The sequence below is a fragment of the Phyllobates terribilis genome, unplaced genomic scaffold (genome assembly GCF_046119375.1).
Source record: "Phyllobates terribilis strain yellow unplaced genomic scaffold, ASM4611937v1 Scaffold_3__8_contigs__length_932513732, whole genome shotgun sequence".
Lineage (NCBI taxonomy): Eukaryota > Metazoa > Chordata > Amphibia > Anura > Dendrobatidae > Phyllobates > Phyllobates terribilis.
The window spans coordinates 919887290-920031468 of record NW_027362763.1 but is presented as its reverse complement, the minus strand read 5'-3'; positions in this window follow the sequence as shown (position 1 = coordinate 920031468).

Here is a 144179-nt window from a genome sequence, read left to right as displayed (position 1 = left end):
GCTATCGATGTCGGACAGCGCTCAACACCAGCTGGTGTTACCACCTCCAAAGAAAATGATGACCTGCCAATCACGCTGGCTGTTGCGGGTAAAGAGATGGCAGGTCTGCGCCCCAAAACAGGTGTGACTGCTGTCCCCCCAGTCACAGAGGATGAAGAGGCCGCGGATGCACAAGATATGGCAGACGGTGGTTGGCCCGGCCGGCTAGGCCGCATTGTAGCACACTGAGCTTCCCACTGCAACATATGCTTCATGTCCATGTGCCGGTTCATGCATGAAGTACTCAAACTATGTATTTTTTGGCCTCTACTTAGCTTTTGCTGACAAATGTTACAGATAACACGAGTTGGGTCATCTTTATCGATCTGAAAAAATGCCCAGGCTATGCAAGGCTTAGCACCCATGCGACCTGAAGAGCCACCACAACTTGTGGTGAGAGGCAGAGTTGTGTTTGAGGATGCAGTTGTTGACGTGCTTCCAGTACTACGTCTCTGTCCAGGAAGGCGCAACCTGACCTCGTCGTCACTAGCATCTTCCTCCACCTCCTCTGCTGACCTCATCTCTTGGCTGACTGTGGGTTGACAGTAAGTGGGATCTCCAACCTCATCATCATCACCCTGTGCGTTATCACACCCGTCGTCCTCAGAGCCAACCTGTTCCTGCCCTGACAAAAAACTAAAGTTGTCGCTCCAATCAGGTATTTGAGTCTTATCATCGTCTTCCTCATTGTCTCCACCAACAGGAGTTACAGTTTGGGAATGAGGGTCTACATTATGGTCAGAACCTTCTGCGTCTGGTCCTGGATCCGACTCATAAAGATTCTGGGCATCAGTGCAGATCATTTCCTCGTCTGGATTCACAGAAGCGCTGGAGTCGACCTCTGATTCCCAGGCTATAGTATGAGTAAACAGCTCTGCAGACTCAACCATCTGTTCTACCTCATACTCAGACGGGCAGCTGGAGATTTGGGAGCTGTGAGGAAGCAAGTGCGATTGGGGTGACACCTTTGAGGACTGGAGTATTTGTGATGTTGAAGTTGATGTGGAGGAGAGCCCACTTAAAGGAGCACTTGATATCCGTTGAAGCACCTGCTGTTTTTGTGCCTCATCTGGAATTTGTAGCGATTGGCATGGCCGTAAGAAAGGGATCTTATCACATTGTCCGCTAAAAGAAGTAGACATTTTAGTTTGGCTGGAAGATGGTCTTTCTTCTGCAGATGTTACTGTTGCTTTAACACCTACCCAACGGACACAACCTTTTTTCCCCTTCCCAACACGCCTATTCCCCTTTCCACCAGCAGCAGGCCTTTTTCCACTCATTTTGGTGGTTAACTAATTCACAACTCTGGAGTTGTTTGCACAAAAAAACAATGGATGGGAACCGAGCAGAGCTGAGTGGCCAAACTGTGGTATTAGGCCAAAACTATTGGCTGGGTTAGATGCAGAAAAAAATTATATTCAATTTGCAACCTGATGGAGGTCAGTATAGATGGACTAATAGAACAAGTCCCACACACAGCTAGAAGCCCAAATATTTTTTCAGAGGTAGATGCAGAAAAAATATATATTCAGTTTGCAACCTGATGGAGGTCAGTATAGATGTACTAATAGAGAAAGTCCCACACACTGCTAGAAGGCCAAATATTTTTTCAGAGCTAGATGCAGACAAAAAATTATTTTGAATTTGCAACCTGATGGAGGTAAGTATAAGTGGACTAATAGAACAAGTCCCACACACTGCTAGAAGGCCAAATATTTTTTCAGAGCTAGATGCAGAAAAAAATTATATTCAGTTTGCAACCTGATGGAGGTCTGTATAGATGGATTAATAGAACAAGTCCCACACACAGCTAGAAGCCCAAATATTTTTTCAGAGGTTGATGCAGATAAAAATTATTTTTAATTTGCAACCTGATGGAGGTCAGTATAGATGGACTAATAGAGAAAGTCCCACACACTGCTAGAAGGCCAAATATTTTTTCAGAGCTAGATGCAGATAAAAATTATATTCAATTTGCAACCTGATAGAGGTCAGTATAGATGGACTAATAGAACAAGTCCCACACACAGCTAGAAGCCCAAATATTTTTTCAGAGGTACTTTAGATGCAGATAAAAATTATTTTTAATTTGCAACCTGATGGAGGTCAGTATAGATGGACTAATACAACAAGTCCCACACACAGCTAGAAGCCCAAAATTTTTTCAGAGGTAGATGCAGAAAAAAATATATTCAGTTTGCAACCTGATGGAGGTCAGTATAGATGGAGTAATAGAACAAGTCCCACACACAGCTAGAAGCCCAAATATTTTTTCAGAGGTAGATGCAGATAAAAATTATTTTTAATTTGCAACCTGATGAAGGTCAGTATAGATGGACTAATAGAGAAAGTCCCACACACTGCTAGAAGGCCAAATATTTTTTTCAGAGCTAGATGCAGATAAAAATTATATTCAATTTGCAACCTGATGGAGGTCAGTATAGATGGACTAATAGAACAAGTCCCACACACAGCTAGAAGCCCAAATATTTTTTCAGAGGTACTGTAGATGCAGATAAAAATTATTTTTAATTTGCAACCTGATGGAGGTCAGTATAGATGGACTAATAGAGAAAGTCCCACACACAGCTAGAAGCCCAATATCTTTTCAGAGCTAGATGCAGAAAAAAATTATATTCAATTTGCAACCTGATGGAGGGCAGTATAGATGGACTAATAGAATGATGCTATGCCCAAAAGATTTTACTTCACTAGGTGCAGTAAAAAAATTGGTATTCTATACACAGGTGGTATATCTTGCAACACAGATAGGCTACTCCACTGACTAACACACTCTGCAATAGGCCAAAAAGGATTAGCTTTGCTAGATTCAGCCAAATGCTGTGAAAAAAACTTGCACAGCACTGGCACAGACCTGCCTGGCAAAAACTGATAGGAACTGATGTAACCTAGTCCTGAAAAGGACTCCAATTACAATTAGTCTTTACTCCCACAATCTATCTATTTAAGAGCACAGACCTGCCTGATAAAAGTCGTAGGAAATGCTGTAACCTAGTCCTTAAAAGGACTGCAATCACAACTATTCCCTACTCCCAAGCTATCTGTAGATTTGTGCGAAAATTGGCTTGAAATTAACAAGGTATAGCGCACACAGCAACAGCGGTGCCGTCTAACACGCAGCTGCAGCAGTGAGAAAATGGTGGCGACAGGGAAAATGGCTTGGTCTTATAGGGCAAGGACATGTGACATACACTGCCAATGACACATGCCCTTGCTTGTGTGAAAAAAAGCACTTCGCTCCGTGTGTGCGCTGCTGATAGGCTGACAGATTGCACCTCCCCACTGTAAATGCGGGAAAGAGAAAAAAAAGATGGAGATCTTCATTGTTCCTGCAGAGATCCATCCCCTGCCCCTCCCCCCACCCCGCTGTACACTCAAACTGCGTATTAACATTAATTTTCATCATTACTGAGAAAAAATCCAGTTATGATTTTGGTGCACGAACAGTTATCGAACATAACCTCGAACAGCCGAATTTTTCTCAAATTGTTCGTGTTCGCCGAACGGCTCGAACACCGCCCAAAACAGCTCGAATTTGAGATTGGCGAACAGTTCAAGTAGAACAATGCTCATCTCTAGTGAGGATAAGGGTGTTTTTTTTATTTTAAACTGATTTTTACTTTTTTTTTACACTGTGCAGCACCGGCTTGGCTGAGAAGACTACTGCTCACCTCAGCCGTGCAGCTCGCTGTCATCATGATGATGGGAGAAGCAATCTTCTTCCTCGGCCCGGGTACCATTCTTTGAGCATTTTTGCCCTGCAGAAACACTACAAAGAATGCACATGCTGCGTATTTTAACGCAATGACAATCCTGAGCGGAAATTTCTGCATCATGTGCACAGCACATCAGGTTTGCCATTGCATTAGCTGGCAGAGTGATTACCTAGCGATTTTGATGCATTTCCGAGCGGAAAAAACGCAGAGAAAACGCATAAAAAATGCACAGTGTGCACTTAATCTTACACAGACTTTTTTTTAGCCAGGACTGCTTCTCAGTGAAAGTTTTATTTCACCACAGTCATATTCTTTAGGTAGGTGAAAGGACTGGCATAGAGGGAAACCGTATCTACTCCGATTGTCATTTCTCCGCCACCAGGTTTCAGCCATTGTCACACATGACCATGCCTGGCTGTATGTTCAGCGCTGAGAGCCACAGATCTGCCTGCTCTGTTTCAGCTTTCAACAACTCTGCAGTGGTGTGCAGTTTGTCACCTAAGCATATTATCTTCAGCACAGGATGTTGCCACTTGGCCGAGGCAATGCTGCAGCTTTGTACTTCCAGCTTGTGACTAACGTTGTCATTACGAAGATGGAGGCCGAAGAGGAGGAGGAGGTGAAGGAGATGTAGAATGTGATTATGTGTCACCCCAGGCCTGGATGCCACAAATATTAAAGGCTGTGTCTGAGAGCAGGAGGGAGGTTCCCTGGTTAGGGACCATTAGCATGCAGCACCTCCTGTCCCAGGCCAGTAGGGGGAGCTGGCTGCCCTATAAAAGCTGGAACTGGGGCAGGGTTAGGGAGACCAGAACCCACTTCTGAAGTGACCAGAAGGGTTCTCAGAGGAAGGGACAGGTCAGCAGCAGCTGAGGAGTCCGTGAGGCAGAGGAGAAACTGCAAGCCAGGGACAGAGGCGACGAGAGCCGGTCCTGGCAGAGAACCAATCTACCGGACATTGGGGTCCGAGGCTGTCAGGGTTATAAGCCCAGCAGCAGAGAACCAACCCGCGAGGGATTTCAGGTCCCTGGGCCTAAGAAGCCTGGAGGCTCCGCCACACAGAGGGACCAGTACAGCGAGGATAAAGCAAAAGGTACCCAAGGCCCGAGTTGCAAGCCATACAGGCGAGAAGTACACGGCCAGCTCAGGGACGTGGGCTATTACACCATGAAGAGGGGGATAGTCAGAAAGAGCATAGAGAGAACGGTAGGCCTACACACTCACCCTGACCAATGGGGCTCGCCCGAATGCTCTCAGACACCCAGGCCCATTCCTAACCGGTACCACTGTTGGGTCATTAATAATACCTACAATAAAGACCCTGGACTGTTTGAAGTGGACTCTGAACTCTTACTATTGCGGCCTGCACTATCACCCCCAGCATCCACCTACACTGCCCTGAGGCTACACTCTTCCTGTGGGGAGTTATTCTACCCCTGTGCTGCACACCAACACCAGCCTCAGCGGTCTGCCTTGCAGCGGCGGTTATCCCTGACCGCAATCCACGGGTGGCGTAGTCGGACATTCAAAACACTGATAAATAGACTGCCACAATTTGGTCTGACCACCCTGAGACACGGGATCGGGTCGCCACTAGGATAGCATATTACACTGATCCAGCCAGGTATTATTGCCTTATACTGCATGCTGCTGGTGCTGCAGAAAAATGAAATGAGTGTTCATTCTGGTCACATAAATCTCTTCCACAGTCTCTTCCACAGTCCATAAGTTTTTTTGTTATTTATTTGGCCTTATATGTAAGTCATGACCCTGCAAAAAAATGTTTCTTAACATTTCTTCCAGGAAAATTAATTTTAGCTTCCTTTTTGTATGTTTTATTGTCAGTCCATAAAAGTGGCGTAATACTCTGACAACATTATTCACAGATATGCTATTGGTCAGCAACCAAGTGTAAATAGGTTTGAACAACCTACAACTGGCAGACTTTAAATGGAGTGTAATATCTTGCACGCTCCCAAAAAATTCTGGATTTTTAGCACAGTAATATCTGACCCCATCTGATGACCACTGTTTTAGGCAGTGGCCTATTAGTATAATATTGGTCAACAACCAAGTGTGAATAGGTTTGAACAACACCCAACTGGAAGACTTTAAATGTAGTGTAATATCTGTCACGTTCCTCAAAACGTCACGATTATTATGACAGTAATATGGGATCAAGTATGATGACCACAGTTTTAGGCAGTGGTCTATTAGTATGATATTGGTCAGCGACCAAGTGTGAAGAGGTTTGAACAACACACAACTGGCAGACTTTAAATGGAGTGTAATATCTGGCACGCTCCCAAAAAATTCTGGATTATTAGCGCAGTAATATCTAATCCCGTCTGATGACCATGGTTTTAGGCAGTGGCATTAGAGATATGGTATTGGTCTGCAACTAAGTGTGAACAGATTGAACAACACACAACTGGCAGACTTTAACTGGAGTGTAATATTTGGCACACTCCAAAAAATGTCACAATTATTACCGCAGTAATATGGGATCACGTCTGATGATGGACAAGTTTCTCTGCTTCCACAATACGGCAATGCGAATAAAATCCAAAAAATATTGCTGTATTCTGCTAACAAGCAAATGGAGCAGTAAAATGGTGTACAGTATTGTTTTTTAAGCAAATAATCAGGATTAAGAGCAAAAAAAAAAAAAATAGCCCTTATATCTAGGGCTATGGATATCTGTAACTGCAGCAGACAGAACATGCAATAGACACTATTCTGCTGTATACAGTGTCCACAAACTCTGCCTGTATAACTCCTGCTATCACCAGTAATATATGTAGCTGGATTAGTCCTTAGAAGAACTGTTAGTTCAGGTGGATATACAGGTGCATCTCACTAAATTAGAATATCATCAAAAAGTTAATTTATTTCAGTTCTTCAATACAAAAAGTGAAACTCATATATTATATAAAGTCATTACAAACATAGTGATCTATTTCAAGTGTTTATTTCTGTTAATGTTGATGATTATGGCTTACCGCTAGTAATGAGCGAGCACTAAAATGCTCGGGTACTCATTGTTCGAGTCGAGCAAATTGAAATGGTCGAGTGCTCGGTCCGAGTAACGAGCCCAATGTAAATCTATGGGAAACTCGAGCATTTTTCCGGCGGCTTCCCCCGACGGTCTGCAGAGGGCCAAAAATTGCCCAAATTGATGAGAACAGTGCTGAAATGACATGGGAACTGTTACGGATCCGGGTGGTGGAACCTCTATGCCGAGGTGCAAGGAGGGACCCAGAGGGGCGTGACTAAGTATCAACCCGAACCGACCCTGACGGCGGCTAACGACTTCGTGACCAGGGAGGATCCGAGCAGAGGGACCAGGTGCTACTCTGGGGACGACCTTGTATGAGAGCAGGTGGCTCCCACGAGTCAGATAGCTGGGACTGACCGGTATAACGGATGGACACGGCAAGCAGGCAGAAGTCTCTGGTTAGCTGACAGGTGGTCACGGTACATGACAGCAGAGCGAGCAGTAGTCTCTAGGTTTACCAGGCAGGTGGTCACAGCAAGTGACGGCAGAGTCTCCAGGTAGGCTGGCAGGAAACAGGCGGGTGCTCCCAGGTGAGCAGGCAGACAGACAAGACTGGTAACAAGCAGGTAACAGGTGGGCGCTCCCAGGTGAGCGGGCTGACGGACACAGCAGGTAACAGGCGGGCGTTCCCAGGTGAGCGGACTGACAGCCAAGGCAGGTAACAGGCAGGTAACAGATGGGCGCTCCCAGGTGAGCGGGCTGACGGACACAGCAAGTAACAGGCGGGTGCTCCCAGGTAAGCGGACTGACAGCCAAGGCAGGTAATAGGCAGGTAACAGGTGAGCGCTCCAGGTGAGCAGGCTGGCAGGCTCGGCAGGTAACTGGTAGATAACAGGCTGGCAGGCAGGACGAGGAGTCAGACTAGCAGCGGGACCTGAGGGCTGAAGCAGAGATAAGAAACTGTGCAACAAGTTTGCTCGGGCACCTCCATTTTGGAGGAGGTGCCTTAAATATGGGAGGTCCTCCGGCAATTGGTCGGGGACTCCTTAGGACGGTGCGCGCGGTCCCTTTAAGAGAGGGGGAGCGTGTGCACGCCCTAAGCACAGTGCCAGGGAAGGAGCACGCGTCGGCAGCAGCGGGGAGAGAAGCGCTGGAGGACACCGCGCCAGGAGCAGGAGGGTGAGAGGGACGGCGTCTCTGCCTAGCAAAGGGCAGAGACGCCGATGCTACAGGAACAGCATGGGGAAGACCCCTGGAAGTATTTCTGACGCCCAGGTCAATGCTGTCAACAATGTTGTCAGAGGTATTACGTCACTTTTACGGACACACAATAAAACATACAAAAACAAAACCAAAATGGATTTTCCTGGGAAATATGTTAAGGAACATCCTTTCCAGGGTAATGACTTGTATATAAGGCAAAATAAATATACAAAAACAAAAATGCTCCTACACACCTTGGGCTATGTTCACACATAGCGTTTTTGATGTGTTTTTGCACTTTTGCATTGCTTTCAACCAAGACAAATGCATTCACCAGGAAATGTCATTTTAACATTTTACAATCTTATCTGGCCATGTGGTGTGTGACACATCATCAGACACATCCTGTTTCATTTATGATGGAGGGACTCTGAACGTCACAAAGCCTATTTTTATAGGGTCATCAGGCAGCCCTTACTATTCTTAAAGGGCCAGCAGTCGGCCCTCGTTATTGTTAGAGAGCCATCAGACGACTATGCTTTGTTGTTCCCATTATTAACGAGTGAGTCTCCTATACTGTTATTGCGTATGCAGTGAATGCAAGGGCTGCCAAAAATTTGAATGCAACCCAATAACCCTTTGAAAAGACATAGAGGAGGGTCTCAGTAAAAAAAAATGTTCCTATTATAAAGGAGCGGGTCTCCTATAGTGTTAATGCCCATGCTGTGACTGCAAGGGCTGCCAAAATGTGGGAAAAACTAATAATTTAAAGACACATAGAGCAGGGCCACAGTAATGAGTATGACATGTTCCCATTAGAAAGGAGAGGGTCTGCTAAATAGTTATAGGGTATGCAGTGAGTCCAACGGCTGCCAAAATTTAGGAAAAAACCCACTAACAATTTAAAGACACATAGAGCTGGGCCACAGTAACGAGTACGACATGTTCCCATTAGAAAGGAGAGGGTTTGCTATTCAGTTATAGGGTATGCAGTGAGTCCAACGGCTGCCAAAATTTAGGAAAAACCCCACTAACAATTTAAAGACACATAGAGCTGGGCCACAGTAACGAGTACAACATGTTCCCATTAGAAAGGAGAGGGTCTGCTATTCAGTTATAGGGTATACAGTGAGTCCAATGGCTGCCAAAATTTAGGAGAAACCCCACTAACAATTTAAAGACACATAGACCTAGTCCACAGTAACGACATGTTCCCATTAGAAAGGAGAGGGTCTGCTACATAGTTATAGGGTATGCAGTGAGTCCAACAGCTGCCAAAATTTAGGAAAAAACCCACTAACAATTTAAAGACACATAGAGCTGGGCCACAGTAACGAGTACGACATGTTCCCATTAGAAAGGAGAGGGTCTGCTATTCAGTTATAGGGTATGCAGTGAGTCCAATGGCTGCCAAAATTTAGGAAAAACTGTACTAACAATTTAAAAACACATAGAGGTGGGTCTCAGTAACAACATATTCCCATTAGAAAGGAGAGGGTCTCCAATACCATTTGCCTATGCAGTGACTGCAATGGCTGTCAAAAATTTGGAGGCACTACAATGCCCCTTGCAAGAGACGTAGAGGTCAGAGGGCCTTCTGAAAACCATGTTTCTATTATTAGGAAGTGGGTTTCCCATACTGTTTGCTTATGCTGTGAAGCAACGGCTGCCAAAATTTGGAGGAACTCCAATGCCCCATACAAGAGACTTAGAGGTCAGAGGGCCTCAAGAAAACAATGTTCCCATTATTAAGAAGTGGGTCTCCCATACTGTTTGCCTATGCAGTGATGCAACGACTGTCAAAAATTTTGAGGAACTCCAATGTCCCTTGCAAGAGACGTAGATATGTTGATATGGTACATATGGTGATGGGGGATGAGGATGATGTGGAGAAGGAGGAGGACAAGAGAAAATAGACAAATCAGAAAGCGTATACCCATGTGAATACAGAAGTGCATGGGAATAGAGTTAGGTGTCCCAAAATAAAGACAATGTGTTTGAGTTTATGTTACGCTGCTATCATTCGGTGGTGTTGAGAAGTCTGACCCAATCCAGCCCTTGTTCATTTTTAGAAGAGTCAGCCTGTCAGCATTTTCAGATGACAGGCGGATGCGCCTATTGGTTATAATTCCACCTGCAGCACTAAAAACCAGCTCTGACAAAACGCTAGCGGCAGGGCAGGCCAGGATCTCCAAGGCGTAGAGAGACAGTTCTTGCCACATGTCCAGCTTGGATACCCAATAATTATAAGGCATAGAGAAACCAAAGAGGACATTGGTACGGTCGGCAAGGTACTCCCTCACTATCTTCCGCAACTTTTCCCTCTCTGGGAGAGTACCCCGCACATCAGGGCTTATGCGATGGGTGTTGGTATATGCAACAGTTGTGGACTTCTTTGTTTGTGTGAAGGAGGACTTTATGCTGATCTGACAGCAGATGGCGATGTTGTGCAAAGTTTCCTTGTTTACTGTATTGTAAAAGAAAAAAAGTCTCTCTTGTACTTTCTGTTTTGTTCTTACTTCCAGGAGCAGTACTGTGTGACTGTGCGTTTTTTCCTTTACCTCATGTTCTGAGAAGTAAAAGCTTGTTATCCCATGTAATCTGCTCTGTGAAGTTTCTACTGCAACTGTGGGTATCCAGAAGCTGTGCAACAATGGGAGGGTCTGAGAAAACTGTCCCAGAACTTTGACAGTGTTCCTGCATTTGTGTTTCTCTCGCCTGTACTCCTTGGTTGTCCAACTAGCATTTTTGGATGGGAATTTTTGTAATAATTCCGCAATGTAGAGTTCCAAAGCATGGGGACATCGCAGATCAGTCAGTGAGCTGGAAGCTGCAAACGCTGCTGAAGCACGGCAAGGGCGGTGGAAGCTGTAGTTGACTTTTTAAAGGGGCACACAGGCGGCATAGTTTGATAAGCATATCTGGCAGATCCAGGTAGGTTTTGAGAAACCGCCGAATCACAAGGTTAAACACATGGGCCAGGCATGGTACGTGTGTGAGCTCGCCTCGCCTCAGAATCGTGACCAGGTTATGGCCATTGTCACACATGACCATGCCTGGCTGTAGTGTCAGCGGTGTCAGCCACAGATCTCCCGGCTCTTTTGGAGCTGTCCACAACTCTTCAGCGTTGTGCAGTTTGTCACCTAAGCATATTAACTTCAGGACAGCCTGTTGCCGCTTGGCCGAGGCAGTGCTGCAGTGCTTCCAGCTTGCGACTGATATGGTCATTTTGTAGATGGAGGCTGAAGAGGAAGAGGAGGAGGTTCAGGAGCTGTGTAATATATGGGTAACCCTGATAGACCAAGGGCCCGCAGTCCTCGGCGTAGGGAGGACATTTTCAGTCCCGAGGTCCGATTGAGTCCTGGCTTCCACTATATTAAACCAGTGTGCCGTCAGCGAGATGTGCCGTCCCTGCCCACAAGCACTTGTCCACGTGTCCATGGTTAGGTGGACTTTCCCAGTAATTGCGTTGTTGAGGGCACGTCTAATGTTGTGGAACACGTGCTCGTGTAATGCGGGGACGGCACACCGGGAGAAATAGTGCGGCTGGGGACCGAGTACCGAGGGACGGCCATCAGGTTGCGGAATACTTCCATCTCCACGAGCCTAAAAGGTGACATTTCGAGCGATGGCAGTCGTGAATTGTGGGAATTTAGTACTGTGGCCTGTGGGGCGTTGGCTGCATATTTGCGCTTGCGTTCCAAGGACTGGGGTATGGACAACTGAATGCTGCGCTGGGACAAGGACGTGGACGTGCTTCCTGATGCTGCTACTTGAGAGTGGGAAATGACAGGTGCAGGGCAGGAGGCATCTTCGCATGCACCATGGACAGGGGATTCGTTAGCATGCACAACAGCGGAAGAAGCAATGGTGCCATCCGCAGACATTGTTCCTGGACCCTGGGTTTCAGCCCACAAAGTCAGGTGCTTTGCTGCCATATGCCTGATCATGCTGGTGGCGGTCAGGCTGGTCATTTTGCCACCCCTGCAGATGCTGGCCTGGCAGGTGGTGCAAATGGCCTTTTTGGGGTTATCGGCAGAGTCTTTAAAAAATAACCAGACTCGGGAAGACCTAACAGTTGTACTGGCAACTTCCTTCGTGTTGGTGTTACGGGGAACGGTTGCCTGCCTTCTTTCTGCGGCCACCACACTGCTTCTTCCTGCCTGTTGGGGTACTCTGCCTCCCTCCCCCTGTATGCTGCTCCCCTTGCTCTGCATGTCCTCCTGCCAGGTTGGGTCAGTTACTATATCATCCACCACCTCATCTTCCACCTCCGCACACTGGTCCTCCTCCTGACTTTCTGGAAATTGTGTCTCATCATCGTCCACCTCTTGTGACACTTTCTCACTGCCATCAGGTTGCGGAAAGCTTCCGTCTCCACAAGCCTAAACGGAATCATTTCGAGCACAAGCATTTGCGAAATGTGTGAATTTAGTAGTGTGGCCTGTGGGGTCGTTGGCTGCGTATTTGCACTTGCGTTCCAAGGACTGGGATAGAGACACCTGAAAGCTGCACTGGGACAAGGACATGGATGTGCTTGCTGATGATGCTAGTTGAAAGTGTTCAACAACAGGTGCAGGGCAGGAGGCATCTTGGCATGCACCATGGAAAGGGGATTGACATGCATGCACAAAAGCAGAACAAGCAGTGGTGTCACATGCAGACACTGTTTCTGGACCCTGGGGTTCGGCCCACTTAGTAGGGTGCTTTGCTGCCATGTGCCTGATCATTCCGGTGGTGGTCAGGCTGCTTGTTTTGCTACCCCTGCTGATGCTGGCCTGGCAGGTGATGCAAATGGCATTTTTGGGGTGATTTGCAGAGTCTTTTAAAAATAACCAGACTCGGGAAGACCTAACAGTTGTACTGGCAACTTCCGTCGTGTTGGCGTTACGAGGAACGCTTTGCCGCCTTGTGTTTGCGGCCACCACACTGCTTCTTCCTGCCGGTTGTGGTGCTACTCCTCCGTCCCCCTGTGTGCTGCTGTCCTCGCTTTGTATGTCCCTCTGCCAGGTTGGGTCAGTTATTATATCATTCACCACCTCGTCTTCCACATCCGCACCCTGGTCATCTTCCTGACTTTCTGGCAATTGTGTCTCATCATCATCATCATCCACCTCTTGCGACAGTAATTGCACTTTCCCACCATCGCCTTTGTGTGACCGTGGCTGCTCCAATGTTTGGGCATCACTACACGCCTCTTGACTCTCTTGAAACTGGCCGGGCGAGAGGCCCGAATCTACAAATGGAAAAGTGAACAGCTCTTCTGAGTGTCCAAGTATGGGATCAGTTGTCTCCAGGCACTCGGCATGATGGGAGGAAGGAGGATCAGAGTGAAGAATATGTGGTCCAGACTCACGGCTACTGAGAACTGACCATGTAGAAGACAGGGTGGTGGTGGTTGTGGTGGCAAAGTGACTGGAAGCATTATCTGCTATCCAACCAACAACCTTTTGACACTGCTCTGTGTTCAATAGTGGTGTTCTATGGTACCTAGTAATTGGGACAGGAAGGTCGAGCAACAAGATGTACAGTAGGTGTTTTTTGTGGCACAATTTCAGCTTGCCCACGGCCATGTCCTCGGCCTCGGTCTCTGCATGCACCATCACGATCACGTCCACTTCCCCATCCCCTGCGCCGCACCTTGCCCATTTTTAATGGAGGACAATATTTTCTACGTTTACGAGAAATGGCTGATTTTGGAACGCAGTTATATGTGATCCGTCTGACAGAGAACCACAATTTTAAATAGCAGGCCTGTAATTTACTAATATTATTCCACACAGAGACCTAGTGTGAATAGTTGACCGACACACTGCAACAGAATGGAAATGGAAGAAATGTCTGATTTTGGAACAGTCTTATAGGTGATATGTCTGACAGAGAACCACAGTTTTAAATAAAAGGCCTGTGATTTTACATGCGTTTTTCCTGCCAGGTAGAAGCGTTTGTGAAGAGTTTTTGCATGCATTTCTGCATGCGAGTTGTAAAGCGCTTTTCCAAGCGATTTTAGCATCACTTGGATAAGTGCTTGACAACTTGGTCACACTATATAAATCCGGCATGGATTTATATATTGTGACCAAGTATTGATGCTGCAAATACAGCATCAATAGTAAAAAAAAGAATAAAATGGTGAAAAATAAAAAAAAATATTATACTCACCTTCCGATGGTCCCCGGTCTCCTTCTCCGGTGTCTTCGACTGCTCGCGGTGGTGTGAAAGGACCTTCCATGATGTCATTTAGTCATGTGACAGTTCACGCGACAGCCGACGTCAGTGGTCGCGTGACCTGTCACATGACTAAATGACGTCATGGAAGGTGCTTTTACACCACCGCTAGCCACCAGGGGCCATCAGAAGGTGAGCATAATGTTTTTTTTTATTTTAATGCTTTTTTAACTACAGGTACTATGGTACCTGGGTCTGGAGGAGAGTCACCTCTTCTCCAGACCCGGGTACCATCCACGCATTGAATCGCTTAATATCCGCTTGGGTACATGTACTCATGCGGATATTATGCTATTCAATGCAAGTTAATGGCGGCAATTACGCTGTGTTTTCGCAAAATTAATGGACATGCTGCGGATTTTTCCGCAATGATAATCCGCAGCTGAAATTTCCGCAGCATGTGCACAGCACATGCGGATTATCATTGGGGACCATGGGAGACATTTTACCAAGTGTTTTTTAAGCGTTTTCGCTGTGGAAATTCAGCAACGAAAACGCTTGAAAACTGCATCGTGGGCACGGAGCCTAATACTATTCTTCACAGACACCTAGTGTGAATAACTTGACTGACACACTGCAACATAATGGAAATGGAAGAAATGTCTGATTTTGGAACACTCTTATAGGTGTTATGTCTGACAGAGAACCACGGTTTTAAATAGCAGGCCTGTAATTTGCTAATACTATTCTTCACAGACACCTAGTGTGAATAGCTTGACTGACACACAGCAACGGAATGAAAATAGAAGAAATGTCTGATTTTGGAACAGTCTTATAGGTGCTATGTCTGACAGAGAACCACGGTTTTAAATAGCAGGCCTGCAATTTACTAATACTATCCTTCACAGACACCTAGAGTGAATCGCTTGACCAACACACTGCAACAGAATAGAAAAGGAGGCCAATATTTTCAGTTTAAATTTCAGTATTTTTACCGCTGAAATATGGAACAGATCTGGCTTCATTCTGCAGTGAGAAGAAGCAAATGGAGCAAAAAAATGGTGTACTCTTGATTGCTTTTTAAGCAAATAAACAGGATTAAGATAAAAAAAATTTGCTATGGCCCCTGATATCAGGGGCTATGTCTATAAATATCTGAAATTATTACAGAAGCAGACAGGACGTGCAATAAACCCTCTTGTACTGTATCATACACTGCAGTCTGTCACATACACTGCCTGCCTGCCTAGCACTGATTATATGCAGCTGGATTAGTCCTCAGAAGGACTGTTAGTTCAGATGAATATATACACTGCTCAAAAAAATAAAGGGAACACTCAAATAACACATCCTAGATCTGAATGAATGAAATATTCTCATTGAATACTCTGTTCTGTACAAAGTTGATTGTGCTGACAATAAAATCACACAAAAATCATCAATGGAAATCAAATTTATAAACCAATGGAGGCCTGAATTTGGAGTCACCCCCAAAATTAAAGTGGATAAACACACTACAGACTGATCCAACTTTGATGTAATGTCCTTAAAACAAGTCAAAATGAGTTTTGTGTGTGGCCTCCACATGCCTGTATGACCTCCCTACAACGCCTGGGCATGCTCCTGATGAGGTTGCGGATGGTCTCCTGTGGGATCTCCTCCCAGACCTGGACTAAAGCATCCGTCAACTTCTGGACAGTCTGTGGTGCAACGTGACGTTGGTGGATGGAGCGAGACATGATGTCCCAGATGTACTCAATCGGATTCAGGTCTGGGGAACGGACGGGCCAGTCCATAGCTTCAATGTCTTCATCTTGCAGGAACTGCTGACACACTCCAGCCACATGAGGTCAGGCATTGTCCTTCATTAGGAGGAACTAAGGGCCAACCGCACCAGCATATGGTCTTACAAGGGGTCTGAGGATCTCATCTCGGTACCTAATGGCAGTCAGGCTAGCTCTGGCGAGCACATAGAGGGGTGTGCAGTCCTCCAAAGAAATGCCACCCCACACCATTACTGACCCACTGCCAAACCGGTCATGCTGAAGGATGTTGCAGGCAGCAGATCGCTCTCCATGGCGTCTCCAGACTCTGTCAGGTCTGTCACATGTGCTCAGTGTGAACCTGCTTTTATCTGTGAAGAGCACAGGGCGCCAGTGGCGACTTTTCCAATCCTGGTGTTCTGTGGCAAATGCCAAGCGTCCTGCACAGTGTTGGGCTGTGAGCACAACCCCCATCTGTGGACATCGGGCCCTCATGCAACCCTCATGGAGTTGGTTTCTAACCGTTTGTGCAGACACATGCACATTTTTGGCCTGCTGGAGGTCATTTTGCAGGGCACTGACAGTGCTCCTCCTGTTCCTTCTTGCACAAAGGGGGAGGTAGCGGTCCTGCTGCTGGGTTGTTTCCCTCCTACGGCCTCCTCCATGTCTCCTGGTGTACTGGCCTGTCTCCTAGTAGCGCCTCCAGCCTCTGGACACTACGCTGACAGACACAGCAAACCTTCTTGCCACAGCTCGCATTGATGTGCCATCCTGGATGAGCTGCACTACCTGAGCAACTTCTGTGGGTTGCAGAGTCCGTCTCATGCTACCACGAGTGTGAAAGCACAACCAACATTCAAAAGTGGCCAAAACATCAGCCAGAAAGCATTAGTACTGAGATGTGGTCTGTGGTCCCCAACTGCAGAAACACTCCTTTATTGAGTGTGTCTTGATAATTGCCAATAATTTCCATCTATTGTCTATTCCATTTGCACAACAGCATGTGAAATTGATTGTCAATCAGTGTTGCTTCTTAAGTGGACAGTTTGATTTCACAGAAGTTTTATTTACTTGGAGTTATATTCTGTTGTTTAAGTGTTCCCTTTATTTTTTGAGCAGTGTATATATTGTAGAATACCTATACTAACAGGACGTGCATTGGACCCTCTTGCACTATATGCACTGCAGTCTGCCACATGCCCTGCCTCCCTGCCTAACTCCTGCTGTCACCACTGAATATATGCAGCTGAATTAGTCCTCAGGAGGACTGTTAGTTGAGTTGTATATATATATATATATATATATATATATATATATATATTACAGTTAGGTCCATATATATTTGGACAGAGACAACATTTTTCTAATTTTGGTTCTAGACATTACCACAATAAATTTTAAACAAAATAATTAGATGCAGTTGAAGTTCAGACTTTCATCTTTCATTTGAAGGTATCCACATTAAAATTGGATGAAGGGTTAAGGAGTTTCAGCTCCTTAACATGTGCCACCCTGTTTTTAAAGGGACCAAAAGTAATTGCACAGATTAAATAATTGTAAATAAAATGTTCACTTCTAATACTTGGTTGAAAACCCTTTGTTGGCAATGACTGCCTGAAGTCTTGAACTCATGGACATCACCAGACGCTGTGTTTCCTCCTTTTTGATGCTCTGCCAGGCTTTCACTGCGGTGGTTTTCCGTTGCTGTTTGTTTCTCTTCCTTTCTGTCTGAAGTCTAGTCTTTAACAAGTGAAATGCATGCTCAATTGGGTTGAGATCAGGTAACTGACTTGGCCATTCAAGAATATTCCACTTCTTTGCTTTAATAAACTCCTGGGTTGCTTTGGCTTTATGTTTTGGGTCATTGTCCATCTGTAGTATGAAACGACGACCAATCAGTTTGGCAGCATTTGGCTGGATCTGAGCACACAGTATGGCTCTAAATACATCAGAATTCATTCGGCTGCTTCAGTCCTGTGTCACATCATCACTAAACACTAGTGACCCAGTGCCACTGGCAGCCATGCACGCCCAAGCCATCACAGTGCCTCCTTGTGGTAATGTCTAGAACCAAAATTAGAAAAATGTTGTCTCTGTCCAAATATATATGGACCTAACTGTATATATATATGTTGTGGAATACCTACACTAACTATAAAGAAGCAAATCTCTCCCTGATGCAGCAGCACCTCTCCCTACTCTGCCTGATTCCGGGGTACACTGTGACGAGTATAGCGGCGACAGGTCTTATATAGACCTGATGATGCTGTGCGGCCAGCCAATCACTGTAATGCCCACAACCAACATGACTACAGCATTACAGTGAGTGGCAGGCAATCCCTGCATGTTCATTGGCTCTCAAAAGAGCGCCAAACATGCAGGGAGGGGACCCAAGTTCCCATCCGAACAACCCGGAAATACTCGCCCAGCGCCGAGCTTGTCGAACACAGTGAGCACGTTTGCTCATCACTACTTACAGTCAATAATAACACAAAAGTCATTATCTCAGTAAATTAAAATACTTTATAACAACAGCTTGAAAAATTATTTTAAAATTCGAAATGTTGGCCTACTGAAATGTATGTTCAGTAAATGCACTCAATACTTGGTCGAGGCTCCTTTTGCATCAATTACTGAATCAATGCGGGGTGGCATGGAGGCGATCAGCCTGTGGCACTGCTGAGGTGTTATGGAAGCCCAGGTTGCTTTGATAGCAGCCTTCAGCTCATCTGCATTGTTGGGTCTGGTGTCTCTCATCTTCCTCTTGACAGTACCCCACAGATTCTTTATGGGGTTAAGGTCAGGCGGGTTTGCTGGCCAATCAAGCACAGTGATACTCTTGTTTTTAAACCAGGTATTGGTACTTTTGACAGTGTGGACATGTGTCAAGTCCTGCTGGAGAATGAAATTTCCATCTCCAAAAAGCCTGTCGGCAGAGGGAAGCATGAATTGCTCTAAAATTTCCTGGTAGACGGCTGCGCTGACTTTGGTCTTGATAAAACACAATGAACCTACACCAACAGATGACATGGCTCCCCAAACCATCACTGATTGTGGAAACTTCCCACTAGATCTCAAGCAGCTTGGATTGTGTGCCTCTCTACTCTTCCTCCAGACTCTGGGACCTTAATTTCCAAATGAAAATTGGAACTCTGGGACCTTGTGGAGTGTGTCAATGACTGCCTTCTGGACATCTGTCAAGTCAGCAGTCTTTCCCATGATTGTGGAGACTACTGAAACAGACTAAGGGACATTTTTAAATGCTTAGGAAGCCTTTGCAGGTGTTTTTAATTTACTGAGATAATGACTTTTGTGTTTCCATTGGCTGTAAGCCATAATCATCAACATTAACAAATAAACACTTGAAATAGATCACTCTGTTTGTAATGACTCTATATAATATATGAGTTTCACTTTTTGCATTGAAGAACTGAAATAAATACAATTTTTGAGGATTTTCTAATTTTGTGAGAAGCACCTGTATATCTTGCTCTGGAATACTTATACCTAACTAATAAACCACCAATTCTCTACCTCACTCAACAGCATCTCTACCTACTCTGTCTTTTTCCAGGGTAGACTGTGATGAGCATAGGGTCACGGGGTCTTAAATAGACCCAATGACGCTAAGCGGCCAGCCAATCACTGTAGTGCCACAACCAACATGGCTATGCCATTACAATGAGTGGCAGGCAATCCCCGCATGTTTATTCGATGTCTAAAGAGCGCCAAATATGCGGGGAGGGGAAACTCGAGCTCCCGCCCGAGCATCCCAAAAGTACTCGCCGAGCATCTCGAACAGTGAGATGCTCGGGCAAGTACCAAGCCGTTGCGAGCACGCTCGTTTATCACTAATTATGAACATATAGTGATCATTGACACTAGAAGGGCTTCTTACGGTCCAGATCTTGCCCTTAGGAGGGACCTTCCTTCAATGGAAAATGTCAACAATATTGATTTGATTTTACATGATATTTTAAGCAGGTACAGTTGCTGAGCTCATAAACCACTAGCAACCCTACTCAGGGACTTTGTGGGGTTACCATTAGTGTTCAGCCACCCCCGTAGTGTTCGAGTTCGGTTCGGTTCGTCGAACACCCATATGTTCGCCGAACTGTTCGTCGAACTGTTCGTCGAACACCGTCGAACACCGTTAAAACCAATGGCAGGCAAACAAAAACACATGGAAACACATAGAACACCTTCAAAGGTGTCCAAAAGCTGACAAACTGCTCAGAAGACACAACTAACACATGGAAAAGTGACAAGTACATATAGTCATGTGAAAAGAAAAGAGGTGGAGGAGTAAAAGGAGGGGGAGACACAGATATAGGCATCATGCCCTTCTAAAACCAAAGAAGTGCGAAGTCGACACGTTCAGTCCGTTCCTGCCCGTCCGACCTCCGTGTCGCCGGGTTTGTGCCAGGGCCGCGGTGGACCCTGACGACCAGCCCCCCTCTCCCAATACTGGTGCCTGTCCACTGGTGGTTCGAGCGAGCCCCCAGCGGTGGAGGCAGGTCTAATCTTTTTAATTTAAATTGTCTCTCTAATTTGAATGAGTACACTTTAAATCCTTTTACAAGGATCTATTGGAGGGCAAGTCTCATGCCAGCAGCCGCGTAATTCCAGCTCCTGTAGCGTCCAATAAAGCTGCTGCAGTTAAAAAGCTTTTATAAGGATCGATCTTGGCGGTCCACCGCAAGGCGTCCTACCGCCAGTCCCCGCCCCTGTGCCTTGGGGTGCCTCCCCGATGCTCTTCACTGAGTGTCCCGGGGGCCCGAACCATTTCCTTTGAAAAAATTAAGTGTCCAAACTACAGGTGGTGTAGCTTGCTTAACAGCTGGGATAATCCGCTGACTAGCAGACACTGCTACTAGGCACAAAGTATTTCCTGGGCTAGATGCAGTTAAAAATTTGTAATTAGATACTCTCGTTGGATGCTGAGAAAGCATTCCATAGAGTCTCCTGGCACGCCATATATTATTCTCTTAAAAAGCTTGTGGTAGGGGTCTAGGGCAGAGGTCCCCAACCGCCGGTCCGCGGACCAGGACCGGGCCGTTGGGGTTTTTCAGCCGGTCCGCGGGGAGAGGGGGCCCCTCCAGCCTCCAGCAGGGCCGCCATCAGGGCATGACTGCCCTGACTCCAGTATGGGGCCCGGCCGGTAGGAGCCCCCTCGGAGCCCCCCTCTTGTGCGTCTCTCTCCTCATGGGGCCCCCGGCCGCATGCTAAGCGCCGGGTCCGGGACATCTTAGCGCTGCGCTGCTGCGGCAGCACCTTCATGATTCCACTGACTTCCGGTCATGTGACGGCGCCGTCACATGGCCGGAAGTCAGGAGAACCTGGTGTCAGCGATTTGGACGAGCGCCAGGATTCTGCAGGGATCGCATGGGGGTAAGTATAACAAGTTTTATTTTTTTTTAAATACAATTAACTAGGAGTGGGGGGAATGGGAGATGCACATGGGGGGAGGGGAGAGATGAGAGATGCACATGGGGGAGGGGAGAGATGAGAGATCCACATGGGGGGGAGGGGAGAGATGAGAGATGCACATGGGGGAGGGGAGAGATGAGAGATCCACATGGGGGGGAGGGGAGAGATGAGAGATGCACATGGGGGAGGGGAGAGATGAGAGATCCACATGGGGGGAGGGGAGAGATGAGAGATGCACATGGGGGGAGGGGAGAGATGAGAGATGCACATGGGGGGAGGGGAGAGATGAGAGATGCACATGGGAGGGAGGGGAGAGATGAGAGATGCACGGGGGGGTGAGAGATGCACGGGGGGGTGAGAGATGCACGGGGGGATGAGAGATGCACGGGGGGTGGATGAGAGATGCACGGGGGGGTGAGAGATGCACGGGGGGGATGAGAGATGCACGGGGGGTGGATGAGAGATGCACGGGGGGGTGAGAGATGCACGGGGGGGATGAGAGATGCACGGAGGGGATGAGAGATGCACGGGGGGTGGATGAGAGATGCACGGAGGGGGATGAGAGATGCACGGAGGGGGATGAGAGATGCACGGGGGTGAGCTGCACATGGGGGGGTGAGAGATGCACATGGGGGGGTTATGTTTACATAACTTTGTTGCCTTATGAAGGGCGGGGGGGGCCCCCAAAAATTTCTTGCACAGGGGCCCACTACAGTCTGTGTCCGCCCCTGGGATGAAGTAAATGCAGCTGAACAGCAGCTGTCAGGACAGCTGCCCTGTCCTGCTGCAGGGCGTGATGGAGCATCAGTGATGCGGCTCCTGGCACAGCACATTATGTGGGGCTCCTGGCATAGCTCCTGGCGGGGACCTGGTCTACACTATATGATAAGTATGCACTAAACTCCAAATCCCTCCATTACCTCGCCCCCATATGACCAAAGCCCCGCCCACCCCACCCCCTCCTTGCTGGGCCATGGAAAAATGATCTTGCTTCAAGCCGGTCCCTGGTGCAAAAAAGGTTGGGGACCACTGGTCTAGGGGACCCTTTTATAGGCAAAATCACGGCCCTGTATCGCAATACGTCACCTAGGCTGAAGATAAATGGAACATTTTCATCATCTTTCATAATCACCAATGGGACAAGGCAGGGATGTCCTCTGTCCCCTCTCTTATACATCCTAGTGACGGAGCACCTGCTCTCATCAATTCGCCATAACCCCAATATTAGGTGGATTGAGGTGGGAGGCACCGAGTACAAGTGCTCTGCATTTGCTGATGATGTCCTAGTATATATCCCTCAATCACATATATCCATCCCTGCTGTTATGGCTGAAATAGATCACTTTGTTACATGGTCAAATTTTAAAATCAATGCAGCGAAGTCTGAGGCCCTCAATGTCTCCCTCCCCAAATCCATACAGGATTCCATCTAGTCCAACTTTCCCTTTGCCTGGCCCTCACAGGGTATCAAATACTTAGGAATTCCTATTCAGAGAGACCTCTTCCGTCTATGTTATCTTAATTTTGGGCCCTTTATTGAACAACTCCATACAGACCACGGTTGGCAAGTTAGAACTGTAAGATTCACTACGTTAACCACTGGTGTTTTGTGGAAAAGCACATGTACACTTTGTTCCAAATTATTATGCAAAAAGTGTTTAGGAGTGATAAGGGAAGAATTTGTTTGTTTGTCAGTTAAACTCATTGATGGTGATGTGTGTCAGGGCTCTTTATATCACTGTAAGCAATTGCAGACACCTGTGCTAATTAGTTTGGCAGGTGTGTCCAATGAAAGGCAAGACTACTTAAGAAGGCTGTCCCATATTATTAAGCAGCCTACATTTTCTGCAAAAATGGGAAAGAAAAAGGATGTGTCGGCTGCTGAGAAGCAACAAATTGTGGAGTGTTTAGGTCAAGGCATGACTACAATCAACATTGCCAAGACACTTCATCCTGATCATCGCACAATCAAGAAGTATGTAGCTGATTCACAGTACACACGTGTGAGAAAATTGAGGACTCTTTCCTACAGGCAATTACGTCAGGTTAAAGGAGCAGAGGCCAAAAAGCCTTGTCATAGCAGCAGACAAGTTTATGAAGCTGCTGGTGCCTCCAACGTCCCCTGAACAACAAGATGTAGGGTCCTTCAGAGGTTTGCAGCTGTGCGTAAGCCATCCTGTCGACCTCCTCTATCCACTGTACAAAGCAGAAACAGTTCCAGTGGGCCGAACAATACTTGAAGACTGACTTCAAAACTGTTTTGTTCACCGATGAGTGCCGTGCAACGCTCGATGGTCCAGATGGATGGAGTGGAAGATGGCTGGTTGATGGACACCCCATGCAAACATGGCTACGGCGCCAACAAGGAGGAGGTGGAGTAATGTTTTGGGCTGGAATCATGGGGAGAGAGATTGTCGGCCCCTTTAGGATCCCTGAAGGGGTAAAGATGAACTCCATAATGTATGTGGAGTTTCTCAAACAGCACTTCCTGCCATGGTTCAAGAAAAAGAACCGTGTATTCCGCAGCAAGATAATTTTCATGCATGATAATGCACCATCTCATGCTGCACATAACACATCTGCATCTCTGGCTGATATGGGCATAAAAGGGGACAAACTTATGGTGTGACCCCCATGCTCCCCTGACCTCAACCCCATTGAGAACCTCTGGAGCATCATCAAAAGGAGTGTCTATGATGGCGGGAGGCAGTTCACATCTAAGCAACAGCTCTAGGAGGGTATTCTGTCCTCATGCAAAACAATTGAAGCAGAAACCATCCAAAACCTGACAAATTCAATAGACGAGAGAGTTCAGAAGCTCCTTTCGAACAAGGGGTCCTATGTGCAAATGTAACATCGCCTAGAATAAAGTTTTGAGTTGAAAACTGTTTGATTTCAGTTTCTAATAACCTGCTAATGCTGATAATTTCAAAAATGACCATTTTTTTGTTCTTTATTGAAATGAAAAGGTTGATCGAAGAGTGTGGGGGATCTAAGAGTGTGGCAACCCAGTAGTCAGGATTATTTCAAATTCTGACAATCTGAGGGTCATATTGCAGGTAGTGCAGCAAGAAGGCACTCATGTGTCTTGCGCATCTAGGAGCCCCAAAATTATTTTCCGGGCTAGATGCAGCTAAAAATTATTATTAATTTGAAAGCTGGTGGAGCTTAGTATAGATGGCCTAATAGAATCAGTACTGCAAACTGCTACAAGACCCAAATTATTTTCCAGCCAAGATACAGATAAACATGATTAGTAATTTTAAATCTGGTGGAGTTTAGTATAGATAGCCTAATAGAATCAGTACTGCACACTGCTACAAGGCCAAAATTATTTTCCAGTCAAGATACAGATAAACATGATTAGTAATTTTAAATCTGGTGGAGTTTAGTATAGATGGCCTAATAGAATCAGTACTGCATACTGCTACAAGGCCCAAATTATTTTCCAGCCAAGATACAGATAAACATGATTAGTAATTTGAAAGCTTAAAACGGTTGGTGAGGTGATTTTAACAAATCATCAAGCTTTTACTTTCCACAGGATGACACAGGGGTAGAAAAATCCTTTCGGATCCATGATTTGTTCATCTTTATGAACGTGAGTCTGTCTACATTATCAGTGGAGAGCCATGTGCGCTTATCTGTCAGCACACCACCAGCAGCGCTGAACACACGTTCAGACAGAACGCTGGCTGCGGGGCATGACAAGATCTCCAAGGCGTAAGTGGCGAGCTCCGGCCATTTTTCCAGATTGGAAGCCCAAAAAGAGCAAGGGTCCAGTGACACAGTCATGGCTTCAGTGTTTACTTGGAGATACTCCTGTACCATCGTCTGTAGGCGTTGACTATGTGTCAGAATTCTTGTCTCCTGTGGCCTTGCAAAGGATGGGCTAAAAAAGTGGTGAAATAATTCCGCAAAAATGATGTTACCAGCAGATACTGTGTTTCTGTTACGTTTTGAGTGCTGAACACTCGACGGTCCCACCGTTGGCAAGTTGGAACTGAGATTCATAACGTGCACCACTAGTGTTTTGGGGAAAAGCACATGTAAGATTCTGCAACAGTCTCTGCTGATACTCCTGCATGCATGCATCTCTTTCTATGGCAGGAATAATTTCTGCAAATTTACTTTTGTACCGGGGATCTAACAGTGTGGCAACCCAGTAGTCAGGATTATTTCTAATTCTCACAATTTGAGGGTCATGTTGCAGGTAGTGCAGCAAGAAGGCACTCATGTGTCTTGCGCATCCAGGAGCACCAAGTCTCTGTAGTGTTGGTGGCGAGGTAACAATCATGCTTCCTTCCTCTGCTCTCTCCCCCCAACCTCGCACAACAGAAATGTGATCAAGGTCTCCCTCATCTGATGAGTCTTCCATCAGTTCGTCCTCCACTTCTTCCTGGGCTCCTACACCTTCTTCACTAGTTTGGCTGCTACCATGCACCCTGGTAAAACCATCTCCCCCACCCTCACATGCCTGCCGCCTTGGTGCTGCCGACCGTCTGGACCTTGCAGATGTTAGCCCTTATGCATACAACTCCCCCTCCTCTACTTCCTCCACCTCCTCTTGTGTCACCACCTGACTTCGAATTATGTTTAACATGTGCTCCAGCATGTAAATCACCGGAATAGTCATGCTGATAATGGCATCGTCAGCACTAAACATCTTCGTCGCCATTTCAAAACTGTGCAGAAGGGTGCATAGGTCCCTGATCTGAGACCACTCCTCCAACGTGATTTGCCCCTCCTCTGGATCTCGTTGGCCCAGGCTATACGTCAGAACGTATTGCACCAGGGCTTGTCGGTGCTGGGACAGTCGCTGCAACATGTGCAGAGTTGAATTCCACCGGGTAGGCACATCGCATTTTAGCCGGTGAAGTGGCAGGCCCAACGACTTCTGCAGAGATGTAAGTCGCTGAGCTGCGGGATGCGAATAATGGAAGTGAGCACACAGCGACCATGCCCTCTGCAGAAGGCCATCTAGTCCGGGATAGTGGGCTAAAAATTGCTGGACAACCAGGTTCAACACGTGAGCCATACAAGGCACGTGTGTGACATTGCCCCGGCGAAGGGCCGCGCCCAGGTTTGCAGCATTGTCGCACACGGTCTTCCCTGGTTTCAGGTCCAGTGGAGACAACCATTCATGAAACTGGTTCTCCAGAGCTGACCACAACTCCTCAGCTGTGTGACTCACATTTCCCAGACATTTCAAAGTAAAAACCGCCTGATGACGTTGAGCCATGCTGCCAGCATAATAAGGAGGTGTGCAGGATCCCTTCTGCGCAGTTAGAAAGCTTGTGGCATGACCAGACAGGCTTTGGGTGCAGGTGGAGGACCGAGAGGAGGTTGAGGAGGCAGAAGCAGTGGAGGAACTTCGAGATAAAGAGGATTGATGCACAACTCGTGGGGACGACAAGACTTGGACAGCAGCCCCTTGTCCTGCTGTCACCATAGTTACCCAGTGCCCAGTCAGCGACATGTAATGCCCCTGTCCATGCCTACTCATCCAAGTGTCTGTGGTGAAATGCACCCTGTCACACACAGAGTTTCTCAAAGAAGCGGTGATGTTGTGTGCGACATGCTGGTGGAGCGCAGGCACACCTTTCTTTGAGAAGTAGTGCCGACTGGGCATCTGGTACTGGGGCACTGAGACGGACATAAGGTCTCGAAAATCCTCTGTGTCCACCAGGCGGAAAGGCAGCATTTCTGTAGCCAACAGCTTGCAGATGGTGAAATTCAACCTCTTAGCTTTCTCATGGCTAGGAGGAAATGGTCTTTTACTTGTCCACATCTGAGGGACCGAGGGCTGGCTGTTGTGCTTAGACGGGGTTGAGAAGGGTGTCCCCGGCAAACTGCCAGTCTGTGAGGAAGATGCAGGCGGACATGTTAGGTTGCCTTGATCCAAAGGTGGTGCTATCGATGTCGGACAGCGCTCAACACCAGCTGGTGTTTCCACCTCCAAAGAAAATGATGACCTGCCAATCACGCTGGCTGTTGCGGCTAAAGAGGTGGCCGGTCTGTGTCCCAAAACAGGTGTGACTGCTGTCCCCCCAGTCACAGAGGATGAAGAGGCCGCGGATGCACATGATGTGGCAGACGGTGGTTGGCCCGGCCGGCTAGGCCGCATTGTAGCACAGTGAGCTTCCCACTGCAACTTATGCTTCATATCCATGTGCCGGTTCATGCATGAAGTACTCAAACTATGTATTTTTTGGCCTCTACTTAGCTTTTGCTGACAAATGTTACAGATGACACGAGTTGGGTCATCCTTATCGATCTGAAAAAATGCCCAGGCTATGCAAGGCTTAGCACCCATGCGACCTGAAGAGCCACCACGACTTGTGGTCAGAGGCAGAGTTGTGTTTGAGGATGCAGTTTTTGACGTGCTTCCCGTACTACCGTCTCTGTCCAGGAAGGCATAACCTGACTTCGTCGTCACTAGCATCCTCCTCCACCTCCTCTGCTGACCTCATCGACTGGCTGACTGTGGGTTGACAGTAAGTGGAATCTCCAACCTTGTCATCATCACCCTGTGTGTTATCACACCCGTCGTCCTCAGAGCCAACCTCTTCCTGCCCTGACAAAATACTCAAGTTGTCGCTCCAATCAGGTATTTGAGTCTCATCATCGTCTTCCTCATTGTCTCCACCAACAGGAGTTACAGTTTGGGAACGAGGGTCTACATTATGGTCAGAACCTTCAGCGTCTGGTCCTGGATCCGACTCATAAAGATTCTGGGCATCAGTGCAGATCATTTCCTCGTCTGGATTCACAGAAGCTCTGGAGCCGACCTCTGATTCCCAGGCTATAGTATGAGTAAACAGCTCTGCAGACTCAACCATCTGTTCTACCCCATACTCAGACGGGCAGCTGGAGACTTGGGAGCTGTGAGGAAGCAAGTGCGATTGGGGTGACACCTCTGAGGACTGGAGTATTTGTGATGTTGAAGTTGAGGTGGAGGAGAGCCCACTTAAAGGAGCACTTGATATCCGTTGAAGCACCTGCTGTTTTTGTGCCTCATCTGGAATTTGTAGCGATTGGCGTGGCCGTAAGAAAGGGATCTTATTACATTGTCCGCTAAAAGAAGTAGACATCTTAGTTTGGCTGGAAGATGGTCTTTCTTCTGCAGATGTTACTGTTGCTTTAACACCTACCCCACGGACACAACCTTTTCTTCCCTTCCCAACACGCCTATTCCCCTTTACGCCAGCAGCAGGCCTTTTTCCACTCATTTTGGTGGTTAACTAATTGACAACTCTGGAGTTGTTTGCACAAAAAACAATGGATGGGAACTGAGCAGAGCTGAGGGGCCAAATTGTGGTATTAGCCCAAAAGTATTGGCTGGGTTAGATGCAGAAAAAAATTATATTGAATTTGCAACCAGGTGGAGGTTAGTATAGATGGACTAATAGAACAAGTCCCACACACTGCTACAAGCCGAAATATTTTTTCAGAGCTAGATGCAGAAAAAAATTATATTGAATTTGCAACCTGGTGGAGGTTAGTATAGATGGACTAATAGAACAAGTCCCACACACTGCTACAAGCCGAAATATTTTTTCAGAGCTAGATGCAGAAAAAAATTATATTGAAATTGCAACCTGGTGGAGGTTAGTATAGATGGACTAATAGAACAAGTCCCACACACTGCTACAAGCCGAAATATTTTTTCAGAGCTAGATGCATAAAAAAATTATATTGAATTTTCAACCTGGTGGAGGTTAGTATAGATGGACTAATAGAACAAGTCCCACACACTGCTACAAGCTGAAATATTTTTTCAGAGCTAGATGTATAAAAATTATATTGAATTTGCAACCTTGTGGAGGTTAGTATAGATGGACTAATAGAACAAGTCCTACACACTGCTACAAGCCGAAATATTTTTTCAGAGCTAGATGTAGAAAAAAATTATATTGAATTTGTAACCTGGTAGAGGTTAGTATAGATGGACTAATAGAACAAGTCCCACACACTGCTACAAGCCGAAATATTTTTTCAGAGCTAGATGCAGAAAAAAATTATATTGAATTTGCAACCAGGTGGAGGTTAGTATAGATGGACTAATAGAATGATGCTATGCCTAAAAGGTTTTACTTCACTAGGTGCAGTAAAAAAAATTTGTATTCTATACACAGGTGGTGTAGCTTGCAACACAGAAAGGCTACTCCACTGACTAACACACACTGCAAGAGGCCAAAAAGGATTTGCTTTGCTAGATTTAGCCAAATGCTGTGAAAAAAACTTGCACAGCACTGGCACAGACCTGCCTGGCAAAAATTGATAAGAACTGATGTAACCTAGCCCTCAAAAGGACTGCAATTACAATTAGTCTTTACTCCCAACCTATCTATTTAAGAGCACATACCTGCCTGATAAAAGTGATAGGAACTGATGTAACCTAGCCCTCAAAAGGACTGCAATTACAATTAGTCTTTACTCCCAACCTATCTATTTAAGAGCACAGACCTGCCTTATAAAAGTCGTAGGAAATGATGTAACCTAGTCCTCAAAAGAACTGCAATCACAACTATTCCCTACTCCCAAGCTATCTGTAGATTTGTGCGAAAATTGGCTTGAAATTAACAAAGTATAGCGCACACAGCAACAGCGGTGCCGTCTAACACGCAGCTGCAGCAGTGAGAAAATGGTGGCGACGGAGAAAATGGCTGGGTCTTATAGGGCAAGGACATGTGACATACACTGCCAATGACACATGCCCTTGCTTGTGTGAAAAAAAGCAGTTTGCTCTGTGTGTGCGCTGCTGATAGGCTGACAGATTGCACCTCCCCACTGTAAATGCGGGAAAGAGAAATAAAATGGAGATCTTCATTATTTCTGCAGAGATCCATCACCTGCCCCTCCCCCCACCCCGCTGTACACTCAAACTGCGTATTAACATTAATTTTCAGCATTACTGAGAAAAAATCCAGTTATGATTTTGGTGCACGAACAGTTATCGAACAAAACCTCGAACAGCCGAATTTTTTTCAAATTGTTCGTGTTCGCCGAACTGCTCGAACACCGCCCAAAACAGCTCGAATTTGAGATTGGCGAACAGTTCGAGTCGAACACCGCTCATCTCTAGTTACCATATTCTTTGAATCACTTGACTTATGCTTCCATTAACATGCTAAGTCTTAGTACCAGTTCCTATATACTTCAGTTGTTGGTTAGGTTATTTAACAAGAACAGAATATCTAATTAAATCCGAGGAAGATAACCAACCATACTATATATATATATATATATATATATATATATATATATAAATGAAATCTATAAATATATACCCTCTCCATGCTGTCAATGGCAGCAGACTACATGACTGCTATGGGGCCCGTGAGCCAGGGAGACCCAGTGTCAGTGCCCACACTGGGCTAACTCTTCACCTGTCAGTGCGCCCACTCCGCCCGTCAATGCCCGAACCGGGTCCCCCCCTGCGCTCATCAACTTGAGCAACGATGATGGAGGAGGGAGCATTAGCAGACATTTCCATTCCCATCATTTTGCTTAGGTGTCTGACGAGTCAGAGCAGCGGGCGCGATGACGTCATTACGGAGCGCTCACTGTTCTGAAATTTGAGGCGCTTCATACCCCATGCTCAATGACTGGGGGCAATAATAGAGTAAGGAGGACATTTGGGGATGCATTATATTATATGGAGGCCCATGGGGAGTGCTTTATATTGTAAGAAGGACAATGGGGGTGCATTATATTGTATGGAGGACCATGGGGAGTGCATTATATTGTATGGAGAACCATGGGGAGTGAATTATATTGTATTGAAGACCATGGGGGGTGCATTATATTGTATGGAGGACCATGGGGGGGTGCATTATATCATATGGATGACCATGGGGAGTGCATTATATTGTATGGTGGACCATGGGGAGTGCATTATATTGTATGGAGAACCATGGGGAGTGCATTATATTGTACGGAGGACCATGGGGAATGCATTTTATTGAACAGAGGACCATGGGGAGTGCATTATATTATTTGGAGGACCATGAGGAGTGCATTATATTGTATGGAGTACCATGGGGAGTGCATTATATTGTATGGAGGACCATGGGGAGTGCATTATATTGTACGGAGGACCATGGGGAGTGCATTATAGTGTATGGAGGACCATGGGGAGTGCATTATATTGTATTGGGGACCTGTCACGGGTGTGTCAGATGTGACAGACAGTCAACTTGCAGCTGGTTGCAGAAGATATCTTCGTTTTGAATTACAGATACCTTATTAGATCTGTCTCACTTTAGGACCCTTCGGCTACCTCTCTCCTGCTAATTGCCACCCAGGCCTGGGTGTTAAAATACTCTCTGTTTGCTACAAGGAGGTGCCGGTGATATTCACATTTTTTCTTGTGAAGGCTTGGAACTATTGCAGTCAGCTTACTTCCTCTCTGGTGTTAGGAGGACGTGTGGTGTAATCGCTCTGAAGTCGGCTCAAGCTAAGTTACTTTCCCCTGTGTTTGTCTTCCTTGTTGTCTTTAGTTGTTAGAGGGAACTGACTAGTGCTTCCCCCCCCTTCCCTATCCAGGGCCAAGTTCTAAGGAAATACAGGGTTTAGGTTCCTGTGCGACCATTGGCGAGGAACCAATATAGGGACAATAAGGGAGAAAGGGCGATATCAGATCAGCCTAGGAGATCTCCACTCCACCTTACCCTAGTGTCTGCGCTCTCTTCCCCTCTTCCCTTCGTGTTGCATTTAGTCTTTCCCATACCTTGCCTGACATTATCACCAGCCGTGCACATTTAGAGAAAAAAAAACAAACACTGACACTTTGGATTAATTGTGTGGTTTTTTTCGGGCATGTTTTTTTTTTCCTTTCTCCCTTGGTATGGGTTAAGTTGCAGAGCTCGCAGAGCTGCTGCACGATCTGTCTCTGGCAGGTGAATGATCTCCACTGTGAGGTTCAGCAACAGCATCAGGATACAGGGCGTTAATGTTGGGGTCTCTGCAGGTAGGACTGTCCTGCCTGAACCCAAGGTTGCCCTTCCGGACAGGTTTTCAGGAGGTAGGGACAAGATTTTTGTGTTCAGGGAGGCCTGCAAACTGTATTTTAAACTTCATCCTTACTCCTCTGGAAGTGAGGAGCAACGAGTGGGAATTGTTATCTCACTGCTGCAGGGAGTATCGCAATCCTGGGCTTTTTCTTTACCACACGATTCGGTTTGTCTCCAGTCTGTGGAGGTTTTTTTGGGGGCCCTGGCCCTCATCTATGATGACCCTGGCTGAGTCATGTTGGCTGAGTCTAGGCTACGTTGCCTTCAGCAGGGGAATCGGTTAGTGGAGGCGTACAGTTCTGAATTCCGTAGATGGGCAACGGATTCTAAATAGAATGACTCAGTCCTTAGAAGCCAATACTGAAAGGTTAAAACATGCTTTGGCAGTATATGAAACCCCTGAGTCCTTGGAGGCTGCCTTGTCGTTGGCTATATGTATTGATAGGCGCCTTCGGGATAGGCGGGGGAGACCAGTTAGAGGGTGCCTCTGCATCATACATTTCCCCAGAGATTCGCAAAAAAAAAAGGTATATATTTTTTTTGTGGGAAAAAGGGACATTTTATTGGGGCCTGTCCATCGATTCCTAAGTAAAAGGAGACTTGATTAACCCTTGGTAGTCTGGAGTTGGATAAGTAAGGGGTGCATTTATCGCCAACTTGCCATTACTGGTTTGTCCAGAAAGCAGAAGTGGTGCTAGAGAGCAAAACCGAGAAAATTTCTGTGTTTGTTGACAGTGGAGCTGGAGTCTGCATGGTTGATGTTGAGTTTGCAAAAACCCATGGTCTTGCTTGCTGTTCTTTAGCTAAGCCTATTCCCATCTTCGCCATCGACTCAGCGCCACTTGGACAAAAAGCATTAACTCAGATGGTACATAATGTAAAACTGAGGGTGGGGTCGGTTCATTAAGAAATAATCTCTTGCTATGTCTTGGACAGTCTTCCCACCCCAATTGTTTTGGGTCTTCCCTGGTTGGTGAAACATAATCCGTTGGTGGATTGGCAAAATGGAGAGATTACTGCTATGAGAACTGTTCAAATATTTCCCTTGCTACAGTCTCTATGGAAATATTACCGACTTTTCTGTCTGATTTTGAGGATGTTTTTTCTGAGAGAGGGTGTCAGGATTTGCCTCTTCATCGTGCATATGACTGTCCTATTAACCTGAACCCCAGAGCTAAACTACTGAAGTCCAGACTGTATAATCTTTCTGGCACTGAGAGACAAGCCATGAAAGATTTCATTGCAGAAAGTGTGGAGAAGGGACACATCAGGCCCTCATCTTCACCTGTGGCGTCAGGGTTATTCTTCATGAACAAAAAAGATGGCAGCCTACTTCCCTGCTTAGATTTACGGGAATTAAATCAAATTCCCATCCGAGATCCATAAGCTCTTCCTCTGATTCTAGATTTGTTCAGCCAGGTTGTGGGAGCTAAGGTATTCTCCAAGTTGGTTTTAAGGGGAGCCTACAATCTGGTTAGAATCAGAGAAAGGGATGACTAGATAACAGCGTTCAATACCCCTGAAGGGCATTTCGAGAGTCTGGTTATGTCTTTCGGTTTGACTAATGCACCTGCGGTGTTCCAGCATTTCATAAATTATATTTTCCATCATTTGGTGGGGAGGTTTATGGTGGTCTATCTGGACGATATTTTGGTTTACTCACCTGATTTTGAGACATATCGGGGGCATGCTAAACAAGTGCTCCAGATATTAAGGGATAACAAACTATATGACAAACTAGAAAAATGTGTTTTCGCTGTTCAGGAGATGCAGTTTTTGGGGTACTTGTTGTCATCTTCAGGTTTTTGAATGGATCCGGAGAAGATATGTGCAGTCCTTGATTAGAACTGTAGCGAAAACCTGAAGGCTCTACAACGTTTTCTGAGGTTTACTAATTTTTACCGGAAATTCATCCAAAATTGCTCAGTAATCGTGAAACCCCTTACTGACATGACTAGTAAGGGGTCTGATTTTCCCAAATGGTCGGATGCCTCCCCCCAGGCTTTTTCTTCCTTAAAGAATTGTTTTGCCACTGCACCTACACTCAGTCAGCCCGATGTTTCCCAACCCTTTATTGTTGAAGTTGATGCATCAAATGTGTGTGTTGGGGCTGTGTTGTCTCAGGGTCCGTCCCCTGGTAAATGGCGTCCATGCACTTTCTTTTCTGAAAAATTGTCTTCGGTTGAGAGAAATTATGATGTGGGTAATAGGGAACTTTTGGCGATTAAATTGGCGTTCGAAGAATGGCGACATTGGCTGGAGGGGGCTGTCCATCCTGTTACTGTTATTACTGACCATAAGAACCTGTCATATCTCCAATCAGCTAAACGTCTCAACCCTAGGCAAGCCAGATGGTCCCTGCTTTTTACTAGGTTCAATTTTGTTATCACTTTTCATCAAGGGGTCAAAAATGTCAAGGCTGATGCTTTATCCCGGAGCTTCCATGGTGTCGGTGACCATGTGAACCCTACCCCGATATTACAGAAGGGGGTAGTCATTTCGGCATTGTATCCTGAACTGGAGGGTGAGGTGTTGGAGGTTCAAGGGGAGGCCCCTGTCTCCTGGCCTTCAGGAAGGTTATTTGTACCATGTAATCTACACCGCAAAGTAATTAAGGAACATTGCAACTTGCTGGTCATCCAGGTGGTAAGGCAACCGCGAACTTCTTCTCTCGTCGTTTATGGTGGCCGAAGCTGCATCGGGATGTAATTGAACATGTATCTGCTTGTATTATTTGCGCGTGTTCTAAGGTTTCACATATCTGTCCATCTGGTACTCTTCTTCCGCTATCTATCGCTGGCAAGCCATGGACACACTTGTCCTTGGATTTATTTACTGATGTACCGGTTTCTGCAGGCAAAACTGTGGTTTTGGTGGTTGTAGATAGGTTCGTCGAATTACCTGCACTTCCAAATGGCAAGACACTTGCCTAGGTGTTTATAAATGAAATCGTGAAGCTTCAAGGAGTTCCCTCCGATGTGGTGTCAGATCGGGGTACCAAGTTTGTTTCCAAGTTCTGGAAAGCATTCTCTTCTCGATTGGGAGTTCAGCTGTCCTGTTCCTCTGCCTTCCACCCTTAGTCGAATGGACAGACAGAGTGCGTCAATTAAAATTTGGAGACCTACCTCAGGTGTTTCATCTCCGAAAATCAGGAGGATTGTGCATCCTACTTACCACTGGCAGAATTTGCCATTAATAATTATTGTCAAGAATCCACTGGCAGGTCACTGTTCTTTGGTGCATACGGTTACCATCCACAGTTTGGTATCTTTAGTGAGGAGGAGCTTCAGGAGTTCCTGAGGAGGAATGTTTTGCTTAGTTGCTCTCCATGGTGTGGTGGGAGGTTCTGAGATCTTGGGAGACAGGTATAAAGCTATGGCTGAGAGAAAAAGCATGTCAGGTCTGGACCTGAATGTGAATGACTTTGTGTGGTTGTTTACCAGGAATATCAAGTTGAAAGTCCCTTCTTGGAAGCTGGGACCTAGGTTTATTGGTCCCTATCAAATAACCGCCGTCATTAACCCAGAAGTGTTTCGTCTTGAGCTTCCTCAGACCCTTAAGGTCTACAATGTTTTCCACAGGTCCTTACTCAAGAAATATATGGAACCTCTTGAGCCCTCACCCCTACTGCTGCCCCCAATAATGGTTGATAGTAATCTGGAGTTTCAAATTTTGAGGATTGTAGATTCTCATCACCAACGTTGTTCCCTACAATACTTAGTGCACTGGAAGGGTTATAGTCAAGAAGAGAGGATGTGGGTTTCAGCATCAGAGATGAACGCTCCCAGGTTGTTTCATTCATTCCACACCTCTTATCCTGAGAAACCTGGTCCTGACTGTCCAGAGAACACTAGCAGAGGGGGGGGGGTACTGTCCCGGGTGTGTCAGATGTGACAGACAGTCGCCATGCAGTTGGTTGCAGAAGATCTCTTTGTTTGGCATTACAGGCAACTTATTAGATCTGTCTCACTCTAGGACCTAGCGGCTACCTCCCTCCTGCTAATTGCCACCCAGGCCTCGGTGTTTAAATACTTTCTGTTTGCTACAGGGAGGTGCCAGTGATATTCACATGTTTCCTTGCAAATATCCAAGAAAAAGAGGTATGCTAGTAAGCAGTGATCACCTATTGTAAATATTAGTCCATTAATATATGAAAAAATAAATGATTTTTATTTGATATAAATACATACAAAGATGTCAAAGACACACCAAATACATTAAAACACAAGTAAAAAATCCAGTGGGATTACCCACTGATTAGAGACCTATCTACTTCAGAAACCATCCCATAACATGATTATAATAAATAAGATGCATAATAAATATATGAGAACAAACTGAATGGAGGCTATCTCTGGTGATCAATATTGCACAAGGATTAAATGACTAATAGGCATCAAAAGTTCATAAATGCAATATAGCAGTGGTAGCTTGTAAAGTACATATGGAAAGATGGTATTATGCTACTGTAGCCAAACAGTGCACTAGTTGATCAATAAAGAATCTCAGACAAATACAAGTAGGGATCTATAATTAGTTCTGCTACTCAATACAAAGAGGAATATATAAAAAAACAATGACCCTATTCAAGCTACCAGTGCCACCAATGCAAGTGAGAGTCACTCAAGCAATACGACCAGCATATAATGGATGGGAGAAGGCCTATCACCGGGATGGTGTAGATGGGCAATCAGTGCCCAACGCGTGTTGCCATGCATGGTGGCTTCATCAGGGGCATTCACATGTTTCCTTGTGAAGGCTTGGAGCTATTGCAGTCTGTAACATACCTGGCGGCGTCCTTGCATGGTGGTCCATCTCCCACTGTGCAAGAGCGCGCACTTGATCTCCAGTCCAGAATGTCTCTCTGGCTTCCCTCCATGCTGTCTGTTTGTGTCTGTTTCTGCTGCTTAAGGGCGGCGCCCGATCACTTCCTGCTTTTTGTACCTGCTGTGGGTCACACCCCTTGTGCGTCCTCAGCCTATTGCTGTCTGTCACCTGGTATATAGCTCAGCTGCTCCCATCTATCCCTGCCTGAGCATAGTGTTTCATTCAGTGTGTGCTTTCACTCTGAAGGTGCCAGGTCCCGTTCTTTGTCTCCTGTCTTGCGGTATCAGTTCCCGTGTCTGAACTGAGTCCTGTCTATGTCTCCTGCCTTGCGGTATCAGTTCCCGTGTCTGAGCTGAGTTCTGTCTTTGTCTCCTGCCTTGCGGTATCAGTTCCCGTGTCTGAACTGAGTCCTGTCTGTGTACTCTTGCCTGCTGCCTTTCCTGGAGGCTGTATTTCCAGGCCTGTCTGAACACGCTCCTAGCCTGTTCCTCCCGCCTTCTAGGGGCCGATTACCTAGATCCGTTCCTGTATCTTGTCTGTCCTGTCTGAACACGCTCCTTGCCTGTTCGTCCCGCCTCTCTGGGGGCCGTTTACCCAGACCTGCTCCTGTATCTTGTCTGTCCTGTCTGAACACGCTCCTTGCCTGTTCGTCCCACCTCTCTGGGGGCCGTATTCCCAGACCCGCTCCTGTGTCCCGCTCCTGTGTCGGTCTCCTCCGTACACTCAGTTCCAGTCTGTACTCTCTCCTATCTTTCATCTGTCTTATCTCTATGTCCGTTCCTTTCCTTTTTCTGCAGAGTCTGAACTCGTACCTAACTCCTGCCTGTTGTCTCTGTACTCCCGTTTGTGAGTTTGTGGTCCACTCGCTACTTCACTGCAAGTACCCTGTGGGTGTCTGGCTCTGCCTTTCCCTTCCTGTCTGTTCCGTGTGAACAGAGCCCTGTCCCCCCTACTCAGCCTTGCCTGCTCTGACTCCTTTGCTCACTGCTCCGGCGGTTCTAGCCTGCTCTGACTCCTTTGCTCACCGCTCCGGCGGTTCTAGCCTGCTCTGACTCCTTTGCTCACCGCTCCGGCGGTTCTAGTCTGCTCTGACTCCTTTGCTTACCGCTCCGGCGGTTCTAGCCTGCTCTGACTCCTTTGCTCGCTGCTCCGGCAGCCTTGCTCCGCTCTGACCCTTTTGCTCGCTGCTCCGGCAGTCTCGCTCCACTCTTGCTCACCGCTCCAGGCGGCCTCGTCCTGCTTTACTCTTGCTCACTGCTCCAGCAGTCTCGCTCAGCTCTGATCCTTTGTTCACCGCTCCTGGCGGCCTTGTCCTGCTCTACTCTTGCTCACCGCTCCAGGTGGCCTTGTCCTGCCCTGTTCTCGCTCACCTCACTGGGCGGCTTCACTCTGCTGTGTTTGTCCGCCACATCTGTGGTTCTGTTCCTGAGTCCCAGTGTGTACTGGGTCCTATCCCGCCAGTGTCCCTACCTGCTAGTGCCTCCCTGTCTGCACTCTAGCTGTGCTTGCCTGTACCCCTCTGCCTGTATTGTTCCTGAGTCCCAGTGTGTACTGGGTCCTATCCCACCTGTGTTCCTACCTGCTAGTGCCTCCCTGTCTGCACTCTATCTGTGCTTGCCTGTACCCCCCTGCCTGCATACCCACCTGCCTGCATACCAGTCGTGCCTGCCTATACCCACCAGTCTGTGTGACAGCCTACCAGTCTGTTCCTGTATTCCCCTGTGTGGGTCAACAGCCGTGTCCGGGGTCTGTCCTGGAGTAGCACCTGGTCCCTCTGCTCGGTTCCTCCTTGGTGCACTGGCGTCGTATGCCGTTGTGCGACCCTGGTCGGATCGGGTGAATACCTAGTTAAGCCCCTCCAGGCATTCACTCTCCGGCACGGTCCAGTGGAATCACTACAATCACACGCACACGCCGCTCAGCCCGGGCGTGTGCATAACAGCATGCTCAGGCCATGGTTCCCGTTGAGCCCCACGGCCTTCGCTCTCTGAGAAGTTTTCCAGCGAATACATGCATTAAAATAAATAAATAAAATTTTTTTTCCTTAGCTGAGTTCCAGGCGAATTACGCACCGTCCAGATGGATCTATCAGCTCTCGTTCCTGCGGATCCACCACGTTACTATGGGGATCCAAGACAGTGTCGTGCATTTGTGGAGCAATGCATGCTACACTTTAAGGCCTACCCTCTCTATTTTCCTTCCGATTGGGCTAAAGTGGCCTTTATGATTGACTACCTAGCGGGTGATGCCTTGAAATGGGTCACCCCCCTATGGGAAGCATGGGATCCTGTCGTCCTTGACCTGCAGGCCTTCCTGGTGGCCTTTCGTATGGTCTTCGAGGACCCTAACCCTGAAGCCCCTGCTGAAGCTTCACTTCCCAATATCCCGGAGCAGCCCCGATGGGTAATGTGTGTGGGTAGCGCAATAGTCCTCCAGCCCAATGAGACTACTGCCCACCCAGAATCCTCACAGGGTGACTACGCTTTCCGGAATACTTCTCCCAACCTCAAGAGGCAGTCCAGACGTGCTAGACGTAGAGGCAAGCCGTCACGCCAGGGTCTGTCCTCCCTGAGACCTCCTGACCCCAACCTTGAAGTCCCTACTGAAGCTTCATCTCCCTGTATCCCGGAGAAGCCCCAACGGGTAATGTGCGTGGGTAGTGCACCAGTTCTCCTGCCCGAAGAGACTTCTGCCCATCCAGACTCCACACAGGAGAACTTCCTGCACCCGGCATCAGATGCTTCACCCACTTTAACCGGTGTGCATGTCCAAGGATGCTCCAAAGCTGTGGTTACCTCAGAGTCTGTGCACCTCTACTACCTGGTGGAGGACCCCCTGTTGCCTCCTGAATCCTCCGGGATACCACTCGATGACAAATGGAGAGAGACTTCTCTACACCCGGTACTCGATACTTTGTCCGCTTCGTCCTGTGAGCCTGACAATGGGTACCCCAAAGTGGTAGTTACCCCCGAGTCTCTACACCCCTCCGACCAGGCGGAGGACCTCCAGTTGTCTCCTGAACCCTTCGGGGTGCTACCTGGTAGCGAAAGGACAGAGACTCTCCTATACTCTGTACCTGATACCTCGCTCGCTTCGTCCAGTGAGTCCAACCTAGTGTACTCCGAAGCAGAGGTTACTCCCGAGTCTCTACACCCCTCCGACCAGGCGGAGGACCTCCAGTTGTCTCCAGAACCCTTCGGGGTGCTACCTGGTAGCGAAAGGACAGAGACTCTCCTATACTCTGTACCTGATACCTCGCTCGCTTCGTCCACTGAGTCCAACCTAGTGTACTCCGAAGCAGTGGTTACTCCCGAGTCTCTACACCCCTCCGACCAGGTGGAGGACCTCCAGTTGTCTCCAGAACCCTTCTGGGTGCCACCTGGTGGTGAATGGACAGAGACTTTCCTATATCCTAGATCTGATACCTCGCTTGCTTCGTCCAGTGAGTCCGACCTAGTGTACTCTGAAGCAGAGGTTACCCGTGAGTCTCTACACCCTTCTGACCAGGTGGAGGACCGCCAGTTGTCTCCAGAACCCTTCGGGGTGCCACCTGGTGGTGAATGGACAGAGACTTTCCTATACTCGGTACCCGATACCTCGCCTGCTTCGTCCAGTGAGTCCGACCTAGTGTACTCTGAAGCAGATGTTTTCTCTGAGCCTCTGCACTCTTCTGACCCGGCGGAGGACCTCCAGTTGTTTCCTGAATCCTCCGGGGTACCACCAGATAACAAAGAGACAGTGACTTTTCCTCATTATGTACCTGATAACCCATCTATTTCTTCCTGTGAGCTTGACAAGATGTACCTCGAAGCAGAGATTACCCCCAAGTCTCTGTCCCCCTCCAACCCGGTGAAGGACTTCCAGTTGTCTCCTGTACCCTCTGGGGTGCCACCTGAAAATATGTGGAGAGAGACTTCCTTGTGTGCTGTTCCTGGTACTCCACCCGTTTCGTCTGTTGCTGAGGATGGCTGGATAGGAGGTAGCATCCTAGCTAACCAGATGAGATCAGTTTTTCCTGTGGACAGTGGAAGTGATCTCCTTGAAGTGAACGACTGGTCCTCGAATTCCCTGCGGAAGATTCTGGCAGGCCTGAAGAAGTGGGGGCGTAAGGGGGGGGGGTACTGTAACATACCTGGCGGCGTCCTTGCATGGTGGTCCATCTCCCACTGTGCAAGAGCGCGCACTTGATCCCCAGTCCAGAATGTCTCTCTGGCTTCCCTCCATGCTGTCTGTTTGTGTCTGTTTCTGCTGCTTAAGGGCGGCGCCCGATCACTTCCTGCTTTTTGTACCTGCTGTGGGTCACACCCCTTGTGTGTCCTCAGCCTATTGCTGTCTGTCACCTGGTATATAGCTCAGCTGCTCCCATCTATCCCTGCCTGAGCATAGTGTTTCATTCAGTGTGTGCTTTCACTCTGAAGGTGCCAGGTCCCGTTCTTTGTCTCCTGTCTTGCGGTATCAGTTCCCGTGTCTGAACTGAGTCCTGTCTATGTCTCCTGCCTTGCGGTATCAGTTCCCGTGTCTGAACTGAGTCCTGTCTATGTCTCCTGCCTTGCGGTATCAGTTCCCGTGTCTGAGCTGAGTCCTGTCTTTGTCTCCTGCCTTGCTGTATCAGTTCCCGTGTCTGAACTGAGTCCTGTCTGTGTACTCTTGCCTGCTGCCTTTCCTGGAGGCTGTATTTCCAGGCCTGTCTGAGCACGCTCCTAGCCTGTTCCTCCCGCCTTCTAGGGGCCGATTACCTAGATCCGTTCCTGTATCTTGTCTGTCCTGTCTGAACACGCTCCTTGCCTGTTCGTCCCGCCTCTCTGGGGGCCGTTTACCCAGACCTGCTCCTGTATCTTGTCTGTCCTGTCTGAACACGCTCCTTGCCTGTTCGTCCCGCCTCTCTGGGGGCCGTATTCCCAGACCCGCTCCTGTGTCCCGCTCCTGTGTCGGTCTCCTCCGTACACTCAGTTCCAGTCTGTACTCTCTCCTATCTTTCATCTGTCTTTTCTCTATGTCCGTTCCTTTCCTTTTTCTGCAGAGTCTGAACTCGTACCTAACTCCTGCCTGTTGTCTCTGTACTCCCGTTTGTGAGTTTGTGGTCCACTCGCTACTTCACTGCAAGTACCCTGTGGGTGTCTGGCTCTGCCTTTCCCTTCCTGTCTGTTCCGTGTGAACAGAGCCCTGTCCCCCCTACTCAGCCTTGCCTGCTCTGACTCCTTTGCTCACTGCTCCGGCGGTTCTAGCCTGCTCTGACTCCTTTGCTCACCGCTCCGGCGGTTCTAGCCTGCTCTGACTCCTTTGCTCACCGCTCCGGCGGTTCTAGTCTGCTCTGACTCCTTTGCTTACCGCTCCGGCGGTTCTAGCCTGCTCTGACTCCTTTGCTCGCTGCTCCAGCAGCCTTGCTCCGCTCTGACCATTTTGCTCGCTGCTCCGGCAGTCTCGCTCCACTCTTGCTCACCGCTCCAGGCGGCCTCGTCCTGCTTTACTCTTGCTCACTGCTCCAGCAGTCTCGCTCAGCTCTGATCCTTTGTTCACCGCTCCTGGCGGCCTTGTCCTGCTCTACTCTTGCTCACCGCTCCAGGTGGCCTTGTCCTGCCCTGTTCTCGCTCACCTCACTGGGCGGCTTCACTCTGCTGTGTTTGTCCGCCACATCTGTGGTTCTGTTCCTGAGTCCCAGTGTGTACTGGGTCCTATCCCGCCAGTGTCCCTACCTGCTAGTGCCTCCCTGTCTGCACTCTAGCTGTGCTTGCCTGTACCCCTCTGCCTGTATTGTTCCTGAGTCCCAGTGTGTACTGGGTCCTATCCCGCCTGTGTTCCTACCTGCTAGTGCCTCCCTGTCTGCACTCTAGCTGTGCTTGCCTGTACCCCCCTGCCTGCATACCCACCTGCCTGCATACCAGTCGTGCCTGCCTATACCCACCAGTCTGTGTGCCAGCCTACCAGTCTGTTCCTGTATTCCCCTGTGTGGGTCAACAGCCGTGTCCGGGGTCTGTCCTGGAGTAGCACCTGGTCCCTCTGCTCGGTTCCTCCTTGGTGCACTGGCGTCGTATGCCGTCGTGCGACCCTGGTCGGATCGGGTGAATACCTAGTTAAGCCCCTCCAGGCATTCACTCTCCGGCACGGTCCAGTGGAATCACTACAATCACACGCACACGCCGCTCAGCCCGGGCGTGTGCATAACACAGTCAGCTTACTTCCTCTCTGGTGTTAGGAGTATGTGTTGTGTAATCTCTCTGAAGTCGGTTCAAGCTAAGTTACTTTCCCCCTTGTTTGTGTCCCTTGTTGTCTTTAGTTGTTAGTGGGGACTGACTAGTGCCCTTTCCCTATCCAGGGCCAAGCTCTAGGGAAATACAGGGTTTAGGCTTCTGTGCGGCGATTGGTGAGAAACCAATATAGGGACGATAGGGGAGATAGGGTGATATTAGATCAGCCTAGGAGGTCTCCACTCCCCCTTTCCCTAGTGTCTGGGCTCCCTTCCCCTCTTCCCATCGTGTTGCACTTAGTCTTTCCCACACTTTCCGTGACAGGACCATGGGGAGTGTATTATATTGTATGGAGGACCATGGGGAGTGCATTATACTACATGGAGGATTATATGGGCAACATTATACTATATGGAGGGCTATGGGTGGCCATTATAATATTTAAAAGGCTATACTGTATGCAAGCAATTATACAGTGTTAAGGTTTGTGTGGGGTCCATCATACTGTGTGGAGGGCTGTGTGAGGGCCATTATACTATTTGGAAGGCTAGTGCGGGCCATTATACAGTGTGGAGAGGTGTGGGGCCATTATACTGTATGTAGGCCCATTTTACTGCATGGAGGGTTGTGTGGGGGTCACAGTTGGGGGATCATACTGTGTTGGGGTTACTATACATTGCCTTGGGAGTTGAGGTGGGGTACAGTAAGGTCATTATACTGCGCATGTGGAGGCTAATGTAGAGGAATTCACCATGGGGGTATCATACTGTGTTTGGGGGCACTTTTGTTGGCATCATACTTTATTGGAGCAATGAAAGAGGAATCTAGGACTTCAGCAGGAGGAAAATGAATATGTAAAGGCTGGAAAGTTTTGAGATATTCTCTAACCCCCGACAATTATTTTTTTTTGGGGGAGGGGGGGGCAGTTAGAACTTCTTCTATGGGGCACCATGATTTCTATGTACGCTACTGACCCTCTCTGAAATAAAAATAAAGTTGTTGTAACCAGTAAAAGAATTCTTGTTGCCACTTTTTTGTTGGTGCTCCAAATTGATAGAATCACTATCTTGATTGAATGATATCTAAAACTTTCACACTCTTTCTTCCTTAAGCACTATTCATTGAACTAGGATATTTTTGCATTCTTTCTTCAGGTGTAAGATCTTACAGGGGTAATCTCTCCCTATCAGAGAATTCCTTTGTCATCGTTTCTCAGGTGCTGTCATGGGTGAGGGGAAAAATGATAATTACTTACCGATAATTTGATTTTCCTTAAACCCATGACAGCACTCTTATTTATTCCCTCCATGTATCTTATGGTTGGTGGTGGTTCTAATTTTCTGTTCTCACAATGAAGAATGGGCTTGAGTGAGTGTATAAATAATAACAAGAATAATGATTATAATTTGGGTGACTCCTGTTTGACTTTTTGGAAACCAGAATGAAGGAGGAAGTGGGAGATGCCTTTTAACTTTGTGCTCTTGCCTTCCTGCCTAGTGATAGAGGCAAATCACACTCTCTTTCAGGTGCTGTCATGGGTTTCAGAAAAATCAAATTATAGGTAAGTAATTATAATTTTTTCTTTCTCGTCAAAATAATATAAGGTTCTGTGAAGCACCTGTGGGTTCAATATGTTCAACCCATCCTTACATGAATTCCTTGAGCAATCTAATTTCTAAAATAGAAACACTGTATGGGGGTTTCTGCTTTCTGCAAATGCAACACGGGGTTCACAATCTATTCCAGCAAAATTTATGCTCCAAATACCAAATAGTGCTTCTTCCCTTCAGAGTTCTGTCTTATACACAAAAAGTAGTTTTTGACTCCATATAGGATATTGCCTCATTTGGGAGTAAATGTGTAATACAATTTGGGGTCTATTTTCTCCTATCACCTTTAGTTAAAATTTTCAGCTAAATCTACATATGAAAAAAAAATGTTTTTTCATTTTTTCATTCCACTTTGCCTTTGTAGTTTTGAATAATTTGAGGTGTGCAGTTTTTAAAATGATATCACTTCTGGGAGTTTTTCATTATTTAAGGCCCTCAAAGTCACTTAAAGTTTAAATAGGTTTATAAAAATAGGATATAAAAATTAAATTGAAAAAAAATTTAAAATTTCTTTTAAACTCTTCTAACATCCTGACAAAATAAAAATACATTTGAAAATTGATGGTGATTTAAGGTAGACATAAGAGAAATGTTTAGAGATTAAAGGTTCTTTGAAATTCAAATTTGCTTGCTTTGCCAAATTTCCCCAAAACACTACAGTTGCAACAAATAAAGTTGTGCACATTGCATAATTAAAAAGCCTCTAAGTGTCTGGAAAATGTGTAGAACATTGTAAGCTCTCCTTGGCGTCAATTGAACACTTTTGAACTATGTAATGGAAACAATGCCTTTTAATGTTCAAATAACTTCAACCTATCTGGTTGGGAGAAAATGGATGGTAACCAGAGGTCAAATATGTTGGCAAAGGGGATGGGACAGTCAGCCCACAAACAGTAAAAGCACCTGTGTTAGGCATGAGGCGTTTGCTGGATTCAAAATGGGTTCAGAACCATCAGCGGATTCTGTGGTCTCCCATTCTAGTCCAGCCAGGGCTGACACTGCTCAGCATCATCATCTGTCCCAACACCTAACTGGTCCACAAGATGTACAGGTTGTTGCTTGGGTCTTTGTTCCTAGCAACATGAAGGATAGGTTGCAGAGGGAGACAGGGCTGCTAAAGCCTAAGTCCAGGATTCTCTGTACCGAGCATGCCCGTGACATGGCGGACCGTGATGGGTGGTTTGGGAGTCAGCTGATCCGGTGACCTGGCACCGCCTGATTTGTCGCGGGTGACGTCACCAATGGTGTGACAGTGGGCAGGGCTTAATCTTTAAAAGTCTGCCCACAAACATGGCAGCGCACTCTGATCATTGAGCTGTGATGGTGTTGTGTGGACGCTTGGTCTCTTGGGCTCCACATGTGCTTTAGTTTCTGGCAGGCAGGTTTAGTGGAAATAGGCAGGCTTAGATGAAATAGGCAGGTAGCTTCATCTGACAGTCTGGCTCCAACAAACGGGTCGCCTTACACCCCGAGCAGTCTGCAGACACCCTATTCCCGGTACCACCTGTAAGCCACGTGGAGAGATACTCCTCAGTCCGGTAGCACACCGGCTGGGAACACGTATTGGCCGGCGTGAGTCACACACGCATCCTAGCGCCACCTGTGTAGTCCCTGTGCTGTAAACAGTACTACAGATATATTATTTATAACACATCTCTCGTGCAGTTAACGGAGATAGTGCGAATCCCTATTCCCGTTCAGGTATGCAGTAACACGGAAGGGATTGTTATTTAAGTTGGTTGTTTTACCTTCTCACCCGGAAGGTGTTCGGCCGCAGTCCACCAGGCTGCATCGCGGACCCCGGGTTTGGTTGCTTTCCATTATTTAATAAAGTTGTTTGCAACCATTAGTGTTGAGCCACCCCCGTAGTGTTCGAGTTCGGTTCGGTTCGTCGAACACCCGTGTGTTCGCCGAACTGTTCGTCGAACTGTTCGTCGAACACCTTCGAACACCGTTAAAACCAATGGCAGGCAAACAAAAACACATAGAAACACATAGAAAACACCTTCAAAGGTGTCCAAAAGCTGACAAACTGCTCAGAAGACACAACTAACACATGGAAAAGTGACAAGTACATATAGTCATGCGAAAAGAAAAGAGGTGGAGGAGTAAAAGGAGGGGGAGACACAGATATAGGCATGTCATGCCCTTCTAAAATCCAAAAAGTGAGAAGCCGAGACGGCCAGTCCGCTCCTGCCCGTGCCACCTCCGTGTCGCCGGGTTTGTGCCAGAGCCGCGGTGAACCCTGACGGCCAGCCCCCCTCTCCCAATACTGGTGCCTGTCCGCTGGTGGGTCGAGAGAGCCCCCCTGTGGTGGAGGCAGCTCTAAGCTTTTTAATTTAAATTGTCCCTCTAATTTGAATGAATACACTTTAAATCCATTTACAAGGATCTATTGGAGGGCAAGTCTCATGCCAGCAGCCGCGTAATTCCAGCTCCAGTAGCGTCCACTAAAGCTGCTGCAGTTAAAAAGCTTTTATAAGGATCGAGCTCGGCTGTCCACCGCAAGGCATCCTAGTGCCAGTCCCAGCCCCTATGCCTTGGGGTGCCTCCTGATGCTCTTCACTAAGTATCCCGTGGTCCCGAAGCATTTCCTTTGAAAAAATTAAGTGTCCAAACTACAGGTGGTGTAGCTTGCTTAACAGCCGGGATAATCCGCTGACTAGCAGACACTGCTACTAGGCACAAAGTATTTCCTGGGCTAGATGCAGTTAAAAATTTGTAAGTAGATACTCTCGTTGGATGCTGAGAAAGCATTCCATAGAGTCTCCTGGCACGCCATATATGATTCTCTTAAAAAGCTTGGGGTAGGGGTCTAGGGGACCCTTTTATAGCCAAAATCACGGCCCTGTATCACAATACGTCACCTAGGCTGAAGATAAATGGAACTGTAGCACCGAGGGCTCGGTTGCTACAGACGTATTGCACCTCACCCAGAGGTGTGATATCTCACTCTCAGATAAGGATGGAGTGTGGATCAGGACCCGACACCTGCATGCATTACACCACATTGCCGTGGGGCAGGGCGACCAATATGCCCCTGAGATGGGCACGACAGTCCCTGTCCCTGGCTGGAGTGGGGGGAGGGAACACTGAGGAAGGGGAACCCTGCAGTGCAGGAGCAGGGAGGAAGCAGTTCCTGGGTGCATTGAGAAGGGAGTATAAAAGGTGGGCACCATCTTAGTTCAGTGCAGAGAAGTCTGAGCAGAAGTGGCAGGGAGCAGGGGCTCTGCATGAGCTCTGCTCCGGAGGTGGGCCTAGTAACAGAGGCCCAGGCCTGCAAGAGGGAGAAGGAAGGAAGAGGAGCGGAGAAGGCTCCAGGAACGAGGAATGAAGGGATCCCAGGGGTGCGGACGGGCGAGTCGCCACCGCACGCCCGAATCCACCTGCGTGGAGGGGTCAGGCCAAAGGGGGAGACCGGTCCCCGAACTAGTGGAGGCAGGAAACGACCCTCAGCTAGAAACCGGAGGCTCTGACATTTTATGTGGCGCAGCCCCTTGCTCCACCCGCTAGGAAGGCACCACATAGGGTCAGGGAAACTGGCGCCAAGTTTACCAAGAGGAGGCCCGAGGCAGCCGGACAGAAGTGTTGGTAAGAAAGGCCAGACAAAGGACACACAAAGGGGGTCCTGTGAAGCGCTCCAAAGTTATCTGGGAGTTGTCTGAGCCCCTCACCTGGTGAGCACAGTACGACGTGGGCAGCCGTTACCTGCAGACGTGGTCTGGATAATAAGAACTGTGAGTAAAGGCCCTGAACTGCATCACTGACTCCGTGTCGTTACTGCTGCTGCCCTGCACCATCACCCCCATCCTCCGCATACACTGCCCTGAGGCTATACTCCTCCCGTGGGGAGTTATGCTACGCTCTGCTGCACCCACAACACCAGCCTTAGCGGTCTGCCCTGTAGCGGCGGTTCACTCTGACCGCAATCCACGGGTGGCGTAGTCGGACATTTAAACATCAAAACCACATAAATAGTTCCGCCACTGGTTTGACCGCCCTGAGCCACGGAACCGGATCGCCGCCACGAAGACTACAACCACCAGCATCCACCAAAAAGGGTCCGGCTCCGGGTGTCCCAAGGCCCAGGGGGTGCGTCAGAACATTTTCATCACCTTTCACAATCACCAATGGGACAAGGCAGGGATGTCCTCTGTCCCCTCTCTTATACATCCTAGTGACGGAGCACCTGCTCTCATCAATTCGCCATAACCCCAATATTAGGTGGATTGAGGTGGGAGGCACTGAGTACAAGTGCTCTCTATTTGCTGATGATGTCCTAGTATATATCACTCAATCACATATATCCATCCCTGCTGTTATGGCTGAAATAGATCACTTTGTTACATGGTAAAATTTTAAAATCAATGCAGCGAAGTCTGAGGCCCTCGATGTCTCCCTCCCTAAATCCATATAGGATTCCATCCAGTCCAACTTTCCCTTTGCCTGGCCCTCACAGGGTATCAAATACTTAGGAATTCCTATTCATAGAGACCTCTCCCATCTATGTTATCTTAATTTTGGGCCCTTTATTGAACAATTCCATACAGACCACGGTTGGCAAGTTAGAACTGTAAGATTCACTACGTGAACCACTGGTGTTTTGTGGAAAAGCACATGTACACCGCGTTCCAAATTATTATGCAAAAAGTGTTTAGGAGTGATAAGGGAAGAATTTGTTTGTTTGTCAGTTAAACTCATTGATGGTGATGTGTGTCAGGGCTCTTTATATCACTGTAAGCAATTGCAGACACCTGTGCTAATTAGTTTGGCAGGTGTGTCCAATGAAAGGCAAGACTACTTAAGAAGGCTCTCTCACATTATTAAGCAGCCTACATTTTCTGCCAAAATGGGAAAGAAAAAGGATGTGTCGGCTGCTGAGAAGCAACAAATTGTGGAGTGTTTAGGTCAAGGCATGACTACAATCAACATTGTGCGATGATCAGGATGAAGTGTCTTGGCAATCAAGAAGTATGTAGCTGATTCACAGTACACACGTGTGCGTGCTGATAAGGGCAAATTGAGGACTCTTTCCTACAGGCAATTACGTCAGGTTGAAAGAGCAGCGGCAAAAAAGCCTTGTCATAGCAGCAGACAAGTTTTTGAAGCTGCTTGTGCCTCCAACGTCCCCCGAACAACAAGATGCAGGGTCCTTCAGAGGTTTGCAGCTGTGCATACGCCATCCTGTCGACCTCCTCTATCCACTTCACACAAGCAGAAACGGCTCCAGTGGGCCAAACATTACATGAAGACTGATTTCAAAACTGTTTTGTTCACGGATGAGTGCCGTGCAGCGCTCGATGGTCCAGATGAATGGAGTGGAGGATGGCTGGTTGATGGACACCCCACGCAAACACGGCTACAGCGCCAACAAGGAGGAGGTGGAGTAATGTTTTGGGCTGGAATCATGGGGAGAGAGATTGTCGGCCCCTTTAGGATCCCTGAAGGCGCTAAAGATGAACTCCATAATGTATGTGGATTTTCTCAAACAGCACTTCCTGCCATGGTTCAAGAAGAAGAACCGTGTATTTCACAGCAAGATCATTTTTCTGCATGATAATGCACCATCTCATGCTGCACATAAAACATCTGCATCTCTGGCTGATATGGGCATAAAAGGGGACAAACTTATGGTGTGACCCCCATGCTCCCCTGACCTCTACCCCATTCAGAACCTTTGGAGCATCATTAAAAGGAGTGTCTATGATGGCGGGAGGCAGTTCACATCTAAGCAACAGCTCTGGGAGGGTATTCTGTCCTCATGCAAAACAATTGAAGCAGAAACCATCCAAAACCTGACAAATTCAATGGACGAGAGAGTTCAGAAGCTCCTTTCGAACAAGGGGTCCTATGTGAAAATGTAACATCACCTAGAATAAAGTTTTGAGTTGAAAACTGTTTGATTTCAGTTTCTAACAACCTGCTAATGCTTATAATTTCAAAAATGACCATTTTTTTGGTCTTTATTAAAATGAAAAGGTTGATCGAAAAGTTTGGGGGATCTAAGAGTGTGGCAACCCAGTAGTCATGATTACTTCGAATTCTGACAATATGAGGGTCATGCTGCAGGTAGTGCAGCAAGAAGGCACTTATGTGTCTTGCGCATCTCGGAGCCCCAAAATTATTTTCCGGGCTAGATGCAGCTAAAAATTATTTTTAATTTTAAATCTGGTGAAGCTTATTATAGATGGCCTAATAGGATCAGTGCTGCACACTGCTACAAAGCCCAAATTATTTTCCAGTCAAGATACAGATAAACATGATTAGTAATTTGAAAGCTTAAAACGGTTGGTAGGGTGATTTTAACCAATCATCAAGCTTTTACTCTCCCCAGGATGACACAGGGGTAGAAAAGTCGTTTCGGATACATGATTTGTTCATCTTTATGAACGTGAGTCTGTCTACATTATCAGTGGAGAGCCGCGTGCGCTTATCTGTCAGCACACCACCAGCAGCGCTGAACACACGTTCAGACAGAACGCTGGCTGCGGGGCATGACAAGATCTCCAAGGCGTAAGTGGCTAGCTCCGGCCATTTATCCAGATTGGAAGCCCAAAAAGAGCAAGGGTCCAGTGACACAGTCGTGGCTTCAATGTTTACTTGGAGATACTCCTGTACCATCGTCTCTAGGCGTTGACTATGTGTCAGACTTCTTGTCTCCTGTGGCCTTGCAAAGGATGGGCTAAAAAAGTGGTGAAATGATTCCGCAAAATTGATGTTACCAGCAGATACTGTGGTTCTGTTACGGTTTGAGTGCTGAACACTTGACGGTCCCACGGTTGGCAAGTTGGAACTGTGAGATTCACTACGTGCACCACTGGTATTTTGTGGAAAAGCACATGTAAGATTCTGCAACAGTCTCTGCTGATACTCCTGCATGCGTGCATCCCTTTCTATGGCAGGAATAATTTCTGCAAATTTACTTTTGTACCGGGGATCTAACAGTGTGGCAACCCAGTAGTCAGGATTATTTCTAATTCTCACAATTCGAGGGTCATGTTGCAGGTAGTGCAGCAAGAAGGCACTCATGTGTGTTGCGCATCCAGGAGCACCAAGTCCCTGTTGTGTTGGTGGCGAGGTAACAATCATGCTTCCTTCCTCTGTCCTCTCCCCCCAACCTCGCACAACAGAAATGTGATCAAGGTCTCCCTCATCTGATGAGTCTTCCATCAGTTCGTCCTCCACTTCTTCCTGGGCTCCTGCACCTTCCTCACTAGTTTGGCTGCTACCATGCTCCCTGGTAAAATCATCTCCCCCACCCTCACATGCCTGCCGCCCTGGTGCTGCCGACCGTCTGGACCTTGCAGATGTTAGCCCTTCCGCATACAACTCCTCCTCCTCTACTTCCTCCACCTCCTCTTGTGCCACCACCTGACTCCGAATTCTGTTTAACATGTGCTCCAGCATGTAAATCACCGGAATAGTCATGCTGATAATGGCATCGTCAGCACTAAACATCTTCGTCGCCATTTCAAAACTGTGCAGAAGGGTGCATAGGTCCCTGATCTGAGACCACTCCTCCAGCGTGATTTGCCCCACCTCTGAATCTCGTTGGCCCAGGCTATACGTCAGAACGTATTGCACCAGGGCTTGTCGGTGCTGCCACAGTCGCTGCAACATGTGCAGAGTTGAATTCCACCGGGTAGGCACATCGCATTTTAGCCGGTGAAGTGGCAGGCCCAACGACTTCTGTAGAGATGTAAGTCGCTGAGCTGCGGGATGCGAACGGCGGAAGTGAGCACACAGCGACCGTGCCCTCTGCAGAAGGCCATCTAGTCTGGGATAGTGGGCTAAAAATTGCTGGACAACCAGGTTCAACACGTGAGCCATACAAGGCACGTGTGTGACATTGCCCCGGCGAAGGGCCGCACCCAGGTTTGCAGCATTGTCACACACGGCCTTCCCTGGTTTCAGGTCCAGTGGAGACAACCATTCATGAAATTGGTTCTCCAGAGCTGACCACAACTCCTCAGCTGTGTGACTCACATTTCCCAGACATTTCAATGTAAAAACCGCCTGATGACGTTGAGCCCTACTGCCAGCATAGTAAGGAGGTGTGCAGGATCCCTTCTGCGCAGTTAGAAAGCTTGTGGCATGACCAGACAGGCTTTGGGTGCAGGTGGAAGACCGAGAGGAGGTTGAGGAGGCAGAAGCAGTGGAGGAAAAATGACATAAAGAGGATTGACGCACAACTCGTGGGGACGGCAAGACTTGGACAGCAGCCCCTTGTCCTGCTGTCACCATAGTTACCCAGTGCCCAGTCAGCGACATGTAACGCCCCTGTCCATGCCTACTCGTCCAAGTGTCTGTGGTGAAATGCACCCTGTCACACACAGAGTTTCTCAAAGAAGCGGTGATGTTGTGTGAGACATGCTGGTGGAGCGCAGGCACACCTTTCTTTGAGAAGTAGTGCCGACTGGGCATCTGGTACTGGGGCACTGCGACGGACATAAGGTCTCGAAAATCCTCTGTGTCCACCAGGCGGAAAGGCAGCATTTCTGTAGCCAAGAGCTTGCAGATGGTGAAATTCAACCTCTTAGCTTTCTCATGGCTAGGAGGAAATGGTCTTTTACTTGTCCACATCTGAGGGACCGAGGGCTGGCTATTGTGCTTAGACGGGGTTGATAAGGGTGTCCCCGGCAAACTGCCGGTCTGTGAGGAAGATGCAGGCGGACATGTTAGGTTGCCTTGATCCAAAGGTGGTGCTATCGATGTCGGACAGCGCTCAAGACCAGCTGGTGTTACCACCTCCAAAGAAAATGATGACCTGCCAATCACGCTGTCTGTTGCGGGTAAAGAGGTGGCAGGTCTGCGCCCCAAAACAGGTGTGACTGCTGTCCCCCCAGTCACAGAGGATGAAGAGGCCGCGGATGCACAAGATATGGCAGACGGTGGTTGGCCCGGCCGGCTAGACCGCATTGTAGCACACTGAGCTTCCCACTGCAACTTATGCTTCATGTCCATGTGCCGGTTCATGCATGAAGTACTCAAACTATGTATTTTTTGGCCTCTACTTAGCTTTTGCTGACAAATGTTACAGATAACACGAGTTGGGTCATCTTTATCGATCTGAAAAAATGCCCAGGCTATGCAAGGCTTAGCACCCATGCGACCTGAAGAGCCACCACGACTTGTGGTGAGAGGCAGAGTTGTGTTTGAGGATGCAGTTGTTGACGTGCTTCCAGTACTACGTCTCTGTCCAGGAAGGCGCAACCTGACCTCGTTGTCACTAGCATCTTCCTCCACCTCCTCTGCTGACCTCATCTCTTGGCTGACTGTGGGTTGACAGTAAGTGGGATCTCCGACCTCATCATCATCACTCTGTGCGTTATCACACCCGTCGTCCTCAGAGCCAACCTGTTCCTGCCCTGACAAAAAACTAAAGTTGTCGCTCCAATCAGGTATTTGAGTCTTATCATCGTCTTCCTCATTGTCTCCACCAACAGGAGTTACAGTTTGGGAATGAGGGTCTACATTATGGTCAGAACCTTCTGCGTCTGGTCCTGGATCCGACTCATAAAGATTCTGGGCATCAGTGCAGATCATTTCCTCGTCTGGATTCACAGAAGCGCTGGAGTCGACCTCTGATTCCCAGGCTATAGTATGAGTAAACAGCTCTGCAGACTCAACCATCTGTTCTACCTCATACTCAGACGGGCAGCTGGAGATTTGGGAGCTGTGAGGAAGCAAGTGCGATTTGGGTGACACCTTTGAGGACTGGAGTATTTGTGATGTTGAAGTTGATGTGGAGGAGAGCCCACTTAAAGGAGCACTTGATATCCGTTGAAGCACCTGCTGTTTTTGTGCCTCATCTGGAATTTGTAGCGATTGGCGTGGCCGTAAGAAAGGGATCTTATCACATTGTCCGCTAAAAGAAGTACACATTTTAGTTTGGCTGGAAGATGGTCTTTCTTCTGCACCTACCCCACGGACACAACCTTTTTTCCCCTTCCCAACACGCCTATTCCCCTTTCCACCAGCAGCAGGCCTTTTTCCACTCATTTTGGTGGTTAACTAATTCACAACTCTGGAGTTGTTTGCACAAAAAAACAATGGATGGTAACCGAGCAGAGCTGAGTGGCCAAACTGTGGTATTAGGCCAAAACTATTGGCTGGGTTAGATGCAGAAAAAAATTATTTTTAATTTGCAACCTGATGGAGGTCAGTATAGATGGACTAATAGACCAAGTCCCACACACCGCTAGAAGCCCAAATATTTTTTCAGAGCTAGATGCAGAAAAAAATTATATTCAATTTGCAACCTGCTGGACGTCAGTATAGAAGGACTAATAGAACAAGTCCCACACACTGCTAGAAGCCCAAATCTTTTTTCAGAGCTAAATGAAGAAAAAAATTATTTTTAATTTGCAACCTGATGGAGGTCAGTATAGATGGACTAATAGACCAAGTCCCACACACTGCTAGAAGCCCAAATATTTTTTCAGAGCTAGATGCAGAAAAAAATTATTTTTAATTTGCAACCTGATGGAGGTCAGTATAGATGGACTAATAGACCAAGTCCCACACACCTCTAGAAGACAAATATTTTTTCAGAGCTAGATGCAGAAAATTTTTTTATTCAATTTGCAACCTGATGGAGGTCAGTATAGATGGACTAATAGACCAAGTCCCACACACTGCTAGAAGCCCAAATATTTTTTCAGAGCTAGATGCAGAAAAAAATTATTTTTAATTTGCAACCTGATGGAGGTCAGTATAGATGGACTAATAGACCAAGTCCCACACACCGCTAGAAGCCCAAATATTTTTTCAGAGCTAGATGCAGAAAAAAATTATATTCAATTTGCAACCTGCTGGACGTCAGTATAGAAGGACTAATAGAACAAGTCCCACACACTGCTAGAAGCCCAAATATTTTTTCAGAGCTAAATGAAGAAAAAAATTATTTTTAATTTGCAACCTGATGGAGGTCAGTATAGATGGACTAATAGACCAAGTCCCACACACTGCTAGAAGCCCAAATATTTTTTCAGAGCTAGATGCAGAAAAAAATTATTTTTAATTTGCAACCTGATGGAGGTCAGTATAGATGGACTAATAGACCAAGTCCCACACACCGCTAGAAGACAAATATTTTTTCAGAGCTAGATGCAGAAAATTTTTTTATTCAATTTGCAACCTGATGGAGGTCAGTATAGATGGACTAATAGACCAAGTCCCACACACTGCTAGAAGCCCAAATATTTTTTCAGAGCTAGATGCAGAAAAAAATTATTTTTAATTTGCAACCTGATGGAGGTCAGTATAGATGGACTAATAGACCAAGTCCCACACACTGCTAGAAGCCCAAATATTTTTTCAGAGCTAGATGCAGAAAAAAATTATTTTTAATTTGCAACCTGATGGAGGTCAGTATAGATGGACTAATAGAACAAGTCCCACACGCTGCTAGAAGCCCAAATATTTTTTCAGAGCTAGATGCAGAAAAAAATTATTTTTAATTTGCAACCTGATGGAGGTCAGTATAGATGGACTAATAGACCAAGTCCCACACACCGCTAGAAGCCCAAATATTTTTTCAGAGCTAGATGCAGAAAAAAATTATATTCAATTTGCAACCTGCTGGAGGTCAGTATAGAAGGACTAATAGAACAAGTCCCACACACTGCTAGAAGCCCAAATATTTTTTCAGAGCTAAATGAAGAAAAAAATTATTTTTAATTTGCAACCTGATGGAGGTCAGTATAGATGGACTAATAGACCAAGTCCCACACACTGCTAGAAGCCCAAATATTTTTTCAGAGCTAGATGCAGAAAAAAATTATATTCAGTTTGCAACCTGATGGAGGTCAGTATAGATGGACTAATAGAATGATGCTATGCCCAAAAGATTTTACTTCACTAGGTGCAGTAAAAAAATTGGTATTCTATACACAGGTGGTATATCTTGCAACACAGATAGGCTACTCCACTGACTAACACACTCTGCAATAGGCCAAAAAGGATTAGCTTTGCTAGATTCAGCCAAATGCTGTGAAAAAAACTTGCACAGCACTGGCGCAGACCTGCCTGGCAAAAACTGATAGGAACTGATGTAACCTAGTCCTGAAAAGGACTCCAATTACAATTAGTCTTTACTCCCACAATCTATCTATTTAAGAGCACAGACCTGCCTGATAAAAGTCGTAGGAAATGCTGTAACCTAGTCCTTAAAAGGACTGCAATCACAACTATTCCCTACTCCCAAGCTATCTGTATATTTGTGCGAAAATTGGCTTGAAATTAACAAGGTATAGCGCACACAGCAACAGCGGTGCCGTCTAACACGCAGCTGCAGCAGTGAGAAAATGGTGGCGACGGGGAAAATGGCTTGGTCTTATAGGGCAAGGACATGTGACATACACTGCCAATCACACATGCCCTTGCTTGTGTGAAAAAAAGCACTTCGCTCCGTGTGTGCGCTGCTGATAGGCTGACAGATTGCACCTCCCCACTGCAAATGCGGGAAAGAGAAAAAAAAAATGGAGATCTTCATTGTTCCTGCAGAGATCCATCCCCTGCCCCTCCCCCCGCCCCGCTGTACACTCAAACTGCGTATTAACATTAATTTTCATCATTACTGAGAAAAAATCCAGTTATGATTTTTGTGCACGAACAGATATCGAACATAACCTCGAACAGCCGAATTTTTCTCAAATTGTTCGTGTTCGCCGACCGGCTCGAACACCGCCCAAAACAGCTCGAATTTGAGATTGGCGAACAGTTCGAGTAGAACAACGCTCATCTCTAGCAACCATCCCCTTAACACCTGTGGCCACTGCAGGAAGACATTGCATGGAGCCGGCCTGGCCAGGGTTGCAGCAAGAGGAACATCAGAAAAGTAATCCTCCAGTGATGAAAGGTAAGCATTAGTGTTGAGCGAACATGCTCGACACTGCTCGGTACTCGCCCGAGCATCACGCTACTCGGGATGTTCGGCGAGCACCGAGCATTTCCGGGTTACTCGGGCGGGAGCTCGGGTCTCCGCCCTGCATGTTTGGCGCTCTTTACAGAGCCAATGAACATGCAGGGATTGCAAGCCAGTCACTGTAATGCTGCAGCCATGTTGGTTGTGGGCATTACAGTGATTGGCTGGCCGCACAGCGTCACCTCGAGTATTTAAAACCGGGCGCCGCCATCTTGGACACAGTCGCTCCGGATTAGACAGTGTAGGGACAGCGCTGCTGATTTAGGGAGAGATATAAACTGCGAAATAGTTAGTGTAGGGTCTGTAAAGGCTGCCAGAACAAACAAACAGTCCTTTTCAGGACTAATATCCATCCCAGATACCAGGCAGGCAGGCTGTATAGGAGACACAGTGGTTATACCAGCAAACGCTGCATTACAGTCCTGTGTGCTCCTGTTGCTCAAATTGCTGGACTTAGCACCAGGTGTCGGGGGCCAGGAAAAATCCTTTTTTTCCATCCAAATCCTCCTTTTTTTTTCCTCCTTCACACTGTACAAATACCCGTCTTATTAACCTTTTGGTGTGTCCCCCCTCCCCCCCCCAAAAAAAAAAAGCGTGTCTCTGATTTTTCAGACACAAATATAACTGTTGAAAATAGTCTGGTGTAGGCTAGAGAAACAGAAGTGTTGTTTTGCACTTCCACGGTTCAAACCTCTGTATTATCCATTTTGGGCCATTTGTATCTAAAAAAAAAACAGTTTGAGTGTGTCGCTCACTGTTCAGCCGCAAATATCTCTATTTAAAAAGTGTGGTATACCCCAGTAAACAATAACTGTGGTTTTGCCATCCCACGGTAAAAAATCTCTATTATTCAGGTTTTGGTAGTTTTTTCCGTAAAGAAAAACAGTAGTGACTCCTGACTGTTGTGACACAAAAATATATCTGTTGAAAATAGTCTTGTGTAGGCCCGACATCCCAGTGTGGTTTCGCAGTTCCACTGGTCAAATCGCTGTACTATCCAGTTTTGGGCCTTTGGTATCTAAAAAAAAAGCAGTTTGAGTGTGTCGCTCACTGTTCAGCTGCAAATATCTCTATTTAAAAAGTGTGGTATACCCCAGTAAACAATAACTGTGGTTTTGCCATCCCACGGTAAAAAATCTCTATTATTCAGCTTTTGGTCGTTTTTTCCGTAAAGAAAAACAGTAGAGTCTCCTGACTGTTGTGACACAAAAATATATCTGTTGAAAATAGTCTTGTGTAGGCCCGACATCCCAGTGTGGTTTCACAGTTCCACGGGTCAAATCGCTGTACTATCCAGTTTTGGGCCTTTGGTATCTAAAAAAAAAGCAGTTTGTGTGTGTCGCTCACTGTTCAGCCGCAAATATCTCTATTTAAAAAAGTGTGGTATACCCCAGTAAGCAATAACTGTGGTTTTCCTCTTCCACGGTTCTAATCTACTCTTTATTACCCTTTTTCCATTGATAGTGCAAGTGTAAGCTATTTTACTTCATTTACAATGGGCAAGGCGCGTGGCAAGGGACGTGGAAGTGGACGTTCTGGTGATGGTTCGTGCAGAGGACGGGGCCGTGGCCAAGGTGAAAATGTGCCACAACCAACAGCCACATCTTCTCGCTCCCACTTCTTGACCGAATTACTAGGGAAGCACAGAACAACACCAGTATTGAGAACTGATCAGTGTGAACAGGTTATTAATTGGATAGCAGACAATACTTCCAGTTACCTGGGCACCACCACCTCCGGTCTGTCTTCCACACGGTCAACTCTTAGTAGCCGTGAGTCTCGACCGCATACTCCTCCTCACCCTGATGCTCCTTCCTCCCACCATGCCGAGTGTCGTCAGACAGCAAGTGATCCCACACTTGGACACTCTGAAGAGCTGTTCACTGGTCCATTTCCATATTTGGGCCCCTCACCTGATACGCTTGAAGTGGTGGAAGAGGAGATCCCATGTTGCGATGCCCAAATATTTGAACAGCCACGGCCACAGGAAGTCGACGTTGGCAATCTGTCACAAGAGGTGGACAATGACGAGACACAATTGTCAGGAAGTGAGGAGGAGGATCGTGGTGCGCAAGTGGAAGAGGAGGAGGTGGTGGATGATCTAGTAACTGACCCAACGTGGAAGGAGGACATGCAGAGTGAGGCCAGCAGCACACAGGGGGAGGGAGGCAGAGTACCCCAACAGGCAGGAACAAGCAGTGTGGTGGCCGCAGACAGAAGGTAGGCAACCGTTCCCCGTAACACCAACACGAGGGACGTTGCCAGTACAAGCGGTAGGTTTTCCAGAGTCTGGAATTTTTTTAAAGACTCCGCTGATAACCCCAAAAAGGTCATATGTTCCACCTGCCATGCCAGCATCAGCAGGGGTGACAAAACTACCAGCCTGACCACCACCAGCATGATCAGGCCCATGGCAGCAAAGCACCCGACTTTGTGGGGCGAAACCCAGGGTCCACGACCAGTGTCAGCGGGTGTCACCACTGCTTCTTCCACTGTTGTGCGTGCAATAGAACCCCCTGTTGTGTGTGCAAGGCAATCCCCTGTCCATACTGCATGCAAAGATGCCCCCTCCTCTCAGTCTTCACTTGTTATGGCAGTTTCTCAAGAAACAGCATCAACGTCCACGTCCACGTCCCACCGCAGCGTTCAATTGTCCATATCCCAGACCTTTGAATGAAAGCGGAAATTCGCAGCTAATGCTCCACAGGCCACAGTCCTAAATTCGCACATTTCACGACTGCTTGCATTGGAAATGCTGCCTTTTAGGCTGGTGGAGACGGAATCCTTCTACAATCTTATGGCGGTGGCCGTCCCTCGGTACTCGGTCCCCAGCCAACACTATTTTGCCCGGTGTGCCATCCCCGCACTACACAAGCACGTGTCCCAAAGCATCTGCCGTGCCCTCAACAACGCAGTTACTGGGAGAGTCCACCTGACAACGGACACGTGGACAAGTGCTTGTGGCCAGGGATGGTACATCTCTCTGACGGCACACTGGGTAAACATAGTGGAAGCCGGGACCCAGTCGGACCTTGGGACGGAACACATCCTCCCCACACCGAGGATTGCGGGCCCTATGTCAGTCAGAGTTGCGCCCACAGTGTACAGCTCCTGCGCATCCTCCTCCTCCTCCTCCTCCTCATGTTCAGCCTCCATCTCAGATATCACCACATCAGTTACAAGCTGGAAGCATTGCAGTACTGCCTCCGCCAAGCGGCAACAGGCTGTGCTGAAACTCATAAGCTTAGGTGATAAACCTCACACTGCTTGTGAGTTGTGGACAGCTGTGAAAGAGCAGGCAGATCTGTGGCTAAGACCGCTGAACCTACATCCCGGCATGGTCGTGTGTGACAATGGCCGTAACCTGGTGGCGGCCCTGAGGCGAGGTGAGATCACACACGTACCATGCCTGGCTCATGTGCTTAACCTCGTGGTTCAGCGGTTTCTTAAATCGTACCCCGAGTTGCCAGATCTGCTCGTGAAAGTACGCCGCCTGTCAGCTCATTTTCGCAAGTCGGCTACAGCTTCCGCCGCCCTTGCTGTGTTGCAGCAGCGTTTGCAGCTTCCGGCACACCGACTGGTGTGTGATGTCCCCACACGTTGGAACTCTACCCTCCACATGTTGCAAAGGATTTGTGAGCAGAAGAGAGCAGTTGTGGAGTACCAGCTGCAACAAGGCCGTCGATATTCAGGTCAGACTCCACACATAAGACCTCAGGAGTGGACCTGGATGTCTGACATATGTACCATCCTGACAAACTTTGAGGAGGCCACCAAGATGGTGAGTGGCGATGACGCCATCATTAGTGTCAGCATCCCACTTATCTGTTTTTTGCAACGCTCTCTGCAGAGAATTAAAGAGGAGGCATTGCAGCCAGAGTATGATGAGATGGATCAAGAAGCCGTAGCGGGCGATTACACACAGCCCAGCCTCATCTCATCCCAATGTGCATTGGGGGACAATGAGGGAGAGGAGGAGGAGGAGGAGGAGGAAGAACAGGAGCTGCTATCATGCGTTGTAGACGGTAGTACCTGTACAAGTGTCATACCGTCGGCTCAGCGTGGGTGGCCTGAGGACAGGGGGGAGGAGGAAGAGGAGGAGGAGGAGGAGAGCATGGTCAGTCGTCATCTTGGTGAGGACACGGAAATCTTGCCCGTTACCAGTCTGGCACGCATGGCTGACTTTATGTTACGCTGCCTTAACCGTGACCCTCGCGTTGTCAAAATGTTGGGTGACAGTCATTACTGGTTGGTGACACTTGTAGACCCCCGCTACAAGGAGAACTTTCACTCTCTTATTCCTGAGGTGGAGAGGACTACAAAAATGGGGCAATACCAGAAGGCCCTTGCTGCAGAACTCTTAAAAAAATTCGCATCTGAACACGCTAGCGGCAGAGGTCACAGTTCGTTGCCCAACCAAGGCGTACAGGCGAGAGAGATGCAACTCAAATCCAGCAGAGGCAGGGGAACACTGTCAACGTTCTGGGACAGTTTTCTGACACCCGCCCAGCTTACAGGCCTTGAGGCGAGGGGTACTCTCACAAGGAGTGGAAAGTTTCAAAAGATGGTGAGGGAGTACCTTGCCGATCGTACCAGCGTCCTCCGTGATTCCTCTGTGCCTTTTAATTATTGGGTATCCAAGCTGGACACTTGGAATGAACTCGCTCTGTACGCCTTGGAGGTCCTGGCCTACCCTGCCGCTAGCGTGTTATCGGAGCGTGTTTTTAGTGCCGCTGGGGGAATTATAACTGATAAGCGCACTCGCCTGTCAACTGACAATGCAGACAAGCTGACCCTTATCAAAATGAACAAGGGCTGGATTGGGCCAGACTTCTCATCACCACCAAATGACAGCAGAGTAACATAAAGTCAAATCCACTGTGTTATTTCGGGAGGTGTATTCACATGCACCGCTTCACACCCACACATGGGTATACGCTTCCTCGTTTCGGCTGTTTAATCTTCTTCTCCTTATCCTCAGCCTCCACCACCACTATACCACTAGGGTGCCAGCATTGCAAGTTCCTCCGTCCTAATTTTTGGCAGCTTTTGCTGGGAAAGCATAAGCAAATACCATGGGACACCCACTCCCCAATAATGGGACTTATGTTTGTAATATGCTGTACTGCATGGCTCTTGTAAGGGGCATTGCAAGTTGCTCCGTCCTAATTTTTGGCAGCTTTTGCTGGGAAAGCATAAGCAAATACTATGGGAGACCCACTCCCCAATAATGGGACTTATGTTTGTAATATGCTGTACTGCATGGCTCTTGTAAGGGGCATTGGAAGTTGCTCCGTCCTAATTTTTGGCAGCTTTTGCTGGGAAAGCATAAGCAAATACTATGGGACACCCACTCCCCAATAATGGGACTTATGTTTGTAATATGCTGTACTGCATGGCTCTTGTAAGGGGCATTGCAAGTTGCTCCGTCCTAATTTTTGGCAGCTTTTGCTTGCAAGGCATAAGCAAATACTATGGGACACCCACTCCCCAATAATGGGACTTACAGTATGTTTGTAATATGCTGTACTGCATGGCTCTTGTAAGGGGCATTGCAAGTTGCTCCGTCCTAATTTTTGGCAGCTTTTGCTGTTAAAGCATAAGCAAATACTATGGGAGACCCACTCCCCAATAATGGGACTTATGTTTGTAATATGCTGTACTGCATGGCTCTTGTAAGGGGCATTGCAAGTTGCTCCGTCCTAATTTTTGGCAGCTTTTGCTTGCAAGGCATAAGCAAATACTATGGGACACCCACTCCCCAATAATGGGACTTATGTTTGTAATATGCTGTACTGCATGGCTCTTGTAAGGGGCATTGCAAGTTGCTCCGTCCTAATTTTTGGCAGCTTTTGCTTGCAAGGCATAAGCAAATACTATGGAACACCCACTCCCCAATAATGGGACTTATGTTTGTAATATGCTGTACTGCATGTGACGCGTCCCCTGGGCCGTGTGTACACGTGTGTGGGATACCCGGTGCCGGGTCTCTGGGGTCTGTAGTCTCCGTGGCGGTGACCCGGTCCCGTGGCTCAGGCTGGTCAAACCAGTGGCAGTCTTTCTTAGGTTTTGAGGTTAATTGTCCGACTGCGCCACCCGTGGATTGCGGTCAGGGAATACCACCGCTGCGAGGCAGACCGCTGAGGCTGGTGTTGTGTGCGCAGCATAGAATGGGATAACTCCCCTCGGGAGGAGTATATCCTCAGGGCAGTGAGTGTGGATGATGGGGGTGATGGGGCACGAGCGCAGCAGGAACGACTCAGAGTCTTTGCAGTGCAGTTCAGGGTCTTTACTGATGATTATAAGGTAGACCTTCCCGGGAGTACTGGCTAGCATAAGAGGCCTGGTCAGTCTGTGAGCAAGCAGGAGTTCCCCTGGCCAGGTGGAGTTGTAGGCCTCCCCGTCTGTCTGCACTCTTCCTGGCAACCTTGCTGTAAGCGGGTAGAAGTAGCCCACGTCCCTGAGTGTACCGTGTAGTGCTCATCCGTATGGTTGGTGACTTGGGGCCTTCTGTTAGCCTCCGCTCCACGACAGCGGTGCTGGTCCCTTGCTTGTGACTGAGCCTCCGGGCTTCTATGGCCAGAGGACCTGAAATCCCCTGCCAGCTGGTTTCTGCTGCTGGATATATAAGTCCTCACAGCTTCGGACTCCTGTGTCCGGTTCCTATTGTCTTCTGCCAGGGCGAGCTCTGCTCAGCTTCCAGCCCCTGGTCTTTAGCTCCTAGCTCCTACAGAGCTCATTACTGTTACTTTCCCTTGCTCTCACTCTGACTCTGACTGTTCACTGACTCACTCAACCCCGCCCCAGATCCAGTTTATAAGGGCAGAATTCTCCCCTCCCAGGACTGGGGCAGAAGGATGTTGCATGTTTAAGGGATCCTGACCAGGAAACCTCCCACTTGCTCTCCGACGTAATATCTCTATTACTGTGGTGACCAGACCCCTGGGGTGCCACACATGGCTCTTGTAAGGGGCATTGCAGTTCCTCATAATTTTTGGAAAGCCTTCCATTCACTGCTTAGGCCAATAGTGCACGGGAGACCCAGTTGCTATAAATCGAAAAAAAGGTTTAGTTAACGCCCTCTGACCTCCATGTCATTTCCAAGGGGCATTGGAGTGGCTCGAAATTTTTGGTAGGCATTGCACTCACTGTATGCCCTATAACTGTGTAGCCGAACCGCTCCTTTTGTTACAGAAACATATCCTACAAGACATGTCTGGTTGACTGGCCTGATATTGATGTGAATGGTCCCTGTTCCTCCTGCTCTTTCTCCTTTGCCACCACCTCATCCATCATTTATCACCTGAAGCTTTGTTTTAACGGGAGTCATAGAACTGGGATAGTAGCAGGAAAACATCCAGCAATCCTCGGAGGAGGTAGGATATGCGCCAAAACGCTGACCACCTCAGGCCTAGCCGCTACTGCATACATGCGCTTGCATTCCAAGAAAACAAAGCAGATGCTAACTTCTATCATCTTCATCATGCTCCTCACCTAGGCACTCTCAACTCCCCTGATGGAGAAGCCAGGGCCCACCGGAGGAGTCTGGTTCTCTGGTGGGCTCGTCCAATGCTGCCCTAAAGCAGGCCAGGCTAAGAAAAGTGTGGGGGAAGGTGACAGGAGAAATCAGGGCGGCTGGGGACCGAGTATGGACACCTGGCCGCCACCTGGCGACTGGGGACCGAGCGTGGACACCCGGCCACCGGGCGGCTGGGGACAGAGTATGGATACCTCGCTGCCGAAGCGGCCATGAGGTAGTGGCCAGCTTCGGCCTCCTCCAAACTAAAAGGCCCCATTTCAAGTGAAAGCTAGCAGTATGGTATTGCAGCCTGCGGGTGGGTGGGTGGCAGGCTGCATATTTTCGCTTGCATTGCAAGGAATGGGGGAGGTACAATTGAACACTGCCCTGGGACAAGGACTTGCACGGGGATAGTAGCAAGTCTGCGTCTTCTGATGCGGCAAGGATCACTTCTGATGGGCACACTTTTAGGCAGTGACCTGGGTGTCAGAGATGCTTCCAGGGGACTTCCCCATGCTGATCCCTTCTCTTTTCAGCACTGTATGCATGTGTCACACAGCACATGGCCAGATAAGGTTGTAAAATGTTAAAATGACATTTCCCGGTGTACGCATTTGTCACGGTTGAAAGCAATACAAAAGTGCAAAAACGCATGAAAAATGCTACTTGTGAACATAGCCCAAGGTGTGGAGGAGTATTTTTGTTTTTGGTTATTTATTTTACCTTATACACAAGTTTTTACCCTGGAAAGGAAATTCCTTAACATATTTCACAGGAAAACCATTTCAGTTTCGTTTTTGAACGTTTTATTGTGAGCCCGCAAAAGTGGCTTAATACCTCTGACCATGTTGTTGACAGCAGTGATCTGGGGGTCAGAAATGCTTCCAGGGGCGATCCCCATGCCGCCCCCTTGTCTTTTGAGCACTGTCACTATCGTTTTGGGCACTTTTTAGGCTTTCTACAGACTGCAGGGGGTGCTGCCGCAAAAATGCTCGGGTCTCTCATAGACTAACATTGGGCTCGTTGCTCGGGTCGAGCACCCGAGTATCACGGTAAGCTCGGCCCGAGTTTCTAGCACCCGAGCATTTTAGTGATCGCTCAACACTATCAGTCGTCATCTTGGTGAGGACACGGAAGTCTTGCCCGTTACCAGTCTCGCACCCATGGCTGACTTTATGTTACGCTGCCTTAACCATGACCCTCGCATTGTCAAAATGTTGGGTGACAGTCATTGCTGGTTGATGACACTTTTAGACCCCCTCTACAAGGAGAACTTTCACTCTCTTATTCCTGAGTTGGAGAGGTCTACAAAAATGGGGCAGTACCAGAAGGCCCTTGCTGCAGAACTATTAAAAAAATTCCCATGTGAACACGGTAGCGGCAGAGGTCACAGTTCGCTTCCCAACTTAGGCATACAGGCGAGAGAGACGCAACTCCAATCCAGCAGAGGCAGGGGAACACTGTCAATGTTCTAGGACAGTTTTCTGAGACCTGCCCAGCTTACAGGCCCTGAGGCGCAGGGTACTCTCACAAGGAGTGGAAAGTTTCAAAAGATGGTGAGGGAGTACCAGCGTCCTCCGTGATTCCTCTGTGCCTTTTAATTATTGGGTATCCAAGCTGGACACTTGGAATGAACTCACTCTGTATGCCTTGGAGGTCCTGGCCTGCCCTGCCGCTAACGTGTTATCGAAGCGTGTTTTTAGTGCCTATGGGGGAATTATAACTGATAAGCGCACTCGCCTGTCAACTGACAATGCTGACAAGCTGACCCTTATCAAAATGAACAAGGGCTGGATTGGGCCAGACTTCTCATCACCACCAAATGACAGCAGAGTAACATAAAGTCAAATCCACTGTGTTATTTCGGGAGGTGTATTCCCATGCATCGCTTCACACCCACACATGGGTATACGCTTCCTCATTTCGGCTGTTTTTTGCTCTTCTCCTTATCCTCAGCCTCCATGACCACTATACCACCAGGGTGACCGTGGTCCATGTTGCCAGCATTGCAAGTTCCTCTGTCCTAATTTTTGGCAGCTTTTGCTTGGAAGGCATAGGCAAAGACTATGGGAGACCCACTCCCCAATAATGGGAATAATGTTTTTAATATGCTGTACTGCATGGCTCTTGTAAGGGACATTGCAAGTTCCACCTTCCTAATTTTTGGCAGCTTTTGCTTGGAAGGCATAGGCAAAGACTATGGGAGACCCACTCCCCAATAATGGGAATAATGTTTTTAATATGCTGTACTGCATGGCTCTTGTAAGGGGCATTAAAAGCGTCTTGTTAAGCTACTGTGACCTCCACGTCTCTTCCACAGGGCGTTGATATTGTCTTTTTATTCCACTGTAACCTCCACCACTCTTCCAAGGGGCATTGATATTGTCTTTTTATTTCACTGCGACCTCCACCACTCTTCCAAGGGGCATTAAAACCGTCTTGTTAAGCTACTGTGACCTCCACGTCTCTTCCACGGGGCATTGATATTGTCTTTTTATTCCACTGTAACCTCCACCACTCTTCCAAGGGGCATTAAAACTGTCTTGTTAAACCACTCTGAACTCCACGTCTCTTGTAAGGGGCATTAAAACCGTCTTGTTAAACCGCTCTGAACTCCACAGCTCTTCCAAGGGGCATTGACATGTTGTTTTTAATTACCTCTAACTTCCACGACTCTTGCAACGGGCATTGCATTTCCTCCTAATTTTTGTCAGCTTTTGCTTTTCAATGCATAGGCGAACACTAAGGGAGACCCACTCCCCAATAATGGGTAGAAGGTTTTTAATACGCTGTAATCCACGTCTGTTTCAAGGGGCATTGCAGTGCCTAATAATTTTTGGAAAGCCTTCCATTCCCTGCTTAGGCCAACAGTGTACAGGAGACCCAGTTGCTATAAATGGAAAAAACGGTTTAGTTAAGGCCCTCTGACCTCCATGTCACTTCCAAGGGGCATTGGAGTGCCTCGAAATTTTTGGTATGCATTGCATTCACTGTATGCCTTATAACTGTGTAGCTGAACCGCTCCTTTTGGTACAGAAACATATCCTATAAGACATGTGTGGTTGGCTGACCTGATATTGATGTGAATGGTCCCTGTTCCTCCTGCTCTTTCTCCTTTGCCACCACCTCATCCATCATTCATCACCTGAAGCTTTGTTTTAACGGGAGTCATAGAACTGGGATAGTAGCAGGAAAACATCCAGCAATCCTCGAAGGAGGTAGAATATGCGCCAAAACGCTGACCACCTCAGGCCTAGCTGCTACTACATACATGCGCTTGCATTCCAAGGAACAGAAAGCTAAGGAGGTGGATGGCCTCATGATCATGAATTATTTACTCGTTGTGTAGGAGGCCGACCACTGCTGCTGTCTACCTTCTGAACTTTGTGTTGAAGCCTGATTGACCCAGGACCCGCAATCCTCTATGTCTGGAGGACGTGTTGCATCCCAGTGTTCAACTGTGTCCCGGCTTCCACAATATTAACCCAGTGTGAAGGCGTCAGTGAGATGGACCATTCCTGGCGACATTCACTTGTCCACGTGTTTGTGGTTAGGCTGTCCTTCCCACTAAATGCACTGGGGAGGGCACAGGTAATGTTTTGTTATGCGCGCTTGTGTATAAGGCACACCGGGACAAATAGGGGCGGCTGGGGACCCTTTATGGACACCCGGCCACCCTCACGCGGCTGAGGACTGTGTGTGGGCACCCGGCCGCGGGGCGGCTGGGGACTGAGTATGGACACCCGGCCGCCCCCTGGCGCCCCCTGGCGGCTGGGGACCAAGCGTGGAAACCCGGCCGCCGGGCGGCTGGGGACTGAGTATGAATACCAGGCTACCGACGCAGCCATGACGTGGTGGCCAGATTTCACCTCCACATGCCTAAAAGGCCCGATTTCAAGTGCAAGCAAGCTAGCAGTATGGTATTGCAGCCTGGGGGTGGGTGGGTGGCAGGCTGAATACTTGCGCTTGTATTGCAAGTTATGGGGGAGGTACAATTGAACACTGCCCTGGGACAAGGACTTGCACGGGGATAGTTGCAAGTCTGCATCTTCTGATGCGGCAAGGATCACTTCTGATGGGCACACTTTTAGGCAGTGACCTGGGTGTCAGAGATGCTTCCAGGGGTCTTCCCCATGCTGTTCCCATGTCTTTTTAGCACTGTATGCATGTGTCACACAGCACATGGCCAGATAAGGTTGTAAAATGTTAAAATGACATTTCCCGGTGAATGAATTTGTCACGGTTGAAAGCAATACAAATGTGCAAAAACACATAAAAAATACTACTTGTGAACATAGCCCAAGGTGTGGAGGAGTATTTTTGTTTTTGATTATTTATTTTACCTTATACACAAGTCTTTACCCTGGAAAGGATGTTCCTTAACCCCTTTCCGACCTGGTCAGTAATAGTACGCACCAGGTCGGGAAGGCCGGTTCAGCGGGGGCTCCGGCGGTGAGTCCGCACTGAAGCGAGCACATTTCAGCTGATTATTGGAATCGCAATCCACCCGCGGCTGTTAACATGTTAAATCTCTGACAGTGGCATTTAACTCGCGCTTCCGGGAGTCCTAAGCCCCGCCAATCAGTGACCCCGTCACGTGATCGCGGGTCACCAATGGGTGGGCATGACAACTCAGGGTCTGCAGCAGACGCCTGTGGTTGTCATGTCTCAATTGCTATGAGCGCCACCTAGTGGTCAGCGCTCATAGCAAGTGAGCATTTCTCCTGCATACAAGCGATCTGCTCATCGCTTGTATGCAGTAGAAGCAATCAGACAACTGCTGCTTGTAGTCTCCTCTGGAGACTATAGAAGCAAGCAGAAAGTGTAAAAAAAAAGTTTTTAAAAAAATGAAAAAAATAAAAAATATATAAAAGTTTAAATCACCCCCCTTTCGCCCCATTCAAAATAAAATATATATATATAAAAAAAAAAACACATACACATATTTGGTATCGCCGCGTTCAGAATCGCCCGATCAATCAATATAAAAGAAGAATTAATACAATCAGTAAACGGCGTAACGAGAAAAAAATTTTAAACGCCAGAATTAAGTTTTTTTGGTCGCTACAACTTTGCAATAAAATGCAATAACGGGCGATCAAAACATCGGATCTACCCCAAAATGGTATCAATAAAAACGTCAGCCCGGCACGCAAAAAATAAGCCCTCACCTGGCCCCAGATCCCGAAAAATGGAGAAGCTAAGGGTCTCGGAAAATGGCGTCATTTTTTTTTGTTTTTTTAGCAAGCTTTGGATTTTTTTTTCACCACTTAAATAAAAAAGAACCTATACATGTTTGGTGTCTATGAACTCGTAATGACCTGGAAAATAATGATGGCAGGTCAGTTTTAGTAATCTGTGAACGTGGTAAAAAAAGGACCCAAAAAACAACTGTGTAATTGCATTTTTTTTGCAGTTTCACTGCACTTGGAATTTTTTTCCCATTTTCCAGCACACGATATGGTAAAACCAGTGATGGTGTTTAAAAGTACAACTCGTCCCGCAAAAAATAAGTCCTCACATGGCCATATTGAATGAAAATTAAAAAAGCTCTGGCTCTGGGAAGAAGGGGAGCAAAAAAGGAAAACACAAAAACAGAAAGACCCATGGTCGTTAAGGGGTTAACATATTTCACAGGAAAGCACTTTCACTTTCGTTTTTGAACGTTTTATTGTGAGCCTGTAAAAGTGTCTTAATACCTCTGACCACGTTGTTGACAGCAGTGACCTGGGGGTCAGAAATGCTTCCAGGGGCGATCCCCATGCTGTCCCCATGTCATTTGAGCACTGTCACTATTGTTTTGGGCACTTTTTAGGCTTTCTACAGACTGCCGGGGTCTCCCATAGACTAACATTGGGCTCGTTGCTCGGGTCGAGCACCCGAGTATCACGGCGAGCTCGGCCCGAGCTTCGAGCACCCGAGCATTTTAGTGCTCGCTCAACACTAGTAAGCATAAAACTACACATTTATTGGGAAAGCTAAAAGGATGTGTAGCTGTAGATACAAGCCACATAGAATCTGGAAACCTACGCATTTTGGTGTATAGCCTTAGTAATGGTATTCATAATATGAGTTACACTTTCATTATATGCATAGGTGTTCTGAGGACATGTAGAATAATTGTTCAATACAGAGATGTGGCATTCAAAATATTTTGAAAACAGGTGATAAAAACAATAAATGTATAGAATAGTCGAGAAGAAATAAATTTGCGCTAGTGGTAGTGAACAGAAGGACGGCACGAGAGATTTTGAGTGCAAGGGATAATTTTATTTAATTGAACATGTATTTAAAAATAGCTAGTTAAAATGATTCAGACTCAGTGAGGTCACTGGGTCGGATATGAGAATAGGTATTAAAAGTATTAAAAGTTGTAAAATCGTTAAATAGATCGGTGTCCACTGATACAAGGTGATCACTGATTGATAAAAATAGGCCTTTTTCCCTCGTAGTCTGAGGATGTTTGGTTGTAGTAGATGTATAAGGAGGCAAAGGCTTGTAGACCTGGTGGGATAGAATAGGAATGTATAAATATGGTATACTAATGAGCGATGGGGGAAGGGGTAGGTATCTGTTTGTCTGTGGTTACCTGATACTAGTGCATCGTATGGGGTATGGAAGTTCACTGGTGGCACGTGTTGGTGCTTGGGAGGGAGGACGAGGAGTACCTAGAGTGGGGTACACAAAAAAATGTGTGGATCAGTAGGGGTGGAACTTGACAGAGATGTCTCTGTTGGACTCTGAGTTGGGTCGTGAGTTACCTGTTCTTGGTATGGTACTCAATAGACTGTGGTAGTAGTTGGCTGTTGTTCCACAGTAGTACTGCTACTGGTGTGACAGTCAGCAGGCTGTGTACATAATACTGGATTCACCGGAGCAGTACTATAGGGAGTGAGAGGAGGCAAGTATTAAGAATAGGGTTCAGGGCTCAAGGGTTAAGATACTGGGTTCGAAGGGGGCAGTTTTGGATTAGTTACCTTCTAGAGGGTAGCGGGGGGTGTCCTGATTATTTTTGATGACTAGGAGGTAGTGGTCCTGGTCCTTCTTGGAGAGAGGTAGAGGATATGTCACACACGGCTGTGGGTTGATGATCTGAGTTAGATCTGTAGGGGGAAGGAATAAGGATAGATCATAAATTAACTGATGTAGCTGTGGTACAAGCCTTGGAGACAAGAGGTTTAAGGTTACCTGTTTGTAGGTACAAGGGGCATCCAGGGACGTCTTAGAATGAGCTGGAGGTAGTAGTCCTGGTCCCTTGTTGAGTGGAGGTAGCACGAGGAGGTCAGAAGTAGGATGCAGCAAGAGGCTTGTACTAGCATCTAATGCCTCTGGTCGATGTATAGAGATCTGTAGGGAGGGGGAGGGGTGTATCTGTTAAGGTATCACTGGGTGGTGGCTGTAGCCTCCAGTTTTTACCCAGAGATCGTGATTTACCTGCTTCGTAGGGATTAGGGTGTCAAAAGTAGATGCTGGTTCAGGTTCAGGTCTCTATAATGTAGATACAGCAGGGTGCCGTAGTAGGAGGCTATAGTTATGTCAGAGGTAACCAGAGATAGGATACAGCAGGAGAATATTGCAATATTAAACCTTGTCTAATGTTGAGCCCTGGCAGTGTTCTAGTTCCCAGTGTAAAAAGCCAATAGTATTCCCTGTTCAATAATTTTTTTTTAAATCACCTCCTCTAATTGAAATACTTTTTCAATTCCTGTGTATTTAAATGTAGAGACATCGCCTTTGTATATGAATGAAAAGTGTTTCAAAACTGCAGAAGTATTGATAGTTGTGGGATTGGCAGAATCTGACCAGTGTTTCCTTATGCGTTTCTTTAGAAGTCCTGTAGTGCAGCCTACATATTGTACCAAACAAGATGAACATTCAATAAGATAAATAGTGTAAGAGGTATTACAGTTTATGAAACTTTTTATGGAAAAATGTTGTCATTTTGTCAAGGAAGAAAAACTGTTGGAAATAAAGGCATGTTCATGTACAGCGGGTATGGCCACACTTATAAAAACCCTTAAAAGAATACTAGGTTTTATTAGGAATATTAGATACATGTGTATAAAGACTAGGTGATAAAATGGAACCAAATGTGGGTGCTTTCTTAGCTACATATCTGATATATGTATTATTATGAAGAATATTAGAGAGCTTGTAGTCTTGGTTAAGAATAGGGAGATATTTTTTAATATTAGAAATTATATCTGAATTTTGTGGACTATATTGAGTAGAAAGGGAAACTACTTGTTTAGTGACAGGACTTTTTGTCATGTTTTTTAATAATTTATTACTGTCAATACTTGGCGTGATGGTATTTGCTCTTTCAACACACTTCTTTCAACACACTCTTGCACTTTGCGGTATTGTTGCTGCCGCTCGGTATCCCAATCCGCATCAGGTGAAGTCTTCTCTGGTGTTAGGACTAGTGTTGAGCCACCCCCGTAGTGTTCGAGTTCGGTTCGTTGAACACCCATATGTTCGCCGAACTGTTCGTCGAACTGTTCGTTGAACACCTTCGAACACCGTTAAAACCCATGGCAGGCAAACAAAAACACATAGAAACACATAGAAAACACCTTCAAAGGTGTCCAAAAGATGACAAACTGCTCAGAAGACTCAACTAACACATGGAAAAGTGACAAGTACATAGAGTCATGCGAAAAGAAAAGAGGTGGAGGAGTAAAAGGAGGGGGAGACACAGATATAGGCATGTCATGCCCTTCTAAAACCAAAAAAGTGTGAAGCCGACACGGCCAGTCCGTTCCTGCCCGTGCGACCTCCGTGTCGCCGGGTTTGAGCCAGAGCCGTGGTGGATCGTGACGGCCAGCCCCCCTCTCCCAATACTGGTGCATGTCCACTGGTGGGTCGAGCGAGCCCCCCTGCGGTGGAGGCAGGTCTAATCTTTTTAATTTAAATTGTCTCTCTAATTTGAATGAGTACACTTTAAATCCTTTTACAAGGATCTATTGAAGGGCAAGTCTCATGCCAGCAGCCGCGGTAATTCCAGCTCCAGTAGCGTCCACTAAAGCTGCTGCAGTTAAAAAGCTTTTATAAGGATTGAGCTTGGCAGTCCACCGCAAGGCGTCCTACCGCCAGTCCCAGCCCCTGTGCCTTGGGGTGCCTCCCCGATGCTCTTCACTGAGTGTCCCGGGGGCCCGAACTATTTCCTTTGAAAAAATTAAGTGTCCAAACTACAGGTGGTGTAGCTTGCTTAACAGCTGGGATAATCCACTGACTAGCAGACACTGCTACTAGGCACAAAGTATTTCCTGGGCTAGATGCAGTTAAAAATTTGTAATTAGATACTCTCGTTGGATGCTGAGAAAGCATTCCATAGAGTCTCCTGGCACACCATATATTATTCTCTTAAAAAGCTTGGGGTAGGGGTCTAGGGGACCCTTTTATAGGCAAAATCACGGCCCTGTATCGCAATACATCACCTAGGCTGAAGAAAACTGGAACATTTTCATCACCTTTCATAATCACCAATGGGACAAGGCAGGGATGTCCTCTGTCCCCTCTCTTATACATCCAAGTGACGGAGCACCTGCTCTCATCAATTCGCCATAACCCCAATATTAGGTGGATTGAGGTGGGAGGCACCGAGTACAAGTGCTCTGCATTTGCTGATGATGTCCTAGTATATATCACTCAATCACATATATCCATCCCTGCTGTTATGGCTGAAATAGATCAGTTTGTTACATGGTCAAATTTTAAAATCAATGCAGCGAAGTCTGAGGCCCTCGATGTCTCCCTCCCCAAATCCATATAGGATTCCATCCAGTCCAACTTTCCCTTTGCCTGGCCCTCACAGGGTATCAAATACTTAGGAATTCGTATTCATAGAGACATCTCCCATCTATGTTATCTTAATTTTGGGTCCTTTATTGAACAACTCCATACAGACCATGGTTGGCAAGTTAGAACTGTAAGATTAACTACGTGAACCACTGGTGTTTTGTGGAAAAGCACATGTACACTGTGTTCCAAATTATTATGCAAAAAGTGTTTCAGAGTGATAATGTAAGAATTTTTTTGTTTGTTAGTTAAACTCATTGATGGTGATGTGTGTCAGGGCTCTTTATATCACTGTAAGCAATTGCAGACACCTGTGCTAATTAGTTTGGCAGGTGTGTCCAATGAAAGACAAGACTACTTAAGAAGGCTGTCCCACATTATTAAGCAGCCTACATTTTCTGCCAAAATGGGAAAGAAAAAGGATGTGTCGGCTGCTGAGAAGCAACAAATTGTGGAGTGTTTAGGTCAAGGCATGACTACAATCAACATTGCCAAGACACTTCATCCTGATCATCGCACAATCAAGAAGTATGTAGCTGATTCACAATACACACGTGTGCGTGCTGATAAGGGAAAATTGAGGACTTTTTCCTACAGGCAATTACATCAGGTTAAAAGAGCAGCGGCAAAAAAGTCTTGTCATAGCAGCAGACAAGTTTTTGAAGCGGATGGTGCCTCCAACGTTCCCCGAACAACAAGATGCAGGGTCCTTCAGAGGTTTGCAGCTGTGCGTAAGCCATCCTGTCGTCCTCCTCTATCCTCTGTACACAGGCAGAAACGGCTCCAGTGGGCCAAACAATACATGAAGACTGACTTCAAAACTGTTTTATTCACCGATGAGTGCCGTGCAACGCTCGATGGTCCAGATGGATGGAGTGGAGGATGGCTGGTTGATGGACACCCCATGCAAACACAGCTATGGCGCCAACAAGGAGGAGGTGGAGTAATGTTTTGGGCTGGAAACATGGGGAGAGAGATTGTCGGCCCCTTTAGGATCCCTGAAGGGGTAAAGATGAACTCCATAATGTATGTGGAGTTTCTCAAACAGCACTTCCTGCCATGGTTCAAGAAGAAGAACCGTGTATTCCGCAGCAAGATCATTTTCATGCATGATAATGCACCGTCTCATGCTGCACATAACACATCTGCATCTCTGGCTGATATGGGCATAAAAGGGGACAAACTTATGGTGTGACCCCCATGCTCCCCTTACCTCAACCCCATTGAGAACCTCTGGAGCATCATCAAAAGGAGTGTCTATGATGGCGGGAGGCAGTTCACATCTAAGCAACAGCTCTGGGAGGGTATTCTGTCCTCATGCAAAACAATTGAAGCAGAAACCATCCAAAACCTGACAAATTCAATGGACGAGAGAGTTCAGAAGCTCCTTTCGAACAAGGGGTCCTATGTGCAAATGTAACATCACCTAGAATAAAGTTTTGAGTTGAAAACTGTTTGATTTCAGTTTCTAATAACCTGCTAATGCTTATAATTTCAAAAATGACCATTTTTTTGTTCTTTATTAAAATGAAAAGGTTGATCGAAGAGTGTGGTGGATCTAAGAGTGTGGCAACCCAGTAGTCAGGATTATTAAGAATTCTGACAATCTGAGGGTCATGTTGCAGGTAGTGCAGCAAGAAGGCACTCATGTGTCTTGCGCATCTAGAAGCCCCAAAATTATTTTCCGGGCTAGATGCAGCTAAAAATTATTATTAATTTTAAATCTGGTGGAGCTTAGTATAGATGGCCTAATAGAATCAGTACTGCAAACTGCTACAAGGCCCAAATTATTTTTTAGCCAAGATACAGATAAACATGATTAGTAATTTTAAATCTGGTGGAGTTCAGTATAGATGGCCTAATAGAATCAGTACTGCAAACTGCTACAAGGCCCAAATTATTTTCCAGCCAAGATACAGATAAACATGATTAGTAATTTTAAATCTGGTGGAGTTTAGTATAGATGGCCTAATAGAATCAGTACTGCACACTGCTACAAGGCCCAAATTATTTTCCAGCCAAGATACAGATAAACATGATTAGTAATTTGAAAGCTTAAAACGGTTTGTGAGGTGATTTTAACAAATCATCAAGCTTTTACTCTCCCCAGGATGACTTAGGGGTAGAAAAGTAGTTTCGGATCCATGATTTGTTCATCTTTATGAACGTGAGTCTGTCTACATTATCAGTGGAGAGCCGCGTGCGCTTATCTGTCAGCACACCACCAGCAGTGCTAAACACACGTTCAGACAGAACGCTGGCTGCGGGGCATGACAAGATCTCCAAGGCGTAAGTGGCGAGCTCCGGCCATTTATCCAGATTGGAAGCCCAAAAAGAGCAAGAGTCCAGTGACACAGTCATGGCTTCAATGTTTACTTGGAGATACTCCTGTACCATCGTCTGTAGGCGTTGACTATGTGTCAGACTTCTTGTCTCCTGTGGCCTTGCAAAGGATGGGCTAAAAAACTGGTGAAATGATTCTGCAAAATTGATGTTACTAGCAGATACTGTGTTTCTGTTACGTTTTGAGTGCTGAACACTCGACGGTCCCACAGTTGGCAAGTGGGAACTGAGATTCACTACGTGCACCACTAGTGTTTTGGGGAAAAGCACATGTAAGATTATGCAACAGTCTCTGCTGATACTCCTGCATGCGTGCATCTCTTTCTATGGCAGGAATAATTTCTGCAAATTTACTTTTGTACCGGGGATCTAACAGTGTGGCAACCCAGTAGTCAGGATTATTTCTAATTCTCACAATTCGAGGGTCATGTTGCAGGTAGTGCAGCAAGAAGGCACTCATGTGTCTTGCGCATCCAGGAGCACCAAGTCCCTGTTGTGTTGGTGGCGAGGTAACAATCATGCTTCCTTCCTCTGCCCTCTTCCCCCAACCTCGCACAACAGAAATGTGATCAAGGTCTCCCTCATCTGATGAGTCTTCCATCAGTTCGTCCTCCACTTCTTCCTGGGCTCCTGCACCTTCCTCACTAGTTTGGCTGCTACCTTGCGCCCTGGTAAAACCATCTCCCCCACCCTCACATGCCTGCCGCCTTGGTGCTGCCGACCGTCTGGACCTTGCAGATGTTAGCCCTTCCGCATACAACTCCTCCTCCTCTACTTCCTCCACCTCCCCTTGTGCCACCACCTGACTCCGAATTCTGTTTAACATGTGCTCCAGCATGTAAATCACCGGAATAGTCATGCTGATAATGGCATCGTCAGCACTAAACATCTTCGTCGCCATTTCAAAACTGTGCAGAAGGGTGCATAGGTCCCTGATCTGAGACCACTCCTCCAGCGTGATCTGCCCCACCTCTGGATCTCGTTGGCCCAGGCTATACGTCAGAACGTATTGCACCAGGGCTTGTCGGTGCTGCCACAGTCGCTGCAACATGTGCAGATTTGAATTCCACCGGGTAGGCACATCGCATTTTAGCCAGTGAAGTGGCAGGCTCAACGACTTCTGAGAAGATGTAAGTCGCTGAGCTGCGGGATGCGAACGGCGGAAGTGAGCACACAGCGACAGTGCCCTCTGCAGAAGGCCATCTAGTCCGGGATAGTGGGCTAAAAATTGCTGGACAACCAGGTTCAACATGTGAGCCATACAAGGCACGTGTGTGACATTGCCCCGGCGAAGGGCCACACCCAGGTTTGCAGCATTATCACACACGGCCTTCCCTGGTTTCAGGTCCAGTGGAGACAACCATTCATGAAACTGGTTCTACAGAGCTGACCACAACTCCTCAGCTGTGTGACTCACATTTCCCAGACATTTCAAAGTAAAAACTGCCTGATGACGTTGAGCCCTGCTGCCAACATAGTAAGGAGGTGTGCAGGATCCCTTCTGCGCAGTTAGAAAGCTTGTGGCATGACCAGACAGGCTTTGGGTGTAGGTGGAGGACCGAGAGGAGGTTGAGGAGGCAGAAGCAGTGGAGGAACTTCGAGATAAAGAGGGGGGACGGGAAGACTTGGACAGCAGCCCCTCGTCCTGCTGTCACCATAGTTACCCAGTGCCCAGTAAGCGACATGTAACGCCCCTGTCCATGCCTACTCGTCCAAGTGTCTGTGGTGAAATTCACCCTGTCACACACAGAGTTTCTCAAAGAAGTGGTGATGTTGTGTGCGACATGCTGGTGGAGCGCAGGCACACCTTTCTTTGAGAAGTAGTGCCAACTGGGCATCTGGTACTGGGGCACTGCGACGGACATAAGGTCTCGAAAATCCTCTGTGTCCACCAGGCGGAAAGGCAGCATTTCTGTAGCCAAGAGCTTGCAAATGGTGAAATTCAACCTCTTAGCTTTCTCATGGCTAGGAGGAAATGGTCTTTTACTTGTCCACATCTGAGGGACCGAGGGCTGGCTGTTGTGCTTAGACGGGGTTGAGAAGGGTGTCCCCAGCAAACTGCCGGTCTGTGAGGAAGATGCAGGCAGACATGTTAGGTTGCCTTGATCCAAAGGTGGTGCTATCCATGTCGGACAGCGCTCAACACCAGCTGGTGTTTCCACCTCCAAAGAAAATGATGGCCTGCCAATCACGCTGGCTGTTGCGGGTAAAGAGGTGGCAGGTCTGCGTCCCAAAAGAGGTGTGACTGCTGTCCCCCCAGTCACAGAGTATGAAGAGGCCGCGGATGCGCAAGATGTGGCAGACGGTGGTTGGCCCGGCCGGCTAGGCCGCATTGTAGCACAGTGAGCTTCCCACTGCAACTTATGCTTCATATCCATGTGCCGGTTCATGCATGAAGTACTCAAACTATGTATTTTTTGGCCTCTACTTAGCTTTTGCTGACAAATGTTACAGATAACACGAGTTGGGTCATCCTTATCGATCTGAAAAAATGCCCAGGCTATGCAAGGCTTAGCACCCATGCGACCTGAAGAGCCACCACGACTTTTGGTCAGAGGCAGAGTTGTGTTTGAGGATGCAGTTGTTGACGTGCTTCCAGTACTACGTCTCTGTCCAGGAAGGCGCAACCTGACCTCGTCGTCACTAGCATCCTCCTCCACCTCCTCTGCTGACCTCATCGACTGGATGACTGTGGGTTGACAGTAAGTGGGATCTCCAACCTTGTCATCATCACCCTGTGTGTTATCACACCCATCGTCCTCAGAGCCAACCTCTTCCTGCCCTGACAAAAAACTCAAGTTGTCGCTCCAATCAGGTATTTGAGTCTCATCATCGTCTTCCTCATTGTCTCCACCAACAGGAGTTACAGTTTTGGAACGAGGGTCTACATTATGGTCAGAACCTTCAGCGTCTGGTCCTGGATCCGACTCATAAAGATTCTGGGCATCAGTGCAGATCATTTCCTCGTCTGGATTCACAGAAGCTCTGGAGCCGACCTCTGATTCCCAGGCTATAGTATGAGTAAACAGCTCTGCAGACTCAACCATCTGTTCTACCCCATACTCAGATGGGCAGCTGGAGACTTGGGAGCTTTGAGGAAGCAAGTGTGATTGGGGTGACACCTCTGAGGACTGGAGTATTTGTGATGTTGAAGTTGAGGTGGAGGAGAGCCCACTTAAAGGAGCACTTGATATCCGTTGAAGCACCTGCTGTTTTTGTGCCTCATCTGGAATTTGTAGCGATTGGCGTGGCCGTAAGAAAGGGATCTTATCACATTGTCCGCTAAAAGAAGTAGACATTTTAGTTTGGCTGGAAGATGGTCTTTCTTCTGCAGATGTTACTGTTGCTTTAACACCTACCCCACGGACACAACCTTTTTTTCCCTTCCCAACACGCCTATTCCCCTTTCCACCAGCAGCAGGCCTTTTTCCACTCATTTTGGTGGTTAACTAATTCACAACTCTGGAGTTGATTGCACAAAAAGCAATGGATGGGAACCGAGCAGAGCTGAGTGGCCAAACTGTGGTATTAGCCCAAAAGTATTGGCTGGGTTAGATGCAGATAAAAATTATATTGAATTTGCAACCTGGTGGAGGTTAGTATAGATGGACTAATAGAACAAGTCCCACACACTGCTGCAAGCCGAAATATTTTTTCAGAGCTAGATGTAGAAAAAAATTATATTGAATTTGCAACCTGGTGGAGGTTAGTATAGATGGACTAATAGAACAAGTCCCACACACTGCTACAAGCCGAAATATTTTTTCAGAGCTAGATGTAGAAAAAAATTATATTGAATTTGCAACCAGGTGGAGGTTAGTATAGATGGACTAATAGAACAAGTCTCACACACTGCTACAAGCCGAAATATTTTTTCAGAGCTAGATGCAGAAAAAAATTATATTGAATTTGCAACCTGGTGGAGGTTAGTATAGATGGACTAATAGAACAAGTCCCACACACTGCTACAAGCCCAAATATTTTTTCAGAGCTAGATGCAGATAAAAATTATTTTGAATTTGCAACCTGGTGGAGGTTAGTATAGATGGACTAATAGAATGATGCTATGCCTAAAAGGTTTTACTTCACTAGGTGCAGTAAAAAAATTTGTATTCTATACACAGGTGGTGTAGCTTGCAACACAGATAGGCTACTCCACTGACTAACACACACTGCAAGAGGCCAGAAAGGATTTGCTTTGCTAGATTTAGCGAAATGCTGTGAAAAAAAACTTGCACAGCACTAAAACAGACCTGCCTGGCAAAAAGTGATAGGAACTGATGTAACCTAGCCCTCAAAAGAACTGCAGTTACAATTAGTCTTTACTCCCAACCTATCTATTTAAGAGCACAGACCTGCCTGATAAAAGTGATAGGAACTGATGTAACCTAGCCCTCAAAAGGACTGCAATTACAATTAGTCTTTACTCCCAACCTATCTATTTAAGAGCACAGACCTGCCTGATAAAAGTCGTAGGAAATGATGTAACCTAGTCCTTAAAAGGACTGCAATCACAACTATTCCCTACTCCCAAGCTATCTGTAGATTTGTGCGAAAATTGGCTTGAAATTAACAAGGTATAGCGCACACAGCAACAGCGGTGCCGTCTAACACGCAGCTGCAGCAGTGAGAAAATGGTGGCGACGGGGAAAATGGCAGGGTATTATAGGGCAAGGACATGTGACATACATTGCCAATGACACATGCCCTTGCTTGTGTGAAAAAAAGCAGTTCGCTCCGTGTGTGCGCTGCTGATAGGCTGACAGATTGCACCTCCCCACTGTAAATGCGGAAAGAGAAAAAAAAATGGAGATCTTCATTATTTCTGCAGAGATCCATCCCCTGCCCCTCCCCCCGCCCCGCTGTCCACTCAAACTGCGTATTAACATTAATTTTCAGCATTACTGAGAAAAATCCAGTTATGACTTTGTTGCACGAACAGTTATTGAACATAACCTCGAACAGCCGAATTTTTTTCAAATTGTTCGTGTTCGCCGAACGGCTCGAACACCGCCCAAAACAGCTCGAATATGAGATTGGCGAACAGGTCAAGTCGAACACCGCTCATCTCTAGTTAGGACTCCCATGTCCAAGTCAATGGGTAGCTTACCAGGTCTTGCTCTCATCATGTAAGTGGGTGTACAGTTGGTGGAGTTCACTGGGATGTGATTATATAGGTCCACCCAATCTGGTAACTTCTCTGGCCACAGGCTTCGTTCTTCAAGGGGCAACGTCTTCAACAGGTCTATTACCACCTGGTTCATCTTCTCACACAACCCGTTGGTCTGGGGATGATACGGCGTTGTTCTTATTTTCTTGCAGCCGTACAAGTTACAGAATTCCTGGAACACCTCTGCTTCAAAGGCTGGACCTTGGTCGGTAAGCACCCGTTCAAGGTAACCATGCGGGCGACAAAAGAGCTGTTGGAACGCTTTGGCTGCCGTCTGAGCCGTCTGGTCTTTTACTGGCACTACTACCAGGAACCTGGAGTAGTGGTCTACTATGGTTAGAGCGTAGACATAGCCTGACCTGCTTGGGGCTAGCTTCACGTGGTCCAAGGCTACCAGTTCTAGTGGCTGTTTGGTGATGATGGGCTGCTGGGTCGTTTCGTCTCAGGTTGCATGGACCACATTCTCGACACCGTCTCTCGATTGCTTTCCTCATGCCAGCCCAGTAGAATCGCTCACGTAGCAGGACTTCCAACTTCTTCCACCCGAAGTGTCCTGCTCCATCATGGTACGCTTTTAAGACCATTGACGCATCCCGCCTCGGGACTACCACCTGCCAGACCAGTTCATGTGTCCGGGAGTTGATGCTTCTTCGACACAGCTTTCCTTCGTAGATGAACAGTTTGCTCTTCTCCTTCCACAACTGTTGGGTCTCCTGTGGAGCATCTGGATCAGGGTGCGAGTCAGCTTGCGTTAGCAACTCCTTGACTAGGCGGACAGCCGGGTCGCTATCCTGCATTTCTGCCCATCCATGGGGGGGCAATGGGTTGAACGTGGCCTCTGTTGGCGGAGTGCTTGTCCCTCACACAGTGGGAGCACTGGGTTACCCCATGATGATGGAAAGCGTGTATCTCTATCTCTTCCAGCTCTTCCGGGTCTTCTCCCCCATCTGGCAAGTTGGGCATTCTGGACAGTGCATCAGCATTTGCATTTTTATGCCCCGCCCGATACTTGATGGTGAACTCGTAGTTAGACAGTGGGGCCATCCATCATTGCTCTAGGGCACCAAGCTTCGCAGTCTCCAGGTGCGTCAGAGGGTTATTATCTGTGAAGACTGTAAATTTGGAGGAGGCGAGATAGTGCTTGAAGTGCTCCGTTACAACCCAGACTATGGTGAGAAACTCCAACTTGAAGGAACTGTAGTTGTTGGGGTTCCTTTCCGTGGGCCGGAGCTTCCTGCTGGCATATGCAATCACTCGCTCTCTGCCTTGCTGTACCTGGGACAGCACCGCTTCCAATCCCACGTTGCTGGCATCTGTATGGAGTATAAAGGGTTGGTCATAGTCGGGGTAGGCCAGGACTTCATCTCCGGTCAGAGCCATCTTCAGTCGGGTGAAGGATTCGTCTTCTGGTTTGCACCATTTGAACGAAGGTTTCGGGTTCTTGGCCTTCTTGGACTGGCCTACCAGGAGGTCCTGCATGGGTGCTGCTATCTTGGTGAAGCCCTTGATAAATCTTCTGTAGTAGCCTACCAGCCCGAGGAACTGCCGCACTTTCTTGATAGTGGAGTGTCTTGGCCAGTCCCTGATTACGGTGACTTTTTCAGGGTCTGGCACTACACCTTTGGCGCTTACCACATGACCTAGGTACTGCACCTTGGGCTTCAACAGGTGGCATTTGGACGGCTTCACCTTCAGGCTAGTGTTGAGCGAACATGCTCGACACTGCTCGGTACTCGCCCGAGCATCACGCTACTCAGGATGTTCGGCGAGCACCGAGCATTTCCGGGTTACTCGGGCGGGAGCTCGGGTTTCCGCCCTGCATGTTTGGCGCTCTTTACAGAGCCAATGAACATGCAGGGATTGCCAGCCAGTCACTGTAATGCCACAGCCATGCTGTTTGTGGGCATTACAGTGATTGGCTGGCCGCACAGCATCACCTCGAGTATTTAAAACGGGGCGCCGCCATCTTGGACACAGTCGCTCCGGATCAGACAGTGTAGGGACAGCGCTGCTGATTTAGGGAGAGCTATATCCTGCAAAATAGTTAGTGAAGGGTCTGTAAAGGCTGCCAGATCAAACAAACAGTCCTTCTCAGGACTAATATCCATCCCACGTATATCAGGCAGGCAGGCAGGCTGTATAGGAGACGCAGTGGTTATACCAGCAAACGCTGCATTACAGTCCTGTGTGCTGCTCCTGTTTCTGAAAGTGCTGGACTTAGCTCCAGGTCCCGGGGGCCAAGAAAAATCCTTTTTTTTAATCTAAATCCTCTTTTTTTTTTCCTCCTTCACAATGTACAAATACCCATCTTATTAACCTTTTGGTGTCCCCCCCCCAAAAAAAAAAAAAGTGTGCCTCTGATTTTTCAGACACAAATATATCTGTTGAAAATAGTCTGGTGTAGGCCAGAGAAATAGAAGTGTGGTTTTGCAGTTCTATGGGCCATTTGTATCTAAAAAAAACAGTTTGAGTGTGTCGCTCACTGTTCAGCCGCAAATATATATATTTAAAAAAGTCTGGTATACACCAGTAAATTATTACTGTGGTTTTGATGTTCCACGGTAAAACATCTCTATTATCCTGTTTTTGGCATTTTTTGCTGTATAAAAATAATAATAGTGTCTCCCTGATTTTTCAGACACAAATATATCTGTTGAAAATAGTCTGGTGTAGGCCAGAGAGACAGAAGTGTGCTTTTGCTGTTCCACGGTAAAAAATCTCTATTATCCTGCTTTTTGCATTTTGTGCTGTAAAAAAAAAAATAATAGTGTCTCCCTGATTTTTCAGACACAAATATATCTGTTGAAAATAGTCTGGTGTAGGCCCGAGAAATACAAGTGTGGTTTTGCAGTTCCACGGTACAAACCACTGTATTATCCACTTTTGGGCCATTTGTATCTAAAAATAACAGTTTGAGTGTGTCGCTCACTGTTCAGCCGCAAATATATATATATTCAAAAAAGTCTGGTATACACCAGTAAATTATAACTGTGGTTTTGCTGTTCCACGGTAAAACATCTCTATTATCCTGCTTTTGGCATTTTTTGCCGTAAAAAATAAATAGTGTCTCCTGATTGTTCAGACACAAATATATCTGTTGAAAATAGTCTGGTGTAGGCCCGAGAAATACAAGTGTGGCTTTGCAGTTTCACGGTTCAAACCTCTGTATTATCCACTTTTGGGCCATTTGTATCTAAAAAAAAGCATTTTGAGTGTGTCACTCACTGTTCAGCCGCAAATATATATATATTTTAAAAGGCCTGGTATACACCAGTAAATTATAACTGTGGTTTTGCTGTTCCACAGTAAAAAATCTCTATTATCCTGCTTTTGGCATTTTTTGCCGTAAAAAATAAATAGTGTCTCCTGATTGTTCAGACACAAATATATCTGTTGAAAATAGTCTGGTGTAGGCCCGAGAAATACAAGTGTGGTTTTGCAGTTCCACGGTTCAAACCTCTGTATTATCCACTTTTGGGCCATTTGTATCTAAAAAAAACAGTTTGAGTGTGTCGCTCACTGTTCAGCCGCAAATATATATATATTCAAAAAAGTCTGGTATACACCAGTAAATTATAACTGTGGTTTTGCTGTTCCATGGTAAAACATATCTATTGTCCTGCTTTTGGCATTTTTTGCCGAAAAAAATAAATAGTGTCTCCTGATTGTTCAGACACAAATATATCTGTTGAAAATAGTCTGGTGTAGGCCCGAGAAATACAAGTGTGGCTTTGCAGTTTCACGGTTCAAACCTCTGTATTATCCACTTTTGGGCCATTTGTATCTATAAAAAACAGTTTGAGTGTGTCGCTCACTGTTCAGCCGCAAATATCTCTATTTAAAAAAGTGTGGTATACCCCAGTAAACAATAACTGTGGTTTTGCCATCCCGCGGTAAAAAATCTCTATTATTCAGGTTTTGGTAGTTTTTTCCGTAAAGAAAAACAGTAGTGTCTCCTGACTGTTGTGACACAAAAATATATCTGTTGAAAATAGTCTTGTGTAGGCCCGACATCCCAGTGTGGTTTCGCAGTTCCACGGGTCAAATCGCTGTACTATCCAGTTTTGGGCCTTTGGTATCTAAAAAAAATGCAGTTTGAGTGTGTCGCTCACTGTTCAGCCGCAAATATCTCTATTTAAAAAAGTGTGGTATACCCCAGTAAACAATAACTGTGGTTTTGCCATCCCACGGTAAAAAATCTCTATTATTCAGGTTTTGGTAGTTTTTTCCGTAAAGAAAAACAGTAGTGTCTCCTGACTGTTGTGACACAAAAATATATCTGTTGAAAATAGTCTTGTGTAGGCCCGACATTCCAGTGTGGTTTCGCAGTTCCACGGGTCAAATCGCTTTACTATCCAGTTTTGGGCCTTTGGTATCTAAAAAAAAAGCAGTTTGAGTGTGTCGCTCACTGTTCAGCCGCAAATATCTCTATTTAAAAAAGTGTGGTATACCCCAGTAAACAATAACTGTGGTTTTGCCATCCCACGGTAAAAAATCTCTATTATTCAGGTTTTGGTAGTTTTTTCCGTAAAGAAAAACAGTAGTGTCTCCTGACTGTTGTGACACAAAAATATATCTGTTGAAAATAGTCTTGTGTAGGCCCGACATTCCAGTGTGGTTTCGCAGTTCCACGGGTCAAATCGCTTTACTATCCAGTTTTGGGCCTTTGGTATCTAAAAAAAAAGCAGTTTGAGTGTGTCGCTCACTGTTCAGCCGCAAATATCTCTATTTAAAAAAGTGTGGTATACCCCAGTAAACAATAACTGTGGTTTTCCTCTTCCACGGTTCTAATCTACTCTTTATTACCCTTTTTCCATTGATAGTGCAAGTGTAAGCTATTTTACTTCATTTACAATGGGCAAGGCGCGTGGCAAGGGACGTGGAAGTGGACGTTCTGGTGATGGTTCGTGCAGAGGACGGGGCCGTGGCCAAGGTGAAAATGTGCCACAACCAACAGCCACATCTTCTCGCTCCCACTTCTTGACCGAATTACTAGGGAAGCACAGAACAACACCAGTATTGAGAACTGATCAGTGTGAACAGGTTATTAATTGGATAGCAGACAATACTTCCAGTTACCTGGGCACCACCACCTCCGGTCTGTCTTCCACACGGTCAACTCTTAGTAGGCGTGAGTCTCGACCGCATACTCCTCCTCACCCTGATGCTCCTTCCTCCCACCATGCCGAGTGTCGTCAGACAGCAAGTGATCCCACACTTGGACACTCTGAAGAGCTGTTCACTGGTCCATTTCCATATTTGGGCCCCTCGCCTGATACACTTGAAGTGGTGGAAGAGGAGATCCCATGTTGCGATGCCCAAATATTTGAACAGCCACGGCCACAGGAAGTCGACGTTGGCAATCTATCACAAGAGGTGGACGATGACGAGACACAATTGCCAGGAAGTGAGGAGGAGGATCGTGGTGCGCAAGTGGAAGAGGAGGAGGTGGTGGATGATCTAGTAACTGACCCAACGTGGAAGGAGGACATGCAGAGTGAGGCCAGCAGCACACAGGGGGAGGGAGGCAGAGTACCCCAACAGGCAGGAAGAAGCAGTGTGGTGGCCGCAGACAGAAGGCAGGCAACCGTTCCCCATAACACCAACACGAGGGACGTTGCCAGTACAAGCGGTAGGTCTTCCAGACTCTGGAATTTTTTTAAAGACTCTGCTGATAACCCCAAAAAGGCCATATGTTCCACCTGCCATGCCAGCATCAGCAGGGGTGACAAAACTACCAGCCTGACCACCACCAGCATGATCAGGCACATGGCAGCAAAGCACCCGACTTTGTGGGGCGAAACCCAGGGTCCACGACCAGTGTCAGCGGGTGTCACCACTGCTTCTTCCACTGTTGTGCGTGCAATAGAACCCCCTGTTGTGTGTGCAAGGCAATCCCCTGTCCATACTGCATGTAAAGATGCCCCCTCCTCTCAGTCTTCACTTGTTATGGCAGTTTCTCAAGAAACAGCATCAACGTCCACGTCCCACCGCAGCGTTCAATTGTCCATATCCCAGACCTTTGAACGAAAGCGGAAATTCGCAGCTAACGCCCCACAGGCCACAGTCCTAAATTCGCACATTTCACGACTGCTTGCATTGGAAATGCTGCCTTTTAGGCTGGTGGAGACGGAATCCTTCCGCAATCTTATGGCGGTGGCCGTCCCTCGGTACTCGGTCCCCAGCCGACACTATTTTGCCCGGTGTGCCATCCCCGCACTACACAAGCACGTGTCCCAAAGCATCTGCCGTGCCCTCAACAACGCAGTTACTGGGAGAGTCCACCTGACATCGGACACGTGAACAAGTGCTTGTGGCCAGGGACGGTACATCTCTCTGACGGCACACTGGGTAAACATAGTGGAAGACGGGACCCAGTCGGACCTTGGGACGGAACACATCCTCCCCACACCGAGGATTGCGGGCCCTATGTCAGTCAGAGTTGCCCCCACAGTGTACAGCTCCTGCGCATCCTCCTCCTCCTCCTCCTCCTCATGTTCAGCCTCCATCTCAGATATCACCACATCAGTTACAAGCTGGAAGCATTGTAGTACTGCCTCCGCCAAGCGGCAACAGGCTGTGCTGAAACTCATAAGCTTAGGTGATAAACCTCACACTGCTTGTGAGTTGTGGACAGCTGTGAAAGAGCAGGCAGATCTGTGGCTGAGACCGCTGAACCTACATCCCTGCATGGTCGTGTGTGACAATGGCGGTAACCTGGTGGCGGCTCTGAGGCGAGGTGAGATCACACACGTACCATGCCTGGCTCATGTGCTTAACCTCGTGGTTCAGCGGTTTCTTAAATCGTACCCCGAGTTGCCAGATCTGCTCGTGAAAGTACGCCGCCTGTCAGCTCATTTTCGCAAGTCGGCTACAGCTTCCGCCGCCCTTGCTGTGTTGCAGCAGCGTTTGCAGCTTCCAGCACACCGACTGGTGTGTGATGTCTCCACACGTTGGAACTCTACCCTCCACATGTTGCAAAGGATTTGTGAGCAGAAGACAGCAGTTGTGGAGTACCAGCTGCAACAAGGCCGTCGATATTCAGGTCAGACTCCACACATAAGACCTCAGGAGTGGACCTGGATATCTGACATATGTACCATCCTGACAAACTTTGAGGAGGCCACCAAGACGGTGAGTGGCGATGACGCCATCATTAGTGTCAGCATCCCACTTGTCTGTCTTTTGCAACGCTCTCTGCAGAGAATTAAAGAGGAGGCATTGCAGCCAGAGTATGATGAGATGGATCAAGAAGCCGTAGCGGGCGATTACACACAGCCCAGCCTCATCTCATCCCAACGTGCATTGGGGGACAATGAGGGAGAGGAGGAGGAGGAGGAGGAAGAACAGGAGCTGCTATCATGCTTTGTAGACGGTAGTACCTGTACAAGTGTCATACCGTCGGTTCAGCGTGGGTGGCCTGAGGACAGGGGGGTGGAGGAAGAGGAGGAGAGCATGGTCAGTCGTCATCTTGGTGAAGACACGGAAATCTTGCCCGTTACCAGTCTGGCACGCATGGCTGACTTTATGTTACGCTGCCTTAACTGTGACCCTCGCGTTGTCAAAATGTTGGGTGACAGTCATTACTGGTTGGTGACACTTGTAGACCCCCGCTACAAGGAGAACTTTCACTCTCTTATTCCTGAGGTGGAGAGGTCTACAAAAATGGGGCAATACCAGAAGGCCCTTGCTGCAGAACTCTTAAAAAAATTCCCATCTGAACACGCTAGCGGCAGAGGTCACAGTTCGTTGCCCAACCAAGGCGTACAGGCGAGAGAGATGCAACTCCAATCCAGCAGAGGCAGGGGAACACTGTCAACGTTCTGGGACAGTTTTCTGACACCCACCCAGCTTACAGGGCCTGAGGCGCGGGGTACTCTCACAAGGAGTGGAAAGTTTCAAAAGATGGTGAGGGAGTACCTTGCCGATCGTACCAGCGTCCTCTGTGATTCCTCTGTGCCTTTTAATTATTGGGTATCCAAGCTGGACACTTGGAATGAACTCGCTCTGTACGCCTTGGAGGTCCTGGCCTGCCCTGCCGCTAGCGTGTCAACTGACAATGCTGACAAGCTGACCCTTATCAAAATGAACAAGGGCTGGATTGGGCCAGACTTCTCATCACCACCAAATGACAGCAGAGTATCATAAAGTCAAATCCACTGTGTTATTTCGGGAGGTGTATTCACATGCACCGCTTCACACCCACACATGGGTATACGCTTCCTCGTTTCGGCTGTTTAATCTTCTTCTCCTTATCCTCAGCCTCCACCACCACTATACCACCAGGGTGCCAGTATTGCAAGTTCCTCCGTCCTAATTTTTGGCAGCTTTTGCTGGGAAAGTATAAGCAAATACCATGGGACACCCACTCCCCAATAATGGGACTCATGTTTGTAATATGCTGTACTGCATGGCTCTTGTAAGGGGCATTGCAAGTTGCTCCGTCCAAATTTTTGGCAGCTTTTGCTGGGAAAGCATAAGCAAATACTATGGGAGACCCACTCCCCAATAATGGGACTTATGTTTGTAATATGCTGTACTGCATGGCTCTTGTAAGGGGCATTGCAAGTTGCTCCGTCCTAATTTTTGGCAGCTTTTGCTTGCAAGGCATAAGCAAATACTATGGGAGACCCACTCCCCAATAATGGGACTTATGTTTGTAATATGCTGTACTGCATGGCTCTTGTAGGAAGCATTGCAAGTTGCTCCGTCCTAATTTTTGGCAGCTTTTGCTTGCAAGGCATAACCAAATACTATGGGACACCCACTCCCCAATAATGGGATTTATGTTTGTAATATGCTGTACTGCATGGCTCTTGTAAGGGGCATTGCAAGTTGCTCCGTCCTAATTTTTGGCAGCTTTTGCTGGGAAAGCATAAGCAAATACTATGGAGACCCACTCCCCAATAATGGGACTTATGTTTGTAATATGCTGTACTGCATGGCTCTTGTAAGGGGCATTGCAAGTTGCTCCATCCTAATTTTTGGCAGCTTTTGCTGGGAAAGCATAAGCAAATACTATGGGAGACCCACTGCCCAATAATGGGACTTATGTTTGTAATATGCTGTACTGCATGGCTCTTGTAACGGGCATTTCAAGTTGCTCCGTCCTAATTTTTGGCAGCTTTTGCTTGCAAGGCATAAGCAAATACTATGGGAGACCCACTCCCCAATAATGGGACTTATGTTTGTAATATGCTGTACTGCATGGCTCTTGTAAGGGGCATTGCAAGTTGCTCCGTCCTAATTTTTGGCAGCTTTTGCTTGCAAGGCAGAAGCAAATACTATGGGAGACCCACTCCCCAATAATGGGACTTATGTTTGTAATATGCTGTACTGCATGGCTCTTGTAAGGGGCATTGCAAGTTGCTCCATCCTAATTTTTGGCAGCTTTTGCTTGCAAGGCATAAGCAAATACTATGGGACACCCACTCCCCAATAATGGGACTTATGTTTGTAATATGCTGTACTGCATGGCTCTTGTAAGGGGCATTGCAAGTTGCTCCATCCTCATTTTTGGCAGCTTTTGCTGGGAAAGCATAAGCAAATACTATGGGAGACCCACTCCCCAATAATGGGACTTATGTTTGTAATATGCTGTACTGCATGGCTCTTGTAAGGGGCATTGCAAGTTGCTCCGTCCTAATTTTTGGCAGCTTTTCCTTGCAAGGCATAAGCAAATACTATGGGACACCCACTCCCCAATAATGGGACTTATGTTTGTAATATGCTGTACTGCATGTGACGCGCCCCCTGGGCCGTGTGTACACGTGTGTGGGATACCCGGTGCCGGGTCTCTGGGGTCTGTAGTGTCTGTGGCGGTGACCCGGTCCCGTGGCTCAGGCTGGTCAAACCAGTGGCAGTCTTTCTTAGGTTTTGAGGTTAATTGTCCGACTGCGCCACCCGTGGATTGCGGTCAGGGAGTACCACCGCTGCGAGGCAGACCGCTGAGGCTGGTGTTGTGTGCGCAGCATAGAATGGGATAACTCCCCTCGGGAGGAGTATATCCTCAGGGCAGTGAGTGTGGATGATGGGGGTGATGGTGCACGAGCGCAGCAGGAACGACTCAGAGTCTTTGCAGTGCAGTTCAGGGTCTTTACTGATGATTATAAGGTAGACCCTCCCGGGAGTACTGGCTAGCATAAGAGGCCTGGTCAGTCTGTGAGCAAGCAGGAGTTCCCCTGGCCAGGTGGAGTTGTAGGCCTCCCCGTCTGTCTGCACTTTTCCTGGCTACCTTGCTGTAAGCGGGTAGAAGTAGCCCACGTCCCTGAGTGTACCGTGTAGTGCTCACCCGTATGGCTGGTGACTTGGGGCCTTCTGTTAGCCTCCGCTCCACGACGGCGGTGCTGGTCCCTTGCTTGTGACTGAGCCTCCGGGCTTCTATGGCCAGAGGACCTGAAATCCCCTGCCGGCTGGTTTCTGCTGCTGGATATATAAGTCCTCACAGCTTCGGACTCCTGTGTCCGGTTCCTATTGTCTTCTGCCAGGGCGAGCTCTGCTCAGCTTCCAGCCCCTGGTCTTTAGCTCCTAGCTCCTACAGAGCTCCTTGCTGTTACTTTCCCTTGCTCTCACTCTGACTCTGACTGTTCTCTGACTCACTGAACCCTGCCCCAGATCCAGTTTATAAGGGCAGAATTCTCCCCTCCCAGGACTGGGGCAGGAGGATGTTGCATGTTTAAGGGATCCTGACCAGGAAACCTCCCACTTGCTCTCCGACGTAATATCTCTATTACTGTGGTGACCAGACCCCTGGGGTGCCACACATGGCTCTTGTAAGGGGCATTGCAGTTCCTCATAATTTTTGGAAAGCCTTTCATTCACTGCTTAGGCCAACAGTGCACGGGAGACCCAGTTGCTATAAATCGAAAAAAAGGTTTAGTTAACGCCCTCTGACCTCCATGTCATTTCCAAGGGGCATTGGGGTGGCTCGAAATTTTTGGTAGGCATTGCACTCACTGTATGCCCTATAACTGTGTAGCCGAACCGCTCCTTTTGTTACAGAAGCATATCCTACAAGACATATCTGGTTGACTGGCCTGATATTGATGTAAATGGTCCCTGTTATTATTATTATTATTATTATTATTATTTATTATTATAGCGCAATTTATTCCATAGCGCTTTACATGTGATAGGGATATACATAACAAAAGCATTTACATAATCTTAACAAAACGAGTCAGCGACTGGTACAGGAGGAGCGAGGACCCTGCCCGTGAGGGCTCACAGTCTACCTCCTGCTCTTTCTCCTTTGCCACCACCTCATCCATCATTTATCACCTGAAGCTTTGTTTTAACGGGAGTCATAGAACTGGGATAGTAGCAGGAAAACATCCAGCAATCCTCGGAGGAGGTAGGATATGCTCCAAAACGCGGACCACCTCAGGCCTAGCCGCTACTACATACATGCGCTTGCATTCCAAGAAAACAAAGCAGATGCTAACTTCTATCATCATCATCATGCTCTTCACCTAGGCACTCTCAACTCCCCTGATGGAGAAGCCAGGGCCCACCGGAGGAGTCTGGTTCTCTGGTGGGCTCGTCCAATGCTGCCCTAAAGCAGGCCAGGCTAAGAAAAGTGTGGGGGAAGGTGACAGGAGAAATCAGGGCGGCTGGGGACCTAGTATGGACACCTGGCCGCCCCCTGGCGGCTGGGGACCGAGCGTGGACACCCCGCCACCGGGCGGCTGGGGACAAAGTATGGATACCTCGCTGCCGAAGCGGCCATGAGGTAGTGGCCAGCTTCGGCCTCCTCCAAACTAAAAGGCCCCATTTCAAGTGAAAGCAGGCAGTATGGTATTGCAGCCTGCGGGTGGGTGGGTGGTTGGCTGCATATTTTCGCTTGCATTGCAAGGAATGGGGGAGGTACAATTGAACACTGCCCTGGGACAAGGACTTGCACGGGGATAGTTGCAAGTCTGCATCTTCTGATGCGGCAAGGATCACTTCTGATGGGCACACTTTTAGACAGTGACCTGGGGGTCAGAGATGCTTCCAGGGGTCTTCCCCATGCTGATCCCTTGTCTTTTCAGCACTGTATGCATGTGTCACACAGCACATGGCCAGATAAGGTTGTAAAATGTTAAAATGACATTTCCCGGTGAACGCATTTGTCACGGTTGAAAGCAATACAAAAGTGCAAAAACGCATGAAAAATGCTACTTGTGAACATAGCCCAAGGTGTGGAGGAGTATTTTTGTTTTTGGTTATTCATTTTACCTTATACACAAGTTTTTACCCTGGAAAGGAAATTCCTTAACATATTTCACAGGAAAACCGTTTCAGTTTCGTTTTTGAACATTTTATTGTGAGCCCGCAAAAGTGGCTTAATACCTCTGACCACGTTGTTGACAGCAGTGACCTGGGGGTCAGAAATGCTTCCAGGGGCGATCCCCATGCTGCCCCCATGTCTTTTGAGCACTGTCACTATAGTTTTGGGCACTTTTTAGGCTTTCTACAGACTGCCGGGGGTGCTGCTGCAAAAATGCTCGGGTCTCTCATAGACTAACATTGGGCTCGTTGCTCGGGTCGAGCACCCGAGTATCACGGTAAGCTCAGCCCAAGCTTCGAGCACCCGAGCATTTTAGTGCTCGCTCAACACTACTTCAGGCCAAAACCATATAGGGCTTCAAACACCTCGGCCAGGTGCTCCAGGTGGTCTTCATATGTCTTGAGTAGACAATTACATCGTCCACGTACAGCAGGACAGTTTCGAAGTTCTTGTGTCCTAGGCAGCACTCCATTAACCGCTGGAAGGTTCCTGGGGTGTTGCAGAGCCCGAATGGCATGCAGTTGAACTCGCTGAGGCCCATTGGTGTTGTAAACACGGTCTTTTCTTTGCCCTCCTCTGCCACAGGAACCTGCCAGTACCCACTGGTGAGATCCAAAGTGGAGAAATAATTAGCAGATCTTACTGCAGCTAGTGAATCCTCAATTCTGGGTAATGGGTAGGCATCCTTATGTGTAATGCGGTTAATCTGCCTGTAGTCAACACACATCCTCATTGTACCATCCTTCTTTCTCACGAGAACTAATGGAGCTGCCCAGGGGCTACAACTATCTCTGATCACCCCAGCCTCCTTCATCTCCCGTAACATTCCTTTGGCACATTGATAGTGAGCTGGAGGTACAGGCCGGTACCTCTCTTTAATGGGCGGATGATCTCCTGTGGGGATATGATGTTGGACCCCTTTTACCTGCCCAAAATCTAATGGGTGTTTACTGAAGACCCGCTCATACTCTTGGACCACCCGGTATACTCCATGCTTTTGGTGCAAAGGGGTGGAGTCAGTGCCCACTTGTAGCTTCTGACACCAATCCTCCATCTGCCCCTTGGAGCCATTATCCTCCGCGGTTTGGATGGAGGCAAGGGTTCCACTGCCTTTATTGAGTTGTTACTGACAGTAAATAACTTAGCAAGGGTAGCAAAAACCGGGGTAAATGGACCTCTTTCTCCCCACAGTTCAGGATGCGGATCGGCACTCTCCCCTTGCGGACATCAACCACCCCCCTGGCTGTCAAGATGATGGGCCTACTGTCAGAGTATACGGGCTCTACCAGGGCCTGATAATCTTGACCCCTGAGACCAATTGATGCCCGACACCATATTAACATTTCACTCCTAGGGGGCATTGCAATGGGGAAAGGATCACTCATCCTTACACTGCCAATTTCTCCACCAGACAGTTCTACCTGTTGTCTTTTCATCAGGGCTTTGATTTCTTTCTGTAGAACCCGCTGCTGACTGGAACTGGCTATCTCTGCGACCTGTTGTAACAAAACAATAATTTCTCCCAGACAATTTTCTATCACATTAGTGCCTAAGGTTATCATGGGATGACTTTCTCGGAGATCAATATCAACAATAATCATTCCTTGTGATGGCAATTCTACTTTGCCAACTTTTATGGTCACCTCTTTATACCCCACCTGAGGCAAGGGCTGACCATTGCTGGCATAGATGTTAAGATGTTCATCTGGACTGTGGGTAATGTCTGAGTCAGTCCAGTATTGTTTATAAAGGATATATGGCATCGTGGTCACCTGGGACACAGTGTCCAGCAATGCGTTCATTGGGATGCCATCAAGCACGACAGGTAGGACCGGCCGTCCTCCCACGTACTCGCCAGCTTTGTGGGCCCGGTCGTCTTACTCCTGGGGGTTGGCCCTCTGCCCCAGGGATTGCTCGTTTTAAACCGCAGAACCTTGCAAAGTGCCCAGCCTTTTGACAGCGGCGGCAGATGGGTTGTCCGTCCTGGTCGTAGCGATCGCTGTTCCTCCCTCTGATCGGTGGAATCCTTCTCTGTCGTCGCCATGGGACGTCATCTGGACTGGAAGCCAGCTGGATCTTTTCCTTGGGGGACACTTGAATGGCCTGCACGGTTTTGGTTAACGCAGCCACACTTTTGGTCAGCTCCTGGACCTGAAGGCGCAGGTCTGCAGATGGGTCATTGTCCTGAGTCTGCGCGTCAGCCTCCACAGGTTCTGGGGAAAAGGATGCCACCTCCTGGTGGTAGGTGATAGCTGGGCGCCGGTGGGATGCAGCGCCTCCTGGTGTTGATTCCCGCAGAAGCCGGATGGCTCTGTCTTTAAATTGCGCAAAGTCCAGATCAGGGTTTTGCAGAGCCATAATGCGCAGCTGTGTCCTGTGAGCGCTGGACAGGAGCCCCTCAATAAACTGCTCAGTCAACAATCTGTTCTCATCATGCACACTGTCAGGGTCTACCTGTTTGATTGCCCACAGTGCCTCCTGCAGGTTTAGAGCATAGTCCCGTACACTGTCCTGCACCCTTTGTTTGCACCCGTAAAACTTCTTTTTAATTTCTGCAGTGGTGCGGGTGTCAAAGGTATCCTTCAACCGGGCCAGTATTTCTTTTATAGTGCCTTTGTCTCTGCCCGGCCAGGACTTCACCTCTCTCTGGGCTGCACCGATTAGCTGGCCTATGAGGATGCTGACTTTTTGCTCCTCAGACAGGGGGTATACTTTAAACAAACTGCGCAATCTTTCCTCAGTCATTCAGGGTGTGCGATTCCCCTGAGTACTGGGGCAAGCACGCCGCCCCCGGTATATATGGCATTGATAACGGCATTACAGTGGCAGCGGCCGCGCCTGAGGCTGAACCCTCTTCCATGTTGGGCATCTTCCTCCCCCCAAGTGAACCTCAGCCAGGTCCTGGGCATCTCCTGACATACCAATATGCTGCTCTGCAGGCGGAGGGATCTCTTACCCGGCGGTTCCGGATCGGGGCTTCTTTCTTCCCCTCGGCGGGCGGCAAACCACGTGATCACACACTTCAATAAAGTTTATGGCATACAGAACCCAGTTATACCGGGCTTCGTGAATCCTGTTCGTGACGCCAAGTTGACGAGCCCCCTGGGCCGTGGGGTACCCGGTGCCGGGCCGGTGGATGCTGGGGGAATGTCACAGTGGCGGTGACCCGGTCCGTGACCCAGGGCGGTCAATAAAAGGGGTTATGTATAGGGGATTTATAGAGTTTTTATAGAGTTCGTGACGCCACCTGTGGAATGCGGATAAAGGGAGCCGCCGCTGCGGAGCAGTCCTCTGAAGCTGGTGTTATTGCAGCAGGGATGGTGTGGCTCTCCACAGTAAGAGCTAGCTCCAGGGCAGTGTAGATGATGTTGCAGGTTGTGCTGGGCATTGTAGTGCAGGGGTTGATGGCGCAGCAAGAAACACAGAGACAAGGAGGTGCAGTCCCAGGGTCTTTACTGGTGCTGATTTGACAGGCTGGGACTAGGATACTGGTTAAAAATGGAAGCCCGGGCAGCCTGGAAGCAAGTAAAGAATCCTCCTTGTCAGGTGAAGTTGGAGGCCTTCCCTTTCAACTAAACTCTTTGGCCCTGCTACTTGTACCGGTGCGGTGGCCCTCGTCCCTGAGTGTAACGTTTCTGTGCTCACCCGTATGGCAGGCAGCTCGGGCCTTGCTGTTGCGTCGCTCCCTCGTGGCGGTGCTGGACCCTGCGGTGCTGCTGAGCCTCCGGGCGTCTGATGGGGCCAGGAGACCTGCAGTCTCCTGCCCTCCGGTTTCTGCGGCTGGGCCTTCAGTGCCCCACAGCCTCGGACTCCGATGTCTGGTTCTTCTGTGTTTGTTCTTCTGGGGTGAGCTGCCACGCAGCTCCAGTCCCCAGCTCCTCTCTCCTCGACGTCCTCTCTTCAACTCCACACACTAAGGCTAACTAACCCCGCCCCCAGATACCAGTTGCCAAGGGGAGGAGCTCCCCTTGCTGGTCTGTAGCCAGGACAGTGTTGCATGTTTAGTATACCTGACTAGGGGATCCCTGCTTGCTTCCAGGCACGGAATTACCTCTTTTGAGGGAGGCAATGCCACTGTGGCAACCGGACCCCTGGGGTGCCACAGTTGCAAAAAGGGTTATAAAAGTAAAATAGAATTTGTTCTTCCCAAATGGCCATGTCAATATTGGCTTGCAAATGGGAAAATTTGGCTCCCATGCTAACGCCTTGTCTTTGCAGAAAAAAAATAGTGTCAAATGAGAAATAATTATGCGTCAAAATGAATGAGACTGCCGAGATAAGAAAATCTTGAACATTTGGACTATAAGTACTGAATTTTTTTAGAAAATATGAAAGGCTATCAATGACAAAAAAATTCCCTCTTTGGACAATTAATAATGATATCAAGGATAAATTAGTCAGGAAAGAATCACTGGACCCTAATATGCCCTATTTCTGTCACCTGCCTAACCGCATTGATTGGCACCCTAAAGATAATGCAACAGTGATGCCCCCCACTCAATGTCGATTGACCGCGGTAATCCCTAGGTCAGCCCTTGTAGTAACTTTATTTGCATCAAATTCATGCCAGATAAAATAAGTAAATAAGCATTAGTTTGTAAAAATCACTTGGATCATGTTAACAATATGCCTGTCCTCCCACAGGCATTGCAGCATACAATTGTCATGCCACATCCAAGGGCCCCATTGTTTCATTCTGGTAACCCCACCGTGATGGCTGGTTGATATGACCAGCATTGTAGTCATCATAATGTTTGCTCTGACTGTCTGCCTCATCCCCTGACTGCACCAAGTCTATGCCCTCTTGCACTTCCACTTGATCCTCCTCCTCTTCTTTCTTCCATTCTTCCTCCAAATACTGCAGCATGTAATATGGACCTTGAGTATTCCCAACAGATACAAGTCAATGCTGGACAGGTGCAAATCCATCCCCTCTTGCATAGTATTAAATGTTTTTTTCCAGGAAAAATATTAGAGGGAACATATCGCTGATTCCATTTGTCCATGCTAACAAATGTAGTTGACTAGGGATGAGTGAGCATTAAAATGCTTGGATGCTCATTACTCGAACCAAGCATTTCCTAATGCATGGATGATCGTAAGTAACGAGTATAATGGGAGTCAATGGGAAATCCGAATTTTTCTGGCAGACTCTACAAGGAGGTCTGGGGAGCAGTGAAAATGTTGAAATGAATGGAAAGAGTGCTGAATGGAAGGAGAACAGCATGAGGAAGACCCCTGGAAACATCTCTGACTCCCAGATTGCTGCTGTGAACAATGGTGTCACACTTTTACTCCACTTTAAGTACTGACAATAAAACATTCAAAATCAGCAAGAAATTGGAATTTCCAGGAAAAAAATGTTAAGAAATATTTTTTCCTGTGTAGTGACTTATAATTATGTATCATGAATTATAATTTAAGTACACCAAAATTGAACTTTTTATTAAAACATTGGAATGTTCTGTGTAATTTATGAAGGAAGCAAGTACCTGGTGTGTGTCTCCCTTGCCTCTCCTCCTTGGTTTTGCAAGAAAGCTGGCCTCCTGCCGCTAATATTGTCTGATGGATATTTTTTTAATATATTTTACACAATGGCCTTCTGGTATAGCACCATTTTAGTAGACCTCTCTACCTCAGGAAGGAGAGATGCAAGGTTTTCCTTGTAGCGTGGGTGTAGCAGGGTGAACAAGCAGTACTCTTTTTTGGCTAAAATGAATGTAAAGAGAGGCTCACGGGCAAGGCAGAGGTACATAAAGTCTGCCATATGCGCCAAGGGCCCTACAGCCAACACTTCCCTGTCTCCACCATAATGACTGCTCCCTGTCTTCCTCCATCTCCACCTGGTCCGCATGCAAAGCTTCATGCTTAATTGTCAGCAGTGACTGATTAAGTAGGCACAGAAGCGGGATCGTTGCGCTGATTATGATCATCGCGCTCACCATCTTTGTGGAGTCCTCAAAGTCTTCAAGAACCGCACAAATGCCAGACATTCATGCCCACTCTTCAGTTATTATGTGCAGAGGCTGACCAGAATACTGACAAGCATGTTGGAGCTGGTATTCCACAACTGGCCTGTGCTGCTCACAAAGCGTTGCCAGCATGTGCAGTGTGAGGTTCCGCAACGGTGGCGGCAGCTGTGGCAGACTTGCGGAAATGGGCGCTAACGCGGCATACCTTGACGAGATGCTCTTGCAAATCTAGGTAGGTTTTCAGAAACGGCTGAACTACCAAGTTGGGCACGTGAGCTAAGCATGGTACGTGTGTGTGCTTGCCAAGCTTCACATCCACCACAAGGTTACGGCCATTATCACACAAGACCATGCCTGGTTGTAGGTTTGTTGGTTCGGCAGCAAGAACCACAGATCTGTCTGGTCTGTTATTCCTTTCACTAACTCTGCCGTAGTGTGTGGTTTGTCTCCTAGACAAATTAGCTTCAACAGAGCCTATTGCCACTTGGCCAAGGCAGTGCTCCAGAGCTTCCAGCTTCCCACTTATGTGGACAAATTGCCCTGGGATATCACATCGGAGATGGAGGATGAGGGTGCGCAGGAACTGGTGTAGGAAATTCTGATAGAAGTAGGGCCAGCAATCCACGGCATCGGAAACACATGTGCCGTGCCAGGGTGGGACTTGGCCCCGGCCTCCACAATATTCACACAGTGTGCCCTCAGGGAAATATAGCATCCCTCTCCACAAGCACTTGTCAACGTGTCGCTCGTTAAGTGGACTATCCCAGTTACCGCGTTGGTAAGGGCATGGGTGATCTTCCTGGACACTGGGAGAAATAGTGGCAGTTGGGGACAGAATACCGAGGGACCAAATTTATACACCTGTAGCAGGCCAATTTTGGTTTTTATTTCAAACCAACGAAGTTTCACACAAACCAAGTTCTACAGTATATATAACAATATTCAATTTTTGAAGAACCAAATTTGTGCACCTGTAGCAGGACAATTTTGGTTTTTATTTCAAACCAACAAAATTTCACACAAAGCAAGTTGTACAGTCTACCTGACAGTCAATTTTTGAACAACCAAATTTGTACATCTGTAGCAGACCAATTTTGGTTTTTATTTCAAAGCAACAACATTTCACACAAAGCAGGTTCTACAGTGTATATCACAAGAGTCAATTTTTGAACAACCAAATTTGTACACCTGTAACAGGCCAATTTTGGTTTTTATTTCAAATCAACAAAATTTCACACAAAGCAGGTTCTACAGTGTACTTGTATATGACAATAGTCAATTTTTGAACAACCAAATTTGTACACCTGCAGCAGGCCAATTTTTCTTTTTTATTTCAAACCAACAAAATTTCACACAAAACAGGTTAAACAGTATGTATGACAATAGTCAAATTTTAGAAAAAAAAATTTTTGGGAACTGTTTCAGGCCAAGCGTTTTTTTATAAATGTTAATGTTAGTCGTAATTTTACACAAAGCATGTTAAACTGTATGGATGAATAATTGAATCTAGAAAAAAAAATTACCTTTTTTTGGGAGTTTTAAATACCGCTGTAATGTAACAATAACCATTGTTAATGTTAATGTTAATCGTAATTTTACACAATGCACGTTAAACTGTATGGATGACTAATTGAATTCAGAAAAACAAAATGAATGTAAATATTTTGGAAGTGTAGTTGATGTACTTTTACACTCATAAAGGCTTTGCACAAAGTGCAAACCCAGGAAAAAATTATAAGGAGGGTCATTCAGTGATCCATTGACCCCTGAAAGACAACAACTTTCGGGCCTCATTCAAATATTTTAAAAGTGTAGTTGCTGTACTCCTACACTCATAAAATTATTAGGAGGGTAATACAGTAATCCTTTTCAGGTATCCGCTTCTTATCCTTCCTCGGGAGGCTGGGGCACCTGCCTCCACTTGCTTCCTGGTGCCTGATGCCCAGGTGAATGAGCTGTAAGTGACCTGGCTTCAGGTAGTGCCGGAGCCCCCGACATGTACATATGAGCGACAGCCCCCTGTGTCACCGACACCATCGCCCGCTCTCGCTTAGGAGGTGGGGAACCCCAAAGACATTCTGATCTCTCTTGGATGGTAGCCCTGTCTCGAGCTGCCGTGAGGAGCCTTCTCCCAGACGCATTCATTTCTCAAGAAGGGTTCATCCTGCTGCTTTTCTTCTCTGATCACACCCACTGCATACTAGCAATATTGCCTCTCTATTTTGAGGAACATGATCCTGGTTCCAGCCGTCAGCTTTTGCAACCTTCGAGACAAGCGTTCTGTCTCTACCGCCCGCTGGTTGAATGAGATATGATGACGAGTCCCAAGCTCTTCTATGGACCCCCTTCTCCGATACCAGTCGCACGTAATGACCTCCTCCCAGGATGCCAACTGTTGGTACCTTGCGGCTAGCGGGCCCACTAGCATTTTTTGAGCCCTCATCCTGGCTCGCCTCCTTCTCTCTTCCGACCAGTCTAGGCCCCACAGTCCGCTCACCAGTTGCTGGATCCTGGATCTTCAGTCTGCAGTCTGCAAGAACCCCAGCGATGAAGGCTACGGCCTGGGTTCGGGCCTTTGTGGTTCCGAGTAAGTGGCCGGTTCCAGACCACAGGCTCCTCCCACCTCCGCTGTGGCGCCATCTTGGTCTGGCTCTGATATTCCTCAGGTCACTCCCTCGGGAGTCTCATGGGATTCTGCCATCTTTGTCGCCCACTAAGCACATTACACTGTATGAATTACTAATTCAATCCAGAAAAAAATTTGAGCACTGTATCCTTCCAATAAGGACTGTCCATAACCTGTGCAATGGCGTCAGTGTGCCAAGAGTGGCAGCGCCTGTTCTTTTATAACCCCTGATGATGTAATGCGACCAGCCAATCACAGTAATGCCACTACCAAGATGACTACGATATTAGGGACATATTTATTGGCTGAGTAACAGGCACCAAACATGCGGGGGCGATTATTTGAGCTTCATATTCGAGCACTGGCTAATGCTCGTCGAGTGCAGAGCACATCCGAGCACCCAAATACTCGAGTGATATCCAAGTATCACCGAGTACGTTCGCTCATCCCTATTGTTGACTTTTCAAAGGGCTTCAGTAGATGAAACATATCATTCATTAGCTGCCAATGTTGGATCTCAAAGTAATTTACACTGCAGATAGACAGATAGACTACTGCATCAAGTAGGCTGTCATCAGTTTATGCTGTTTGTACAAACGCTGCAACACATACATCGTAGCATTCCATAAACTGACATTTCTCAAACTTACACTATTAAATTCAGGACATGAGCTATGCATGGAGATTGTTATTTTGCTGTTAAGGTGCTGTTGCTGCAGTAGATCACAGATGTATTAATTCACAGTCATACTGTCTTGACTGATGGTGAGACTCCTAGAAAAGTTCACTGTGCATCACTTGAATCTTGGATTTCTATTCACAGACTGAGCCTATCAGTCCATTTTTTCAATCTAGTACATCAGCAATGAAGTAGTAAACCACAATCATATTACGCCTTTTTCAAACCTTATGCTATGCATTGAGTGCTCCTATCTCTACACCATACAGGCATAAAATAGCGTTCCATAGCTGGCCCTTATGTTTTATACTGGCTGTGATAACTCCCCTGATTATGCTACACCATGTGATTAGATTGCTGCAGGGCATCATAGGGAAGCCGCACCCGATGCTATTGGTTGAAGCTTATCTTGTGGAAGGCTATAAGCATTCAAAGTTTGAAAATTGTCTAATTTTTCATCAAATTTCAGATATTTTTACAAAAACATCACAAAAATATCAACCTAAACTAATGTATCACAAAAAAACTATCTCAAAATCACTGAGACATGTTGAATCATTCCAGAGTTACTATCATAGAGCGTAACCCGTCAGATTTGAAAAATGAGGCTCGGCAATTAAGCTCAAAATTGGCTTCACCATTAAGAGGTTAAATCAGGTCTTTGTGACGCGCCCCCTGGGCCAGTGCTGTAGTGCGGCGCACGTGTGCGCGGGGGAATACCCGGAGCCGGATCCGATGGGGGTAGTAGTCTCCGAGTGGCGGGGACCCGGTCCGTGCCCAGGGTGGTCAAACTAAGTGTGTGGCAGTCTTCGTAGATGTTGTTTAAGTGTCGACTACGCCACCCGTTGATTTGCGGTCGCAAGGCCGCCGCTGCAGAACAGTCCGCTGAGGCCGGTGGTATGTGTGCAGCAATGGTGGTATAACCCCCAACGGGAGAGGTATGGCCTCAGGGCAGCTGGTGCGGGTGAAGGGAGTGATAGAAAGGGCGTCCCGGTACCTTTAGTGCTGGTAGTGCGATGGAACACAGAGACTGATTGCAGTTTTCAATGCTTTACTCACAGATGTTATCAGTGTCAGTCCTGCAGGTGATGACGACCCGAGCCGTGCTGCGTCCACCAGGTACGGGGCTCGACCAACCCCCAGGCAGTTCCAGAGTGTGACCTTGAACTCCTTTCTCCGTTCCTTTCTCTGGCCGTCCCCACTAGGGACCCACCCATGTCCAGCTTCCTCGGGCCTTCTGGTGGCGAAACCTATCTCCGGTTTCCCTGACCCTATGTGGCGTGCCTTCGTGGTGAGTGTAGTGAGTGGTCGCGCCAAGACGTGGCCACGACCTCCGGTTCCTGGCTGAGGATAAGTGGCCTCCACCAGTTCGGGATCCGGTACCCTGATCTGCCAACCCTTCACCCGCTGACTCCTAGCGTGTTCGGGTTCCCTCTTCCTTCATGTCTCTGGGCCTTTCTCCAGGTTCCATTCCTTCCTTGTTCCTTGTTCCTTTCCTCTTGTCTTTCTCTCTCTTGCTCCCTTCAGGAGCAGCACCCAGACAGGGCTGCTGCTCCCTGTCACTACTCTTCTCCTCTTCTTCTGTCTGACTGAACTGAACTCCTAAGATGGTGCCCACCTTTTATACTCCCTCTGACACCCGAGCCCAGGTGACTAGCCACCAATGGGCTCCTTCCTATGCCCAGAGTCCCTCCCCTCTCTGCTCCTGCACCACTGGGATATTCCTCCCCCCCTCCCACTCCAGCCAGGGACAGACGCTGTCGTACCTGCACATTTAACTGGTGGGAGTACCGTTGATCTGTCCCCCGGAAATGGGATGTATGTGGTGCATGCAGCTAACTGAGTTCTAGTCCACACTCCATCCTTACCCGGGAGTGGAATACCACACCTCTGGTTCGAGGTGCAATACCCTTGTAGCAGCCGAGCCCTCGGGGTGCTACATTTGTGTTACATGTATTTAAGGAAAAAATGCCAGTGTTATATTTTTCATATCATATCTTTATTTACAAAAAAAAAAGAAAATGAGTATACGTGCAATTTTCAAACTGTCCACTTTTTTAGACTCTTACAGTACAGACCAAAAGTTTGGACACACCTTCTCATTTAAAGATTTTTCTGTATTTTCATGACTTTGAAAATTGTACATTCACACTGAAGGCATCAAAAGTATGAATTAACACATGTGGAATTATATACTTAACAAAAAAGTGTGAAACAACTGAAAATATGTCTTATATTCTAGGTTCTTCAAAGTAGCTACCTTTTGCTTTGATGACTGCTTTGCACACTCTTGGCATTCCCTTGATGAGCTTCAAGAGGTAGTCACCGGAAATGGTTTTCACTTCACAGGTGTGCACTGTCAGGTTTAATAAGTGGGATTTCTTGCCTTACAAATGGGGTTGGGACCATCAGTTGTGTTGTGCAGAAGTCAGGTGGATACACAGCTGACTGTCCTACTGAATAGACTGTTAGAATTTGTATTATGGCAAGAAAAAAGCAGCTAAATAAAGAAAAATGAGTGGCCATCATTACTTTAAGAAATGAAGGTCAGTCAGTCCGAAAAATTGGGCAAACTTTGAAAGTGTCCCCAAGTGCAGTTGCAAAAACCATCAAGTGCTACAAAGAAACTGGCTCACATGAGGACCGCACCAGGAAAGGAAGACCAAGAGTCACCTCTGCTTTTGAGGATAAGTTTATCCGAGTCACCAGCCTCAGAAATCACAGGTTAATAGCAGCTCAGATTAGAGACCAGGTCAATGCCACACAGAGTTCTAGCAGCAGACACATCTCTACAACCACTGTTAAGAGGAGACTGTGCAGCAGGCCTTCATGGTAAAATAGCTGCTAGGAAACCACTGCTAAGGACAGGCAACAAGCAGAAGAGACAAGTTTGGGCTAAAGAACACAAAGAATGGACATTAGACCAGTGGAAATCTGTGCTTTGGTCTGATGAGTCCAAATTTGAGATCTTTGGTTCCAACCACCGTGTCTTTGTGCGACGCAGAAAAGGTGAACGGATGGACTCTACATGCCCGGCTCCCACCGGGAAGCATGGAGGAGGAGGTGTGATGGTGTGGGGGTGCTTTTCTGGTGACACTGTTGGGGATTTATTCAAAATTGAAGGCATACTGAACCAGCATGGCTACCACAGCATCTTGCAGCGGCATGCTATTCCATCCGGTTTGCGTTTAGTTGGACCATCATTTATTTTTCAACAGGACAATGACCCCAAACACACCTCCAGGCTGTGTAAGGGCTATTTGACCAAGAGGGAGAGTGATGGGGTGCTACGCCAGATGACCTGGCCTGAATCACCAGACCTGAACCAAATTGAGATGGTTTGGGGTGAGCTGGACTGCAGAGTGAAGGCAAAAGGGCCAACAAGTGCTAAGCATCTCTGGGAACTCCTTCAAGATTGTTGGAAGACCATTTCCAGTGACTACCTCTTGAAGCTCATCAAGAGAATGCCAAGAGTGTGCAAAGCAGGCATCAAAGCAAAAGGTGGCTACTTTGAAGAACCTAGAATATAAGACATATTTTCAGTTGTTTCACACTTTTTTGTTAAGTATATAATTCCACATGTGTTAATTCATAGTTTTGATGCCTTCATTGTTAATGTACAATTTTCATAGTCAAGAAAATATAGAAAAATCTTTAAATGAGAAGGTGTGTCCAAACTTTTAGTCTGTACTGTACATCCTGTCTTTTCAGGAAGTTCTCAGAAATCCTCCATATTACAGAGGTATGATATCAATGAAAGGTAATAAAGAACACAAGGAAGGCTACACTGTTGTAACTATACACACTGTGTAGTTGTAGTGAGCTGGCAGGCTCTGGCTGTTCTGTGATAATTGATATAGAGCCTGTGACAGAAATGATTACGCAGGATGGTGTTGCCACCTTGTGGCCAGAGGTTGCACCAGGGTGTGATGACAGAGAAAAAGACTGAGTCTCCTGTGTCCCGCCCTAGAGAGTCACGTGACCAGAGTGAGAAGCAGGAAAAAGCGCGTGGAGAGTCTGAGAGAGTCTGTGAAAAGAACCAGGATGGTGTGCAGGTCCTCGTGTGTGCCTTAGAGGATACTCTCAACGTGGCTGCTGTTATCTGACATCTTTTCCTCAGAGATTTCCCCAGCTTCCGCACTGCTGAAGGATTCAGCTGTTCCACTCCCCGCTACTGGAGTGTGGACTACACAAGGGAATCCACAAGAGCTGCTATCCGGAACAGAGAGACTGTAAGCGGGACCTCTGGCGAGAGGCCGAAGTATTCCTTCCTTTCAGCGAAATTTGTTGTTCCTGTTTTTTTTTTCTTCGGCTGGGACGCCTTCCTGCAAAGACAGACAGGCCTGCAACGGGGGGAACATCCTTCTTGAGTAAAGGACTGGTAACGTGTGAGTAGGGACAGTGAGGGTCAGCTTATAAGTACACGTTATTGCTGTGAACATTTACGGTTGTCATTTATTGTGTTCTGCTATGTTAAAAATGTATACAAGTAAAGATATGGTTATCAAGATAGAGTCTGTGTGTGGGGATATTGCTGGGCCAGATCATAGATACCAACACGCGGCCTTGCCCGCGGTCACTTCATCTGGCGTAGTCGGCAGGATCTGTGACCAACAAGATTCACACCCAGGCCACGTGTACAGCCAGAAAGCCCCGCCGGTGTCTATTGTGAATCAGGTCAGGAAATTTGGCGGACGAAACTACCCTGTACCAGAGTGGGCGGAACAAGTCCGGATACTGGGGGAAGTGTATAATATTGACCCTAAGACCTTGGCAGAAATGGCGGTACTGACGCTATAGGGGGAGGCATGGACGACAGTCAGACTGGAGACGGTCAGGGGCCAGCGTACAGTGAATGATTTGGTGCGGGTGCTGGAGAACACCTATGGGCCGACCACATACCAGGGAACACTGCGACACATGTTCTTTAGACGGACGCAGCTTGAATGGGAGCATATTCCCCAATATGCGAACGCCCTTCAGGTACTCCTTGAACAAGCCTGTGGAAAAGGGGAACAACTAGCTGGTATGGCTCCTCGTGACCTGGTACTGAGAGACCAATTTGTAATAGGACTGAGAGACCAGTATCTTAACCGCACGTTACAGGACTTGATCCTGATGATGCCGACTCTTACTTTTGCTGAAGTCAAACAGGAAGCCATAGAACGTTCAAGGGGACCCGTCATGGATGTGGGGATTCCAGGTGCTGCGTGCAGATCCATATCTGACATTAAAAATCCGAACAGTGACACGGAAGACCTGAAACAGATGGTAGCAGACTTACAGAAACAGGTATTACAGTTAACATTAGACCAACAGGGAGACCAGCGAAGACAGCCTAGTCGTCCCGTGGGACAGTGTTGGTCATGCAGTGATCCTCGCCATAGGGCAAATCGTTGTCCTCAACACTTCCCTCCGCAAAAACCTCCGTCGCACCAACGAACAAACCCTCAGTCACCCCAGCGAAGGGAATTTCGATCAGACCAGCGAATGGAACACCAGCCATATCCACAAGCAGAGCTACCACGCCGGGCCTCACCACAATGGCCGCCGTTAAACAAGACACCCCTGCAGCTGAGGCTCGCGCAGCAGGGGAGGCCAAAGAGAGGGGTGTGGAAAAACAGAGCCGACGGCGGAGTGCTCTTGCCTCGAATAGCCCGACACTTGAAGTTGTCCTGGAAGGAATTGCCGTACAGGGACTGATGGACACCGGGTCACAAGTGACCACGATCTCTGAACAGTTTTACGAAAATTACCTCAAACCAAGAACTGCTTGTGACCCAGACACCGCCATTAAGATTATTGCGGCTAATAATCTACCCATTCCAGTGACCGGAGTTGCTTGGATGGACACAAAGGCCTGCGGACAGGACTTAGGGAAACGAGGGATCGTCATCGTCAAGGAAGGTTTCGGCTCCGAGACCCCAGTGATAGTTGAATGAACATCTTGAAAGACCTGGATCTTATGCTGTTGACAAGAAAAGGACCCAAATACTGGCAGAAAGTCACCAAACATAAGCCGACTCGTCTGGCGTTCCAGCGCGTAATCCGGACCATTGGACTTCAACAGATGGCAGAGGAACAACTACCCCTAGCCGCCATTACGGTGCCACGCCGTACCCGGATTACTTTGCCCGCTGAAAAAGAGACAGTCATTTCCTTACCCCTTAACACCCACCGACAACTTGAGGGGGTTGAAGTGTTGATCGAGCCGAGGACCCCAAGTGGGGGTAAGCTAAACCCACTAGTTGCTCGCACTCTAGCCGTCGTGAGGAACGGGAGAGTCCCTGTCAGGCTAAACAACATCGCAGACGTATGCCTAGCCCTTGAAGCCGGCACTCAACTTTCCCGGGTAAATGCTCTACCCACGGAAGTGAATCCCATTGGACCCCTAAAATTCACCCCGTCTACAGAAAGCGACTGGACGGTAACCGTCTCAGCCATAAACGCTCAAGTAAACGATGAAGACATTGGGCGAAAACTACGGGAAAAAGTACAGCTAGACACGTCCCAATACACCAAACAAGAAGTGTCTCAAGTGGAGGAACTCCTGCGGGAACACCAAGACTCCTTTGCAAAGCATGACACAGACTTTAGGTGTACCATCAGTATCCAGCACGAGATACCCACGGGCGATACCCCCCCTATCCGCGAGAGGTACCGGCAGATACCACCTCAACAATACCAGGAAGTGAAAAGCCTATTAGAATCCATGCTACACGCTGGAGTGGTACGTGAAAGCCAGAGCCCGTGGGCTGCACCCGTGGTGATAGTCAAAAAGAAAGATGGTTCCCTGAGATTTTGCGCAGACTACCGTAGGCTGAACGCTTGCACTTTCCGGGACTCATATCCACTTCCTCGGATCGAAGAGTCACTGACCGCCCTGAAGAAGGCCAAATATTTTTCGTCCCTAGACCTGGCCAGTGGATATTGGCAGGTTCCAATGAGTGGGAAGGACAGGGAAAAGACCGCCTTCATCCTTCCCATGGGCCTGTATGAGTTCGACCGGATGCCGTTCGGCTTGAATAACGCACCAGGGACCATTCAGAGACTGATGGAACGCTGTCTGGGAGACTTTAACTTTGAGTTTAAGCTGATATACCTTGACGACATCGTGGTATACTCCGCCACCTTCGAGGATCATCTTCACAAGCTTGGCCAAGTGTTCCAGCGCTTGAGGGGACACGGCTTGAAGTTGAAGCCTAGCAAGGGCCGTCTGTTCCAGCAGGAAATCGACTACTTGGGTCACTGGATCTCGGCTGAAGGTGTCCAGCCCTCTCCGGAGAAGATAGCAGCCGTTCAAGAGTGGCCGCAGCCAACTACCTTCAAAGAAGTCCGGGCTTTTCTGGGGCTGGCAGGCTACTACTGTCGGTTTGTCAAGGACTTTGCTCGGCTTGCTGAACCACTGCATGAGGTTCTCCGAGGGACCGCGAACAGTCCCAGAGGACGACGCATCTGTTGGGGGCCTGACCGAGAAAAATCCTTTCAGGCACTTAAGGCTGCTCTATCATCACCCCCTGTTCTGGCGTATGCAGATTACACATTACCGTTTCAGTTGCACACCGACGCCAGCCTTCAAGGTCTAGGGGCGGTCCTCTCTCAAGTTCAAGATAATAAAGAACGCGTGATAGCCTATGCCAGTAGGTCTCTCCATGATACCGAAAAGAATCCCGTCAACTACAGCTCCGTCCGCTTGGAGCTCTTGGCTCTGACTTGGGCTATGACGGAGAAATTTGCCGGCTATCTGACAGGAGCGGAGGTGCTGGTCATGACGGACAACAATCCTCTTGCCCACCTAGAGAATGCCAAACTAGGGGCAATGGAACAGCGCTGGATGGCCAGGCACTCTAGATTCCAGTACAAAATTAAATACAGAGCGGGGAACGAGAATCAGAATGCTGACAGCCTGTCTAGAGTGACAGCATCCCCGCCAGTGGGGGACCGGGATGAAGAGTTGGAGGAAGATGAGATGCCTGACTTTGCCCGGCTCGCAAAGCAAATAGAAGATAGCCGCCAGTATGCGGTAGGAGGGGTTGAAGCCGTAGTGGGATCTCCCCTGTCCCAGCAAGAATGGGCCAATCTTCAAGATCGAGATCCCGAGCACGTCTTACTGAAACAGTATGTGAATAAACAAGAGAAACCGCCCTCCGAAGTGAGAGCCCGACTATCGACCGGAGCCTTGGCTCTGCTTGCCCAATGGGATCGGCTGATCGTGAAAGATGGAGTCCTGTATCACAGGGCCCTTTTGTCCCATATGCTGGAGGAGTGTTTGCAGATTGTCGTCCCGGTGCGGTTGGCCCAGGAGATGGTGGGCGAAGCTCACAGGAGGAACGGCCACTTCGGCATAGACAAGACCCTCCGGTGGACCCAGCAGTTCATTTTTTGTCCGGGGCTCCGTAAGCTGGTTGAAAACATCTGTCAAGAATGCCGTACCTGTGAATTCCACAAGTCCGCGGAGCAGCGTGACTATTAAGACGTCGAGGCCCCTCGAGCTGTTGATGGTGAACTATCTGTTGATCGGAACGGCGAATAGTGGCTACCAGTACTGTCTGGTGATGGTGGACCACTTCACGAAATTCGCCGTCGCTGTTGCTACCAGGGATCAGACTGCCGAATCAGCTGCACAGGCCATCTGTCAGCAATTCGTTTGGGTCTACGGGTGTCCGGAGCGGCTACACTCTGATCAGGGGGCTTGTTTCGAAGGGCGAGTCATTGAAGAACTCCAACGGATGTATGGAATCAAGAAGTCCAGGACCATCCCTTACCATTCACAAGGGAATGGCGTGTGTGAACGCTTTAACCGGACCCTCTTACAACTGATCCGGACACTGGCTGAAGACAAAAATCCCGACTGGCCTCGATTCCTCCCAGAACTGCAGTGGGCCTATAATAATCAAGTCCATTCCGTCACCGGATACACCCCATACACCCTTCTCTTTGTCCGTCCAGTCAAAGACATCCATGAGTTGCAACTGTCTAGCTCCGAAGAAGATACCCGTGGTACCTATCCTTCCTGGCTACAAACACACCGCCAGAGAATGGAGACTGTCTACTGGCTAGTAGGCCGACAAATCCAGGATCAAGTGCACGCTGACCCACTTCCGGTACAAGAGGACTCACTGAATGTAGGTCAACTGGTCCTAGTCCGTATAAAGAAACCGCAAGTGAAACTCCGGCCCAAGTGGGAGACCGAAGTCTATCGAGTAATTGGACAGCTGTACCCCGGTGGCCCCGTCTATATCGAGTGCAGGGCGAAGACAGCGGCAGCATCCGAACTTTGCACCATAATATGTTGCACCCCTGCCATTCCCAGCCTGACTCCCCTACTGTGATACCTAGAGAGATGGATATCACTAATACTGTCGGAGACACTGACCCCGGGGGTGTAGAGATTGAATGCATGCCTACCCCTGTCCGTCCGCCTGACGCACTTGAACCGATTACCTCCTCTACTGACAGGTTGACTGGGAAAGAGAGTGGGGTGACTGATCGGAGAGAGGGGATCCAACCCGTTAGGCGGACAACGAGGACCACTGCAGGGGTACCTCCAGGACAGTCCTACAGAGACCAATATGTGTGGCCCTCTTCCCAGCTGCCCCCTGTCACATCCACAGCCATCGCCACCCTGGAGCCGGTCGTTGACAGGGACTGCCAACCTTTGAGTGGGGGGGCATGTAGTGGGCTGGCAGGCTCTGGCTGTTCTGTGATAATTGAGATAGAGCCTGTGGCAGAAATGATTACGCAGGATGGTGTTGCCACCTTGTGGCCAGAGGTTAAACTTGCGCAGGGTGTGATGACAGAGAAAAAGACTGAGTCTCCTGTGTCCCGCCCTAGAGAGTCACGTGACCAGAGTGAGAAGCAGGAAAAAGCGCGTGGAGAGTCTGAGAGAGTCTGTGAAAAGAACCAGGATGGTGTGCAGGTCCTCGTGTGTGCCTTAGAGGATACTCTCAACATGGCTGCTGTTATCTGACATCTTTTCCTCAGAGCTTTACCCAGCTTCCGCATTGCTGAAGGATTCAGCTGTTACACTCCCCGCTACTGGAGTGTGGACTACACAAGGGAATCCACAAGAGCTGCTATCCGGATCAGAGAGACTGTAAGCGGGACCTCTGGCGAGAGGCCGAAGTATTCCTTCCTTTCAGCGAAATTTGTTGTTCCTGGTTTTTTTTTCTTCGGCTGGGACGCCTTCCTGCAAAGACAGACAGGCCTGCGACGGGGGACACATCCTTCTGGAGTAAAGGACTGGTAACGTGTGAGTAGGGACAGTGAGGGTCAGCTTATAAGTACACGTTATTGCTGTGAACATTTACTGTTGTCATTTATTGTGTTCTGCTATGTTAAAAATGTATACAAGTAAAGATACGGTTATCAAGATAGAGTCTGTGTGTGGGGATCTTGCTGGGCCAGATCATAGATACCAACGCGCGGCCTTGCCCGCGGTCATTTCATAGTTACTAGGCCTCAACAGCCCCTTATATAGCTGAAGCTCCTCCCTGAACTTCCCACTAATTCCTAACCATTTCCTTATCAAAACTGAAGCTGACAGTGGTTTTCATAGTACACTTATTAAATCAATGCAACAATTATTACATGATCTTCAGGGGGGTGTAGATCATTCTTCCACTCTCTTGCATTACCCTGACCCATCACTCCCCCTCCCTTCATAATGTCCTCCTCACAAGCTCATTAGATCCTGCCATTGTGGCTATGTATACAGTACAGACCAAAAGTTTGGACACACCTCATTTAAAGATTTTTCTGTATTTTCATGACTATGAAAATTGTACATTCACACTGAAGGCATCAAAACTATGATTTAACACATGTGGAATTATATACTTAACAAAAAAGTGTGAAACAACTGCAAATATGTCTTATATTCTAGGTTCTTCAAAGTAGCCACCTTTTGCTTTGATGACTGCTTTGCACACTTTTGGCATTCTCTTGATGAGCTTCAAGAGGTAGTCATCGGAAATGGTCTTCCAACAATCTTGAAAGAGTTCCCAGAGATGCTTAGCACTTGTTGGCCCTTTTGCCTTCACTCTGCGGTCCAGCTCACCCCAAACCATCTCGATTGGGTTCAGGTCTGGTGACTGTGGAGGCCAGGTCATCTGGCGTAGCACCCTATCACTCTCCATCTTGGTCAAATAGCCCTTACACAGCCTGGAGGTATGTTTGGGGTCATTGTCCTGTTGAAAAATAAATGATGGTCCAACTAAACGCAAACCGGATGGAATAGCATGCCGCTGCAAGATGCTGTGGTAGCCATGCTGGTTCAGTATGCCTTCAATTTTGAATAAATCCCCAACAGTGTCACCAGCAAAGCACCTCCACACCATCACACCTCCTCCTCCATGCTTCACGGTGTGAACCAGGCATGTAGAGTCCATCAGTTCACTTTTTCTGTGTCGCACAAAGACACGGTGGTTGGAACCAAAGATCTCAAATTTGAACTCATCAGACCAAAGCACAGATTTCCACTGGTCTTATGTCCATTCTTTGTGTTCTTTAGCCCAAACAAGTTTCTTCTGCTTGTTGCCTGTCCTTAGCAGTGGTTTCCTAGCAGCTATTTTACCATGAAGGCCTGCTGCACAAAGTCTCCTCTTAACAGTTGTTGAAGAGATGTGTCTGCTGCTAGAACTCTGTGTGCATTGAGCTGGTCTCTAATCTGAGCTGCTGTTAACCTGCGATTTCTGAGGCTGGTGACTCAGATAAACTTATCCTCAGAAGCAGAGGTGACTCTTGGTCTTCCTTTCCTGGGGCGGTCCTCATGTGAGCCAGTTTCTTTGTAGCGCTTGATGGTTTTTGCAACTGCACTTGGGGAAACTTTCAAAGTTTTCCCAATTTTTCGCACTGACTGACCTTCATTTCTTAAAGTAATGATGGCCACTCATTTTTTTTCACTTAGCTGATTTTTTCTTGCCATAATACAAATTCTAAGTCTATTCAGTAGGACTATCAGCTGTGAATCCACAAGACTTCTGCACAACACAACTGATGGTCCCAACCCCATTTATAAGGCAAGAAATCCCACTTATTAAACCTGACAGGGCACACCTGTGAAGTGAAAACAATTTCCGGTGACTACCTCTTGAAGCTCATCAAGAGAATGCCAAGAGTGTGCAAAGCAGTCATCAAAGCAAAAGGTGGCTACTTTGAAGAACCTAGAATATAAGACATATTTTCAGTTGTTTCACACTTTTTTGTTAAGTATATAATTCCACATGTGTTAATTCATAGTTTTGATGCCATCAGTGTGATTGTACAATTTTCATAGTCATGAAAATACAGAAAAATCTTTAAATGAGAAGGTGTGTCCAAACTTTTGGTCTGTACTGTATGTTACTTGCACGCCGCTAGGTTTAGATAGGGATGAGACAGGTCTCATGAATTCTTGGAATCCAGGGAAAATCTTTACTCAGGGCAACCATACATTGCAGCTTTCTCAGGCATAAGACGTATTCACTTGCTGGCACAGACACACTTGACAGAGTCCTCATGAACAGGTGAATAGTAGAATTTAATGTAGAAGCATGGTCAGTACAGTTCAAGTCCTTTACAGCACCAGGCTTTCCCTTATTCAACACCAAACAGTTTCTTCACAAAGGCACAGTAGTACACAGCATTCTTTATAGTACAGTGAGATGGAGGAGGGGGGAGGGTTTGCTGAGGGAGATGATCCCTGTGACACAATTCTTTCCTGTGCTTATCTTGCCTATCATGATAGACTTTCTCAACTAGCAGTACAAAAAGGTTCTGACCTTTGCTCAGCTTCACGCTTTACTGGAATCCTATGGTTCACTTACCTGAACAACTGTGAGAGACAAATCACACACCACTCATCCCTTCGCCTGCTGACAGAATAGTAAACAACTTCCCCACAATCCCCCTGGCACTCTGCTAACCACTACCTGTCTCCTGTGACTGTGTTAACCCCTCTAGTTGCTGAATGCTTCTGAAGCAAACCACTTCCTGTCTCCTGTGATTGGTTTAACTTTTATAGTTGCTAGATGCTTTTGAAGCAACAGCATGTCACATATATGTGTTTTCTCTTGAAACGCAAGGAATTATGAGTTTTTTTAAAAAAAATCAGTAACCATAGTGAAAATTGCCAGATTTCTATTTTTTTTTAATACAGATTGAGATTTGTTTTAAAAAATTGCCATTTTTTTAAATACATTTAACACAAAAAACTGATTTAATTACTAGGTGATTTTTTATGATAGCTTCCCATTAAGCCATTTGTAATTAGTTAGGGCTTATTTAGTCCTGCTCCAGATCAGGCTGGCAGACATTTTTAAATGGCATGTTAGAGAATCAAATAATTTTTTTATTTATAACAGGAAATGATCTAAAAAAAGAAAAGTTGGCCAGAGTGCTTTATTTTGGGATTAAACATTATCACAACCCTGAATGGTTAAGGTACTGCATTAATCCAGATGGATTTTTCAGAGTTCACTGTGAGGGTTCAGGGATGTCAGTTGGGGATATAATGGGCTAATATACATCAAAAAAGAGGAAACCCAAACTTTGATGATTAGGTACTGACTGATGAAACACTGCTGCACAGGATGAAGGAACAAAGAGAGGGTATTGGGGCTGTCTCCTGGTATTATTCAACTCAGCAAAAAAATCCATTGTCTGACCAGAAAGCAAAGTTAAGTTAAAGTTGACAGCTTAGTGTTTGAAAGCAATCACTCAACCATTGTTTAACATGGCCTCCTGTGTAAAGTCACCATTACTCATTCTTTTTCTAAGGTCAGATAAAATAATGAAGCCCTACCATGTAAAAGTTAAGATGTGTATATTAGTTAAAGGGAATCTCTCACAGGTTTATGCTGCCCTGCCTGAGGGCAGAATAAAATAGTTACACAGACCCTTATCTAAGCTGTCTATAACCGGATATCAAAAATTAGTTTTCATATAATTAGTTTACCTGCTGCAGTGTGAGTGTGTCGCCCAGGGGGATATATGGGGGAGACTCGGTACCCGGGCCTTTACCTTCTTTGTAGGATATCACGGCAGTCGGCTCCCGGGCCCGTCCTCTGGGTCACTCTTTAAAAGGGGTTTTGTTAACAGTTTGTCTCGTGACGCCACCTGTTGTTTCTGGTAATGGTTACCTGCGCTGCTGCAGACCTCCGGGGGTGATGGGATGGCAGCTGGGATGTTTCTGCTCCCCACAGGTGGAGCGGGCCCCCGGGGCAGAGTTGATGGATGGGATGCAGGGCGTTGTAACGTAGGAGGGATGAAGGCGCAGCGGCAATAACCAACAGAGACAGTGGAGTGCAGTCATCCGATTTTACTCACAGTTCTTTCTAGATTCCTCGGCACACTGTACAGGTTACCGCTTCTCGCGTCGCGCTGCGTTCACCAAGCAGGGGTTCAGCAGTCCCTCCGGCAATTTGAGAGTATTTATCGGGACCCCCTTTCTATATGTTCCTTTCCTCAGCCGACTTTCCGCGCTGGGTCTTCTCCCTCCTGCCCTACGCTTCCCCACACAAAGTCCCGATAGGGTGCTCTGAAGTCCCTCTGGGCAACCTGAAGTTCCCGGACCTACTTGCGGCCCTCCTCGGCGGCTAGGGTGAGGCTGTAGCAACTGTACCATAAAGGCCAGAAGCCTCCAGTTTCCTAGCCGAGACCTAAAGTGGCACGACTAGCCCAGGGACCGGTTCCCTTCTTGCGGCCTGGTCCCTCCATCACTTGACAGACTAGAGCGTACGGGTGGCTTCCTGCTCCTTCCGTACCCCTGGGACCCCTTCAGTTACCGGAGCCTTCCTCCTCTGCCCCCCTCCCTGGCCTCTCTCACCAGGCCCCACTGTGCAGCAGAGCTCCTGAAGAGACTCTGCTCCCCTCCACTCCTTACTACTCACTTCACTGCACAGTACTGCATTGCACTGCCACCCTAAGATGGTTTCCCTTTATATATACTCCTAACAAATGCTCCCCTAAACTCCTTCCTCCACCCACACCCACTACTTGGTTCCTCCTCACTCTGGTTCCCCCCACTCCAGCCAGGGACAGGGCTCAGCAGAACACAGTGCATCTTGCCCTTCCAGCCGGCCTGGAGCAGTGTAGTGTTGGATGCAGGTGTTGGGGTCCCGGGCTGTACCCTTTCCTTACCAGAGAGTGAGGCATCACCAATTGTAGTACCTCTGTGGTGACTGAACCCTCAGAGGCACCACATGAGCTTATCCTGGAAACCTCTTCATTATATGCCTGTGTAGTCCTCGATAATCCTGAGCTGTGCCCCCATCCTACCACTTATTGACAGCCTTCCCTATGAAAAGTGTACAGAAAAAGCTGTTAATCAGTGGCAGAACGAGGTCAGTGCTCATGTATATGAGGACTCATGACTAAAGATGAGCGACCATGTTCAAAAAACGTTCGCCAATTTCAAATTCAGCACGAATGTTGCACATTCGGATTTGTGATCGGACACTTAAAATTGCAAAATGCGGTAAAAGTCCAGCAAATGATGGCTTTTTCACTACAATATTTTCAGCACTTTGGATAGGATAGTGGTGCTGTATGATGAGCGGGGATGACGTGTTTGATGAGGGGAGGGGGTGAAGAGATGGCAGAGGAGCGGCGTGCTGGTAATCTAATTTTTTTTCCCCTAACTTAATGTGTGCAAATTGCGGCTAGTCAATCAGGTTGCAGGAACCACCCACAATGTCCAGACACAAGAGCTTGTGCCCTTGGCTGCTGAAATCACATGCCTCTCTCCATATAAAGAGCAGACATGTTGTTTTAGGGCCAATTTGTGAGTATAACAGGTCAGAGAGGCTGCTCCAGATCTGCTCCTGGATACTGAGCGATTTTAGATAGTTAGCTAGGCGGTTGCTTCCAAGTCAGATAGTTTAGATAGATATGGTCCTGTGTGGCTATGAAATCGACCTTCCAGCTGATATCTTTTTTGTGCTATTAGTGAGGTCAAGACAAAGACAGCAGGGCACATTTCAGCATAGAACTCTGTTGTGCACTGCTTCTATTGTACTCCATGCGTGAGTACACCTTTAAAAATCTATTTTTTCCTGTTACCAACGTACAGCACGCCACATCTTAACTTGTCATATTGTGGCAGAGAAAGTCAGCTGTATGCAGAGCTCGTTCAGAGTAAAAATATCTATTTTTTTCTGTTACTGACGTGATACAGCACGCCACATCTCAGCTTGTCATTTTGCAGCAGTGAAATTCAGCTGTATGCAGAGCTCATCCACAGTAACAAAATCTAATTTCTTCTGTTAGTAACGTGATACAGCAGGTCAGATCTTAGTTTCAAATTTCTCGGAGCATATATTCTATGTTATACAGGCCTCATCCACAGTCAAAAAAATAATAATTTCTTCTGTTACTAATGTGATACAGCAGGGGTGATCTCAGTTTGAAATTGTTTAGAGCATATATTCTATTTAATACAGTTCTCATCCACAGTAAAACAAAATAATTTCTTCTGTTACTAAGGTTGATACAGCAGGCATAAATCTCAGTTTGAAATTTCTTGGATCATATATTCTATGTTATAAAGGCCTCATCCACAGTAAAAAAAAAATTTCTTCTGTAGGCTAGATCTCAGTTTAAAAATTCTTGGAGCATATATTCTATTTTATACAGGCCTCATCCACAGTAAAAATCTATTTTTTTTCTGTTAGCAACGTGATACAGCAGGCCACATCTCAGTTTGAATTTTTTTGGAGCATATATTCTATTGTATACAGGCCTCATCCACAGTAAAAAAATTAGTTCTTCTGTTAGTAACGTAATACAGCAGGCCAGATATCAGTTTGAAATTGTTTGGAACATATATTCTTTATATTCTTGTATACAGGCCTCATGCAGATTAAAAAAAATTAGTTCTTCTGTTAGTAACGTGATACAGCAGGCCAGATGTCAGTTAGATTTTTTTTGGTGCTGATATTGTTAATGGTATATAAAACAGGCTACATTTCATCTTTTAATTCTTTGGTACAGATATTGTTCTCCATACAGGGGTACACATGATAAAATCAAAATTGTTTTTCTTACTACCGTGCTACCTAAAGCAGGCTACATTTCATCTTTTAATCCTTTGGTGCAGATATTGTTCTCCATACACGGACACACATGATAAAATCATAATTGAAATTCTTATTACCGTGCTACCTAAAGCTGGCTACATTTCATCTTTTAATCCTTTGGTGCAGATATTGTTCTCCATTCAGGGGTGCACATGGTAAAATCGAAATTGGTTTTCTTAGTAGCGTGCTACAGAAACTAGGCTACATTTCAGCTTTTAATTATTTTGTGCTAGTATTGTGCTACAGCCAGGAGTCCACATTTAAGAATCTAAATTGGTTACGCTAATAGCGTGGTCCTGAAACCATGACACATTTCAGCATTGGACAGGGCTTGGAGCAGCATTTCTATCTTAAACTTTGATCAGTTACTGGTGGATTAGTGACAGGTATAGGCCTTGTGCTCTGAGAGCCCTGCCAAATTCAGGCAGCACACGTGAAGGAGACCCAACTTGGAGACCATTAATTATGGTCAGATACCACAACAGTGGCAACAATTTCTATTTATTTATTTTATTCACTGTTATAGCGCCAACAATTCCACAGTGTTTTACAGACATTATCAATTTCTCCATAGTAGAAATAGTATAATGGGGCTCTGACACCCCTTCCACTACAGGTAACCCATCAGATGGAGACCCAACTTGGAGTCTTTACATTTCAACATTTTTTAAGTAGCATCAGCAGCACGAGCAACAACAGGCACAGAAGCCACGACAAAGGTGTCACAGACTGCAATTAAGCAAGATCAACGCAGCACACTAAAAAGTACACCATCGCCTAGTCTTCCCGGTCTGCGACTGGGGTGCAAAAGTCATTGGAGATCCATGACTTGTTCATCTTGATGAAAGTTAGGTGGTCTACACTTTCATGAGACAGCCAGATGCACTTATTCAAGAACATACCAGCAGCACTGAAGACACGTTCTGAGAGAATGCTGGCTGCCGCCCATGACAAATCTTCTAAGGCGTGACAGGCGAGCTCAGGGCACTCTTCAATTTTTCTAGGCCAACATTTAAAACTAAACCCCCTCGATGGCATTGTTATTGAGCTTGAGATACTCCTGTATCTTCTCCACTTTTTCACTACATGTCAGACTTGTACTCTGTACGGGGTCTGGTCTAAAAAAGGAGTGAAACGAGTCCCAGATTTTTATTTATTTTACTCATAGAGTGCTATTAATTACACAGCGCTTTACAGAAATTAGTGACGCTGTCCCCATTGGGGCTCCCAATCTAAATTTCCTATCATATCAGTATGTCTTTGGTGTGTGGGAAGAAAAAATGAGAGGAAACCCAAACAAACACGAGGAGAACCTACAAACTCCTTGCAGATGTTATCCTTGGTGGGGTTGGGATGCAGGACCTCAGCGCTGAAAAGCTGATAAAGTTTCTGCGTTGAAGATTTCCGGGGTTGGAAGTCTATAACTGTGATGCACATGACACGCCCCCTGGGCCGTGGGGTACTCAGCAGCCGGACCTCTCGCTGCTGGGGGATATCACCCCAGAGCGGTCAGTAAAAAGGGGGAGATTTATAGGGGATTTGGGAAAGTGTTCGTGATGCCACCTGTGGATTGCGGCTAGAGGGAGCTGCCGCTGCGGAGCATTCCTCTGGAGCTGGTGTTACGGCAGGGATGGTGCGGCTCTCCACAGGTAGAGCTAGCTCCAGGGCAGCGTAGGGGGTGTAATGGATGGTGGTGCAGGGGAGAGACGGCAGGACGGTCCCGGAGGAAAGACGGACACTCACACGGGGGTAAGCTTCAGTACCTTTACTGGTGATGGTGCAGGCACGGTCCAGGGTACTCCGGGCGAAGGGCGCACTTTTGGACTCTCCCCAGTGAGCGGGTATAGGGCCTCCTCATCCGTTGCTTTACTCACTAAGCTTCTGGCCTGCCTGGAACTATGCCTAACTTACTTACTGTCTCTCTTTGCACCTGCTGACCTGGTGGTAGGGCTTTCTCTTGGAGATCACTCTCCCTGGATGCTGGGGCCTCCGTGACTCCTACCCTGGTACTGTAATCAGCGTTTGGTGAACCTGGGACCTGTAGTCCTTCAGGGGTTCCGGTGGTTCCTACTGGGTGTAAAGGGTCCCTATAGGCGCAGACCCGGTGCCCGGTATACATATATCTAGGGGTGAGCCTGGTATGCTCCTCTGCCCCTTCGCTACTTCTTCCTTCTCCTCTCGCCTTCGGCCACTCAGGGCCCTCACTAGGCCTTCACACGTGCTGTAGGCCTTGGCTCACCTAAGCACAGCAGCCGGCTTGCTGCCTCTTCGCTGCTCTCTGAGCGTCAGCACGCTCTCAGCTCAACTCTGAGCTCTGTCCCTCTCTGTGTCTGAGAGACTAAACTAATTGAGCTGCCTGGCTCCACCCTCCCTATATATATCCCTAACGGGCTCCCTCTGCTGGTCTGAGGTGGTAGGGTGGAGGTGTATGAATGTGTGAGGGCCTCTTGTGGAGAAGTCCATCCATGCACCCTTCTGGGTTCTGTGGCACCAATGCGCAGCAGGGTGCCACATCCCCCCTAGTAAAACTCAGTACTCCTGGACTGAAGCATTTTTCTCAATACAGGTTAAACAATAACATTTCTTCCCTTTATGGGAGGCACTTTTCTTGAACGTTACAGGTAACATTATAATACAATAATAACAATTATAAATAACATTAATTAAGTCACAGTAAGTCCCGTAACCTGGTGTCCATTTCACCGAAGAAAGAACATGAGGGACCCGCCTGACAACCCTCAGCATAGGCCCTGGGCGTGGCTACAGGGCATAGGTGATCCAGGTGCTGGACCACGTCTTTGGCCACGCCAAACGGGTTTTTGTTCCGTGGTCACTTAAGGGTCACTCCAGGGAGTGCAACTATGTACATGACAGTTTTTGGGCTGCTCACAGTCCTCAGCCACCGAGTCCTTTATATATACCCTTACGGGTAGATAAATAAACACATATATTTCAGTTTATACAATAAACATTATGCAATGCCCTACTGGGTAACTATTTATACTACAGGTATTTTTAACTTACTCCTTATACCTGACAGGGGTCTGGCCTTTTGTGCTACGCGATGACCTACGTAGTACTGGGATGCGTGTAGTGTGGATGCTTGCACTATTTTCCGCTCTATGTGTTGGTGGACTGCAATACTGCCTTAACCTCTCTATGGGACTGGCAAGTACACTGCTTACTGGGCCTTCTGGCTCTGCTTCTACCGGTGATCCTTCTTCCGGGGATTCTTCCTGAGCAGGCTCTTCGGGGGCACTTCCTGGTCTTACTTGCAGTGGAGGGTCTTCTGGCTGTTGGTAGAAGTGTATCAAAAATATTATTACTGCTCCATTCAGTTGAGGCCAATTTGCCGGGAAATATCCTAAGACAGTATGGAGTACTTCTTCTTTAGGCTCCTCCAGTACGGTGAGAGGCACTTCTTCCTGGGGCTTCAGCGGACTTGAGCACAGCTTCAGATAGTCTCTTGATACCGTTGCAGTTGTTCTTCCTCCGTCTTTGCTAATTAGACAGGTTTTTCTATTGTCGAATCTGGAATTCAACACAGTGTAAGGTTCCCTTTCCCACTGATCGTCAAGCTTGTGACTTCTTCTTTTTCGTTTCAGCACAACTTCTCCAGGTGTCAAGGGTTTTGCGGGTGCACTCTTGTTGTACTGTGCTTCCTACTTATCTGTCATCCTATTTAGACTGTCTTCGACACAGGCCTGTACTCTCCTGTACTGCTCCTGTAGCGTCGCATCCCAGTCTTCAGTGGACATATCTGCTTCTGGCTCGACAAGTCCAAGCTCCAGGTCTATGGGCAACTTTCTGGGTCTTGCTCTCATGAGGTACTCTGGAGTACAATTGGTGGAACTCACAGGTATGTGATTGTACAGATCTACCAGGTCAGATAGCTTGTCTGGCCACTGGTTTCTTTCTTCTGGAGGTAAGGTCTTCAACAGGTCAATGACTATATTATTCATCTTTTCACATAACCCATTGGTTTGGGGGTGGTACGGTGTAGTCCGGATCTTCTTACACCCGTACAGATGGCAAAACTCTTTGAACAGCTCGCTTCAAAGGCAGGGCCTTGATCCGTCAGCACCTTATCCGGGTATCCATGGGGCCTGCAGAAGCATGCCTGAAATGTCCTTGCTGCAGTTTCTGCCATCAGATCCTTGACGGGGGCTACCACCAGGAACCAGGAGTAGTGATCCACCATGGTCAGGGCATACGAGTAGCCTGACCTGCTGGGTGATAGCTTGATGTGGTCCAGAGCGACGATCTCCAGGGGCTGGGTTGTCCTGATGGACTGCAGGGGTGCCTTCTGGCTGCTGTAGTCTTTTCTTCTGAGACTACAGGGTCCACAATCCCGGCACCACCTCTCTATGGAGCTCCACATTCCAACCCAATAAAACTGATTCTTCAGGAGAGTTTCCAGCTTTTTCCAGCCAAAGTGCCCTGCTTGATCGTGGTAGGCCTCCAACACCATCTGGATGTCTGTCCTGGGCACTACGATCTGCCATACCATCTCATGGGTCCTGGGGTTAACATACCTTTGGCACAGCTTCTCTCTATAGATGAACAGCCGGCTTCTCTCATTCCACAGTTGCTTGGCTTAGGGAGGAGCATCCTTCTCCAGGGAGAAACCTTCCTGGGTTATCAGTTCTTTGATACGGCTGACAACCGGGTCGCAGTCCTGGGTCTCCTTCCAACTGTGGTGAGGTAAAGGGTTTAGTGTCTTACCACAATACCTCCTGGAGGTGCGCTGCTCGTGGACCATCCCATTTCTATGGAAGGCAGGTAGCTCAATCTCCTCCAGGTCATCTACTTCTTCTTCAGTGTCCGACTGGTGAGGCATTTTGGATAGGGTATCGGCATTGGCGTTCTTGTGGCCTGCCCGGTACTTGATGGTGAACTGATAGTTTGACAGTCTGGCCATCCAGCGCTGTTTCATGGCTCCCAACTTGGCTGTCTCTAGATGTGTCATGGGGTTGTTGTCAGCATAGGCCGTGAACTTACTGGAGGCCAAGTAGTGCTTGAATCTTTCAGTGATGGCCCAGACCAAGGCCAGGAACTCCAACTTGAAGGAGCTATAGTTTTCCGGATTCCTCTCGGTCGGGCGAAGCTTCCTGCTGGCATAGGCAATCACCTTCTCTTTGCCATACTGCTTCTGGCTTAACAAAGCTCCTAGTCCCTCATTGCTGGCATCAGTGTACAGCAGGAAAGGTTGGCTGTAGTCAGGGTAGGTCAGGATTTCTTCGCCAGTCAGGATCTCTTTCATCACTGCAAAGGACTCAGCCTGCTCTTTACCCCACTGGAAGGGGGGGGGTTTGCCTCTGTTGGACTGTCCTACCAAGAGATCTTGCAAAGGCGCTGCCTTCTTGGTGTAGTCCTTTACAAACCTCTGGTAATACCCGACCAGTCCCAGGAACTGACGTACCTCCTTGAGATTCTTCGGCTCCGGCCATTTCTGGATGGCAGTGACCTTCTCCGGGTCTGGTGCTACTCCTTCTGGACTGACGATGTGCCCCAGATACTGGACCTTCCGTTTGAGCAGGTGGCACTTGGAAGGCTTCAATTTCATCCCATACCGGGACAACGACTCAAATACCTCCGCCAGGTGCTTCAAATGGTCCTCATACGTCTTGGAGTACACTATCACGTCATCCAGGTATAGCAGCACGGTCTCGAAGTTACGGTGTCCCAAACAGCACTCCATCAATCTCTGGAACGTTCCACGGGTGTTGCAGAGTCTGAACGGCATACTGTTGAACTCGCAGAGTCCCATCGGGGTAGTGAAGGCCGTCTTCTCCCGGTCCTCCTCAGCAACTGCTACTTGCCAGTACCCACTAGTGAGGTCAAGGGTAGAGAAGTAATTTGCAGACTTTAATGCAGCCAGGGATTCCTCTATACGGGGCAAAGGGTATGCATCTTTATGTGTTATGCGATTTACCTGTCTGTAATCTACACACATCCTCATGCTTCCATCCTTTTTCCTGACCAGGACCAGGGGAGCTACCCAAAGGACAGAACTACCAGCTATCTCTTATTACTACAGCTATCTCTTATTACCCCTGCCTTCCTCATGTCATGCAACATTTCCTTCGCTTTCTGGTAGTGTGCTGGTGGGATTGGCCTGTAACGTTCTTTGATGGGTGGATGGTCACCTGTGGGTATATGGTGTTGTACCCCTTTAATCCTCCCAAAATCAAATTGGTGTTTGCTGAATAACTGTTCGTATTCCTGGACCACCCTGTATACACCTTGTTTTTGATGGACAGGAATGGTGTCAGTCCCAACATGGAGCTGTTGACACCAATCCTCCAACTGAGCTTCGGAGTCGTTGTCCTCCACTGTATCTGGTGGGGTCAAGGATTCCACCGTGTGTATGGCATCATCATTCACGGTAAACAACCTGGCAACAGTGGCGTATCTTGGTAATTTAACTTCATCCTCCCCACAATTTAGGAGACGTATGGGTACCCTCCGATTGCGTACATCAACCACCCCTCTGGCAGTTAAGAGTGTAGGCCTGTGCCCTGAGCTAATGGGCTCCACTACCACCTGGTAGTTCTGTACTTTGAGACCTATTGCTGCTCTACACCAAATCAACATTTCACTCATCGGGGGAATCACAATGGGTATCGGGTCTATCACCCGTACATTACCAATTTCACCACCTGTTAGCTTTACCTGTTGCTGGTACAGGAGGGCTCGTATCTCTCTCTGGAGCACCTTCCTATGCCCTGGTTTGGCGGTGTCAGCAATCTGTTGGAGCAAAAACAACACTTCTCCCAAACAGTTACCGACAATATTTGTACAAGTCTGTATCACCAGGATTAGACTCCACTACAATCAGTCCTTGGTCCTTTAGTTCTGCTCTCCCCACCTTCACTGTCACATCCTTAACCCCTACTAGGTTAAGAGGAAGGCCGTTAGAGGCATACACAGAGAGTTTCGGAGCTGGCGGCTGGAGTTCATTTACGGACCAGTACCTTTTGTAGAGGACATCAGGTATGATGGTTACCTGAGATCCAGTGTCCAGCAGGGCAGGTGTCGCGATGCCATCCAGCACAATGGACAGGACAGGAATGGTCTTCCTCCACCGAACCGGTGATACCAGCTTGATGGGCCTGCTTGATATACTCCTGGGTGTCGGCCCTTGGCCCCAGGGTTTGCTCGTTTAAACGACAGTTCAGCGCTGTGTGGCCTGCCTTCTGGCAGCGGTAGCACATGAGTTCTCCTGGAGGGCGACGTTCGTCGTTGGTCCTGCCACGGGGTGGCGTTGTCCTCCTCCGGGGTGGCGTTGTCCTCCTATGGGGTGGCATTGTCCTCCTTCTTCTTCTAATCCAGGGGACATCCTCAGGGCTGTCGGCGAGTAGTATCCTTCCTTCCGGCTCGGGCTCCTCCTGTAGCTGCAGGGTGCTCAGGACAGTGGCCAGGGTTTTACTTAACTGGCACACTTCAGAGCGCAGGCTGTCCAGCTCGCTAGCGGGCACTGTTTGCGTTTTTGTTTCAGCCGTCAATGAAGGAGCAGTGGGTGCTGCGGGCACTGGGGTGGCCCCACCCTGGTAACGCTGGATAGCAGTATCTGATGTTTCCAGGGGCTGCAGACCCTTTATAGCTATGTCTTTAAGGGTGTCAAAGGTGGCATCTGGATGATATAAGGCCCACCACCATACAGTTCTGCTCTCCTCCTGGGACCTCAACCCCCGGATGAACTGTTCCATCAGCATTTTATTTTCATTTTGAATGCTGGCTGGACTAACCTGTTTCAGGGCCCGCAGGGCTTCCTGTAAGCGCCAGGCGTAGTCCCGGACAATGTCCTCAGGTTTCTGGACACAGTGGTAGAACCTCATCCGGAGATCTGTCTCAGTGCGGTTTTCAAACACAGTTTGCAGTCTCTTAAAGATAGTGGACACTGATTCCTTGTCTGCGGCTGGCCAGGTTTCAACTTCCCGCTCTGTGGCACCAGTCAATTGTCCCAGCACAACAGCGGCTCTCTGTTTACCGGTCATAGAATACATGTCTAGCACACCGCATATTTTTCTCTTGAATCCGGACAGGGTGTCTGGTTTGCCATTATACTGGGGAAGCCATTTCACTCCAGGGATATATGGCAGGGCCATGGGTATCAATTTGGTCACGACCCCTGCTGGTGGAGCGGCCGCTCCGGCCTGTGCAGCGCTGGGCACAGGTTGGGCATCTGGAGCGTTAACCGGTGCTCCGGCGGCTTGCTGATCGTCGGCCATGGTTGCGCCCCCCTAGTAAACCAGAGCCTACCTTCTTCACTTTCTTTTCAGGTAGGCCACAGCTCCGCGGGCGACTGTCTTCTTCCAGGACCTTGCGTCGCTCGCGTCTGACATCTGAGCGTCCTCTGGACTCCTTCCAGGACCTGACGCTTCCTGGTTCGACGTCAGGGGCGGGGTGTGTCCTGGGCTTCGCGCGCTTCCAGTGGTTACGCCTCTCCGATTTTCGCGGTTACGCCCGTCTTCTTCCCGCGTGGCGACAGGAAAAATGGCGGACAATGGTGGAAAATCTCGGGAATGGTGGGAAACCTTCACCACAGTGAGTATTACAGTCCTTTAAGGCGCACAGTACCCGGTGGTGACGGGCACAGAATCCTGTTCGTGACGCGCCCCCTGGGTCGTGGGGTACTCAGCAGCCGAACCTCTCGTTGCTGGGGGATATCACCCCAGGGCGGTCAGTAAAAAGGGGGAGATTTATAGGGGATTTGGGAAAGTGTTTGTGACGCCACCTGTGGATTGCGGCTAGAGGGAGCTGCCGCTGCGGAGCATTCCTCTGGAGCTGGTGTTACAGCAGGGATGGTGTGGCTCTCCACAGGTAGAGCTAGCTCCAGGGCAGCGTAGGGCGTGTAATGGATGGTGGTGCAGGGGAGAGATGGCAGGATGGTCCCGGAGGAAAGACGGACACTCACACGGGGGTAAGCTTCAGTACCTTTACTGGTGATGGTGCAGGCACGGTCCAGGGTACTCCGGGCGAAGGGCGCACTTTTGGACTCTCCCCAGTGAGCGGGTATAGGGCCTTCTCATCCATTGCTTTACTCACTAAGCTTCTGGCCTGCCTGGAACTAGGCCTAGCTTGGTTACTGTCTCTCTTTGCACCTGCTGACCTGGTGGTAGGGCCTTCTCTTGGAGATCACTCTCCCTGGACACGGGGGCCTCCGTGACTCCTAGCCCTTGTACTGTAATCAACGTTTGGTGAACCTGGGACCTGTAGTCCTTCAGGGGTTCTGGTGGTTCCTACTGGGTGTAAAGGGTCCCTGTAAGCGCGGACCCGGTGTCCGGTATATATATCTCGGGGTGAGCCTGGTATGCTCCTCTGCCCCCTCGCTACTTCTTCCTTCTCCTCTCGCCTTCTGCCACTCAGGGGCCTCACTAGGCCTTCACACGTGCTGTAGGCCTTGGCTCGCCTAAGCACAGCAGCCAGCTTGCTGCCTCTTCGCTGCTCTCTGAGCGTCAGCACGCTCTCAGCTCAACTCTGAGCTCTGTCCCTCTCAGTGTCTGAGAGACTAAACTAATTGAGCTGCCTGGCTCCACCCTCCCTATATATATCCCTAACGGGCTCCCTCTGCTGGTCTGAGGTGGTAGGGTGGAGGTGTGTGAATGTGTGAGGGCCTCTTGTGGAGAAGTCCATCCATGCACCCTTCTGGGTTCTGTGGCACCAATGCGCCACACACACTGTGAGCCTCATTGCTGTCTTGGGGAAAACTACTCTCAAGATTGTCTTCAAGCGTGTTTTGATACCACAGCATGGGCTCGTCCCTTTCCAGAAGGGTAAGCATCTGGCAAAATTTACTCTTGTAATGTGGATTGAGCAGAGTCAAATCCTAACAATACAGGCAACAATCATGTTGCAGATAGTGCTGCAAGAAGGCAATCATGGGTCGTTCTCTTTTATGAGGTCCAAGGTCATAGTGTGTTGGTGGCGGGATAATACTAAAGCTTGCGTCCTCTATCCCATCCTGTCAACCATGGACCACAGAGAGGGGATCATTATCTGATGCAGAAAGGCTAACAATATCTCTAAGTTGTCACACAGGCGGTTGCCATGGGAGGGTGGATTACAGTGATCAGTGGGGCTCATGGTACCAAACAAACTGTTAGTGAAGGTGCTGAGCCGAGGAACAAATGGAGGAGGACAGGGAGGAATAGTTGATTGACGCAACATGGGACGTTAAGAGTTTCTATACCTCCATACCACACAATAAGGGGGAAGGGGCGGTGCGAAGATTATTGGTCTCTTCTAATCATGACAATCGTGTGATTTTAACAGGAGGTTGGGTATTATCACACTGACTATGTACCCTGTATAATTATTCTGATCATCATTGGCATTGAGATATGTGGAGAACCCTTCGGAGGTTGATATGGGTCCCTACTAGTGTTGAGCGAGCATGTTCTGTCCGTGTATGCTTGGGCCGAGCTCCGAGTATTTATAGCGGCTTGGTGATATGGTTGAATCACTCCCGTGTGCATGATTTGCAACTGTTTGACAGTTTTATTACATGTGAGGAATGTCTATTTCTTACACATTCCTCACATGTAATAAAACTGTCAAACAGTTGCAAATCATGCACAGGGAGCGATTCAACCATATCACCGAGCAGCTATAAATACTCGGTGCTCGGCCCGAGCATACTCGGCGAAAGGGTTAATAGAACATACTCGCTCAACACTAGTCCCTACCACACAAGGAGAAGGTCATCCACATATCTATCGAACCATTTGATGGAATGAAAGGATTATTGTCTAATAATAATTCTCCTCCCACCAGGACCCCAGTTTGGGTGCCTAAGGCAGCAGGTTGGGGGGGCACCACCATGAAAGAAGATGAAAACATTTTTTTCAAACTTCCCCTTTCCTCTTAACTCCACTGGCCTTTGCATGAAATCCGCCATCTTTATTTGTGGGACAGGTGGGGGTTGAGGAGGGGGCGCATTGGCAGAGGAGCAACAATCAGCTCCCTGCCCGAAGGAGGAAGTTAAATGATAGAAGTGAAGGACCTTTGATGATGTCATGCCCATTTGACTTATGGGTGGAGCCATGAAACAGCTTGCAAGTAAAACAGCAGAAGAGAAGAGAGACACCAGTGACAGGTAATTAGGGAACAGGGGTGCATGGAATGCAGGCTATGTGGGGTACATATGGGGGTGCAGAATGTATATGGGGTGCAGGCTATGTGTGGATTTACATATATGGGGGTGCAGGCTACATGTGGGGGTATATTTGTGGGTGCAGCATATATGGGGGTGCAGGCTATAGGTGGGGGTACATATGAGGTTGCAAGCTATATATAAGGAGTACATACATAGGCGGATTATAATGAGGGCAATCTGGGCTACCGCCTGGGGCCTCGGGCCTCCAGGGGACCCGGGGCTCCGGGGTGTCTATGGCCAGATTGCCCTCATTATATGTGTGGCACATACTGGCAGACGGTGGCGGGGGGGCCCCCGGACCGCTCCCCCAGCAGCGGCGCACGGACGCTGCTTCTTCTCCGGCCGGGCCAGCACTGCAGTTGTTAACTTCCCTGTGCGCGCCCGGCATGCAGTGCTGCACCGGAGAGGAGCAGCAGGACGGGAGCCGAGCCGGGGGATGGTGAGTCTGTGTGTGTCTGTGTGTGTAAGTGTGTGTGTGTTAGAGTGTGTGTGTGTGAGAGTGTGTGTATGTGAGAGAGTGTGTATGTGTGAGAGTGAGAATATGCATGTGTGGTTGAGTGAGTGTGTGTGTGTGTGTGCAGGCAGATATCATTGTGTGTTGTCTGTTTATATGTATTTTTGTGTTTCAAGTGTGTTTATGCGTGTATGTATATGTCTGTATATGTTTGTGTGTGCGTGACTGCGTGCGGCCTCCCGCTGTCTCTGGGGGGGCGCCGTGCGGCCTCCCGCTGTGTATAGATGGCGCTGTGCGGCCTCCTGCTGTGTATAGATGGCGCTGTGCGGCCTCCCGCTGTGCGTAGATGGCTACGTGCGGCCTCCTGCTGTGTATAGATGGCGCCGTGTGGCCTCCCGCTGTGTATAGATGGTGCCCTGCGGACTCCTGCTATGTATAGATGGCTACATGCGACCTCCTGCTGTGTATAGATGGCCCGGTATGGCCTCCCGCTGTGTATAGATGGCGCCGTGCGGCCTCCTGCTGTGTATAGATGGCTACGTGCGGCCTCCCGCTGTGTATAGATGGCTATGTGCGGCCTCCTGCTGTGTATAGATGGCTACGTGCAGCCTCCTGCTGTGTATAGATGTCGCCGTGCGGCCTCCTGCTGTATATAGATGGCTACGTGCGGCCTTCCTCTGTGTATAGATGGCTACGTGGACCTCCCGCTGTGTATAGATGGCTATGTGCGGCCTCCCGCTGTGCGTAGATGGCTACGTGCGGCCTCCTGCTGTGTATAGATGGCGCCGTGTGGCCTCCCGCTGTGTATAGATGGTGCCCTGCGGACTCCTGCTATGTATAGATGGCTACATGCGACCTCCTGCTGTGTATAGATGGCCCGGTATGGCCTCCCGCTGTGTATAGATGGCGCCGTGCGGCCTCCTGCTGTGTATAGATGGCTACGTGCGGCCTCCCGCTGTGTATAGATGGCTATGTGCGGCCTCCTGCTGTGTATAGATGGCTACGTGCAGCCTCCTGCTGTGTATAGATGTCGCCGTGCGGCCTCCTGCTGTATATAGATGGCTACGTGCGGCCTTCCTCTGTGTATAGATGGCTACGTGGACCTCCCGCTGTGTATAGATGGCTACGTGCGGCCTCCCGCTGTATATAGATGGCTACATGCGGCCTCCCGCTGTGTATAGATGGCTACATGTGGTCTCCTGCTGTGTGTAGATGGCACTGTGCGGCCTCCCGCTGTGTATAGATGGCTACATGTGGCCTCCTGCTATGTGTAGATGGCGCCGTGCGGCCTCCTGCTGCGTATACATGGCTATGTGCAGCCTCCTACTGTGTATACATGGCTACGTGTGGCCTCCTGCTGTGTATAGATGGCTACATGTGGCCTCCTGCTGTGTATAGATGGCTACGTGCGGCCTCCTGCTGTGTATAGATGGCTATGTGCGGCCTCCTGCTGTGTATAGATGGCGCTGTGCGGCCTCCCGCTGTGCATAGATGGCTACGTGCGGCCTCCTGCTGTGTATAGATGGCGCCGTGTAGCCTCCCGCTGTGTATAGATGGTGCCGTGTGACCTACTGCTGTGTATAGATGGCTACGTGCGGCCTCCCGCTGTGTATAGATGGCGCCGTGCAGCCTCCTGCTGTGTATAGATGGCACCGTGCGGCCTCCTGCTGTGTATAGATGTCGCCATGCGGCCTCCCGCTGCACATAGATGGCTATGTGCGGCCTTCCGCTGTGTATAGATGGCTTTGTGCGGGTCTCCCGCTGTGTATAGATGGCTACGTGTGGCCTCCCGCTGTGGATAAATGGCTACGTGTGGCCTCCCGCTGTATATAGATGGCTACATGCGGCCTCCCGCTGTGTATAGATGGCTACATGTGGCCTCCTGCTATGTGTAGATGGCGCAGTGCGTCCTCCCACTGGGTATAGATGGCTGCGTGCGGCCTCCCTCTGTGTATAGATGGCTACATGTGGCCTCCTGCTGTGTGTAGATGGCGCCGTGCGGCCTCCCGCTGTGTATAGATGGCTACGTGCGGCCTCCCGCTGTATATAGATGGCTACGTGCGGCCTCCCGCTGTGTATAGATGGCTACGTGCGGCCTCCTGCTGTGTATAGATGGCTATGTGCGGCCTCCTGCTGTGTATACATGGCTACGTGCGGCCTCCTGCTGTGTATAGATGGCTACATGCGGCCTCCTGCTGTGTATAGATGGTTACGTGCGGCCTCCTGCTGTGTATAGATGGCGCTGTGCGGCCTCCCCCTGTGCATAGATGGCTACGTGCGGCCTCCTGCTGTGTATAGATGGCGCCGTGTGGCCTCCCGCTGTGTATAGATGGCTACGTGCGGCCTCCTGCTGTGTATACATGGCTACGTGCGGCCTCCCGCTTTGTATAGATGGCGCCGTGCGGCCTCCTGCTGTGTATAGATGGCTATGTGCGGCCTCCTGCTGTGTATACATGGCTACGTGCGGCCTCCTGCTGTGTATAAATGGCTACGTGCGGCCTCCTGCTGTGTATAGATGGTTACGTGCGGCCTCCTGCTGTGTATAGATGGCACTGTGCGTCCTCCCCCTGTGCATAGATGGCTACGTGTGGCCTCCTGCTGTGTATAGATGGCGCCGTGTGGCCTCCCGCTGTGTATAGATGGCTACATGCGGCCTCCTGCTGTGTATAGATGGCTACGTGCGGCCTCCCGCTTTGTATAGATGGCGCCATGCGGCCTCCTGCTGTGTATATATGTCGCCGTGCGGCCTCCTGCTGTGTATCGATGGCTACGTGCGGCCTTCCGCTGTGTATAGATGGCTACGTGCGGCCTCCCACTGTGTATAGATGGCTACGTGTGGCCTCCCGCTGTGTATAGATGGCTACGTGCGGCCTCCCGCTGTATATAGATGGATACGTGCGGCCTCCCGCTGTGTATAGATGGCTACATGTGGCCTCCTGCTGTGTGTTGATGGCGCCGTGCGGCCTCCCGCTGTGTATAGATGGCTACGTGCGGCCTCCCTCTGTGTATAGATGGCTACATGTGGCCTCTTGCTGTGTGTAGATGGCGCCGTGCGGCCTACCGCTGTGTATAGATGGCTACATGCAGCCTCCCACTGTATATAGATGGCTACGTGCGGCCTCCCGCTGTGTATAGATGGCTACGTGCGGCCTCCTGCTGTGTATAGATGGCTATGTGCGGCCTCCTGCTGTGTATACATGGCTACATGCAGCCTCCTGCTGTGTATAGATGGCTACGTGCGGCCTCCTGCTGTGTATAGATGGCTACGTGGGGCCTCCTGCTGTGTATAGACGGCTATGTGCGGCCTCCCGCTGTGTATAGATGGCTACGTGCGGCCACCTGCTGTGTATTGATGGCTACTTGTGGCCTCCCGCTGTGTATAGATGGCTACGTGCAGCCTCCTGCTGTGTATAGATGGCTACATGCGGCCTCCTGCTGTGTATTGATGGCACTGTGCGGCCTCCCGCTGTGTAGAGATGGCGCCGTGCGGCCTCCCGCTGTGTATAGATGGCGCGGTGCGGCCTCCCGCCGTGTATAGATGGCTACGTGTGCTCAATATTGAGTCATACAATTAATGTAAGGCTATGTGCCGACGATACAGAAATTCTCAGGATTTTTTTTGGGCGTTTCTGCATCTCCCTGGCAGAAAAAACGCATGCGGATTTTACATGTGTTTTTCCTGCCAGGGACATGCGGATGTGAAGCGTTCTTCACATGCATTTCTGCATGCGGGTTGTCAAGCGCTTTTCCAAGCGATTTTAGCATCACTTGGAAAGTGCTTGACAACTTGGTCACACTATATAAATCCATGCAACCGGCATGGATTTATATACTGTGACCATAAAAGAATGGTAAAAAATAAATATATAATTACCTTCTGATGGCCTGCCGACGTCAGCGGTTCCGTGACCCATCACATGACTAAATGACGTCACGGCAGGTCCTTTTCAGACCATCGTGAGCTGCCAGCAAGCCAGGACACATCGGATAAAGACATCGGGGGCCATCAGAAGGTAAGTATAATATTTATTTTTTATTTTATTCTTTTTTTTACAGGTACTATGGTACCTGGGTCTGGAGGAGAGTCTCCTCTTCTCCAAACCCGGGTACCATCCGCACATTGAAACGCATGGAATCCGCATGTACAGATGCAGTGATGCGGATTACATGCGTTCCAATGCAAGTCAATGGCGCCGAAAACGCTGAGCTTCCGCAAAATAATTGGTAATGCTGCGGATTTTTCCGCAATGATAATCCGCAGCAGAAATTTCCGCAGCCTGTGCACAGCACATGAATATTATCATTGGGGAACATGGCAGACCTTCTACCAAGCGTTTTTTAAGCGTTTCTGCAGCGGAATTGCTTAAAAAACGAATAGTGGGCACACAGCCTAAAAAAAATTATTATAATTAATATTGTGGCAAATTAATTTCACGTGAACTATCACATGATCTATCACAGGGGATCATTTGACATGTGATACATCAGGTGTGTGTGGGGGGTGCGGGGGGGGGCGCCTTCTAAACTGTCCGGGACCCTTGCTACTCTTAATCCACCCCTGGGTACATTTATTGAGTACAGGCTACACATGGGGGTGCAGCATATATGGGGGTGCAAGCTACACGTGGAGGTACATATGGGGATGCAGGCTATATGTAGAGGGTGCATATAGAAGGGTGCAGGCTACATGTGGGGATGAAGCATATATGGGGATACAGGCTATATGTGGTGGTGCATATGGGAGTGCAGGCTACATGTGGGGCTGCAGGCTATATGTGGTGGTGCATATGAGGGTGCAGACAACATACGGGGGAACATATGGGTGTGCAGGCTACATGTGGGGGTACAAGCTATATGTGGTGGTGCTTATGAGGGTGCAGTCTACATGTGGGGGAACATATGGGGGTGCAGGTTATATGTGGGGATACATATGCGTGGGTGCAGGCTACAAATGGGGATACATATGGGGTGCAGGCTACATATGGGGGCACATATGGGTGGGTGCAGGCTACATGTGGGGGTACATATGGGAGTGCAGGCTATATGTGGTGGAACATATCGGGTGTCGGCTATATGTGGTGGAAACATGGTGGGTGCAGGCTATATATGGGGGGAACATATGGGTGGGTGGAGGCTACATGTTGGGGTGCAGGCTATATGTGGGGGAACATATGGGGGTTCAGGTTATATGTGGGGGTACATATGGGTGAGTGAAGGCTACATGTGGAGGTACATATTGGGGTGCAGGCTGTATGTGGGGGTACATATGGGGGTGCAGGCTATATGTGGTGGTACATATGGGGGTGCAGGCTATATGTGGGGGTATATATGGGTGGGTGCAGGCTATATGTGGTGGTACATATGGGGGGTGCAGGCTATATGTGGGGGTACATATGGGGGTGCAGGCTATATGTGGTGGTACATATGGGGGTGCAGGCTATATGTGGGGGTACATATGGGTGGGTGCAGGCAACATGTGGTGGTGTATATGGGGGTGCTTGCTACATGTGGGGGTACATATAAGAGTGCAGGCTATATGTGGGGTACATATGGGTGGGTGCAGGCTACATAGGCATAACGGTGGCTCAATGGTTAGCACCGCAGCCTCAAAGTGCTGTGGTCCAGAATTCAAATCCCTCCAAGGAAAATATCTGTCAGGAGTTTGTATGTTATCCCCGTGTTTGCATGGGTTTCCTCTGGGTTCTCCGGTTTCTTCCCACACTGCAAGACTGATAAGGAATTTACATTGTGAGCCCCAATGGGAAGAGTGATGAAAATGTCTGCAGAGTGCTGAGGAAAATCATGGCGCTATATAAGCAATGAATAATAAATAAAATATGTGTGGGGGTGTATATGGGGAAGCAGGTTGTATGTGGTGGTACATATGAGGGTGAACGCTGTATGTGGAGGTTACAAGTGGGTGCAGGAAGTATGTGGTGGGGTTCAGGCTGTGTGTGGGGGGTACATGGGGGTGCAAGCTGTATGTGAGGGTTACATGGGAGTACAGGCTGTATATGGGGGTGTATAAGGGTGCAGGCTGTTTGTGTGCTTTACATGGGGTGCGGAATGTATGTGATAGTGCGCCACAAAGGAGGGGAAGGTAAGCACTCCTTAGTGAAGGTGAAGATACAAGGAATTTTTACTGTAAATAGTGAGGGGGAGTGGTATTTATTGGCACAATATGGAGAGAGTATAGTGTGGGGAGGGATACTGAATAGGGGAATAATTTGGAGGCTATACTTTATAACGCAGGTACAGTGTGGAGGGCGGACAGTGTATAGCCATATTGGTTAAGGGGGGGATGGTTTGACAGTTTTTGTTCATATATAAGATGGGACGGTGTGGAGGCAATATTTTATAGGAGAGGAGGTCATGTATCATGAGAGGGATAGTGCGGGTGTCACTTTTGGGGGCAGAGAGCACAATAAGGAGCAATTATTTAGGGCACAACAGAGGCAGATATTTTTATTTGAGTGGCGTTATAATGATACTTTTTATTTTTTAGGGCTGTGTGTCAGGATGTGCGGCAGAAGACTGGAGAAGAGGGATGAGCTATAGCTTCGGGACTAGATGAAGAAGAAGAGGAGAAGAATGTCAACAAGAGGAGATTTCACCTATGAGGTACTTGAATCTAAGGAGGTATTTACACTGGTCAATCGCAGCACTTAAATGACCACTGACGGTTTTATGAAGCCGATTGGCAGTCGTTATTAGCCTGTTTAGACCGGCCAACTGCACCTTCATGCGCAGAAAGTGATCCTTAATATGATATCTCTGTGCACCTAGAATAAAAGCACGGTTTACACAGGATGATCTGCTGCAGAGAACAATTATATTTAAGTAAACTTAAAGAGGTAATTCCATGTCCAAGACCCTATCCCAATCTTTCCTCATGTGCAGGGCATTGCAGGACCTTAGGTATCCATGGTTATGACTACTAGCAACTAGATAACTAACTACAACTATGTCAGTAGCCGTAGCCATTAATACCTAAGGTCCGGCAATGCCCTGCACATGAGGAAAGAGACATATTTAATCAGAAAAACTATGCTATATTTCTAATTGGAGGTATTTGTTCATACTATAATTATTTCACCTACTACATATAGGGATAGGATCTTGGAGATGGGAATACCCCTTTAAAGGCAATCTGTCACCACATTTGACCTTTCTAAACTATTAATATGGGCATACAGGTAACAGACTGCTGAGGAGAGTGATACCTGTACAGTATGTCTCATATCAGATGCCTTGTTGAAAAATCATCTTTTATTACTTTCTATACAGTTGAAACCAGAAGTTTACATACACTATATAAAAAGAGACATATGCATGTTTTGTCAATATCTGACATGAAATCAGAATAAACCTTTCCAGTTTTAGGTCAATTAGAATTACCCACAGATCTGCAAAAAATAAAATTTCAAGAGCTGATTTTGTTATTCCACATAATCTTTATGTTTTTTGGTGCACTGAATCCGAAAATGACCTCCGTTTTGTCATAGGACATCACGTTTCCTGACAATTTAGGTAACTATGTTAAATAAGGCAATACCGCAAAATAAATGAAAATAGACTTATAAAATTAATTTTTATTACAAATTTTTAATGAAAATCATTTTTGAACTGAAATGAGCTCACTAACACTCACTAAAATCAATTTTTTTTCCTATGAGGCTCCTCTTGGTACATTTACGCTTGTGAGTAGCATCTGGAATTGTCTCTCTGAAGCATCCAACAGTAGTCTCCATTTTCCCTGGTATCTTCTTTCCACCTCTTTAAAGTCCTGGTGGAATCGTTCACCTTGCTCTTCAATCACAGCTCCCAAATTTTCAGTTAAGTAGTCAAGGTGGGAATGGAGGAAATGCACTTTCAAACTCATCAGGCAACCTAAAGCTTGAAATGCTTTCAGCATTCATCCGACGATCATTTTGTTGTCAGGATGTTTTTTATTGCCTAAAAATTTCTCTACGACCTCTTTAAATGCAATCCACCCTTCTTTTTGAAGATCCATCTTGGTATTGACAAACTATATCAACTATAATCCTTCTAATGTCTGGTCCGACGAACACACCTATCTTCAATTTTGCCTCCGAGAGGCTTGGAAACTTGGTGACCAACTATTTGAAGCATTCCCCATCTCTTGGAAGTGATTTTACGAATTGCTGCATCAATTTTATGTGGAGAGGTGGTAGAAGAACTTTATAGGGAGATACCAAAGTTTATCGGAGGACATTTTTTTCACCGACTATGAGTACCCTCGGCTGTCCCACAGACACAGAAAACAAGGGTATTTGGTATACCCAGCTTGTTGCTGAAGCAGTATGCACAAGACCTTCAAATTCCCACACACTTGCCAACCATGGTCTTCATATTTAAGTTTATGAAGAACCAATTCCAAGTTCCCATAGGTTTCCTTCAAGTGTACGGAATGACCTACAGGATGGAAGCGTAAAAAACGCCATTGTGGAGTAAAACTGCTTTGAGACTTATTTTTGAAGAATCTATAAAAATACGCCATTGCGCTGAATCATATTGGATTTTGAATTGACCCATCAAACCTTCGAAATCGATGCAATAAACCAACTTGTCTTCCTGGGCAAAGTAAGGAACGAACTCCTTTTCACCATGTCTGAACCATGAAAAAGACACTCCTGGTAACAATAAATTCCTGCTTTCGAGCCTTGATCCAAGTAAATCAACAGCATCTTTGGGAAGATTCAAGTCTCTTACTAAATCATTTATCTCCTCCTGGGAAAAAAAATTTGGTCTTGTATCATCTACAAAGTAAGAACATGATTCGTCATCTGGTTCAGGTATGATTCCACCTTCATCGGAGCTAGGTATCTCTTCCAAGGTAGCAGGGGCCTTGGGTACTGGTATATCTGTGCTATGGGGGATGGGACGAATTGCTGAGTGAAGATTGGGGTATGAAATGGAATGCTTCCATTTGCAATTATACCCTTTCACATTGCATGAACAAAAGTAACAGTCGTCACTATGGTTCTTTTGCTCTCGCCATACCATAGGAATCCCGTAATGGAAAGCTTTTTTCTTATCCTTGAACCAATTTCAGAGGTCCTCAACACACCGTTTGCACACTTTATGAGGCGCCCAAATTTTATCTTGATCTCCAAGTTTTTGTCTGAAGTATGCAAAGTATACTTTTTTTTACAAAGTCTGTAATATTCAGAAGTTGATTCAACACTGTATATTCACCACAAATGAAACAGAAACGGTCAGGCAAATTAATACACTTCTGCAAAGCCATAGCGCTAATTTGGGGAATGAAATTCCAAAGCAAGTTTCTTGAAAGCATAAGGACTAGTGTTGAGCGAGCACTAAAATGCTCGGGTGCTCGAAGCTCGGCCCGAGCTCGCCGTGATACTCGGGTGCTCGACCCGAGCAACGAACGCATTGTTAGTCTATGGGAGACCCGAGCATTTTTGCGGCGGCACCTCCGGCAGTCTATAGAAAGCCTAAAAAGTGCCCAAAACGATAGTGACAGTGCTCAAATGACATAGGGACAGCATAGGGATCGCCCCAGGAAGTATTTGTGACCCCCAGGTCACTGCTGTCAACAACATGGTCAGAGGTATTGAGCCACTTTTACAGGCTCATAATAAAACGTTCAAAATCGAAAGTGAAACTTTTTTCCTGTGAAATATGTTAAGGAATTTCTTTTCCGGGGTAAAGACTTGTGTATAAGGTAAAATAAATAACCAAAAACAAAAATACTCCTCCACACCTTGGGCTATGTTCACAAGTAGCATTTTTTATGCGTTTTTGCACTTTTGTATTGCTTTCAACTGTGACAAATGCATTCACCGGGAAATGTCATTTTAACATTTTACAACCTTATCTGGCCATGTGCTGTGTGACACATGCATACAGTGCTGAAAAGACATGGGGACAGCATGGGGAAGACCCCTGGAAGCATCTCTGTCTCCCAGTTCACTGACTAAAAGTGTGCCCATCAGAAGTGATCATTGCCGCATCAGAAGGTGCAGACTTGCAACTATCCACGTGCAAGTCCTTGTCCCAGGGCATTGTTCAATTGTACCTCCCCTATTCCTTGCAATGCAAGCGTAAATATGCAGCCAACCACCCACCCACCCCCAGGCTGCAATACCATACTGTTAGCTTGCACTTGAAATGGTGCCTTTTAGTTTTGAGGAAGCCGAATCTGTCCACTACCTCATGGCTACTTCGGCAGCGAGGTATCTATACTCAGTCCCCAGCCGCCCGGCGGCCGGGTGTCCACGCTCGGTCCCCAGCCGCCAGGGGGCGGCTGGGTGTCCACAATCGGTCCCCAGCCGCCCCGCGGCCGGGTGTCCACACACGGTCCCCAGCCGCCTGGGGGCGGCCGGGTGTCCATAAACGGTCCCCAGCCACCCCGATTTCTCCGCGGAACATCTCCACACACTTTTCTTAGCCTGGCCTGCTTTAGGGCAGCATTGGACAAGCCCACCAGAGAACCCGACTCCTCCGGTGGGCCCTGGCTTCTCCATCAGGGGAGTTGAGAGTGCCAAGGTGAGGAGCATGATGATGATAGAAGTTAGCATCTGCTTTGTTTTGTTGGAATGCAAGCGTAAGTGTGCAACCTGCCACCCACCCACCCCCAGGCTGCAATACCATACTGCTAGCTTGCTTGCACTTGAAATTGGGCCTTTAATCATGTGGAGGCCGAAGCTGGCCACTACCTCATGGCTGCTTCGGCAGCGAGGTATCCATACTCAGTCCCCAGCCGCCCGGCGGCCGGGTGTCCACGCTCGGTCCCCAGCCGCCAGGGGGCGGCCGGGTGTCCACACTCGGTCCCCAACCGCCCCGCGGCCGGGTGTCCACACACGGTCCCCAGCCGCCTGTGGGCGGCCAGGTGTCCATAAACAGTCCCCAGCCGCCCCAATTTCTCCGTGGAACATCCCCACACACTTTTCTTAGACTGGCCTGCTTTAGGGCAGCATTGGACGAGCCCACCAGAGAACCAGACTCCTCCGCTGGGCCCTGGCTTCTCCATCAGGGGAGTTGAGAGTGCCAAGGTGAGGAGCATGATGAGGATGATAGAAGTTAGCATCTGCTTTGTTTTCAAGGAATGCAAGCGCATGTATGTAGTAGCGGCTAGGCCTGAGGTGGTCACCGTTTTGGCGCATATCCTACCTCCTCTGAGGATTGCTGGATGTTTTCCTGCTACTATCCAAGTTCTATGACTCCCGTTTAAAA